Source organism: Platichthys flesus, chromosome 19, assembly GCF_949316205.1.
Source record: "Platichthys flesus chromosome 19, fPlaFle2.1, whole genome shotgun sequence".
In the NCBI taxonomy this organism is placed as follows: Eukaryota; Metazoa; Chordata; class Actinopteri; order Pleuronectiformes; family Pleuronectidae; genus Platichthys; species Platichthys flesus.
The window spans coordinates 14952440-15080506 of NC_084963.1; the positions used below are offsets into that span (position 1 = coordinate 14952440).

The window sequence follows — 128067 nt, forward strand, 5'->3', positions numbered from 1 at the left end:
GGCCTCACACTTAAGCTTAGAGACAACGACTCATCTACCATCCTGTTCCATGTAAAGAAAACAAAATACTTCCAATAATGTTTTACTAAAGCAGGACAACAGAACCAAATACTGAAACAAGTCATTCAATGAAATCAGAACCTTTTTAACCAAGTTCATCCTTAAACGCCTTAAGTATATTTGGTTATGCCTCAAATGTTTTTTTTCTTCTCCCGGATATTCTTGTTGTGCTCTGTATAACAGACAGCAAGCATATCTTTTGAACAATCCACTATTTGCACTTCATGTTCTTTTTACATTGGTTGCTTTGCAAATTGTTACGCTTAAATGTGGATGTTATTGGATTTGATTGATTCTTGTTGTTCTGGGTTTGTACCCTCGGGGTTGAATGCACTTATTGTGAGTCTCTTTGGATAAAAGTATCAGCTAAATGAAATGTAATGTAATGTAATTTCCACTGCATATGCCTGATTTCATATACAATTGTTTCAGCTATAAAATGTATAATATGTATGGTGATAGTTGATTCTACTCCTGTGTGGGGATCATATATTTGTGATTAAAGTTGTGGGTGTGCCGCACACATTTTTCAGTTTTCAAATTAGGCCGCGGCATTCTTAAGTCTGGGAATGGCTGGTCTAGACGATAAACGTGCTTAATCAATTGTGAGTCAGTTTCAACATGTACTTTCACATTTTAATTTTGTCCATGTTCCATTGGCTAACATGGAGGACGCATGATTTATGACCTATACTGCAGCCCGCCACCAGGAGGAAAAAGCGATGCTTTGGCTTCACTTTTGGGGTGCAATCATGTCACCCATCTTTATATAGCCCACGGTCTACGGTTCCCCATCGCACTCTCCACTGTTGTTTACTGATGTGGCAGCAGGCAGCAGTTTCAGCTGTTGCAGCTGCCTGCTGCAGACAACGTACCTGACAGAGCTTTTAGCAGCTAAAGACCATAAAAGAGAAATATAAAGTCAAAATGAGACTTCCACAGCTGACAGAAACAAGACTCAGAATGAATGCTCATCAGCCCCACGTCACCTGAATGTAGAAGTAAGCGACTAACAAACTCACTATGTACAAACCTAAAAATGCAGATGGCGTGTTTCTGTTGCTCCAAATGTGGCCACACAATCAGTTAATGTAGTTTTAAGTAGGTGTCTGTAGAAAAAAGAAAAAAAAAAAAGCTAAGAATTGGGAGAGCAGACCACAGCTGCAAAACATTAAAAACAAATAGAGGTGGTGAGACAGCTCCAGAACACCTGCGCAAACAAATCAGTTATATCTGTATCATTCAAACAAAAATAAGCATCCATCCATTATCTATGACACTTATCCTTTGAGGGTATCTCAGAACAATCATACGCCTCTTTTCACTAAATTCAGCAGGTATATGCAGGTTTTTAAACACCTTTAGACACCAATACCAGCCATGAATGTGTCATAAAAATTATAAGCTCTCTCACTTGACTGTCTCGCCATTATCAGATCTTGAAAGAGACAACAAAAAATGGTCTCTATTGTTACCACGATTTAACAACTAGTGTACATTGCTATTTACGGTTGGAAGTTCAATGCCCATCAGCTTCTGAAAAATAAGGAAGAGGAACAGATTAGCGCTTTCACCCAGCTGTCATTGTTCCATCCCTGCCAATCGGAGACATTTGAAGCATGCGTGTCCCACTATATATAATTGTCGCAAATTTCCTGTGTCCTAAGGATATAAGCAGTTTTATCATATTAATCACAGAATTTAACTACACAACAGCTGTTAGCAAATACAACAGGGTCAGCAATGCTTGTAATTGATTATCCATGCTGTGTTCAACATTAGTATCCAAGGCTCATGACAGTTGTTTTTTTGGGAAGGGGGGGTCTTTGATAAGAGCCTGAAGAATTGGCAAAGGCTCCAACTTCGCCAAAACGACTCAATCAGCAGCGGTTGTGAGTGTCTGCGCCATCGTTTCCCAACTTCTCTGTTTCTGCCCATCCAGAACTGTAGTAGTATGATGTATAGCCACTATGAGAACATCCAAACTCTCTCATCCAAACGACCCTGGGTGAACCAGGATCCGTACCGCAAACCAACTCGCTGTGCAGCTATAGCTCCAGTCCACTGCTCCACTGTGCTGCCCTGAAGAAGTTGTTGATTCTTGCCCAGTACATATATAGTCAGCACAAGTTACATTGGGACTATAGAACAGATACGCCTTTCAGGGTGGACATTTGGCGAAACTAATACTATTACAACGGCATCAATCCATCTCCACCTTCTGCATGATGACTCAGGGCTATGACTTACTGGGACACCTAATGGAACAGAGGGATCATGAATGTCATTAGTTCCACCAGAGCTTCTTCTACCACGAGTCAAACTCTGGCACATGACTCCTTTCTCTTCTATCCCAAAGTGTTTAAAACAGCTTTGAGTGGATCCATTTAGCAGCTAATCGCCGACTTTAATCAGATTACCTCACTCCAGCCATGAAGATCACATCCCCGAGCCCACCCACATACAGTACAACACGGTCCTGGTATGTGTGTCCGTAAATCTACGTTTTTTCTTTAAAAAGATCTTTTGAGGACACGAAACTCAAAGCGAAATGATCCAGCCGACCCAGAGACATTTGCATTTGATTCTCTGTGTTTTGATTAAATATGCAAACCAAATCTTGGCTTTATTCCCCTTAAATCCAAATCCCCTCATTGTTTTCCCCTGCTGGACGGTTTCACTACAAAGGCAGGGTCACCGATCTCCCAGCTCAGGGTAATCTCCCCTGATCTGTGTGGCACCTTTACATGCTCTGTTATTCTCAGCTTCAGCTCACGATCAAATGATGTTTTGGTAGTCCTTAGATTTAAGACATAATCTCTGACTCGGGCTGACACCAGGCTGCTTTATCGTGTTGGAGAAGAGAAATAGGGGAGAGTCACACATCTGGCCTTAGTTCCCTGTGATAGTGAAAAGTGAATTGAACACCAGCTCAAATCTGCCTTTTGAACTTCAAACCTCACAGAGACAGACGGAGGAGATGGATTTTACATTTAGTGATTGGTCGAAACTTGGGGGAAACTTTCCCCATGATTCGTCTGAGCAAACACAATCACAGAGAGCTCCACGTCGTGTCAGTGCAAATTATTCAGACGCCATTTGAAATATTTTCAAACATTCCAAAGTAGCCAGTCTTGCTCCTTTTAATAACACTTTCATGTATTTTTAGACGGAAGAAAAAGCCATTAGTAAAATAAGAAGCCAGACATTTTGGTTCTCCACAGGAGCCAAAGTCAATAGTTCACTTACTTCTCCAGACGCCAGAGACCTGATGGAATCATATTTGTTCTCCTCAATAAGCTATTTCAATCACGCCAATTTGTCTTACTCACAATGGATTCTTCTGTTCAATAATTATGTTGATATTTCCACTTGTTGATTTTTAAATAACCGATCCTTTTTCTTTGCTTTTCGTTATCAAGCAACTTTTGTACAGAGGTGTCGGGAGTTGTTTAAATGCTCTAAACACATTAACACCACACATTTTGTTTACAGCGTCCTTGTTTGTTACCACATTCAGACTTCAAAGCACATGAACACATCGCAGGCGGAACAACGACTTCACAACTCAGGAAATGCATGCATAAATGTGTGTGTGCTCCTGACAGGGCGGGGCTTCCTTCTAATTCACCTGAGCCATTTTCAGAAATCCACCAGTATAAAAGCCCCGGCTCATTCATCAAGGCTCCACCACATTGTCAGTTTACCTCTGTGGTCAATGCATGTGCACTGTATCACACTCTTACTCAGTGTGATATGGTGTACAGTTTGGATTCTGAAAAGTGGATCCCGTGACCTTTGTCTGTTTCTGAACCCAGAGTTGCAGTGGTATTTGCCTGTTCATATTGTACACTTGTGGCCATTTGGGTTTATTAGATACTTTAAACCTCTAGTCCTTCCTAAACTAACAGCTTCACAGTTAGACAGGTATTCATGAAAATCTATATTCTGATATTTACCTTATCAAGACTACAATCTCAATAAGACGCTGTCATGTAAACAGTATTTTCTGAATACCCTAACCTGACAAAGAACAGAATAAGCAATAATTTAATTTAGACGTGTGGAGTTTTCACACCATTTTGTCTCATTGACCAACTACAGGACGTAACCTGATTCACAATCAGACTTTACCCTGTAGCATGGAAAACAAGAATATTAATGCAATATTCAATTTGCAACTTAGGTAAACATCAGAGTAATGTCATTTTCAAAATAAGGCCATATTGTCGTCCATGTAAACACAAAAGTGATTTGTTCCATCTTTCTTTGTACACGATCTCTACAGACCAACCCGAGTTAAAACAGGGTCTTTTGGAGAGATTCTAATTAAATTAGCTTTTACTATAAGCAAGGTTGGGGCAATGTTTAAGAGTGTGTTCCATTTTGTTGCAGATTTAATGGTTTCCTGCTATTACATTGGTTGGTGGAGCTAACATAGCAAGAGATGAGGAAAGAGTTCTGCCAGCTAATAATCACCGACGTAAACAAAATTGGTTCCAAAATGTGCACAAAATCTCCTGTTGCAAATCCTTTACGAGCATCGACCTCTTTTCAACATTTCTGCGGGGTCCTCTGGTGAATGTAAATATTACCTTATGTGGTGCCTCTTAAAAAGTTTCCTTCCCACGAACAAAGCCAAGGAAATGCTGATGCTTTTTCTAAATGGGTCAGCACCACCAGGTTGAGTCCCAGTGAAAAGGGCAAATAAGGATAAAGCTTTACAATCTTGATTTAAATAAAAAAAAAAGCAATGTTGGCTCACAGTTGTCAAACTAATCCGATGTCCTGCTGAACGTTCATGAATTAGCATTAAAAGTGCGAGTTTTGCCACTTTGTCTCAAACTCTATTTATTGCGAAATATGTCGTATTGATCTGACGAAGACACCAAACAGAAGAGAAGAGAAGACAGAAGGGAACCAGACACGGGGCTGCTGTTGCCAGGTGAAGGCGGAAGACAAGGAGGATTTTTGTTGCCCCCCTCGGATTAAATAGTTCTTAAGGCAGAGACAGGAGAGAAATGGGTTCTAATAAATCTCAACTAGAATTTGACATTTCTGACACAGTGGGAAGCTGAGCCAGGAACTAGTACTTGCGCCAGATGATGTTTTTCTGGGTCAGTGAAGAAGACAAAATGTGTAATCCTGGAGATGCTTTCCAGATGGGAGGGGGACAAAAAGTGCTTGTTTTGGATTTTACCTTTTTTATGAGGTTGTCAGAGAGGAAATGCTGGATGAAAGCTGCGAAAGATCCCCTGCGTCAAGAGGAAAGACGTTTTTCATTTATGTGTTCTCAAATAAAGGATCAGGGTCATTTAGCTGCCATATTGTATGTAACGGTTCTGTCGTCGACATTTCGACTTAAAATCATGTGTCATCTGCATAAAAATGGAGAAAAACATCTACATAGATAATTATGACAAAAGGATGTTTCTTTATGGTTTGTTTTGTTTATTTTTGCATCTGTCACATGTTTGTTTTCACATCGGCTCCATCAGACGTTCTTCTCAGATGTATATATATAATTAAATGTAATATTTCTAGTTGTAATTCTGAGGTAAGAGGTGGTTATTATTCCTGTGTTGGACATTTAATCAGGTACAAAGAGAGAGTTAGGGTTTTAACGCCTTACAGTTATGGATATACAGAGCAGAAATCACATCTGAATTCTTATAAAATATAAACATAACACGTCGTGCATGTCAATGAAGCCTTCAGCCAATCACAGCGGAATTGTGAAGTTACAAAGGCAACCCCAAGGTGCTGCAGCTGGAAGAGAAAATCTGTCTGACTGCAGGTGGCTGGCTCCCCCGATGGTTTAAGGTCACGTGACCTGGTGACATTTTGCAGCGCTGGATGAAGTCGGACAAAACATCTAACACCCTAAAAACAATTAACACTATTTTACAATGGGGTCTAATTAATAGCTTCATATGTCAAAGGTGACACTTTAGTCACTTGCAATCTGCATGTCCATCTCTCACAAAGACCTAACGCCTATATGTTTTGCAAATGTCTGTATTTTTTTATTGAATTGTCCTACTTTTCAATATTTATGCTAATTACATCTGATCTCTTTTCTTTTCCCTCTGTTATTATTCAAAAATTGGAAAGATCTGTGTTAATACATAAATACAACACATTTTGTTAATGGTGTCCATGTTTTTTTCCCCATTGACTTCAAAGCACATTAATACAATGAAGTCAGAAGAACGACTTCACAGCTTTGGAAATAAGACCTTCAAAGGAGCATTGTGAATGTACAGTGGGATGAATATGGCAGTTTACAGTCTGGTTTAGTTTTGTGATAAAACCTTTTGAAATGTTTGCCTTTGAGTAACAGTAGCAAAGTCATTAATTCTGTAAACTGACTTTATATTGGTCACACAAATACTGCATCTATATTAGGTCTAATGACTTGTCAATATAATAATGACTAAAGAATTAGGCACCATAACACACAGTGACATGGATGGGTATTTTGGGTCCAGGCCTACCCTGGACGAGCCTTCATCTTCTAATGTGTAACATAACTGTCAGTCTGTGGTCTATGGAGGGTTTTAGCCTCTTTAAGTCAGATTGAATGTTTTTCTAGTCAAAACACTGCTTCATCCACCGTTTCAGAGAGTTACGTTAGCGAGTAGCTTGCGAACATAGTGGAGCAAGAAGACTAATGTTGCAGGAGTAGAAGAGTGGTTGCCAATATTTCTAATACAACACAAAGCAATCATTAAGAGTTATTGTAATATGGTGAATTTTGGAATAGAGGAGGAGAAGGAGCCAAAGGTATGACCAAAGTCAACTTTGACTCCCCATAGACTGAGAGGAGAAAAGCAAAGTACTGATCGCTAATTTAAATGTGTGTACCCTTTTCATTAGTCGAGCTTGGGGTGTCCTTTCTGTGATGAATTGTCAGTTCAGATGTGAGACCAGCCCGAGGTCAGAGTCACCTCATGGTTTAACTGGAAGAAATTAGTTGTGCCGCTCTACAGGCGCCCGGGGACTTCACCGGTGACAAGACATCTTAATTAGAGACCATCCCTCAGTCGTACACAGATACTTCGTTAAAAGCTGGACCGGGATCCAGGTTTGATGCAGTGTACTGTCTCTTAACACGCCTTGGTCATTCATTAATAGCTTTTTTTGACTGATTTGTAATCTAATTTCTCATAGGACTCGTGAATATTGGAAACCCAACAGACTTGTTAACTTCCTATTTATCTAATCTATTAACCAGAATCAGAATCAGAAGGTATTTTTTGCCAAGTAGGTTTGCATCTACCTGGAATTTGCTCTGGTTATTGGTGCATACAATGAACATTAAAACACACTAAATACAACACACATAAGAAAAATAATTAAAAAACATTATATAAACTAAAAATATATAAAAGATAAAAGATATAAAAAGTACAGTAAAAAGTGAAATGCAAAATGCAACAGTAGAACATTGTCAAATTGCAACATGCAATGTAATGCAATATAATACAATATAATATGTGTTAATTTAACACATCCTTGAGGTGGAGGGGCAGAATGAAAGTCCAAGTCAGGTGGGGGTCCCGGGCCTTGTTGATAAGGCCAACTGCAGCCGGGAAGAAGCTGGCCTTGTGGCGTGAGGTTTTGGTCCTGATGGACCGCAGCCTCCTGCCGGAGAGAAGAACCTCAAAGAGTTTGTGACCCGGGTGGGAAGGATTGGCCACAATCTTGCCTGCACGCCTCAGGGTCCTAGAGGCAAACAGGTCCTGAAGAGATGGCAGGCTGCAGCGTATCATCTGTTCTGCTGAGAATGTGATTGGCTGCAATTTGCCATCTCTACAGGACTTGTTTGCCTGGGGGACCCTGAGGCGTGTAGGGTCAACTTTTGGGAGTGGCAGCAGCGAACCAGATGGTGATGGAGGAGGTGAGGATGGACTCGATGATGCAGGTGTAGAAGTGTACCATCATTGTGTTTGGCAGGTTGAACTTCTTCACCTGCCGCAGGAAGTACATCCTCTGTTGACCTCTTTTGGTGAGGGAGCTGATGTTCAGCTCCCACTTGAGGTCCCGGGAGAGGATGGTGCCTGGGAAGCGGAAGGACTCCGTTATGATGACTGGGGAGTCTCTCCGGGTGTTGGGGGTGGGTGGGGCTGGCTTCCTTCTAAAATGCAGTTTCCTTCCACATCTATGAGTCTATGTGAACATTTGTGCCCATTTTCAACAGATTATTTTAAGAAGACCTAAAGATAATATGTTTACGAGGTCGTTTACAAGGTTTAGAGAGGTCACAGTAACTTTGACCCTTTGATCTTTCCAAATTCCAATCAGGTCATCCTTGAGTCCAGATGAACGTTTGTGCAAGATGTAAAAAAGTGTTCCTTATAAAATCAACGTTCACAAAGGATGAGGTCACATTTAACCACCAACATCTAATCCCTTCCTCTTCAAAGGAAGGTCAAGTCCTGTTTGTGACTAGAAATGTGTTTCGTAAGGTCACAGTACCGATAAACTCTGTTCTGAAGTTGCTGAAGAACTTTGGCCCCAGAGAAAATTCCTAATGGGGGAAAATAAATAATATTTGTCTGGATTTTACCAACTAATTCGAATGATGTCGTTTTAAACTCTAAATGAACATTTGTGCCAAATTTGAAGCAATTCCCTAACTATTGAGTTCACAAGAACGGAACAGATAGAAAACATGCTGCCAGTGCAGAGGTATAAGTATCGACACGATTTAGAAGCAGAATACATGGGTGAACTGAAGAAATCCACAGCAATTAAGAAAAAAAGAAAAAAACTGTGGTCCACGTGACCTAAAGTAAACGGTCATGGAGGAACGGATGATGGTTTGTTTACAAGCCTTATCCATGAGGGTTCTGCCTGTCTTCATGTATCCATGTCCTTGGTTTTGACGGTTTGGGGGAGGATCCGTGGGTTCATTGCTGGCTCCATGTGAGCGCGGTCGGACCATCTCTGGTTTTGCAAGATGAGTTTTCTGCGGTCCGGCTGCTCGGAGTCAGAGGTGGTCGAACGGTCTGGACGTTTGCCGCAGCTGCCGTCACACCGGCAGAAAAAGGCTTTTATGAAATTGTCCAAAGATTACAAAGAGCGGCCGGGGTAACAGACGTTCCTTTGTCCTGCGGTGAAGGCATTCCTTGCACTCATACGCTGTGGTATTCACTGTGAATAGGTCTGCTTCCAAATGACATTTTCCTTAGCTGTGTACGCGCACGTGTGTGTGTGTGTGTGTGTGTGTGGGATTTATTGTTGGATCTAAAAAGAGGATGATGAAACTGAGCTCCAAATGAACCATCCCTCCGGTAAAAATGTCACACTGCAATCTGTCCATGTGGCTCGGAGCCACAGTTGAAACCAAATTACAACTCAAGGTAGAGGGGTCAGTGGAGGAATTTCATTGTTGGCCAGTGTTGTTTTTCTTTTTTTAACAAGTGTTGGGGGTTGTCTTTTTAAAAGGTGACGGCCTGCTCGCTCGCTGTTGCCTGCGCTCTCACAGGAACTCCCGAGCACATTTTTCCAAAACCACACAAAGAGAGGACTCAAACACTCATTGAGCCACCAGTGGAAATATGGAGATCATCAGGTTACTGCTTTTTTCTGAAAACCTACAGCATGTGGGCATATTTTGGATCCCTGCGTCAGAGGCTTTGTCTCCTTTGGTTTCCTTCCATTAATGTGATGTTTACCATATCGTCCAAAGAACAAGCTTCTGTTCACAGAGTGCATTCAGACCATTAAGAGAAACCTACCTACTAATATCACAAACGTCTGTCAATACTTATCCCATATGTCATGAACCTTTCATGTAACTGACTTCTCACTTGGCCTGTGTATTCTTAATGGCCTGGGGAAGTGCGGTGTCAATGTTGGTGTGATCTGGACAGGCGATACATTCAAAATTAATAAAATGTTAATAAGGCCGTGTACCTTCAGTCTGCGAACTGAGTTGAACATTTGGCAAATGGTAAACTGCAACCAACAATATCTGTCCAGCCACATCATTTTTGATCATCTGATTATTTTTATTTCACCAGCTCTCAGGTGTCTTGGGTGCTGATCTCCATCTTGACGCCAAGATTATATGAATTACTTCTCTTTAGCCTGTTGTCCTCAGAGTAAAATCACAACGTTCATTTTGTTACTGAAATGCTTTATATCGATATTAATTACAAAGCTCTTATTCTGAAAAGTTGTGAAGTTGCGTCTCCAGATTGTTTATCAATTCAGTAAATCATTCAAAGTTAGATATAAACCACACACGTGAACGGTAATTAAGCAAATTCGGTTTTCATTTGTCATTGACAGTGACTGTAAAATCCTCACTGCAGATAAACCAGGTAGGATGTTGCGGATTTTTCACTCTAAAACATAGACTGTTTATTAAAAAGAGGATTGACTCACTAAAATTCTGAAGTAGCTCCAGAGCATCAACACAGGATAAGAGAGTTGACAGATTTAGAATGGCCACTTCACTTGATTGGAGAAATTCATTAAATTACATACGAGCATGAATGCAGCAGCGCTCGGTTTGCCACTCTGGTTGGGAGCTGAAATTTCCCCCCACTCAGCTGCAGCATATTTTCCACTACTGCACCAGAAAATAAATGGGTTCCATCATAATATTTTTTTTTCTGCTGATGCCTGGGGAGACGGACAAAAGACAAAGAAAGGAAAGTGAGAATGCACCTTGGAGGGGAGGGAGATTTTCTGTGATTGTTTTATGGTCTCCGACCCGCAGTTGCGTGCCTCTGTCTGTAATTAGCAGCAGCTAATTGAAGAGCAGAGCTGTGTGGGTGTAGCATGCAGCCGGGGCTGGCTGTGGGGAAAGTGAAGTATCTGCCGACACGCCCCCGGGCCCAGTGTAAACTTATAGCACACATCAGTGGTGCTTTAACCTCCTGCTGTTTCAGCTCCGAGAAAATTATGACTGCTGGAATCGGGAGGTGCCCTGAATCAACACGAGAGCTCTGTCAAAGCGACTCGGGGCTCATTTTCTCCTTCTGCACCAGAGTTCTTCGTCTTTTATGCATTTTTTAAATACAGATGAGAGATGGAGAAGAGAGGCTTTAAAGTATTTTTTCTCAGAGGACCCCCCTACAAGACGGAAAACATTCCAGGAACCTCCTCATTTATATCCCTTGGAATAATTTGACATATTTCTATACTTCTCCTGATGTGAAAATAAGAGATATTCGACATGTATGAAAAATATTTTCACCATGTCCACACAGAAAACCCACACATCAGGATCATTTTAATGGATGAGTCTAGAATGTCTTCAGGGACGCTCCCTGGCAGATGGCAGAGAAACTAATGTACTTTGTTGCCCTTCTTGCTAAATAGTAAGCAGCATAGTGCAGCATATTTCATAAAACTCGAGCCACAGCTCAAGTATATTATCACAGCTCAGCCCGCTGACAGAATATCTGATCCAAATGCAAGAACCAGCTTCTCTCTGACCTCTTTTTTTAGCACATTCTTCCTTTTCTTTGCTTTCCTTCTTTGTTTCAAGGACAAACCGTCTGTGGTTTCTGCTTCTGTGTGTGCCATTGTGTCTAAAATTAAAGTGTGTCCTATTAATGGCGTGTCTATCTGTATCTGTGACATTGAGCTTAGCAGCGTCCGGGGGTAGGACGAGTCGCTGTGTCTCTTGTTAACCGCTGGTTTCTTTCTTTTCCTTTTCCCTCATATGTTCTAGATTGGACATATTTTGGCTTTTGAGAAATGCAGCCGAGTTGAGTCTTCGGGCCGCAGCAGGCCAGCAGCTGAGTGCTGTTCAGCATTGAAAGATGTTTACTTATTCCAGGCTTGATTTTGATGTTGCCATTACAAAGACTGTGAATAATAATGTTGCTCATTCCACACACCTGCACAGTGTCTGTCCATGCTGGATCTTCTTCAGAAAACCGAGGGGAAAGAGGTCCATGAGGCCCTCAGGCTCGTCTGGCTAACTTCTACAGTTTGAGTACATTTGTACAGTATCTGTCGATTTTATTCATACTTTTAGCGAGGTAAAATGTTCAAGTACTTCCTCTACTAGTGTGTACTCACAGGAAGTTAAGATACGACTACACTCACAAAGAAAGGTTTAAGTGTTTAAAAATAAATTACAAGTCTCTTAATCCACAACACCAAAGCAAGTTGCGTAGGTGCTGAAACACGCATCCACACGTACAGGGCACGGGGTGAGGGCCTGGATGTGTCTGGCAGCGGCACCCACCAAAAGTTAATGACGGGACGGACTGGGCGGATCTCCAGAGGTGTGCTTTCCTCATGAGGCCGCAGGAACACAGCAGTAATGGAACAGGCTGAAAGCAGCAGGTAGAACACACTGTGACCACAGGCCAAAACATTACAAAACCTTTCAAACAGGCGCAGAATTTATTGATTTAGGGAAAAAAACACAGCCATAGTTGCAGACAGTGTTTACTTAATTCTCTGCAGAAGATGATTTAACCATGAGAGTAAAAGCTGCTGCAGATTTGACCTTTTGATTTCATGGACTTCTTGAATTTGCTGCTGGTTCACCGGAGATCGTTTTACTTTGTCTTTGTGAAGAGTCTTAAATCGTATTGTTAGACCCCAGTAAAGTGGTTTTCACACTGAAATCTCTGGATTTCAGAGTAAAGGGAATGTGTTACTTTAGGCCACGTCATGAGGCAACAATGTAGTTCCCATCTGGGGAAGGCAGAGGACTCATGGAGGCCAACATATCAGCTGTCCACAGTTACTTGATTTATTTATATCGGGGAGCAGAAAACGGGTCAATAAAGTGTTACATCTCAAGAGCAGGGTCAAATCTATGAACATGCATTTCTGCCATTTAAAGATCAAAAATTATAAACGCCTAATCGAAATGATGAGATCCTGAGTCATTATTTTTAAATACTAACTCATTATTTTGATAGATTTAATCTTATTTAATAAAAAAGTTTAAAAGTGGTAGAAATCTGCTCCCCTACAATCAAAGGTCAAAACTATGCACTATTTCAACAAAATAAAACTGAGACATTGATTAAAAACATAGACTGATTTGTAGAAACTGTGCAGAGACATATGAACAAACTAGGCCGACACTAAATCCTGTTGAAATTTTAATCCAATGACATTATTACCAATCGTCCTAAGAACAAATATATCTGCACCTAATTACACATCAACCTCCATCCAACAGCTGTGCAGAAGGTTTGAATCCCTGTTCTTTCTGTGTGGAGTTTGCATGTTGGCCACGTGTCTGCGTGGGTTTTCTCCGGCGTCCTCCCACACTCCTAAGACATGCAGGTCGAGGTGAATCAGAGACTTTAAATTGACCCTGTAGGTTTGAACGCAAGTGTGAATGTATGACTCTGTGTGTGACGTACCTTTCCAGGGTGTACCCCAACCTTCACAGTTTTTCGAGTTATGTAAATACATATTCATCCCAACATAGGCATTAAAATAAAGGCATTTACAACATTGCTTTAAGGATTTACTTCTCTCATTTGTAGAGACCGGAGACCGGACTGCACACTGATGCCAACCCCCCTGTGTATTTGGATGCCAAGTCAAAAACGCCACCACAGCCCTCCTGTCGCTGCCTGCCTCGTATCCCAATCCCCAGGTTTTATCCCCGAAATCACCTTTTGAGAACTAAAGCGGATCCTACAGGTGGGTTTGTTGCACCTATTTCCCGCGTGTGAACCCAGCATCTCTCTCAGCTCGCCCCAACAGATTTGGCTCCCGGCCCATGTGAGAGACTATGAATGGCATTAGCTCCAGGCTGTTGCCGTGGTATGGACTTAGTCACTGTGCATCGTGCCCACTGACGTAGATAGATCTAAATAGATGTAGATAAATAGATGTACTTTATTTTTGTAACACTTCTGAATATATTATATTTTTCAAGTTTCAGAAACGTCTTCTGGGATTTTTCACTCAAACCCCTGATGAAAAGTCCCTCATTTAGCATTCACCGATCCTCACGAAAATTAAGACAGTTGTGTATCATGACCAGATGCACAAAAAAGCCTACAAGACCATTATGAAAAAATTGACAGGAAGCCCGCCATTTTGGATTAAGTGGCCATTTTGGTCATATTCCATATTTTTACTTTGATGTACTTCTCGTAGAGTTTTCACCATATCAATTTAAAATTTAGACAAGTGTCATCACAACAAAATGGAGATCAAAAGTTATTGAAAGATCAACTTTTCGTCATACCGTCTGACCGTGGCGTGGCGTCAAAGTTTGATGAAACGCCATCAAAACACGAGCTTCTCTATCTCAGACATATTTGGTCCAATCGACTCCAAACACATGTAAGACAAGAGTCGCGACCTGAAGACATCTACACAGAAATCGTGACTTAAAATCACAGCGCCTCCTGGTGGCAGCAGGAAATGTCTTGTTTTTGGTACATTTTACACTTGGATGTATTTCTCCTCATCCACTTTGTGAAACCATTTCAAACTGTGTCAAATGGGTCTCAAGACATTGATAATGTAGGCTTACGATTACTGTGACTTTTCATCATGCAGATTTTTAATGGTATGTCATCAAAGTTCAACTCGCCATGACAGAGGAAATTGCTGTAACTTCCGTGTTCATGGGTCCAGCTCCCTCAAACTACATGTGTGTATCAACAACCCACCCCTGAAGATATACAGATAGTTTTAAGGAATTGGCGTGTCAAAATAACAGACTAGCGCCCCCTAAAGGGCAGCCCGGCACTACGATTGGTCTACATCTACAAAAATCGATAGGGACATGTGTCTTTTCATGACAAAGAAATAAGTCTCTTGGACAGATCTGCTAAACCACACAGGAAGCCCGCCATTTTTGGACTTGGTAGCCATTTTGGCCATATTCCACACTTTTACTTTGATATACTTGTTGTAGAGCTTTCATCAGATCAACGTGAAATTTAGTTGAGTGTCATCACAACAAGATGGAGATGATAAGTTATTAAAAGATCGATTTCTTGTCTCACGGTGTCACCTTGGCGTGACGTCAAAGTTTGATTACACGCCATTAAAACATGAGCTTCTGTATCTTGGACATATTTGGTCCAATCCAGTCCAAACCAGACATGTAAGACAAGAGTCGCGACCTGATGACATCTACAAAGACACCATGATTTAAAACGATAGCACCATCTGCTGGCTACAGAAAGAGGAGCGCCTATCCTTGCTGCAGAGCTTAAAACGCACGCACTGCAGAGACGTGCGCTTGGTCATCGATCGCTCTCTCTTCCCCGACCACAACAGACTTGAAATTGCCTGTGCTCGGGCCCGTTAGTGCTACAACGTAGCCCTAGTTAAGTTTGAATTTGATGTATATCTAAATTAAACTTCTTGTACATTTAACTGACGCTTAATAAGCGTCAGTTCTCATCTTTCAGTCAGTTGTCTTCACTACTTGGCTGGTTGCACCTGAACTTGTTTCTTTGGATTAGCCTTGAAGAGAACTACGATTTATTGGAATCCACATGATCCCAAAACAAAAGAAAAGCCTGGAATTAACTTCCAAGCCAGCTCCTCTTGAACTGGGAGAGATGAGGAAGAAGTCCGTCAGCTGCGTCGCCGAAAAACTTTCAAGCTTTCCTGACGGATCTGAGTCTCGAGGAGTTGGACGGTGAGGAGCAGTTGCAGGAAATGGTTGAGCTTGTTTTCAAGAGGGCCGTGCAGAAGCCACACTCTGCAGCAGTCTTCACCGAGCTGTGCCAGCACCTCTAAACAGTAAGTGATGCCTCTATGATTGGAAGCTACTTTATCCTGTTTCTTACTTAGTAGGACAGCTTGTCTTTTGTATGCAGCTTGTAACCTTAATTTAACCCTTTGATAAACAAGCTATGCAAACCCCTTGGGTAAATTATAAACTATCTTTCTCACTAGTAGTAGATTGTAAACAAGACTTAATAAGAATGTATTTTTCCAATACACATTTTTGACCCATGTTGTGAATTAGAAGGGAAGTGAAAAAAACTGTTAATTGAAGAATACCTGAAATACTGAATGACGAAAATAATTTACTGCAAAGATATACATAATAAACGGAGTGGGGTCACTTTTGACCCATGTTGTCTTAATCAAATAATGAGTTTATTTATTTTCATTCATTTGTGTGCTGATTTAATCCTCAAATCAGCACACACTGATCACTATTTATGTATGTGAGTTACATTAGTGTTAATATTTCCTTATGGTTTTCTCCTCTTCAGGTGGAGGTCCAATCCTTGTCCGACTGGTCAGCCAGCGTCTCCTTCAGGTCTCTGCTGGTCAAACACTGCCAGGCAGAGTTCAGGAAGAACTTTGAAAGGGAGGGCATTTATTGGAAGAGTGGGTCCTGCCTGGAGCCAGTCAGGGACGTGAGGGTCATCGACCGGCTGAGGGAAGAGCAAAACAACGGCACACCTTCCGGACGCTTCCTCAATAGCATCAAGTTTATTGGGGAGCTGTTTCTCTAGAAGTTTCTGGAGGAGAAAGCCATGCACTGCTGAATCAGGAGACTGCTGCAGAACGGAGACGGGCCATCTCTGGAGAGCCTCTGTGAGCTCCTCCAGCTCATCCAGCAGGACCTGGAGGTGGTCACGTCTCTGTTCTCTTACTATAACCAGCTGAGGTTCATCGCAGAGGAAGGGAAGAGGGCACCAAGGCTCTCCCTTTTGTTGAAGGACACAGTGGATGCACGGAGGGAATGAAAACTCATGTGGGAAATACAACTTATACAGTGATATTTGTTAATGGACAGAAACCCCCCACTGCAACCCCTGCTCCTACTCTGTATAATGTACACTGGGTGACATCATGCCCTGATAAATGTCTTTACTCTGTTTGGGGTTTGTACTATGTTGTCGACTAATGAATAAAATACAACTTATGCATTTCCCCTTTTCCCAATAATCAATGATAAGCACAGATGAATTTCTGGGACAACATTTGACAAAGTACTTATCCTGAGCTGAACATCAAATCTAAATGAGAATTCAGTAAAAAAAAAAACATATTTGATCTCACATTTTATCTCCTTACAGCTGGTTGTGTAAGACTAGTTTCATTTCAAGCTGTGAGGATATTCAATATAAGCCTCGGGAGAGTGACATTTATGAATGAAATATGATCACGTTATAATGTGAAAACTTTCCAGTTATCCTATCACAAGCCCTCGAGTGGTGGTACACCCCCCCCCCCCTTACATATACATGTATGTACACAGGTAAAGAGGAAACAACTCGAACAGAGATTTATATATAGAAAACAGCAAATGTGTGAAGTCTGCGGAGATACAGAGTTAGCCAGTAGTTATGACAAGTTAGCAGCATCAAACAACGGCTTTAATAGAACACAAAGCACTTGGGCCTACAGACAGAAGGAGGATTTGTCTTAGGCTGCTTTGATTCAGTCTCTACAGTGAGTGGGAAAGCAGTGTCTCTCTCATAGAAGCCGTGCTTTCATCTTATTTTACCAGTTTGAATCTAGTCTACATGCTTGTTGCTGTTGTCATCTTATTTTTCGATTCTCTATTCCTCTGACGGATCACCACTTGTCTCTTTTGGCATTTGGAGAGGATTTACATTAATGTCTGAATTTAGCCTCTGCTTTATTTTAACAGGTGATATTTCAGGAATTCCAGGCTAACACTTGTAAATTATATAAATTGATGGGTTGTCCCTGTCAACCCATTACAGTCAAGTTCAGACTCGTGTTTGAAAGGGAAAGTCCACTTGCTCCACAGATTTAACACAGGGTTTCAGTGAGTAGAGGCCAATCAGGCTGTTTAAAGTGTGTTTGTTTAAAGGGACTGATCACAGCCGCAGCTCTGTGGAGATAAGATATATCTGAGGTCCAGATCAATACATATGACTGCTGCAGCGACTGGAGGTCAAATGTACTCAAGTTAGACAGAATAATTACAATGTATAGAAGAAAAACTTAATTTTTTACTATATCTTATTCTAAAATTTAGAATCTGATAGATTAGGTCAAATGACCAAAAGGAGAGAGTAAAGTGTTCAACATTTCTAAAATACAGTTTCTGTAATCCAACACCCACCTGTGAAAGTTCTCATGTTCAAAAAGCACTGAACAGAAAAAGAAAAGAGAGGAACACAGGGTTCTGTTGGAAACTCCTTTTCACCAAATTACCAGATTATGATGGAACATGCCTACCCCCTAGTGGCCAAAAGAAGGAACATCCAAAACTGATTTTGACCACTGTTGAAGTTTCTGACTGATGATGCTTTCAGAATAAAATCCACTTTCATGTCTCACTAATGTGTTAAACAGAAAAATACCATTTGTCCCATGTCAGATCTTAATATTTTTTAATTTGCCAGTCTTGTCTTTTACATGTGTAGATGAATTGTCTGTGCTCTTTTGCTTTCTTTCCCGCTTGCTCTGAAATGCTGGCTTGGGAGACAAAATAATAATTTCGAAAATCCAGAAGCAAAAGCTTGTTGATAAAATTATCAATCAAGCATTTCGGTAGAATTTTAAAAAGTGAAGAATTCCTGATCTCCGTAATGTCTATTTATATTCTAAATGATTCGTCTTTGAGTTTTGGATCACTGGTCAGTCTCATAATAAATTTAGAGACATCATCTTGAGCTGTCAAAACTAAAATGTTACTTTATTGACTAAATAAATGTATATATTGATACAAATAAATGACATGACCAAGATTCTGACCATAGAAATAATATAATTTGTAGTTTAGTTATGAAACGAGGAGGTGGCTCTATTGTGGCGAGCATAACATCCACTTCATTAAGTATTATGATTAAAAGTCATAAATCATAACCAGCATTACTGCTCTATTTACCAGCTAACGGAGGTCTTCACCTCCATATTCAACCTCTCCCTAAATCTCTCGACAGTCCCCTCCTGCTTCAAGCAGGCCACCATCATCCCCATACCTAAGAAATCATCCATCACCTGCTTAAACGACTACCGCCCTGTAGCACTGACCTCCACCATCATGAAGTGCTTCGAGCGGCTGGTCAAAACTCACATCTGCTCGACCCTTCCGAACACCCTTGACCCCTTCCAATTTGCATACCGCCCAAACCGATCCACGGACGATGCCATCGCCATGACAACACACACCACCCTCTTCCACCTGGAAAAGGCCAACACATATGTGAGGATGCTGTTCATCCCCAAGCTCAGGAGCCTGGGTCTTAAAACCCCCCTGTGTAACTGGATCTTGGACTTCCTGACGAGCAGACCCCAGGTGGTGAGAATGGGTAACCACACCTCCTCCTCGCTGACCCTGAGCACCGGGGCCCCTCAGGGCTGCGTACTCAGCCCCCTCCTGTACTCCCTGTACACGCAGGACTGTGTGGCAACACATAGTTCTAACATCATCCTGAAATTTGCAGACGACACTACCATCCTGGGTCTCATCTCTAAAAACGATGAGACCCCCTATAGAGTTGAGGTTAGGGTCTTGGAAACATGGTGCCAAGAGAACAACCTGTCTCTTAACGTCTGCAAGACCAAGGAGATGATCATGGACTTCAGGAAGCTGCAGGGGGGGGTCACGGTCCGATACACATCGATGGAGCTGTAGTGGAGAGTCTCAGAGTTCAAGTTCCTCGGTGTGTTCATCACAGATGAGCTTACCTGGTCCAAACAAGCGGACTCTGTGGTACAAAATGCACAAAAGCGCCAATACTTCTTGAGGAGACTCAAGAAGTTTGGCATGGCTGCAAAAACCTTAACAAACTTTTACAGGTGCACCATTGAGAGCATCCTTTCAAGCTGCCCTACTGCCTGGTTTGGTAGCTGCTACACTGCTGATCGCAAGGCCCTGCAGAGGGTGGTGAAGACAGCGGAGCGCATCATCGGCTGCCATCTCCCTTCCGTGCTAGGCATCTACAGCACAAGATGCCTTAGAAAAGCACGGAAGATCATAAAGGACCACAGCCATCCAGGCTGTGGACTTCTCACACTGCTGCCGTCTGGCAGACGTTTTCGGAGCATCCGAGCACGGACTACCAGACTCACGACAGCTTCTTCCCCCAGGCCGTAAGGCTTCTGAACAATCGCCACTGACCCTCTGAACAGTCACCATGTACATCCTGCTGCCCCACTCAAACAAATACACTTACTTCACATATATTCATTTTATCCAATATTCCCCACTCCTTCACCCTGTAAACTGCTGCTTCATTTGACTATATAATATATATTCATATTATTTAATTTAATATGCCCCACTCCTTCACCCTGTAAACTGCTGCTTCATTTGACTGTTATATGTTACGATGTTATATGTTGTATGTTATTTAGTATGTTATTTTTCTATTTTGTAAAGTTGTCTACTGCGTAGATGTTGCCTGCCATATCACAAGAATTTCACTGCTCTGATGACGCTGTCATTGGTGAATGTGACAATAAACTTTGATTTGATTTGGTTAACGTATGTAGTGCGTTCTCATAAACAGAGTAGTTATATTGGATAATTAGAGCTATTGCTATTGATGATCGACACTGTGGGCGTTTGCATGAGGGTCATGATTGAGTCTGAATCCCCAGAGGAAGAAGAAAAGACCCCACTCCTCATTTACTTTCCAGGCATATTTAATTGGCACAGTAAACACAATACAAAGTATTCAGTGCTCCAAAACACAAGCATGGGCTACCAAATGGAACACAAACGAAAAAGTGCAAAACACACCATTTGGTAGACCTCACAAAGGAAAAAGAAGTCTTACTTTGCAAAGCAGAAGTCATGGCAAGACTCTCCAATAGTTAAAATAGATGTTTGTCCTTTTTAAACTTTATTTATATATTCATATATACTCTCTCTAATTCCATCACGCCGTTTCCTCTGTACAGGCGGTTATTCAGGGGCGTCAACTGAAAGTTTTGTGGTGGTCTTGTCGTAGAGCAAAGGCAGACATTATAAAACTATTGCTGCCTGTTGAAGTGGTGGTCTTTACCTCGTAAGGTTTATATTGTCATGTGTCACTCAGAAAACTAATACAACGCAAGTGTTTGATATCTTGACATTTTTGAGACGGGTGGCGAAAAAGTGAACATGGTATTCTTAATTTTTAAGCTTCAGATGGGCTTTGATCCTTCCTTCCATCAAGAGTCCAAACTGTCTGCGTCCATCACTCGCCGATGTCGGGAAGGGTTCATAATATTCTGCATCAGATGAATTTTCAGCAAATGGCTTCATCCAAATAAGAAGAAAAAAAAGCAACGCAACAGTTACGTTATATTTGCAGTTAAAAGGGATTTTAGTCCCGTTCAGGCAGAGAGAAAAAAAAAGCTACAACAATAATTTCCAGCTTAAAATAAAACCGGGAAAGCAGAATCTCAATTCAAGATTATTAAAATTATAAAACAGAAATCTTAAAAATCACATACATTATGTGCCGTTGAGCAGGAAGGGGGGTTGGAGGGGTGGGCATAATTCTTCGTGATTGTTTAAAAATAAAAAGTCTTGAAATTTGCCCCCGAGACTTTTGAGATAAATCACATCTTGATCCTTTCGCCACATCACAGGAAACACCTGCACCATTCTCTCTCGCAGTGGTTGAACGTAAAACGGGTGTAAAGCCCCGAAACAGGTGATTTCTGTCACACTTCAGTCACAAGTTCACAGGACGATGAATCACAGTATATTTTCATATACAGTAGAATAGGCAGTAGGCGGGCCATCCTAAAAACACATCAGGTGTCAATCATAACTTCTTCTTTTTCTTTTTTGGGTTGACTGCTGCTTGGACCAAGCACAAGGTGATCAACTGTAAACTAACAACTTGCGTTAGACACTCCGATCGAAAACATACAATACAAACATTTTTTACATACATACTGGACTGTAAAAGAAATGCACAAGACTCATGAACTATCTATGCATAAGATCATTCAGAAAAAGAAAAACAACCCAGGTCCTTGTTGCAGTTTTGACATTAAACTGTGGACGTGGTGATCACTCACTCGCTGTTAAAAAACAAACAAACAGGGGAAACATGCTTTCTGAACCAGAACAGAAAAGACATTTTAAAAAACCACAGGCACCGAACCCAAACAGTAGCATCAAGGTTATTCAAACAGTACGACCAGGCAATGAGGGTTAACTGAACAGAAAGGCTGGAGGGAGGGAGGGGGGGCGCATAAGCTTGACCAAATAGCCCAGCACCAACTCCTCAGGGCCACCAGCAGAGGGGGGCGAGGAGGACGACAGGGCAAGCATGCAGCACACCACAACGCCCCTGAGCTTTTGCAAATAATAAAAAAAAGAGGGTGAGGGGCAGGGGAGGAATGGGGCTGAAAGCAGCCAAGGGTAAGCCTGAGCCGCCTAAGGAGGGAGGAGGGGCCGTGGAAGTGATTAGGGTGGTGTGGTCAGAGAGAAGAACAAGCACCAGTGACAAGACAGGAAGACCGGTGGATGATGAGAGTGATGGTGAATGACCACATCATCCATCACTTTGTTTTTCGCTCCAGCTGGTCCTGGGAATGTGGGAGTGGAGTAAACTGGACATTTACGACAAACAACACCTTATAGGGGAATTTAAACAATTTAACTTAAAAAAAACCTTTTAGAAATGATCACCTCCGCCGGCAGCCGTAACTCAACGACAGTGGGTTAAATGTAATCTTATGGGGCAACTGCGACAGTCCACAAAGTGTGCCATTAAAGTTGGAGCTGGAGGATATGGACGAAAATCTCCTACAAACTGAAGCACAAATTAAGAGAGGGACAACGAGCTGCTGCACAGGTCAGAGGGGGACTTCTCGTTGAGCGACATCTGAAATGTTACCAGACTCCAGATTTTATTGGTGAAAAAAAGCATTTTTAGTTGCTGTCGCAGTTGCCCCATAAGATTAGATTGTAGCCACTGCTGTCACAGCTGCTGGTGGACGCAACGTTTTTGTAAGTGCCACATATATATATATATATATATATATATATATATATATATATGGGGCCTAGGTTGAAAAATACTGGAACTGGGTAAATACTGGAACTGGAATTCCGTTAAAAATAACATCCAGGTCATTCAAACAAACCAGAAGCACATGACACAGAAACCAATGATCAGCACCTTCACTTCCTGTTCTTTCAGGTGGGTGAAACCTGCAAATGTGGAGTTTAGTGACTTTAGTGGGAAGGAAGTAGGCGTAAAGAGGAAGTGAATGAGGTTTTTACAGCCTCTTAAGAAGGTGGATGATCCTTGGATGATTCTCTATGAGGTCAATGAGTGAGTGAGTGAGGAGTTCATGACCCCCTCACACACACACACACACACACACACACACACACACACACTACTGGATGAGTGGTGTCATGGGTTCTCCCACAGTTTTTTTGTCCGCAGGCTCCTGGTGGTCTCCATCTTCTCTCTGACCACACCCTCTGCCATGTGTGTAACAGGGGAAAGGTAAGGAAAAAGAGGGGCGACGCTCAGTCTGAGGAAGCCAAAAGCCAAATTTCATGACTGTGCGTGATGCAAGCGGAGTTAGTTACATTAAGAAGCGAAGCTTTGCTGAAAGCAACACAAAGAAGGTGTGTACTGTGGACTTCTGAATGGGGGTTATTAAGAAGGTACAGGTTATGAGCTCTTAAATTTTGATGAAATTCTCATATCCTTGCTTCACATTGCAGAGATTAGCAGAGGAAGCGCAACAGTGCTGATAAAGTTAATTTTTTTTAACAGTTTGGAAATTGAGATGTGATATTATGGGTTGTCTCTTTAGACTCAGGTCGTCTTTCACGCTGAGCGTGTGAGGAACGTGGTGGTATCTCCGAGGCGTGCTTGCCCTGCCATTCCTCAGCGAGCCCCACTTTTAGGAATCTGCAACTAAAAAAAAAAAAAAATACAAACAGACAAAAAATAACAAAAGCAAAGTTAGATAGCTTTTAAAAACAGATGAGTCAAAGACAGCAACCCAATCATTCTGATATGGGAAGGAAGAAGGAAGATGACAGTGCAAACAACTTGTAAACTGATAATAATGAATGTGTCAAAGACCTCATTTAACCCAAAGAGCTTTAACTAAGGGCCTTTCAGCACGTTCCACTTAAGTTTTCATCTGGCTCCAACACATCTTAGAGTGCAGCCTCTTGACATGGTCACAACATGCTGGGAACCATGAGGAAAACTCCCACCAACACTGCCACATGCTCTACAATTAAAACTACAGGCTGGGAGAAATGTTGTATTTATGTCACTCATGTCAAATTACACCCTGAACCTCACACTGTGCCAGTAGCAAGTTGAAAAGGCTGAAGTGTGACAGGACGTTCAACGAAGGCTTGTGCATTGTGTAATTAAAGAGATGATTTCTGAGTGTTGTAAAGGACGGATTGTTCTGTTGGCCCGGTCCACACCTGGTAATAGCATCCCTCCTGAGAGATCCCATTACAAGTGGTCAATGCTAAGTTTGTCTCTTCACATCAGGTATTACAATGCATCTTGAATGTGTCTTCTACGACCATTTGTGATCGTTTCTCATTTTATATATATATACATATATATATATAGAGAGAGAGAGAGATCAAATAATGGATGGGTAATGAGAAGAGAAAAATACGTTTGATTCATTGTGAAACTCTGGCGGACTGAGTAGGTGGTCCTTGCGTACACACAGCTAAAAGAATGTTTCCCCAGATGTAGTCTGAGTGACCGGATGTCCGGACGCATAGAGGTGCGTTCAGGCCTGAACCTAGCGCTGACCACCACAGGAGACAACGGCTTTATATTAGTGGGGGGTTGGTAATAAAAACCTGCCTGCACAATCTCCAGCCAATAGCCATAGTGTCATGACAAATGACACGATGTCTTTTAATTCCTTTTACCACTGGCCTGTCAAAAAGGTCCAGAACAGCCCAACGCCCTCATTATCAAAAGGTGGATTCAAATAGAAAGGAAAAAAAAAAAAACTTAAGGGGACAATTAGTTACGAATTAAATTATTGATTTCATAAAATATACCCGAAGCAGCAGAGAATACTTGCTTTATCAACTTCTTAATGTCGTTACAGCACTATGATCAATAAACAGCATGCAACACTTGAAGGGGGCTTTCTTCTCTTTTTTTCCTCTTTAGCCTACAAAAATATGTTTTCATATGTTACAGCAGATTTAAATTACATTTGTACGATTGCACATGGAGCATGCATTTTCCTTTACAGTCCAACAAAGTGACCGAAACGCGGTAACTCTGCTCTGTGATGCCACAGCAGCGTCACTACAGATGGTGCACACGCTCACTCACTCAGTTTAGGCTCAAACATTTTGTCACAAGTCGTGGATCCGACTCTCGATTAAAAGCAGAACCTGGTGATCAGACATTTTACATCTTAACAAGAAAAGAAAAAAATCAAGAACAGTTTTCTATAATTGTACACAGGATTTTTCCCATAGTGCTGAGCTCAACATCCTCTGGGCTCAGCTGTTACTCAGCATCATTAAGGTCACTAAGTTTTGTTCAGAGCTCAGTGACACTCGCTCGCACAATCTGCCACAACTGTCATGAGGCACAATGGACAAATGTTCCGACAGAGTGAGTGGGTGTGAGGTGAGAGGTGAGAAAGGGTATTCTTTTACGTGAGCTACCAGTAACCATCCACAAACGTGCTGACTCACAGGAACATTACCACATTGACTTGCTGAGTTAAATGTATGTCATAGCACCTTTGGCATTTGTTTCCAAAAAGACCTCGACGTAGGACGAGGGGACGTATCCCTCCTCGTCCTCGTTCCTGCGCACTCGCGTCCACCCGTCTCCTTTGTCCTCCTCTATGACGTACAACAGCTCGCCCTCGGCCACGGCGATGGTGCCCTCGTTGTGACCTGCAAACATGGACGAAAAAAGAATAAAAAAGAGGCGTAAGAGGATATGAACTACCTTTGACTAACTTCACTTAGGCTATACTTGTATTTGCAAGTCACACGACAAAACGGGCCATGATGCTGCTTAGAAAATGGCATCAGCCGACAGATTCAAGATTCAAGATTTTTTATTATCAAATGCACAACAATAACATTAAGCAGTCGCTCGCAGTGAAATGCTTGAGTCACAGGCTCTCTTCTAGCAATGCTCAAGCAATTACAACCTAAAAAATAAATAGAAATAGCATAAAATAGAATAAAATAGAATATTAAAATAGAAAATAAAGTATATATATCTAAATATTTATAAAAACAGCTGAAGAGAAAATAAAAAAACAATAGTCCAATTTGTGCAATGGAGCAAATATGCAAATATGTCACGGTACTAGTTTGGTGGAGTTATTGCAGTTCAGAGGAGTTTAAAAGTCTTATGGCCTGGGGGATGAAACTGTCTCTGAGCCTGGTGGTGCGGGCCCTGATGCTGCGGTACCGTCGGCCAGTCGGCAGCAGGCAAAAATGTTTATGGCTGGTGTGAAAGGGATCTTTACTGATCTGGAGTAATTCTGCTTGCTGGCACATAAACCACAGTAGTTGGGAGTTGAATGAGGCTTAACGTCAACCTGCAACACTCTTCTGTGCAGTTGTTTTTCTTCTTCACTTAATATTTTCATGTGTATTATTTAAAGGTACAGCAGCGACCACAGACTGTCTGCAGGTGGAAGCCTCCTCAATCAATTTCCGAACAAAATTGGTGATAAGCATTTGTTGATGATTTTATTTATTAGTAACTACAGGAGTTTATGATTCCCAAAACAGCAAATATTAAATGAATAATTCAGATCACTGGTTCCCTTGCAGGGATTAGACACCCTCCACAGGGATCCTGAGATAAATCTGGTCTCTAAATAAAATTTCAAAATTACGTCAAATGAGACAAGAAAGACACACAACCCTAAACCACACTGCCACAATGTTGTCACAATTAAACTTAATTTCAAGGGGTCACAAGACATCAACTAAGTAAACTCCTCAAATTCAATCAAGCTGCCCCAAATTTTATAATATTGGCAGTGCACTTATTCCTGCTGGGCCTCTTCACTTATTTAATGCTGATTTGTAGGGTTAGGGTTACCAGTGTTTATCACTGTACTATAATAATGTGCTTAACTTGATAGAAACTGTCCAAAAAATATGAAATTATTTCACAATCTTCATTGAGAAGATAAACATATTCGAGCACTAAAAGTGTGCTTCCCTGTTGTCCATGGTTAGAGCTTGATGACATTTAATATGAAGTTATCCCAAAAAAAACATGTGCCCTCTCTCTCTGATTTACACCCAGCACTATATTTGTCATTCTTTGAGAATTCGAATGTGAAAATGAGTAACACAGAAACAATTATGTATCCACTCTCCTCCTTCACATATTTCTTCAGGGAGGTCACACCCCTCCTCCAACTCATTAGAAAGAACTCAAATCACATTCCTCCATCTGTAGAAGTCAGGGCCTAGCTCAGTTTGTTTCCTAAAACAACAGAGTTGCATTCATCCCCGCAAAACGTTTATTTGTATGTAAACTGTAGCAAATACGGAAGCTGAAAAGCTCATTCTTGGTGTTCTTGTTTGATATTTAAAATACACCTGATGTAACAGTATATACTTATATCTAGGATGCAATATCTTGACATATTTAAGACTTTTTATGGCCTGAAATTCGGTTGATTGATTTTTTTTAGTTTTCTTGACCTCATGGAAATCCTGTCAGTGGGCAAATGCTCTGACACGCCCACTAAACGAGAGAAAACGTACCCAGAAGCTCATGCACACTGTTTCAAGCATGTGTTCAAAGATGTTCAATTTGCAAACTGTAGTAAGCCAGTGCAAAAACTATTTGAGTATGACGTCACCAGAAGCTTTGTGTGTTTTGGGGGCTTATGTGTTGTAATTTAAATATTAGAGTTACCTTCAAAGGGGTACAAGGCTTTACAGGTGCCGATGGTGGGCAAGGTGTCCTCGTCGTCAAACTCATCATCAAACTCCGGCGTGCTGGTGGTGGGGACAGGGTGGGTGCTGACCTTGACCTGAGTCTCTGAATTCTGCTCCTCCGTGTAGCTGCCATCCGGGCTGCTCAAGGGCCAACACACACAGTAAATAAACTGTGAAAACATACATAGTTTCCTTTCGAACAAACAAGGGGAGCAACAACCCCGGGGCGCGTGGGACCCGTGTGGTTTGGTTTGTCATAGTATACCATACCTCTCTCTGTCCTGCGCACAGTTGTTGCTCACTGTCGTGTTGTTCTGCGTCTCGAAGAACCCACTTCTCCGGTGTGTGTCGCTCTTGGATGGCATCCTCTCCTCCACCTCTGCTAACCAGCCCTGAAACACACGCAAGGATTATGTGTGTGTGTTTGCTGCAGCTGAGCTTCTTTTTTTTTTCCTGCATGACATCTTTAAAATCATACCAAGCGTAATGGTATTCTGTTTATCCATGGATCAGATTAATATTTTGGCAACAGAATTCAGAGGGAGAACACCCCTCTCTCTTCAATCCACCTCGTTTGCCATTGATTTACAGAGTTAAACCAGGCCAATGCCTCCTCGCGGACCATGCAGTCGGTCTGCTCCTTCCAGCTGCATCACATCTTCTCCTAATATGGACGAGCACCAGTCTTCTTTGGAACTTCACCAGCTGGGTGTGTGTCTGTGCGTGTGTGTTAAGAGCTCCTCCATTATTTACTGTCTCAGATAAACTAAACAAGATAACTTTGCCAACACTCACATTCACACAGAAACGAGAGCTGCGACTGGCACCAATTGGACTAACCTCGAACTTCTGCAATTCAGACTGGAGTTTCTCGATGTTCTGGCCTATTTCTGATAGTCGGGGGTCCACGCTGGCGGGGTCTCCCATCTGAGGGTTCTTCACGTACACGTCTTTCATCTTAGTAAGAGCGTCCCTGCGAGAGCAAATTGCCACACTCAGTATTTTAAGCACAAATATTAGTTGTCATATGTGCAGGAGAAATGGTGTGAAACTTAAGGAGTATACCTCTGGTCCATATCTTTCTGAATGTCTTTATTTAACTCATCAATCTTTCCCTGGAGCTTCTTCCTTCTCTGCTCTGGTGGCAGGTGGCTGAAGTCTTCTGGTCCAGAACCCTAAGAGAGGGGGGGGGGGGGAAGAGGGAGGAAGGAGAACCAAAAAAGGAGAAATAGAAACTGTAAGAAAAAGAAAAAATAACTTTTATGACCCATGATTTGTTGTGTTGCTGTTTGGACAGGGATCTTTACTAAATAAGGTGCAGTATCTCCCTTTGCCTTAAACCCTGTGAACCAAGACTCTGGGATAAATGGATGACAGCTCCACAAATGGAGCTCATGTTATGGTCTGAGCACGTAATTCAACCCGAAGGAGATACTGCAGCCGCTCTCTACCACACACTCACTGAGAGCTGGGATGTTTGTCTGCATATAGACGCGAGGCCTCTCACCTATTCAGGCGCCACATCTAAACTATGAATGCATCGCAAATGGAATATGATATTCAATGCATCTTATGCTCTTAAAAACTTTTAGTGTGAGCTTCCTAATGCGTTTGAAGCTGCCTGACAGACCTGTGTGTTCTGAAACCAGAGGCTGGGTGGGTGGGAGCTTATTTGTTTGGCTTCCTAATGGGTCATATCTCCTGATGAGGAGGTTTCAGTGCTGTAACACTTAACTGGTGAGTCACACTGGTCAAAACTCCGGGACAGATTGCTATGAAACTTGGTGGAAGGATGCGGTAATGGATCAGGGAACAACCCATTACAGTTTGGTGCTGATCAGGGAACTTTCTTCCACATTACGTTTTTTCAAAATTTATATCAGGCATGTTTAGGGTATTGATATGTTTGAGTGTGTTCAATTTGGTACAGATCCAAATAAGAATCTGGATCTATTCAGTCTCAACGTGGTTTTAGGGACTGTTTCTCTTATGAGAGAAAAGAGGGCGAGGACCAAGTCATTGGTTTGACCAATGCACTTCTGTTAAACCAGATTAATAACCATCGAACAGGTGAGGTGAGAGTTGAGGGGGCGGGGACTGGGGACAACTCTTTAGTGTCACAAGGACAGAAAAGTTTGATACGATTTTTAAGTGTCTATGGTAAATATATACGTAAATAAGATTAACTCTAACCATGACATTATTAGAATAAAACGCTTTTTCATGCTATGTGAACTGTTCACCTTCATTGGTTCCAATTCCTTATTGATCCATCTCAGTACATTTATAGATTTTCTTAATGAGACTACAATCTCTTTCAATAATTTGTCTAGTGTAATAAAATAGAAGTGTGTGCTGTGGGGACTGAATAGATCAAGGCCTGCGATTGGATCTCGTTGAGATGAGTCACAGCGGCACCACAGGTTACAACTGCTACATACTTCAATGTCAGGATTCACTGCACATGAGCCAGGTCAAAGATCATATCAGCTAGGTTACAATGACGATCTTACCCCTTTCTCCCTGCATCAGCATGCAACACTTACCGGGCATGCAACATAACAGACATCTGTCAATCATCATGCAGGCACATGCTCCGTTCTCAGACTCAAGTTATACTACAGACGTCACGTGTTAGAGTTTGCATTCTTTGTTTCCCAGGACAAACTACAAAGGTTAATCTCAACTCTACATGATCAAAGCTAAAACTATAAACAGGCCTGATATGTCTGTTATTTGTGGTATGATTAATTTAGGATGGATAATACACAAATGTATTGTTTTGTATGAAAACATTCACACTGAATACAAGGATACTGAAACTACACAAATACTAAAAAGGCCTGATTTTCAGTTATTTTTGCTGGAATGCCCTTTTCCACGTTCTTGCTGAGATCCGCTCTGGTGTATGGAAAGCTAGATCCAGCGGGCAGTTAGCTTAGCTTAGCATCAACACTGGAATCTGTTAAATATAACCAGTGAATTGTTTCTTTAACCAGGAGCAGAGACTTCTTGTAGCGCTGCCTGAATGTTTAATGAGAACTTTTTTAGACCATATATAGTGGACACATTGTATCCCACAATGCATTGTGGGATACAATTAGTGACAATCAAATGTACATAGAGTACAGCTGATGGTCAATATATACCATCATGCATTGGGTTGGAGGGGGGTGCAGATATCATACAGTACAGAGAGTGCTGTATGATGTGAAAGAAAACTAGTGCCATGTGGGAAAATGTTGATGTTTGTGCAGCAATGATGACGTGAGATGAGAAAATGACTTCTGAGTTCTCCGACGCTGTCACGTATCATCCTCTACGTGAAACCTACGAGAACTTTACACTTGACACATGAGTTTGATGTTTGTACCAATTAATCAAGCAAGAAATGATATGTTGATTAATGGGCTTTTGAGGTGATGGGAATAATAATAATAATCACTGAAACAGGTTGACATTGACTCTAAGACAACTGTTTCCGTGATGTGGCCTCATATTTATCGCACAAACATGAGTTTAAGGAATCTTCAAACGCATTTCCCAAAATGTCACATAGTTAAATATTTTAAGTGTACTGGTCTGAAAAGATCATATAATATAATCAAGCTTTGATGGATTTTACAGAACAGCATTCTACTCAATGACACTTGGCATGCAGTGTAAGGACAAAAGTGAGCGACCACTACGTCAGATCAGATTAGTATTTGTTACACAAACACACAATTTGTCGAGAGAGTGGGGACTACCAGACCAGGCTACAAGACGGACAGGTAAAACATAGAGTAAATCTGATCACCTCAATGAGATTCCGGACGTGGGAATTGAGTGTGATCTGCACCACAGAGACCGCACACACAGTTATGGGCAGAGACATGACGACCACAACATAAAAAAACAAAACAACAAAACAATGACATGTAAATGAGACAACGACATGAGTCGGGGGGTCCATCGTTGAGTCACAGCAACAAAAAAAAAAAAATGTAATACCATTATCTCAAATCCAAAAAGAGCAAAACAAAAAGCAATAAGGGCGTTGTTAACAATTTGTTACTGGGAGGACGTTACATGCGTGCTGTGGTCATGCCGCTAAGGTCGTGTGGTTATACGGTCATGCTTACCAGCTTGAGAGAAAGCTTCATGTGTGGGGGGAAGGGGGTAGAGGAGATAGAAATGGCGAGGAGCGAGGAGAGAAGAAGAAAGAACATACAAAAGTCAACATCAGGAGAAACTCACAAGCATTTCTTTCATATTCCTTTAAATGGAAAAAAAGTAAACAGGTATTTTTACGATGATACTTTGCTTTGCCAAACTTCACCGTTTAACAAAAAAGAGGGTACGGCAACTTTGAACCTAGAGCCCCCGCTCTTTTCTGATGAGGTGAAGTTTAACGTTTCTAAAATGATGGATTAATGAAAAAATGAGAAATGAAATGGCCAACCTAAAGCACAAACATGTAATAAAGTATGAAAGGAAGGACAGATGAATATAAAAGTGGAGGAAGAAGTAAAAGGATATTGACTGCGACAGGGATGTATATGTGTATCCTTTACTTCTTGATCCCGCCATGCTGCCATTACCATGTAAGTGACAGCAGATGGCGCCAAACGCATGTGTAACCCAAGCAGATCCATTTGTTGACATGGAGGCAGGTATACTGTGCACAGACAGGCTGGAGAGACGCTTCTTGTTATGACTGTAAATCATATCCAGGTTTCAAATACACTTCAGATGAAAGCAGCTGAATGACTGCGGAAAACGAATGAGAGCAACCGTGAACTAAAAGACGAACGAAAGGAACAAAAGAAATGATGGTGTGTAATGTTGATCTTCATGGTTGAGAGATTATGTTCTGAACACATAGAACACAGAGAGGAGAGCAGGTTAACAACCACTGGCTGCTAGAGCTGCAGCAGATGACTTGTAATCCTGTTAAAGGCTCACAAGCTGGTGCACTGAGGAGCTCCACTCCCTTTAGTCCACTAATCAAATCATCCACCTGGAGGGGCCCGTTCTCACTACGACGCCTTGTGATCCTCCAACTCGCCTCCCTACTGATATAACACTTCTCACACTGCCTGAATACTGTCTGACCCTGGCTTTAAGAGACATTCTGACTTTCTTGTTAAAGTAAATGTTTGCCATAAAAGAAAGATGAATGTAAGAAAAAGGTAGAAATGGTTTCTTCCTCTTTTCTTCCTCTTTTCAATATAAATGAATGGATATGGAATCAAAATTGACTAGTTTTACATTTTGCATTTAATATGATGTTAGACCACTTTTAATAACTTTTTTACTGCTTTTGTCAGGTCTTGAAATATAGCAGCATTTCTTTTATGATCTAGTTTGGTACTCCTTTATCCGTCTATTATCTATTCTGCCGATCCTTCAGGAGCAGCAAAGGAGGCTGAGCCAATCCCAGCTGACATTGGGAGAGAACAGGATACACTCGAGACGGGTCGCCAGAGTGGTTCACTTTAATTTACTCCAAATATTGAATCTGTATTTATATATTGATGTATTCTAAACCTATCGATTGTTTCAAGTTATATCAAGACATTGGAATTTAACACGTATTTTTTGTTCCATCAAAATTTTAAATCATAAATGCAGAATACAATGCTACTGATATGTGTATTTTTGAAGGAATGAACATCAAGGGAGATGCTGTGGAAATCCTTGTCTCTGATTGGCTCTTCTCGCTCTTAACATTAATGAAAGCTGCAGATTCCTATGAGCATAATAAGCGTTTTATTATTAACTCTCTGTAAATAGCTACATGTGATTCTTGTGAATATATTGCTATAATGTACACAAACTATTCCCGACCACCCAGACGCACACGGATATACAGGTATATCAAAGTACTTACAGACAGATAACACTGCTGCTGTATGGCATATCAGCACAAAGAAAGCACTGGAGGGGTGAATTCTGGGTACTGTAGGCTGAGCCCAAGTCCAACGTGTGACCAACACTTGGGGATGAGTGCTGGGTGTGATCCTCACACCCAGAGCCCCCCACACACACATCTACAGGTGCTTGTGACACTTTGAGAATTGACCCCCCCCCCCATTGATGCTCCGTGGGGGAAGCCCTGAAACAGCTGCGGGACACGGAGAGCGACAATAAACCTCAAGCTGATAACATGTGATGCGGGATGAAGTCATCTTCTTCTGCAGTCATTCGTCCTGGCTCTACACGCGTCAGCAGCATGTGATCAATACCGAGCCAGGCACAGACACTAGCTTCCATTGTGAGGGGAAACTAAATCCTCATAAGTTGTGATAAACAATCTGGTCACAGAGACTGAATGTGTCACACAACAAATTGTTATTAATGAGGCTGCTGTCTGTGTTGTACATGGCTTTTACTGATCACACACTCAGTCATTCATTCATACCTCCATCCGACCAGGCACCTGCACACACACATACATACAAGCCGCTGGTACTCACTGACGTCCACCACACACACACTTACAACATATTGCCTGGCTTCGAAAGCATACGTGGGCCGGCCCAGAGTCCTCTTCATTAGCTCTTTGTGACAATTGAGCGAGCGCGGGGATTGCTGCTGTGGTGGTCGTCAGAGAGAACATACACAGTAGCTTTGTCAATGAGAGCTCATAAAACAGCACTGACGTCTTAAAGCTCTTATACTGTACTCTTATACGTTTATATTGGAAATTTGACTCCCAGACACACACAAACGCGCACATATACAGCGACTGTGAATGGATTACACAGCTAATATGCAACACTAACTGGATCTCCTGCAGAGGTAGACATCCTTCCACTGTGTAGAGAGACGCAACACCAAACCGCCAATGGTAAAACTAATCTAATCCCTGATGTGAATAAAACTGAAAGTATGTTTTATATCTTGCTCTTGTTACTGGAAATCGTTAGAGGGTTTCTTCAGGGCTCACTAAGTTTAGGACTTTTTAGGATTACTTTACAGCAACTTAAGTACAGCAATACATATTTCATGATCATACTGTCTTAGTATGACTGCATGATATAGCACCGGGAGCCTACATATGATATTGCTGAGAAATATAAATTTGTACTTTACGGCAGTATATAAATAATTCCTAAAGAAAATATTAAATTGGGTTCTTGTTTAAACCCACACTGTGTGGGTAATTGACAGCACTGACATGGGCACCAATATTTCAAAGATTTATTTTATTCTGAATGAGACATTATTTTGATTATGATATTTACATGATAAATTGTTACAGAGCATATTGTGATTATGACTCATGTGAACATTATGTCCTAATACTGGTTTACAAACAGTTGGTATGTTAGGTTAACCCTAACCCTAGCTCCAAAAGGACGTTATAATGAGATTAAAGGTTAAAGTGTGTAGAATTTAGTGACATCTAGTGGTAAAGTTGCATGTTGCAGCCAAATACTCCTCACCTCAACCCCCCCTTCCAAACATGAAGGACAACTTCAATTGTCACAAAAACTCAAAAGGTGTTAAGTTTGTCCAGTCTGGGCTACTGTGTAAAACATGGCGGCCTCTATAGAGAGGACCTGCTCCCGATCTAATTACTAAGTATTTTAATGTTAAGGGCCATCCTAGAAAAAAGACAACGACAATTTGTACAATTGTCATCACAAGACCTATGTGAAAAATACATTTTAAAGACATTTTAAAATATTAAATAAGGCTTGTGAGCCCCTTCAACACCTGCAGTTAACCTGTTAATTGTAAGCTTTCCATCTCACAATAACAAAAGACACTGTAGTACTGGTGTAAGGGTATTAACACTAGTTATCCTGATTTGACCAGATGGAGGTGATAAACTGCTCTTACATCAGCAGTTTTTAAGAGCCATTAATCCATCTCTTTGTGTCAGTGAGGCAGTGGAGCTTGTGTCCTTACAGAACCTCTTGTCATTTTATGCGATTATCACTGCACCTTCTGTTGCCTTTATTCACCTATGACATATTGCAAATTTATAAATATGAACTCTAAATCAAACAACATCTATATACATGAAAAACATAAACAGAAAACTGTGAGACATGAAGAGGAGAAGAAATTATTCAAATATTTTGTTATGAGATATCGATGCAAGAATTAATTTAGAATGGAGAACTAGATTTTCTGCTATCACAGTTTCTGACCTTATGGCCTCAAGAACATCATTAAACTTTATATGTGTGCATACAATGTCTAACTAATATCAAACTTTAATCTTTTTAATCTATGCTATTTGAATACAATGCAGGTGATTTAACTCTGAATTTTTTTTTATCGCTCTTCAGGTTGTTGCAGCACTTCGGCTGTGAGAAACAGGCACTTCCTGCTAGATTTGTCTGGCGCTAGAAAAAAATACACACTTCCCTTTTTTCTGCTGACCTTCAATCATTTCCTCTACAATATGCTCAAGCACTGCACTGCAGCGCTGCATTGTTCTATTGGCCTTTTTCAGACGTCATGTTAGCACCCATTCACACTGATGTTTTTACTTTGGGTACCTGCTACCCTTTCAAAATAAAAATCTATTTGTGTGGCCTGGAGAGAACACGCAAGTTTCCACCGGTTCCTGAGGTCAGGGAGAGTTGTAGGGTGGGGTGCAGAACAGGAAGGCGCGCTATGACTTAACTCCTGCCCAGCAACCCTGTATGTACACACACTGACAGGACTCTAGAAGAGGAACGGGTGATGACACCCACCAACACTGTTGGCTTGTTGTGACACAGCTGCTCTCCAGGAAGCCTTCTAAAATGATTTGGCCTTCTCACTTGGCTTCTGCCAAAACCACAAAGCCTGACTTGCTTTCTCTTGTAATATTAAATCCTCTTATTTTTTCTCAAATCATATGCAAAATTAAACAAATCAAAACGTGCCTCCAGCACAGACTGCAGAGTAGTGCGAGGGGAGCGACGGCTGCCTCCATGCTACTGCTCAGGGGTTTTGCTCATTTCTATAAAGGAGGAAAGGTGGGAGGGAGGGACTGTCATTGTGAGCACGGTTAATATGAAAGATGAAGGGACAAGATGGAGAGACTGCTAGTGAGTCAGACATACGATGGATTCACAGTTAAGCGCTACATAAGCATGCGAAGCACAAAGCCTGAGAACTGTATGAGTGAAGGTAGGTGAGGGGCCTGTTGGACTATTTATATTCATTAGTTATATATATATAGTTAAAAATTCAGTAATAATAGCATTGATTTTTGACAACAAAATGGGAAAATTAATGCAGTTGTGGCTCAATATGGTCCCACTGCTGACATTTAGAGGCACTCAGCTACTTGTAACAGAGGTAATATATTACTTCACTCATACAGAGTTGCAGGTACATAGCTCTGAGCTCATACAGGTGTATGGACATGCATGCACAAAAGCTTGGCGGACACACAAACACACTTACCCCTCGCCTCAGGCTCCGGAGGCAGTGCATTTTGGGTTTGGAGGCCATGAAGTCGTTGAGGCGGTGGGAGAGGGGCTCCTTGTGCTGCTTGGGAGACTGGGGGTCGTTGGGAACAGTAGAGGGTGAGGGTGGGGATGAGGCTGGGGGGGCAGGTGGGGGCTGGTGGGGGGACGTTAACAGGGACATAAGCTACCAGTAAGATAAAGGAGCCGAGAAGGACAGGAGGAGGAGAAGGAGGAAAAAACATACAAGAAGAAGAAGAAAGGGGGCGAGAAACCAACACAAAAGACAAAGGAGGAAAAGGAGGAGGGAACAGAAAACGAAATAAATAAGCCTCCGACAAATATTAAAAAATAATCACATAACAGAAAACCCAAACAGAACATAAAAGACGACTGAAGGGCCATCGGACCTAGTGTATCAGTAGTTGTAGTTGTGGAGGAAAAAAATGTCAAACACATAAAACATAAAAAAAACAGTTAAAAAGAAGAAACATCCACAGTGAGTAGGCAGCATAAATTGTGTTAGAGCAAGCGACTGCGACGCAGCAAACAGCAAAGAGCTTCAGTCAAAGCACATGCAGGCTTCTGCTTTAGAAATCCTTTTCCGTTTTTTTACCCCTCCTTTGTAACATGCCAGTTAGGACGAGAGTTCAGCACATCGCCTAGGATGCCAGCCGCTGCATTTGAGGTCATCATCAGAGACCGCTAATTGCTTATCGCTGTCCTAAAACATGTGACTGCTTAATTCATGGACCAGTTTAGGAGTTAAGAATATGAGCAGTGAAGAGTTTGTGGATACCACACTGTGCGCATGCATGGGCAAGAGATTTAGTTGGCCTTATTTACAGAAACAGAGCCTGAGAAATCCCCATAGACCCTGGTTCTTTAAGGACAGTCATCGTGCTTCTATACTGAAATATCTGTGTTCTCTTATACTCTCATGCAGGTGTCTGACTGCATAGCAAAGATACCTCTGTGTATAACTGTGCTTCCAAACACTTTCTACAGAAAAGTAATCCTCAGTATGATGGTTACCCATATGTCTAGCATAGACTGTATTTAAAGATGGACAACAAGTCTCCGCTTCATGATTCAACTGAAATTTTCAAAATAAATTAAACTTGAACATGAGTCTGATAAGAACTACCTAAAATGAAAGAAACCATCTTTGAGAACATTTATTTGTCATGTACCTTGGCTTGTTAATTTGGCCCAATTCCCATTCGCTATAACAGATGAGGTTTATGACCTTTACTGCAGCCAGCCACCAGGTGGTGATCAAGATGCTTTGGCTTAATTTTTTCCAGAGCTGTCATGTGGTCCATCTTTAAATACAATCTATGGTTGCTACAGATAAGAAATACATATGATTCGTAGGCTATATGTATTTTATGTTCAAGCTCCCTATTCTGTCAAGTCAGTGAGCTGGGGCTTCTCATGTAGAGCTACACCCCCTTGCTTCCATCTTTGCTCTTCCACAAACACACACACGCCCAGTTACTCACTCATGCTCTGATCTAATTCAGTACCAACAGTGCCACCAGCCCGTGAGGCAGTCAGAGATCAGTTTATGCTGAACAGAGGCAGGAAACTGAAGTGGGCGACTCGAGGCCCGATCCCCAGTCAGTGGAAAGACGGTTAAGAGAGACTGCTAGATCAGGTTAATATCTGCCAGATGAGTCCATCCACAAGTTGAAGGTGGAAATGCATTAGTGTGTGTTACAGGAGGGAGGCTCTAGAATCGGTGAGGGTGATTGCCAGGGAGGATAAAATAGGGGGTGGCAAATAATAACAACAAAAATGGCAATACTAACAGAGCACTGGCGAAAGTGTTCTTCAGCTCAACAGAAGTCAAAGAATAATTACAAAAATGTAACAGATACTCCACTGATTATATATTTTATAGCCACTATATCACGAGAAACCAACATTAAGTAACCATCGACCATTTAAAATTTCCCCAAAGTTAAACGTGTCCTCCAAATGTGCAGAAAGGTAATTCACTGCGACCAGTGAGGCGTTGCCATACGTTCGAGTGTAGAAGTGACTCTTCGTTGAGTGTGCATTCACATGTTACCTTGTTCTTGTTCTTAATGAAAGGCCACAGTTTGCCCTTGGTCTTGCCAGCAGGCCTCTCCTTGCCCTCCTTGGAGTTGGACAGGCTGGTCTCGGACACCGTCCTCTTCATGGCCTGGCCGTAGTCCTCGAACTCCACTTCTCCAGGGGGCTCGAATCCAGACTTGTAGGATTCCACCACCTGCTGAGAGTCCTGGTGGGGAACAGAGGGGTCACAGCAATCAGGGCTGAGATTAAGTTTTCATATTTTCGTCTATTAATTAGTAGGATTATGCAAAAACTACTGGATGGAATTCCACAAAACTTGCTAGAAGGGGTCAGAAAGGAGTCCATTCGATTTTGGTGCGGGTATCACAGGGTAGAGCCAGCACAATTTTTTCTCTTTGTGTAACATTGTGAGATTTTTTACAAGTGTACAATATTGTGCAATTAGTGGACTGATGGGCCTTGGCGTAGGTGTTAGCTCTACTGACAGCCCGTAAAAACTATTAAAAATACAATACTATCTTTTAAAAACTCCCTAAAATAAATATTAAATATAAGCAATGTTTAAATTCCTGGATTTCTGTTTGTTCAGAAGATCGTCCTGTTTATCAGCAGGTCTGGAGATAAGTTGCAACACAAAAGCGGGACTCTGTGATTCCGGTTGTCAAGTAGTTTCTGACTGAAAACAGTTGTGTGAGTGTACCATGAAAGGGGAGCAGCTGCCATGATTTTGTTAGTGGGCCACAGCAGAAAGAGGAAAAGACCTAAATCTGTCAGGCATGGGACGTATGACAAAACACTGAGGTCGGGGACATGACCACGGTCTTCAGACACAGGAAGAAGCACATTAATCAAGTGCAGCGTGCATCGACCTATCTGTGCTGATAAAGGCAGAGGGTCTGGTTAGAGTTATAGGATCAGAGGTCTAAATATGTGCTGATGTATACATGAGAGACAGAGAGAGGAAGAGAGATACAGAGAAGACAGGAACATGCGATGTGTTATTCCCTGCTGTTGTTTACTGCAGCAGACAGTCACAGGCTGGAGTCATCTCCCTGGAGCCGGGCCATGCACACACACATACACACACATAGTATGTGATTCCTGGAGCTAATCTTGTTTTTGGTCATATGGCAGGCGGCCAATTTGTGACATCTCAATAAATCAGACTGTTCATTTTTTCCATATTTCTCTTCATCATTGAAGAATCAGGCCGTTTTCTCAGTATCCAAATAATAAATAAGCCATGAGACAGACATAAAGCCAATAACAGTCCATTTCTTTTGAAGACATATTACATTGAAAGTAAAAGGACTCTTAGGAGCTTAAAACACCGTATTTCCATTTACTCTTGTCACATACTTTCCCCTCAGGTTCTGGGACTATCATAAATAAGCTACGAAATTCGTTGGAGCAAGAATTGACCGAGCCGCCTCGCTATTCTCTGTTGTCTCTCTTCTCTTTTTCCGACAATGATTCATTGATTCCATCTGATTGGCCAAAGATATGCATGGCACATGAAACACCATTAATTGTACTTCAAGACGTCTTTTGCGATATGTATATGGACCTTGTTGATATCGCTATGGCGATAAATATTTTGATATATCGTGCAGCCATAATTCAGATCCATGTTTAACAGTTACAGTTTAGAGAGATAAGTGTCTCAATGACAAATAGACTTTTAATTTGAAATCATGAAAAGATTTAGTCAGCCATCCTGCTATTTCAATCAACAAGAGATGAATAGCAGGAAACCTTTATGTAAGAGGGCCTTTATGTAGAATCTTTCTAGAAGGATGGATTTTACAAGGGAGAAGGCTGCTTACATTACATTAGGTAAAACACAAAGTACATTTTAGACAACTTATCAGTTAATTTTAAAGCGGTCAGATGTGAAAACAAAGCCAATCGGATCTGTGTCTTATGGCCAGATCCAGGTACCAGTTTTCAAAGGATTTTGAGTCTTTTCGGGTTAAGACAGCTAGCCTCTAGCTAACAAAAACGAAATCTGCCTACCATCCCCTCTAAAGCTCAGTAATTAGCTAAACATAACACTACATAAAATGACAAGTTAGGGTTTGAAACAGAGTGTTTCTGAAGAAAATCAGTTTCTTCATATTTTCAGCACTGTGTGAAAGTTGCTGGTGTGAGCTCATTGAGCTTATTGACAGGCACCAATGAGGAAGCACCTCTGAAACTAAAGGTGAAATCCTGAGATTCAGTGTTGTACTTCATTTCCACTTCACAAGACTTATAAGATTATAAAAATAATGATATCAAAATATATTTTTCAATATACTGTTTGCCCTTAGTACAGGTCTAGAGTCAATTTCCCATAATGCATCCCAGTGGCATCTTTAATCAGACAGTGCATCAGCTCCAAAAATGCACTGTATTTCAAACCTTCACCTCTAGTTCTTGATATGGGCTTCTTCAACTGTTTCAAACCCAAACTGTTCACTGATCAGTCAAATCTCTCCGTCAAGTAGTAAGAAAGACGAACTGAACTTCCTTTTTAAAATCAGTGGAACGTCCCTTTTATAGGGGAACTATGGTGTGTGCATTTTTCTGAAACTTAAAACAACCACTAAGAGTAGTTCGGGGGGAATACAGTGTGTGCTCGCTGCTTATTGACTTTCTTACTAAAAGAGGAGGTCAACACACAGATTCAATCATTTGGTTTGGCTAAACTCTGATCTAAAACGCTGCCCTCCCACACCACTTTGTTGTTCACAGGTGGGTTTGTTTGTTTTTTCAAAAAGCCCCCCAGGAGACCCACCCCACCTGCACAGTTGTTGCTTGAGTGAAGCCTAATAGGCAGTGTGTGGGCTGTGACTGACAGCCTAGCTGAGTGAGTAATATGGCCCATATGGTGGTGTGTGTGTCTGTGCGTGTGTGTGCATATATCTCATTCAGTGTACTCACAGTCTTCGGCTCGATGGACTCCGCTGATTTCGTCATGCCGTCTAAACATTTCCCCACGATTGGCAGCACTTGGCGGTCCACGTCTGCAAACGTCTTCATGCACACTCCTATCCGCTCGATTCTTTTCTCCTCCATGTCTTGAAGTTTCTACATTAAAATTGGAACAATTATTATCTATGCGTAAACACAAGCTTTACTAGAGAAAGAGTAAAGTTTGAGTGGACACTGCTTGCTTTGGAATTTATACACTGATCTTCAAATGAAGCTGTGCAAGAGCTGTAGCATATGGTAAATCTTTTATGCATTTTTATCTTTTCATTCTTTACTGATGGACTCTAAAAATATCACTAGGCCATGATCATGAATATATATATATATATATATATATATATGGAAAGCCTAGTTTGTTTTTATATCCTTAACACTGATTCCAAGCTCACAAGCATTTCAAAATGAACAATACACAAAATAGCCGCACTCTTTAATGCTTTTGGTTTGTTATCCTCCGTGTTTCACCACATGTTGGGAATTTATTTTTAGTTGTTAGACCTGAGGGGAGTGGGGGTGGTGGCCAGCAAACGGCACTGAATTCCCAAGCCAACTAATGATTGAACACGAATGCACCTTTCTGGCCAACTTCTTAATCAGTGTGCGCATCCGGCTGCATTTGCACGGCTTGTTGAAAGACAAAAATCCCCCAAAAATACTTGGGTAGGGGCAAAGTTATTTGGGTGGGCAGGCTAAATAACTTGGTTACCCCGAAAAATGTATGTTTGTTTAACGAGGTAAGTGCAAGCATCTGCAATAACAAACCAACTGAAGCATGTTATTTGTTACGGTGCTGTTGTATTTACCTGGAATATGTTCGGGATAATTGTGTAGTAATGGTCATTCTGCTCCTGGTTGAACTTTTGCAGATAGGAGGAGTATTCGCTCTTACTGTCAGCAGCCATCTGGTGTCTCATCTGAGCTTGCTGTCGTGCCTGAAGAAATTAAAAAGCACAAACATGCACATCAAAAACAACCCTCTCCTCATTAGACCTCAGTGTTCGCTGATTAACACAGACATATGGGTTATACTCACATACTCACATACTCACATACACGCACACACACTCAGCCAGAGCACAACGACCCACATGGGTTGACACATTTGTGCATATGAGTGTTCATGCATGCACATATAAACATAGAGGTCGTGGACGCACGGTCACAGCTGCACATCGACGCCCGACAGCAGCAACAGCCTTTGGCATTAGACTATATGTTGGCCAGGACAAACCTCAAAAAAAGGTAGCCTGCAATATCTGCAGAAAAAGGAGGGATTTGGATTTCCATTGCCCGCCCAGTCTAGTCTTTCTTCACCATTGACAATGTTGATTATTTTAAGCTAGTTCCGTCTTAAGAAGGGTAGCAGGCAGTCAGAAACGCAGCGGGAGCAGCCTATTCTAGATCCATGGCTAACAGATGGAGATGAGATTATCTCAGCTAGACAGCATGTGTCTGTTTATGTGCATAGTGTGTATGTGTGCGATTGTGCAGCTTAGTACTCATATCTGTTTCCTCTTTCCATTGGATCTAAGGCCCTTCCACACATAAATCTTGGTTTCATTGGTCTATCTGTAACAAAGAGTCACCTTATGAACCTGTGATTGCAATCAACATTCAGTCGGCTGAATGCAGATGGAAAAATAACTGGAGCCACATAACTGTGCGGGACGCTAGACGGAACATGACCCTGATCTGCACTAGTCCTGAAGGGGAAACATTTAAAGGACTTCATCCTAATTCTAACACTCACAGACATATGGGTTTGTTATAGATGATATAGTAGAAGAAAAGGAGGATGTCAGACACAAAGGTGCATTATATCCGGCACATGAGGGATGACAGATAATACCATGGTGGAAAATGATAGTCACTGCTTGCAAAAAAATAGGAATCCAGGGGAGAGCTAAAAAGCACATGTGAAAGTCCAGCTGTTTTAAATCTATGTGAGCATGCGACAATGGAAATGTGCTTTACTGGTGTAGGTGCATGCAAAGTGAATGTGTTGTGTTGAGAGATGATGAGGTTAGAGAAATGTTGCTATGGTAACCTGGCGGATGACAAACCCACAAAACAAGCCACTCTGTCTGCAGCCACTTCACATCCTGTTGTCATTTGTTACTGCTATGCTGTCACACACACACCAACTAACAATCTACCTATTCACCTATCTATCTACCAAACTAACTATTTACCACTCTATATACCTACCTCCTAATCTACCTTTCTATCAATCTACCTACATATATATATACCTCTCTACCTACCTCTCTACCAACCTATCTACCTACCTGTGTACCTACGAATCTACCTATTTACCTACCAACCTATCAATCTACCTACCTATCTACCTACCTATGTGCCAATCTATCAATCTACCCACCTACCTACCAACATACCAACCAATCTAGGAACAAAACTGAGAATGGAGCACACAGAGAAAATCTAAGTTGGTTGGAAATTTGACGGCTTACATAACATCTGTCATAATTTTCGCTCATTTAATTTTCCACCACACATATAAACCTCAGGGTGACACAGTTTTCAGCAGAAGGACAACGAGGCAAGCCACTGATCACGGGCAGGCAGGACAGGGCTGGGTCAACAGTGATATCTGGTTGAGGCTGTATTGTAGAGACAGTGTGCGATCCCACAGATATAAAATACTCTCTGACCGCTTGACCTACCTTGAGTGAACTTCGCTTCAAGGCATAGCACAAAATAACACACACACACATAAACAAAAAAAAAAGTTTGTTAGCCGTTTACAGCTAAACAAGAAGTTGCCACAGATGCACTTCCTAGACCACCAGGCCTATCATGAGTCAGAAGGGGAAGCTGGTATCACGGTACACAAACACAGTAGCAGCAAAAAACACTGGTTACAAAACAATCTGTTACGCTTCTAGAAATGCATGACAATGTTATTTCTTAATTGCTATATGACTGGGGATCTTCACAGTTGGACAGTTTGTGAGTGTGTGTGAGGGCCAGCGGTTCCTCAGAAAAATGGAGCAGGCTTTTGTGGATATCTGGTCAGTGACTCCAAACCCCAAATTATAGGAATTAGTTTGCCAAAATCAAAGAGGGAACAGTTAGAGGTTGCTCCAGCTGAGCAGAAAACCACAATACCTCAGCTCGACAAATAGCAGCTCTTCTGAATTAGTGGGAGACATCACATTACTCAATGTTTAACTCCTGGAACTTAGCTTGTCAGAACATATCTTTATTTGCAGTTTCTTCAAAATTGTAAGCGACAAGTAAACTTGGTGAGGAAGTAGAATAATATAATTACTTTATTTGTAGCTTATTAAATTCTATTGGGGCCTTTAGCTGCACAATACCACACACAAATATTCCAAATATTCATGTTTCTGCTTTATTTTTCTTCTCCCATCATGCATCTGTCCTTCCCGTTCCAGATCTACTTATATCAAGAGGCTTCAACTATGACCAAAGGTCCTTAAAAAAGTTTTTACATTTCATCCTATCCGTTGAAAGATACTCAGGAATATGACTACGCAAAGTAAAAAACACAGTAAGACATAGTTTTGCCCTGCGGCTTAGTTTTATGACCAAATTTACTTATTACATCAAAATAAAGTGGGCGCTTGACCGTTTACGATGCTTTAATCGGAATATGATGTCCCAAAGATGGCACACTGAAGATGTACAGAAAACATACATGACAAACACATAAATTTTTTCATTAATCTGCAAATTCACACCCTTTTTCAAGATTCCAGTTATACAATTAAAGTTGATGAAATTGATGATACAGATAAAGCAATGGAAATGTACACAAATAAGGTACCTGTCAGAAATACTTATGTGTTTTACCCTAATCCAATCATTCTCCATAGTGACTGATATGAGGGATTTCAGTCGTTTCTATAATAAGCTCTTCATTTTTGAACAACGGAAATGTGAGAAGGCGAGAAAGTGAGCTGAGGTCAGTTGAAACACCCACACAGAGAGGAATAACAATTTTTTTTTTTTTTTTTTGAAAAGTGAGGCTGTTGAGGCTTATCTAAAAGGGATATATTGAGCATCACATTTACTATCATCACTATGTTGGTCAAACCTTAAGAGGAAATTGCAGGCGAATTTACTGGCACTGCCTCTAATTATGGGTCATAACCTTCGCTTTAGAGATTTGCAAACTTCTCAAGAAAAGAATCACTTAATTTTCACTTAAGCACATGAAATGGTTTATCTCTGTGTCTGTTCTTTTCAACTATACTTCTCTTTAATTAAGGAGTGCAAAACTATTTCAACCAGTGGTCAGACTGGCAACTACAATGAGGGTAAGACCTGGGTGAACGGGCCACTATATTCCGTTAAATAAAAAATCTGAACATTTAAAAAGGGTTATGTTTTTATTTTTTTATTTGATCTTTCTTGGATCTGACTGTTTCCCATGAATTATCTAGTCTGTTGCCCGCCATGTTCTAATTTGTTCCACCACAGTTTCATAATATCCAAACATATTTACACTTATAAAAATATAATAGATCTCTCAGTAAGTGTTCTGCTCTGGGTCATTACTTCCCAGAGCAGGCTGGCTGCAGCGATATTTGCCTTTGCTTGGTCTCAGCCTCTCGCATTCGTGCGCCCCGAAAGTTTTTAACTTACACGCCGATAGTCAGACCTCATAGTTTCAGCTGCAGCTGTGTACGTACCCACGAGTGGCATTAAGTGCAGCTCTCTCACATGCCAGAATTCCTTTTTAACTCAAAAGTCGGTAAACCTGTCATTTGGGTGCTCTGCTGTCTGTGACATTGAACTGCATGTAAGTGAAGGTGAACAATTGCTACCGCCACAGACTGAATCCATTCTATGGAAAACTCTGGCTGTCTTTCATCCTTAACCCAAAACTGATCAGTTAACAGAAAATTGTCAGCAGAAATGTAAATAATACAATGGGCTGTTTGCAATGTGTTGGTTGATAAAGTATGTGTGCTATGTGAGTGTATGTATATATGCAAAAGCGATACATAAGTACATAAGCAGATTCTGCATGTGTCCAAGATGAATTTCCTTCAGGAAAATAAAGTCTTATCTGATCTTATATTACGGAGTTGTTTACATAATCACTTTAAACAAACCGTTATAGTGAGTAAATGAAAAGCGGAAAAAAAATGCAGATTTGTTTCTCTTTCTTTACCAGCTTTCTGTGTAATGTATGAGTCTTTCATGCTTCAATAAATGGAACAACTGTAATCGGAAACAACACAGCTCTTGTTGTGCCGGGTCTTTCCAGTTGAGTTCAGTGTTAGCCTGAGCCCACTGTAGCTCTCTGGCTGAGCGCAGAAAGACTCTTTATTCAAACCTGTATTTGCATAATAATCGGGTCTGAACTGTGTCGACTCTGAGCCGCAGCTCTGCTCAAACAGCTGATGAAGCAGCAGGAGCACGCGCTGCTGACCCATGATGCCTTGCAGGCGTGGGAGCTGTGTGGGTTAAGGGCTGAGGCTTTAAGGGCTCATTTAATTGGTTATGACAACAGGAAATGACATCAGCTACGGGCCCTAGGGGCTCTGGTGTTCAAGTCCTAAGAGTTGGATTGTTTGCTACATGTGTTGATTTATCATAGAGGATCCCAAAATCACCCAAGTACAAGTTTAAAATGAGTCCCTGAGAGAGAGGAAAGCCAGCTCTGTATATGTATAATACATATCCACATAAACACACAACCACACACAAGCACTTCCAATAGAAACCCATTCTATTCCTCTCTGTTGCTAAGTGTTTTGGTGGCTGCACTACACTGATAATGAGGACCTGGTGCCACCATCAGCTTTGTTTAGCAGCAGATCACTGAGACAATGCCAGCTTTTACACACAGGGCCTTTGCACATGGTCACTCCGTCTTTACTGTCTTTTGAAGCTCAGTGGAATCAGAGGCTGGGGGCATGGAAAGGGGGCAATAAATGCAAATGAAAAACAATGAAAAGTTTGGGGAGGGTGATCTTTGTGAGAGTGAGGAAGGCCAGGCAATCAAAAGGGGAAGCTTTGTTTCAAGCACGGAGGAGACCGGACAAGCTTGTGTGATTGGGGCCTGCTGCACGAGATGACACATACCTTTTCCACGTCAGCCTTAGTCACGTTAATGTCGGCATCCATCCTCTCAAAGTACTGCTGTGCTCTGTCCGCCTCTTTGCAGTCTCTCTCAAACCGTCTTTTACACTGAAGAACAACAGGGTAAACCAAATTAAATATGATCATAGACATTGAATGAGTAGCTTGACCTTTTGAATAAGCATAATAATAGACGTCATAACATGTACACATACGTCATATACATGTCAGGCCCGGCATTGTGTGTGACTGAGATTGGTTTGTGTCACTGAGACAGCCTTTGGGTCTGTCACAGTCTGCAGCCTGCAGATTAAACAAATGCTCATAGTGGTCATTTGTGTGCAGAAAAACAAGCATTCATCCAACCCTCTTTCGACCCCTCGAACTGAACAATCAGTGTTTGTTGGGCCAGCGTGCACTCTGAACTATGCCTATCGGCCTCGCACACACACAATGGGATCATTGAACTCGCAGAGAAGTTGCAGGACAAGGAGGGGTATGCATCTCTCTCACACTCTCTCTCCCCAACCAAAGGGGCCAGGCAGATATAAGAGGTGGTGGTGGTGGTCCTGTGCAATCTCACTTATAGCTCTTAAACTAAAATAAATAACAATGACACTCCTGGAACTGCTCTTATCTAGTTTTAGTGGTAGAGCAGTAGTAAACAATGAAGTTTAAAAATCTACCAAAGTTTGGTCTACGACTGATTTAATAAAACTGACACAACTGATATTAAGGCACACTTCAGTGTTTCTGAGGCAATGGTCTTTTTTATCTCGATTTACCTCAGCCAGTAGTTCTTCATACATTGTTAGCATTATCAGTGTGTCATCCAGGCAGCAGATGACACAGATACATTATGTAATGACACATTACCTAATAGTTAGCTATACCTTCATTATAATATATATATCTTAATGGTACATGCTGTAGTGTCTGTTAGTCATATAAAAGACTACTATGTCTCTGTTTCAAGCAAAATAAATGAATCACTGAGGACAGATCATGGGGTCCCTCAGGGCTCTGTACACAGCCCTCTGTTTTGTTTAGTTTTTTCTTTTTCAGACAGTTCCACAGAAGTGTACTACTTTCACTTGAGGAAAAAAATATTTTTCTGAATTGGCGACATAGATCAAAATCTTTGTATTTTCCTTCTGAAAAACCCCAAAGTCCTGAGGTGCCTGTGCCAAGCCAACAAATGAACAACGATGCCATTCATATTTCTTAATGGCAACTGTATCTCTGTATGTCTCAAATCCTAACCAAAATAAAACTAGTTCAAACTACACAGGCAGGATATTTGATTTACCTCTTCTAAACTCGACTAAATTAGAAATCTCTAGGGATTTTGAGGTAAGTCTGATACATTCAGAAAAACAAGCTGAATCTTGTTTCTCATGATGACTTTTCTCAGAATTCAGATATAACGTTCTGGGTATCTTAAAAGAACAGCAGATGTTTTGTTTTTTTCCCAAGTGAATGCAATATGCTTTCATTCAGTTCCCCCTCAATTTTAAAGGATAATATATTTTTCTAGAGACAAGACTCCTCCCTTGCTGTCTATTGTAGCATGTGCTTTTGTATTACATAACTCTGATGTTGATGACTGATGTAAGGCTGTTGATAACTGAATGAAAAGGCCTTGAGCGAGTAAGGTCATTGGACCATCTCTGCACAGTTTCATATACTGTGTATTTGTACTTATATTCTGCAGTGGTGGACCTTGATGTATTTGATGTATAATTTGACTAATACATCTAGCAAATGAAAGCATATATATAAAATAAAATGACTGTGGTCTTGTGTGTTTTTTTTTTCATACATAGTATTATACCTTTTATGTCGTGAATGAGTTTGTATTCCCATTAATGGTTTTAAGTGATTCAAGTGTTAACGCTATACATGAAGTTGCACTTTATGACGTTATTGATACAGTAAACTGCACATGGATGTCCCTAAGTTGGTTTCTATTTTTGATTTGATGTATTTCCGGTGCGACTTGTAACCATGGTGAGACTGTGTACTACACATAAAGACACTCACCGATTCCAGCTGTTTCCATGAGCTCTCAATGTGCTGCTGTGCCTTACGCCCATCGTGGAAGTGCTGTAAGAACAGTTGGAGAAAGTGGAAATATTATCACACTCTGCACAAGCTTCAGGGATTTGAAAGCAGGTGAACTTGACCTGGACGTGGTCAGGATAATAAATTAAAAGCACTGGGAATGCAGGTCTCAACCATACCATTAAACACCATGCATATTACTCCCACTGTGACAGGAAATTATTAATGTGAACTGAGAAAGTAGGGCAAATTCAAATAGATACTATACTGTGACTACATTACAAATTATGATGGCATAAACCACAGGATTAACGCCCAGAGATTTGTTGAAGCTGCAGCAGATGGCTATAAGTCTATTTGATTAAAGAGCAACCACATTTTATCTCAACAGTGCAACGCAGGTGCAGAAACACTGTGACTAACAGCAACACACATTTTAGCACCATTAATATAAACCTGCTGAATGAGGAACCTGAGTGGAAACTCCACCAAAGTAAAAAAAAGTTAAAAATACTGGACATCAAGTAACAATGATGAGAAAGGGACCTGTTAGACATATAGTACAGATGCTATTTTATATAGCTATAACATCTCATCTCCTGTAAAAGAGCATGAAGCCAATGGCTTGTGTTGCTGCAAACATTAAACATACACTTCAGTTATCTCATGAAATCAGTACATGTAACCATGAAATCTATGCAATTCCTTAAAAGGAATATTTAAACAGAAAGGGTTTGTGTATTTAGTTTTTATTGTCCCTGAGGGGCAATTTGGCAAACCCACCACATTCATGTGATGGTTAATAGAAAAAATACATGCACATAATGGCTTCAGTCCAAAGAGCATTGGTATTTCTATAGATGGCAGTCTGGGAGTTCCCCTGACTTTTTCTGTAGAAGGCCCCTATGAGGTGGCATTTGTGGTTTTGAATGAAATGTCTCATCAACTGTTGGTGATCCCCTGACTTTTCCTACAGAGCAATCATTCGATCAAAATTTGAATTGTCCAGTAAATGCATCTATACGCATTATCTATATACTGCACTGTATCCATATCATGTTTTTCCATTCTTATCAAGTACTACATTAGCCTCTGGTGTACTTTGTTTTTATGTAAATGGTAAGCATGGTCAACATTATTCTTACTTAACATCAGGATGTTAGCACTGCCATTGTGATCATGTTGGCATCATTAAGAACATACTTGTTGTGAATGCTGATAGGTTCCTGTTTTGGTAAATGTCTACCTCTCAACAAACATCTGATTTAAGCTATGGGACCGTATATGTATGGCAATAGGGACAGAAAATATTCAGGACAACAGAGTGAAAACTGTTCGATGAGAAAGTAGAAAAAGAAACTGAGAAACGAACCAGGTAACTGAACATGAAACAAGCTTACAGTAAAACACAACACCATGAAAATAACATTGAAGTTATGAGGAGCCAGATATTGTAAACTACAGGGAGACAGACAGGCCACAGTGTGTTCTGGAATATGCAATCCGTGTCATATCGGACACAGCTAGGTGGCAGTTGTTGACCAAAAAACACTTACACACACAGGCCTGTGTTTTTGCAACAGGCCTCGCTTGGCTTATCTCACTCCAGGAGAGCAGAGGACTTGGCACAGAGCACATCACTCTACAGTCCCTCTGTGTGGCTCACAGCCAGATCCCCTGGACTCTCAAACACAGACTAATTCTAACCCTCTGTAGGTTTAAATCAAATTGTGATTACTTATATTACATGCAAAATCATTTATTTGTTACCTGTTGTCGAATTAATCTGCTGAAAAAGTCACAAAAGGGTCAGATTCTAAAGAAAATGACATAAGAGACCTGAATATCAATGAATGTTCCCTTGGTTACGCAGTCTGCGGAAGCAAGGGCCTGTGGCTGAGCTGAATATCGATGAACAACGGCCCGAGCCCTTCTAAAGAACCATTATAAAGAACAGAAAGCTGTATCTTGGACCGCACACAGAAGTCCTCAGTAGTCTGCCGATAAATGCATACACAGAGATGTGAAATTAAAACTAGTTCAGGAGGCCTAAAGTTAAATGTTACCTGAACAATGCTGGACGTAAGAGGAGTTGGTGAGAACATGGTGTAGTTTACCTCAGGCATGTTGCACTTCTCATTTCCCAAAGTTTCGAGGGAAGCTGATTAAAATAAGGAAGTGCTCCAGTGTTTCAGAGGAAGTACTTGGGCTCAGACAGAAAAAAGTGACATTGTGGAGCAGGTGATGGTGGTGCTGTCAAACCAATGTATGATCGAGTGCTTCATTTTTCTTAATTTTTTTCAAGCCAAGAACTTCAAAATCCTTTTAGATAGGGACAATCTTTTCAATGACTACATCTAAAAATGTAGTAATGATGATAAGATGCAGGGAAGATGCCATAAAGCCTTCTCACCACACACTCACCAGACTGGGTGACTTCATTGTTACTGTGAGGCATTCTTTTGACCAAATATTTGTCTCCATAACAACATTTCTGAGCAATATCCAGCATCTCAGGCTGTCTGAATCAACAAACCTTCAATCACTATGAAGATAAACATACTACGTGGACGCCTTCAACCCAAGCACGTCCGTCAGGTTCAGATCTGTCGTATAGAATGAAGATCTACTGACCACATCAGTGTTTGCTCTGACCAAACCAAAACATGCAGGGCTCACTCACTCTCAGGGATGCAGGTAAATGCATGCTGTCATTTCGGCTGATGTTCTGCAGCGCTGACCTCCCTAAATATTTAAATTCACTTGGCTCAGCTCAAGAGAGAGAAACGACACACCCTGTCTTTCTTCCACTCATCCTTCACAGTAACAGCGTGTGACTGCTGGAACTGCCAGGGACAGCTGGGCCACTTCAACAGGTCGGTGACCTGACGCTGCAACTCTCCCTTTCACTTATCCCAATGGCTTTGAAAAGACAGCACGAGGGGAAAGAATACTTGACTTTACACACTAATGAATTCATGAGCCAGAAGAGACATTGGAAATAAATCAATATAGTTACTGTTATTAAAGTAAATAAAACACATTACATGAGAGAGAGCAGATTTAATATTTACTTAATAAGATGAACAGGCCTGCTCTCTGTGTTATGATTATATCGTCATAGAAAAAGGAATTTTTCAAGCTAGCCCCTGTAGTTATGAGCGATGCACAACAACCTTTGAAACAGAACAAAGGAATGCAAAATAATTAAAACATGGGTGTAGTATTATATTAAGTAATTAAATACAGGGACTTTATAGACTCAGATTTCACTAAATAATTTGTGGGGTTATTTTATATCTCTTTCAATAGCTCAGATTTTGTAATGCTTTCTTTCAAAACTCTGCACTCGCACTCAAATTGGGGAACTTTGACAGACTTGTTGGACAAGGAGGTTTCTCTTGCCACCATGTCTTTTTTTAACTCAAGAAGCCCCTGCTTGTGCTTAGATTTGCTCTGCATGTGCTCAAATTGTGCGCTTCCACTCAGATTCGGCTCTTCTCGTCATGCTCACAGTGCTGCTGCTCTCGAATCTGATTTTTTTGCTGAGACAAGTCTGTCAAAATATTCCACAACCAATGGAATTCCAGGTGTAGTGTTGACAAATGAATTGGTCTCGCTCTCGTGCTTGTTAGCGTCAAGCTTTAAGAATTCCATAAGCGAGAACATGAACAGAGTGAAAGCAGGACCAAATCTATGGACCAGATCTATTAACATGAAATCAATGAGTCCTGCTCTTAAACTGAAAGACCCCGCTGAAGATAGGAAAAACACCACTTTTCTAAGTGTGTGTCATTCAGTGTCTTCTGCATAGTCTATCTTCTCTCTACCTTATTTGCCTTCCTACTTTCCAGCGTCGTCCTTGTACCAGACCGAGCTGAAGTGGGACAGACCTGCTCTGGAGTGTGACGTAAACCCTAAGGGATTCACAAGCTGTTCATTCCAAAAATATGCAACACACTTTGGGCAAAACAGAGACTTGAGGTGAGAGAAAAAAACAAGAGCGGAAAAAACACTATTACACTTTACTTGTGTGAGCATTCCAACTCCAACTGACTTAGTCTGTAGGAATGTGCACCTGAAGTCCTGTGCAGATGCCAACTCATATAATCATTAGGTACTAGAAATGGCCACTAGAGTCAAACTAGATCTTGAGACAATGAAAGCTCCACTGAGATTTTTCTCCTCATGTTTAGACGATTACGTGATGTTTTTTTATTCATACTTTACTAAAGTTGTTTCAGTTACTATGTTAGGATCCAGTGATCAGTTCTCCCTCTCAGCTTCCTATTTGTCTTTCCACTCAACAGAAAGCAGAAGGCATTTGAGGCCATCCCGGGGAGACACGTTGTTCTAACAGAGTGCTTGCATCTCTCTTCTCTGCCTCTCAGGAGACAAATGAGGATGGTATCCTCTGCCAAACCCACCCAGTGAAAAAAAGGTTGTTTTACAGGGCGTTATGGTGTTTAGCTGACTTTACCCTAAATGCTGTGCTTTATTTTCTCAGCCAGGGTGGCAGAATGAGAGGCTGGGCTGGTTCAGGCTGGTTGCACATGTCACATCACAGCAGGATAAGGAAGATACGAGTTCCCTCCCAGCAAGAAAAGATATCATCATGTGCTACTGTGGCTGAGAATGGATACACACAGAACATACGCTCGAGTGGACTCTTCCATTAACACATGTTGATACAAACAGTTAATATTATGTATTGACTTTCATAAATGTTACAAGCACTATATGTGTTACATCTTGGGAGGTGGTGCAGAGTGTTTAAAGCTACACTACTTAGTTTTTATACCATAGGATAACAGCCTCAAAATCACGGAGGATGGCATATCTGTCATTACCACAGGGTGCCCTGGATGCCTGGAACTCCACCATGTAACTCTGGGGTACCTGACCGAGTGAATATCTGAGCATATTTCACTTGGTGAGAGCTAAAAGAGGCCAAAGGACACAGGACAGTTGCTGACCTAGTGCTGTTGTTATTGGAGAAGTAAAACTTTTGCTTGTTTGCTGTCCTGCTTGTCTGAAATTGTTGACTCACTAGTTTATCATCAGAGGCCAGGTGAACCCATCCCAATAGAGGTTTTAGTCTAATCATGATTCAATTCGATTCGATACACATCTTGCTCGGACATTGATAACTGTGTCCGTTCCTTGCTTGTTGTGTAAGCTTGTATGCTACTGTACTGATTTGAGCTGAATGCAGTGAATGTTTACAGCCAAATCTGAAAAAGTTTGTGAGCATGAATGTGTGAATGCCCATGTGTGCATGGGGGGCCTCGGACCGCAAACACCGGATTATAGCAACTCTTAAATGGTATTGCTTTAACGGTGTTGATCTGGCCTCGTGCACAGCAGCATACTGACCAAACACCTTATTGTGACTCCTCAGCACAATCACAGTCCAGTGAGACTTAGGCTCTTCATCCCATATTAACCTTGCCTGCTCTAAATGCTTACCTATTATAATATTAAGTACAGCATAAACATGCAATGCACGGCATATGAGAAAGTTACCTTTTGATGTTATCATGATGTATTTTCTAAAGTAAAATATATTTGCGTAACACATTAAATCAAGTATATTCTCTCTTATAAAACAAACGTCAACTTCAGTAAAAACAAGTATATCTGCCCTGAAATAAAATCCTTTAAGACAACATTCTTGGCTTCACCTCCTCTGCCACCCCAAGCTGAGCTCAACGAGAGGCTCACTCGGGGGAAACAGCACAGGGAGGTTGGGTGAGTTGCAAAACCCCACCAGGAAAACTAATGAGGTATTATTCTTTTTTTCTCCGTCTGGATTTGCAGAGTAGACCGTACCTGTCCAGTAAGCTCACTGTAAACCCAGGAGACCCTGGCCCTCTTCTAATCCCACTGTCTGGGTTTTGCCTGCATAGCTGTGTTTGACAGACAAAAATCAAAAAGCAACAACAAAAAACACAGTGAGTGGTGCCTACAAATTTATGTAAATGAATCCAGAGAAAATGATGAAAGGAAGCCCGGGGTAGTTATGAGACGTGTCCTTTCAGAATATCCTCTACACTTTCTACAGTATTGCTATTATAGACACATATGCAATGAAATGAAAGAAATAAAAAGACGAAGCAGGAGATTTGGTGAAGAATGGCACCAAGAGTGTACAGTATACACTGTTCTAAATGTTTTTTTAAATATATATTCACTTATAAAGACCTGTTTTGATGACGGCCTTTTTCATTGTAACTAGGGGTTGCTGTTCTTCTCTGGGGGGGGGGACTAGTAAAAATAAAACCTGAATTTAACCAACAAGGACACTTTTCTGAATATGTCTGTGAAATCATTCGCCCAATGCAATCAAATGAGAGAATCCTTTGTTCACACAATACACTGTAAGTTATTACAGTGTTGTCTAACTGAAGAAACACTGTTGTGGGTTTCTTTAGTTAAGACACAAGACAAGCTATTCACCATATCTAAAAGATGCAGAGAGAACTGAGAAAACAAGGGGCACTAAGTTTGTGAAGGAGACACTGTGAGGACATAAAGAGAAGGACTGAAGGGAGAAAGAGAAACAGTGATATGGATACATGGAACAGAGGAAAAGAAGAGGAAATGACCGGAGAAATGAAGAGGAAGAGGGGTGTCAGTGTGACATCCTGCAGCCGCGGGGCAGCAGGGGTCTGTCCAGTGACCCTCTGTGACAAGAGCCAAATCTGGACTGTAGACAGAGACTGCTGTTATCCAAAGGCCCAACCAAGCCAAGCTAAACTAAAGCCAAAAGAACACAACAGGCCTTGACTAATGCATGATTCCCCTTCAGACGTGTTGGAAAGTCCCCTTTTCTCTGTGTTTGGTGCAACCAAATCAGAACCAAAAATTTTAAACTGATCACTTATAATGTGACCGAGGGTTTCCTGTGTTTACGGAGAGCAACATTCATGTGTCAACAGCTGTGCACATGAACATATACTCGTATTTAAAAAAACGTTTTTGTAAAAGGTCACTTTGCTGTGTGCCCTCTGGTTTTGGTTTTCCACTCCAGTTCCCTCAGCTGGACTTCTGAGACACAAGAGTCCATGACAGATTTAACAGAGTACTGTTTTCCAGCTGAGTGGCCCTCTCTCATTTTGTGAGCACCACACTGTTATCTATGAACCGTGGAACGTGCAGGTCCATCTCTCAAATCGCTTTCTAATGGCGAGGAGGAAAGTGACTTCAACATTTAAGAATAGCATGTGGTGAGACAATATTTTTTACAAGCGGGCTTTTAAAAAGAGAAATAAGGCCGTAACGATAGAGACGTTGACTTTGTTCCATAAAAAGGATTCACTCAGTCACGTTCTCTACCTCTGGCGAGCCTTTGGGTGAATCTATATTTACTCAGCAGTGACCTCAGTTGAAAGAGAATGGGTTCCTTACTTTCTTCAACACCACTGTGTCTCTTTTATTTTACCCTATACTGCTGTCTGAACTAAATATGGTAGTAGATATATCATAAACAAAGATGTCTTACCGATTTTCTCTCAGACTTGAGCTCCTGCAGGTAACGTGACAGCTCGGTGATGATTTGAGATGTTAAGTTCTCCGATATGACTTCGTGTTGACCTGCATAGTCATTTAACTCATTAAGTGTTGTCAGGAAGGCTCGACAGAAGGTGTACCTGGTGAGACACAGGAGAACATGTTAGAGGAAATGATAGAGGGTCGGTATTTACAGAGTTCTTTTCTGGTCTTGATGACCACTCAAAGCTTACACGGTGCATCTAATGTACACAACTTGTCTGATATAGTGCAACTTTGCTCAGAAATAGTAAAAGTCGATCATAGCTCAATCATAATCGTCAGAGGCGATTTATGTTTTGTTTTGTGTTCGTTCAAATTACTCTAATTTATTTCTCAGGCAATTACACACAGAAAACATTGGGAAATGTTGTATTATCAATTACAGAATTGAATAGTTGAAAGCAGTGACTATCAATAAATCTTGAATTTCTTTTTTTTAATAATCACTTATGCTGTGTATATAAAATCATAACCTTTCAGGCACTTTTTGAGTGATTGTAGTTTATATAAAACAGACAGATACGTGATATCTTTTTTCCTTATTATGTGTGGTATCCTGTGACTCACTTGCTCTCATCCTCTTCTCGTGAGTTCTTCTTGGGTTGATACTTCTTTGATAAATTCCTGTGAGGACAAAGAGTTCAGCATTGTCAGATATTTCTTTCTGTCTATCGCTCCTAAGAGCCCAGTCTTCAGATGGGAAATGCACCATTCCCATTATATTTCCCTGACACGGCCCTTAAGAACCTGCCAATGGATCATCCAGAACACCATTCAATCAGGCAGAGTGCTTTCTGCTCCTGCTACTACATTGCCCTCCTCTCTTCGGGTCGTAAATCATCGCCTCCAGGAGTATTCATGCAAACCCAGTCACCAGAAACAAGTATGCTTTTCTCATGCAGCCATTGCCCTTGTTTTGACTTCGGCTGTGTGTCAGTGGCAGGAGATGAATGCGGCTTGAGGAGGAGGAGAAGAAAAATACGACATGTATGGTGTCACTATGCTGGCGGGAGGTGAAGCGGTGATGTGTTCAATGTCCTGCTCTCCACTTGGTTGTGTTCTTTGTCAGGCTACAATTGATCATGTCATATTTGTTTGATCATGACAGTGTATGTCAGCAGAACATAATAATAAGCACTCTCCTCAGACTGATTTGGGTGCACATTGTATACATGTGCCTTCTGGATCCTTTGTGTAATTAAAGAGCACTGTTGTCAAGTTAAAATGAAAAGTAGTGCATGTACAACCAAAAAACGACAGACACACACAAGACAAACCACTGATTTTAAGTCTGTCCACAGCTCATAAGAAATAAATGTTTAGACAAACTAATAAAAGTCGTAACATTTTGTAAAAAATAATAAAGCAACACTGGGTAGCTACTATTTCTTAAAACAGCTTAAAAAATAATTTTAACAGATCACAAACTCATAACAGGAAGAATAAATATGTCATACACCAACAAGCAGAGCCCAAGCTAGCAGCTGGCTATCAGTAGTACAACTATATTGCCATTCTTAGTGTGGATATTATGGCTGAGCCACGTAAGAAACTGGAGAGGACGGTGTCAAGAGGAAAAGAGAACGTGACAGAGTAAGAAGCTAAACAAGTATATGAGCATATTTCACTCAATGGCCAGAGCTTACAGTGAGTATCTTCTGCTGTTCTACTTGCTTGATGTTGGGCTATTGCCACGTTAGTTTATCATCAGACGCCAGGTAAACCTATTTAGAAAAAAGGGATCTGGTGATGGTGAGAGCTAGTTGCCCTAGTTGTGAGATTATAGCCCTTTACTCACTGACGGAATGTATATGTCTCAGCATGTACAACTTGTCAGAGAGCCATGCTTAATTGCTGCTGAAATAAATAATGCATATCTTTAAAAAAACGACGTGTAATGTGTGTCTGCCCTCCACCATCCAGCTCTCTCTGCCCACAGCGCCCCCCCCATACCTCTCCTCCTCCTCCTCCCTGGTGGTGTTTGCACTGTTGCTAGGCAGATTTATCTGTCAATCTCTCTCGTTGTCCTTCTGAGCCCATCTCTAATTATAGCCCTGGTTCCCACTCACTCATTCATTCACTCGCAGTCAGATGTCAACTGTCAGATTGTATAAGGCTGCTGACCGTAACTATGGATTTATAGAATTTTCGAAATTACAGTTGCAGTTTGCACTTGACTGGGATTAAGTGTATCTTGGTGCATGTGTGTCATGAGATTATGTCTGCCAATGTGTGTGTCTCTTTCTGGTAAATGGTTCAGTACAAATCTTACTGAAAACCTACTGGAAGAAAATGTCCATGCATATATAGATCATATAACCCCAGACTTGTTTTTTCTTCATCCTCACCCTGTGTCTTTTGTTAGCAGGGCCTTATTCCAACTGTTTTATGGATTATTCCAGACTGGAATTTGGGTGAGGAGGAAGAGGAGGAGGAGGAGGCATTAGTACATTGCCCTGCAATGACTAGACCGAAGCATTGTGCATGTTTACACCGATGCAAGAGAAGAGGATTATCTATGGATTAGGGCAGTGTGGAGTTGCTGTGGTGATAGAAAGGATAGATGCCATTAAATTGGCAAAGTATGTGGACTATTCTTCATGTTAAAAACCTTCTTTGCAATTGTGTGAATAATAAAAAGCAAAAAATCTGCCCTGAGGAATAAGCCAGAACCTCAATATGTTCGGCTTCTGTTCTTGAAATATGACCGAAAGAGCTAATCATTAATCAAAAAAGCATCTTATTTCTATTCTGTAAATCAACTAACGTAGTGAAATAACTAACGTGTCTGAATTTTGCCAGTGAGGATCAGGGCCAGTAGCTAATAGCTATATTCAGACTCATGCATTGGGTTTTTTTTTAATTGTTTTATGATCTCCATCCACACCAGTGTTTTAGCTTGGCATCAGTAATAATCCCAATCCATACTAACAAACCTGAAAATGTATATCACGTGACACGCATACACAGGCAGGTGTTAACACAGGCAGGTGTTAGGCAGGTGTAAACACAGGCAGGTGTAAACAGGAAGCAGATTGTCTCCTCTGCACTTTCTTAGTTACAGGAAATGGGGGATTAAATTTCTTGGACCAACGATGAGTTGGAACAGTAAGTGTTAACAATGTTTTGCTTTCACCACTGCAAATGTAGCGAACTGCGTTATAGTTTCCATACATCCCCTTTTTGCCCATCCAGACTAGAATACAGCTGCAGAGTTTTCAGATTAAAGACTTTAAGGCGCTTGAAAAACTCTGGAGTAGAGTGGATGGTAGGGGTAAATGTACCAGTACACAAAATGCGCCCCTCAGTAAACAATATCGATTACACATAAATATTTTACGTTAGGACATTGGTCATGAAAAGTTAAATCATCACTTTAATAGAAGAAGTAGACATCAACTACACAAATGAGAGAACAGACGACTAAATTAAAAGCGCCAATTCCATTAGTTTATTGAAACATGAATTGATTAAAGGGGGATAATTAGTTGGCCTAGTTGCACAACAACAAAGACGTATAGTGTGCTAGAAACACAGGAAAACCTTCTGACTCACGACATCCTGCCTGCGCGTACTAATTTCCTTATTTTAGCATCTTCTGACAAGTGTACAAATGTCGACTTTCTGGAAGGGCTTTGTGTGTGTGTCTGCTAGATAACAGACCCAGTTTGACAGCCGGCCCTGTGTGTAATCACAGTAACTGAAAACATCCGCACCATCTGTGGGGCCTGAAGTTCAATAAAAGCCAACCTCCATGGCAAGATGAGTCCATCCCTGTCCTTTTGTCAGACATACTGTAGACAGATGCTGACCGATTACATCATGGGTTGCTGCATGTGTTCAAGTGCAAGTGTAAATCTTCGAGGATGTTTTTTATTTGTCCAAACAACATATTAGTCGGCGTTAAAGGAAAGTTATTAGGATTTCATTATCAAAAATGTCCAGAGGTGAACAAATCCAAGCAATTAGAAAAAAAAGAAAAGAAACCCAATAAAAGGATAAATGAAATGGAAAATATGTAACTTAATAATCATGAAGCAGCGTGGGATCTCTGGAGCTTTTAATAAATTGTTCTTGAGTCCTCTGTGCATTTGCACTTTAATGGGAGAGCTTCAACACAATAACGGCAATGAATAATCATGATCCAGTTTAAGGGGAACAGCTGACTGGCTAAAAGTTTGTTTGCTAATGTCGTTTGTGCCAGTAGTTGACCGAGACGGGCAAAGCCATGGGAAAAGTGGATGTGATGCAATTATAAGGCAACTAAAAAACATTCCATTACCTTGAGTAAAATCTGCAATTTCTCAGTTACGTAATTGTTACATATAATATCTTTGAGGAATATCCGCAAATATAAAACCGCATCTGTAAGAATGTACGTACCCAAGAAAAATATAAATAATGAGGGTAATGCCTGGATGTAAACATAGTCAGCTAGTCCTCTTATCTCAAGCTGACTTAATTCTCAAAAAGCGGGCTTTTGGGGTCTGTAGAGGATCAGTTACAGTGGGTTGCAATGGCTACGCTTGATTGGTATTGGCTAGTCACTATGAAATGGGGGGGTTGGGGGGTCAATACTTAGAGCATTAGCCATATTGTAGTGGCCTCTTTAAAGATAAGGATTGTGGATTTGTTGGTATCTCCCACTGTGTTCGGATGCAGAGGGCCTGAAGGGATGGATCCTCGCTGACATCACTTCCCATAAAAAACAGAGTGTGTGTGTGTGTGTGTGTGTGTGTGTGTGTGTGTGTGTGTGTGTGTGTGTGTGTGTGTGTGTGTGTGTGTGTGTGTGTGTGTGCGCCTTGAGTGAGCTGAAGGGGGCGGGGCCGACACTCGTGGTTGGATAGGGGAAAAAATAAATCTGGGTCAGACCTGGGGTTGAAAATGCTGTAACCTTCTAGTCTCTATGGTAACAGAGGCTCCACCCCCCATCCTGACTTCCTCTTGTCTGAGGCAGAATCCAGCGACAACAACAGACAGCACGCACACACAAGAGAGGTAGACAGAGAGATTCTTATAAAACCACACGAGAGAAGGAGAGAAGAGGGAGAAGACGTCCTCCTCTGCTTGTTAGTCATTCTGTTTCACTGCAGAGCAGCAACAGTGATTTGTATTTGAATAATAATATAAGTCTTAAGACACAACGCTCCATATGGGAATTCCCGTTTCAGTTTCCTCCTCCAGAGGGAGGTCAGAGGTCACGGTCAGCTAAATAATGAGCTCCCGAGGATCCTGTCTCTTGTTTCAAGGACACTTCAGTAGGTCAGATCCTGCCGTAGAGAGGGGGGGTTCTTAACCAAGCCATCTGGATGTGAACAGTCACTATAACTACACTGCACCCAAAATATCAGGCATCAGCTTGAGCACTTACCTAATTTGTTTTGCATAGCTGGTTTCGATCTCTGATCTCTCCTTGACAAATTTGGTGTACTTCTCCACAAATTCGATCCCCCACTGTGTGTGCTTCTCCAAGTTGTCAAATTGATCCTGTAGAAAAGAAGAAGACAATGTAATGATTAAATCATTCAAGTACAAGGGAGGTGGCATTAATCATCATTTACATTTCAAAAAGAGCATATCAAAAGATTGAATCAACATGATAAGGAAGTTTCATTGCATTGTATGACCTATTGCATGTAGTTCATTCGAATACACATCAAATTCGATTAAGTGTGATACTTGAGTATTTGAAATTCTTAATAATTGCGTCTCAAGTCTGAGAGTTAAACTACAGCTGAGTGCCTCATTTGTTGTGGAAATATTGTTCATCGGACTCCTCTCAACCAAACTAGTCAGGCATGTACACATATGTCAGTCAGTGTGTTTATTCTCAGTCACAGAACAGACGAAAGCATCTGGCCTACTCTCTTGGCTGCAGTTCAGACATTTAACACCATCCATGCTGCGAGTTTGTCCCATGAATGACCCCGTCCAATGCAGATGTGATGACTATGAAAAAAAGTTTGTGACAACTGGGTTTCCTAATCTGTTGTGAGGTCTGCCAAAGAAGACCTGAAATGTAATCACCCATTCTTGCATTTTTCATTGCTATATTTTCATCGGTCCAAGATAACACCGTCTACAGACAATGCATATGCTCTACAGAGAAAGTCATAAAAAAAGACATTCTCTGGTATTACATTAGAAGATGCACAAACAAAATGGGTATTTTGGAATATCCCCCTGCTCCATTGATCAGCCCAAGTAGAATATAATTCTTTGGGAAACACTGAAGGGCCTAAACACAGACACTAAGAGTCTCCACTTCTGATAACCAAATGCAGCTGTTCAGGCTGAACTCATTATTCACGATCTACTCATGACATGTGAGGAAAAAATGCACAACTAGTTGGCTGAGGTCATGTTTTGAATTTCATCAGTTCAGGAAAGACAGAGTTTCACCTGGAATATCTATTACCACACACACACACAGAGCTGAGATTTACTGACAATCGTATGGATACTTTTAACAATCTTCTTACGACAGTGTTGGTATAATTTATAAAGATGAACCAAAAAACAGCACGACCTTGGTGTGGCTCCAACAGTCCCCCATCCTTTCTTCTACCATGTCTGTATTCTTCCTGAACTAATCGTTCTTCGAGCACCACACTCGAAGCTCGTCTTGACTGCTTCTCTGAGCAAACCATGAGATGTTCTCTGTCACATCAGCATTTGCTTTCGTACACAGGAAGTGGTTGTGGCAAAGAAAAGTGTGCGATAGCCTTCACAGTACTGCAGCACTTCATGTTCACCTTCAGGGGTTGGGTTAAAATAAGAGCAGACGAAAACGCCATCAAATAAACCATTGCATTGTCGACACATGAAGCGTAAGATCTCTTGCACATCTTTTGAAACTGTATTCACAACTTCCAAATGAAGCACTCAAGGAAACAATAGGGAGGGCTTTGAGTGGGGAGGGGGTCCCAGTCTGCATTGTCAGTCAGTTTCAATGAGCAATTACTCATCAACAAGCCACTCAACAGTAGAACGACAAGAGAAAAGCTAACAATAAAGATATTTTACTGAAATACAGAGGCACCTCCTTGGCCTCTTTGTTGTTGTTTTTCAGTTTCTTCTTTTTTCTCGCTTCTTCAACGAGCACCTCTTCCCCTTTAATTCTCAGGAGCATGCTCAGACCCCATGTGCCAATTAAAATCATCACACAGCACTTACTTCATAATCACCAGAGGAAAATAAACAATAACGCCACTGTAGCCACATCATGCACATGAAATCCTCCCCTGACACACACGCTCCTCCACACACATAACTCAGATTACCCTTTTTTGCAGGGGCACCATCTTATCCAGTGTGGGATGTGGGATGTGGACCCTGTTGAAATCTCCAAATCTAGTAAAAGCCCATCCAACTCGTCTTCTTCCACAACAAAGGGCTGAAGTTAGGGTAAAGAAGGCATCCACATTTCCCAGGTATCCAAAATGGAGCAAGTGTGGTTTAGTGAGAGTGGGTTGGGAGCAATGTCCGCTGACCCCTCTCCCACTAGCTAACAAAGAAGCTGTACAGAGTATTTTCCCAAATGTCTGGAAGAAGGAAGAGGAGAGCAAGGGAGGAACCGATCCAGCACAGCTTCACTCTCACACACACACACCACTCTGAATCTGAGGCCGCGGCTGCCCACAGCATTCAGGCTTAATGCTCCATCAGGCGTAAGGTGGAAGAAGTGGGATGGGAGAGGAGGACAGTAAGAGAGAGAGAGAGAGAGAGAGAGATAGAGAGAGAGCAGAAAAACAGAGAGGGGGGCTTGAAAGGACAGAAGAGGCGGGATTACATGGGAGGGGATTAGATTTGGAGGGGGGGAGGTAGCCTACTACGCTGCAGGGGCCTCATGAACTCTGCTGCTGCCTCTGTTGTATTTCAAATGTGATAAACAAAGTATATATATTTATGAAATAAGGCAACACCATTAAGGTTATGATCTGCAACTTGATGAGTCCCTGAGCTCAAGAATATTTGCTAATGTCAGATGGGACAAAGGAGGCAGGTTCTGGATTAAAATGGAAAATCCATCACACAGAGATGTTCCCCAGCAACAAGAGAGAGAGCAGATTAATAAATGATGAATCAGAGGGAGGGATTATCAGAGAAGAAGAAACTGTGTCAGACACAGGAAAGATGTCTCGTCTGAGCCACTCCAGCTTGAAAAGGAAATTTCCCCAGACAGATTGTACATTTTGTGAGCAGATCAATCTATAACAAATCTACAAGTAAATGGTTGGAATTCAAGACAGAGAGGACAAAAGCTACAAACTTGAGAAACTACGAATTTGGCCAACTGACAGATAAATAGGCAGCCATATAGATACTTGTTTTCACCCCAAAAATATATATACAGATAACCAATAAACTTGGTGTAAAATGTGACGTGGGCCAATCAAGGACATTTTTTGGCTGCGAAGCAGGATCAGGGAGCATCCAGGATTTTTTTTTACTTGAGAGATATGGCGTTTTACTGAAAATTATATATTTCAGCCCAGTAAAACCCAAATGCTAGTCATAAATTCTGAGAGTGATTCAAATATATAGAAATATAAAAAAAAAAATGAATTCTATTTAAATGTTATGATGCAGCTTTTCCACATGTCTAAATATGCCATGATCTTGATAACTATAAACACAGAGAGCTATATGGACACAAAATATTTTCCATTGATTTAATTTCTCTTGGCAGGATGCCCAGGACAGATGTGACTATTTTCTTTTATAAAAATATCAATTTAAAAAAGTGTGAAAAATGTATCCCTTTTCTAATTTCTCATGTTAACATGTGTGCACTGCATGCAAATGATATGGTGGCTAAAGAGTAGTTACACAAAAAGTCAAAGCTGCACATGAATGTTTTGTGAGCCCCCTCCTTATGGGCCTGTTACCAAAGACTAATAATTCCTGCTCCTGCTCTTACTTCCACTCTGTCATCTGGGGCCTCCTGACACATGACCTTGTTTCTGCGGGAGGGAATAAGCGGGGGATCTCATCAGGGGACGGACCAGCCCCACTCTGCTTGTTATTTCAGGACACAATCCCACTCACTTTGATGCGCGTACTATTGTGGTAGTACATGAAGGAAAATAAATACAACTACTTAGCAAAATATTTGTTACGATCCAGGAAATGGGAAGCAGGCTCAAACTGAGAACAAAGGAGACACCTAACCTAACAGTTAGTGAACATGAATATAGGTTGCTCATGTGCTGTTAAAAAGAAACATAAATACACGTTTGTTTAGGGATCAGCCTCCTGACCTCCAACCCTTCCCAACTGCTGATGGGGATTGTGGTACAAGTTTAATGTATTGGACTGCTGGTTAATCTGAAGTAATGCACATTATTTGGCTACCATTTCAGATCACAGACATACTATAGGGCCGATTGACCTCTATCCCTACAATGGGGGGGGGGATCTGCCATATCTAGCAATGCAGGCTAGTTTTCATTTGCATTCTCTGGTAAAAAAAGCATAAAATAAAATATTGATGCATGCATAAAAAGAAGAACACAAAGAGAAGAACATAAAATATATCAAAGAACAAATAATTAAGTGTGTAATACAATGAATGGTGGTTTTCCTACACCTAAATAACAGACCTGCTGCTGCTATTCAATTCATCCGATTCCTGATGGTGACCAAATACTGAGAACAAATAAATACTGTCCACAAGTAAGCTGATAAGAACAACAACTATATATATAATCAATAACATTAAATCCATTTGCATTATATCAATTGTGTATTCTGCATTGTCCAGCATTCAGTGTGTCTACATTCACTAGTTACCTCTTTACAAAGTATATGTAACATTAGAGACAGAGTGTGCAATTCCCACCTTGATTCAGATTTCTAACTAAAGCATGAGGGAATCAAATGATCCATCTTCAGGAACACACCTTAAATATTTAGATCAGAGCTGGGGGGCTGAGTATCAATCTGATTTAAGAGTTAGTACAATAGTCTAATAGATTGTCCCTGGCTGTTACAAATGTAAATTCAGTTCTTATTTTAAATAGTAAGTCTTCAGACTATTATCAAGATATTAATTATTAAGATACGTTTATTTATTCCAAACACATGCACAGACATGCACAACAAACTCATGCAATGGTAGGTAAATGTATCCTCTGCATTTAACCCATCTGGCGCAGGACACACAGGGCAGTGAGCAGCCATGTACGGCGCCCGGGGAGCAGATGTTGGGGGAGTAAGGTGCCTTGCTCAGGGGCACTAGACAGGGTAGGGAGAATTCTCTTGGATTTTTGGATAGATCAATCCAGGTTCGTCTTTTGTTGTCTCTCCGTGGAGTCGAACCAGAGGCCTTTTCTGCCCATAGTCCAAGTTTCTGCCACTAGACCATCGCCTATATAAATAATATAAAATTATATTAAATACTTACATTTCCATTCATTTATAGCTATTCTCACAGGATGGGGACATTAAAATGCAGTGCTGTACCATTCTGTGTAATTTTGAATCTCAGAAAAATACATTGATACTTGACCACAAATCCAGTTCATATCTGAGTTCCACAGTAAAGCTTTTGGCTGTCCTTTCTCTTTTCTACCACGGAGTGCGGCAGAGGGTATTAACAGTCCTTCACCATTAGCAGGAATTGGGTTTATGACATAAATCGCAAGACAAAATCATATTTTCAAGACATACAGGAAAAGATAATGAGCTTAAAAAACAGGTAGGTTTGCTTGATTAAGAAAAGTCAGAAAATGAAATTAAACATAAAACCTCTAAACGAATGCTCCAGGGGACATTTCCTGTTTTACTGCAGCTTTACCACCTCGGCAGGGGTTGGTTTGCTGCTCTGGCGATCATAGCACCATTCATCAATACACCATTAGAAACTCCAGAAGAGAGAACAAAATTAGCTGTATCACTGGTCAGCTGCAGGGAATGAATAGGTAATATGAAAAGGAAATCGCTGATTCAAGTCCAAATAAATACATAAATGCAGACAGTCATGATGTCCACCCATATGTATGCACCATTAACACAAAAAACATGTTTTTTCTATTGTTTGGTACGTTGCCAACCATTATGTTATTTTAGAGGATTTTTCAGATGGGTGCATAGTGTTCCTGACTGAACAAGAGTACAGGCATGACATAGTTACTACTTGAACGGCAACATATAATTGACAGGCCATTTACATGTTCATGAAAATGTTACTGAGATCAATATAACTGTTGACCTACCAGCATTAAAACCAGATACAAATTAAATTATCTGATGTGCAAAATGTTATTAAAAGAAAAATGTTGGTTTTGGCAACTATGATTCACACTCTTTAAACTTAGTTGAAAGCTTTCAGATTGTATCAGTGATGGCTATAAGATCTAGCTCTTGACAGGAAACCCGTTGAGATGAAGGAAAGTTGACGTCACGCCAGAGTAGGGGTTAATCCACGGAGGCTGAGGGGACAGATGTTCTGCTAGGGGGAGGACAATGGAGCGAAAGGGCCAAAGATGCTTTTGTCTTTTTCTTCCTTAATGTGTTGAGCAAGGAGCAAGGATAGTTGGCAAGTTTTAGAGGGGGTGTGCTTGTGCTGAAAAACATCTGAACCCTGGCAAACAGCTCAGAAAATGAACTCAAATCCCTCCTACTGAGCTTGACTTCTTCTCAGTGGATTGAGCCCCCACATAGAACATGTACTTAACCGTTCAAGACAGAGGAAGGGTGGAAACACTGATTGCCTCATATCCAAGCCCACATAAATCAGATCTTTTTTTCTTTAGTGAGAGAGAAATGGTTTTAGTATAGTTTGTATATTCTATACTAGAACTGTAAAAGCATCTTGCATGAGAAGGGCAACGTCTGAAAGAAACACAAATAAGTCCTGTTGCCTGTATGCTTGTACTACTCCTGAAGAAACCATGACCTGGACAACTGAAAATATTCACAGAAATTTTTATTCTGATGTGTGTAGGAATCTAGTTTGCTGACAATCCCAAAACTGCAGTTGCACACTCATCCAAAACGGTTCATTAGACTGTGAAGGTGCTGCCAATTCAGACACTAATAAATAGCCCAATTTTTTCCTTGACGGATAAAGCCAAAGATGTGGAAAAGACTTAAACCTCTGTGTTCAGTAAAGCATAACCACTGATATCTACTGTCGTCCTTGAGTTGGTCAATGTGTCGCTTCACTGTATCTTGCAACAGTGGGTGTTAAGCAGCCAGAACAAATATTTGGGGGAGATGCCAAGCCCTCTCTCGGACACACAACAGGCTTTGTCAAAGAAAGATGGGGCGGAACAACGACGCCATAGCCCAGGGTAACCCGAGTGTCAGAGACGAGTCACGGCAAAAGAGACAGTGGGCACAAACGCATGTGCACACACATAAACAAAGACTGACGATGATGATGTGCTTTAATAGCTGCCTTCAGCTTTTTCAATCCAGGTTATTAAAGGTTAACTATGACTTATTTGTACCCTCCCCCTATATATCTTTATGCAAGGGTATTTTAAGTCACGCCTAAAGAAGGTATATGGTCAGCCAATTCTAGTCGACAAATTTGTGATCAGGATCAGTCACCAATTGACTGATGTTAGGTGCTCTGTAAGAACTAAACATGCACAAGTCCACTTGCAGGCAAATGCCACATGCACATGTACAGACTCACAAACTTTCTCCAAAATATGAACAGCTGTTTGAGGCTGTGGGTGACCTTAGGTGTAAGAGCTCTTGTTTGCATGCCATGTAGATATTTATAGAAACAACCTCTCTGCCTGTCTGAAATCTAAGAATGCATGTTGGTATATGTGCACACGCATATCGTGCTCATGTGTCCTTAAAATGTTTTCTTGCCTGGGCCTGCCAGTACACGGTCCCAGTTGGTATTTAACTCCCTGTACCTCTGTTTGTGTCAGGCAAGAGTTGTGAGAAGTGACCACGTGTCGACCACGAGTCGTCACTTCACTTTATCAAACTTTCTGATGGCGGTTAAGCGACAGGAAACTGCCTCCTCTCGGTTGTGAGTCACTGTGACTGGAAGTGTGCTCAACTCTTTCATTCACATCAAAATGAGACTTTTACTGCAGCATTTATTTAGGCTCTGCCCCTTGGTAAATGAATGGGCAAGGGTGTAACAAGTTCTTGATTTTAAAAATCGGAAACGCACTGCTTGTCATGATGTTCCATTGTACCCCTACACGCTACAGACATTGAGTCACTGGCAAACAGCCTTTGTTGCTCTTGCTTGACTCATGGTACTTTCTGTTTAAATGGAAAGAATAACGTCTCTGCTCACTTACATCACTGGTCATTTTCATCTGCAGTAGCACCTGCAGATACTCTTCGTAAGGGCTAAGCGGGTTCTCTTCCTTTTGCTCTTCTTTTTCTGATTTCACAGAACGAGCGCTCTCCAGGAAAACAAAAAACTCACTTTTTCTGCGCAACATGGTCATGTTTTTCAGAGTAGCAAAAACGGAGTCCAGAATGTAGTTAATCCATCTCAGTGGGACATCCCACAGGGGAATAAGTCTTGGTCAAAAGTAATGCAAAAACTGGATCTCAACACATCATATAGCCTCATAATGCCTCATCCAAGATCATTTTCATCATTGGTAGCACACAGACTCCAGGCAGAACCCAAGGTGTAATGAGAGGGAACAACAGAAATATTTGAACCAGCACAGAACCTGATTAGATGACGCTGTTATTAATCTGATTAACTACACCTCCCTTGTAGCTGCCTTCACCGCCAATAGGCGGTTAGGTGGACTAATCATGCTCGGCCAGCAAGCACACATTAGCCATTGTTCCTGTTGAGCTGCCTGCTTTTTGTTCATTTTGGAGGATAAAGCTCTTTAATTCTTATTTAACATTTCCCCTGAAATCAAGGAAATCTTTGCGCAATGTGAGAGAACTGTAGTGACACTATATAAACTTAACTGCTACATTATAGTAAGTCATTGGCTTCAAGTGAAATCCATCCCTGGTTATTGTTTTAATGAGTTGGAGGCAATCAAGATTTGCCTGTGATAGGCCAGTCCTGAGCCCATCAGACTGATAATATTAAATGGATAGGGCAGTTAAACTTATGGGAACTGGTGGATAAGTAGAGGTACAATGGCACTGACTGACATGGCGAGAGTATTGCTGCTTTCAGACATGCACTGAAACCAGACATTTCCCTGAATCCTGAAGGGGCTGTATGTGAGAATACAAATGTCTACAGACAATTGCTTTGGACATTAACACTAGGTTTCCTGCCAGTCCCCTAGTAACATGTCCAGAAGCTGTCCAAACACGACTCAAACAAGAATATAATTAGAAAATGTCTGTCTGAACCTAGCATGATCCAACGCTGCTTTCATAATTTGTGGAAGCCAAGCTTTTATTGCATCCAGGAAGGAAACATGATGCATGGCATGGAATCTGTTGTGGGTCAGAATTTGAATTAAGTGTTATTGTAAATGACACCCCTGCTCAGCTGCCCTTGGAACGTATATTTGCTATACATGGTTCAGATGAATCTCTTGCCAAGAAACTCAGGCTAGGTGCTACAATGGTATGTCCAACATACACAATTTCTGCTGAAGAACGAAATAAGTACATGTTCCCTTGCTGTTGGTCAAACTGGTGCCTTTATAATTAATATACATTCATTAAATTGAATTACAGCTTTAATGGATCTCTATGAATTTGGGACTAGCTTACAATTAAGTGTATTTGCAAACATGATATTAGTAAATGAGAGACCAGATTAAACATAGCTGTGTTTTATACATACACAGACCCGAGCTATGTGTCTTGCTCACAGTTTCGCTTCATAAATAGATCTGTCTGGTGCTTTTTCTGTCAGTGGCATCTCTTCGTGTAACGGCTCTTTACTCACAGCAGCTACCGCTTAATGACCTAGCTTCAAATGACAAGAGTCAAATCACTTGCCTGAAGATGAAGTCATACAGTACAAACTGCAATAGGACTCATGTCCTGTGTGGCCAATGTGCCAACCATGTATTGCATTTCTGTTTAGCTGTGTCCCAATTCAGGGGTTGTCTCCTATAAGGCACTTTCTCCACAGCCCATGAAGGAGAGGGCCTTTTGAGACCATGAAGGCTGAACTGAAATTTCACAGTCTTGTCTACGAAAGATTCGCGTGATCCACGTCGTCTTCTTGTTCCGCCCTTAGAGCAACAAAGCTTCAGTCGGACATGACAAACTGCCAAACTTGACACATAAATTTAATGTTTCACCCTAAAACGTCTTGTGACATACCGCCGCCTTTTTCTCTTTGACAATCAGTTAGTTATTCAGCTTCCGAAGAAGACTGACCCTTGTTTTTATTTAATGCTGTGTTTGCCTAAATAATTTAGCTAATTTAGTATACATACTGTAGAATGATGTCATCAGACAAGATTGAAGTCATGCATGGATGGCTAGAATAACCTTGGATTGTAGTTTGTTGGAATAGTTAACACATAATATTTCCAGTAGCTGCTGTGGTTGATAGCATGAGTGATGGTAAGAATCATTGGGCAAATCTACAGTAGATTGAACACTGTCTCACTCTCCCTCAGAGTTACTCCAGAATAATGAACTCTAAATTAGTTTTGTGGAATAAGAAAACATGTTTAATTCCTGGGAGTTAGGCTCGAGAGCTTAAGATATTATAACGGATCGCCACCTCTTAAACCAAACAGAGCTTGGTGTTTGAGTTCATCAGTTGCTTTTATTCTATTGAATCAAAAGCAAACACTTTTTTAACCAAAAAGGACCTGGTAGGCCACAGCTCTATTCTCCATTTAAAACAACTAAAGGTTTTATGCTGATACTCGAAGGGACTCATTACAATCATATATTCAAGGGAAGGAGGCCTCAGAGGACTTGAGATACATATAAATTTACTGTTTCACTCTGACATGCCTCATCTTAGGATATGAGTTAAGATGGGGCTACTTAAATGTCAAAAAGAAGAGACTCAAATCACTCATTGTGTTACTTGTATGGCCCCCAGTGATTTCTAAGCTAACATACAGTATATTGAGGACAGGTGTTACAACTGGGTAAAAAAAGAGTTGGTCTATTGCAGTTCTGTCATCCTATATCGCAATAAATGTGTATCCATGAACATCTGTCTCAGAGAGCCTGGGGAGTGCAAGTGAGTCAGCATGATGTAAACAGACCATGAAGTGGTTGGAGTAAATGCTTGACCACTCTTTGGCAATTCATATTTTTCAAGAAGTGAAAAAAATGATATAAAATGTGGTAAAAGCATTGGCTTCATAAGCCAGTTTTTACACTGGCTTTGACTCATTTCACATCAAGCAGCCGTAAAGTTCTGACTGAAAACCTTAACAAGCACCATGTCTATTGACCACATCTGGTACATTTGTAGGAAGCAAAACAAACGACCATTACTGTGACAAAGGCAGCAAACCCAAGTGTTTCTTGGCCTAGGAAACTTTCCCACACTTCATGATCACATAAGATGACATATGGAGAACTGAAATAACAGATGCAGTCAAATTGACACTAGTATCTTTAGCACTTTGGCACACACAGTTGCAGTGGATGTGTTTGCTAGATAGCTGCACCAAAGACTGTGCTGTCATAAAACTTCCAGACAAATAAAAGAAAAGAAAAATTCTGATTTCATTCAGGCATAACACACCTTTTTCTTATTTCCTTAAAATTTCTGGAAAATGTCCTGCTCATTTGTTACTGAATTCATGTGGAGATGAGAATGTTTGAAAAACAGTTACTATATTGTTTCTTGTTGATACTCAAATCACATGTGAGTACAATGCTATTCATTTTTCTTTACTATATAAACTCAAATGCTACCAAACCAATTTCATTAGTATGTGTCTTTTCATTAATTTTTCTGTAGTTTGATATCAAAATCTGTATGAAGATGGATGATGCATGGAGCCGCATTATTGAGGTCCAGTGATACACACGTTTGACCATCATTCTCAACTGCTAGTCATGACATTTTACTCCATTTTATAGCAACAACTAACTAAAACCAAACTTATCGGAAAATTAAAGATTCAAACAACACAGGGAAACCTTCTTTGAAAAAGTTGTCGACTGCTGGATGTCCAATCCACGAACATAGAGGAGGCGGGGTTAATGACCTATACAGCCAGCCACCAAACCGCAACCGACACGCTTTGGCTTAAGCCGTCTAGCCATCATGTCATCCATCTTTATATACAGTCTATGTTTAATACTTTTGTCATGCTACTCACATGCTATCACTGCCATATAACTTTATAATTAGCTACACTGTGTTGCCTACAATGAGCAGAAGTTTCAAAGGACACACTAAATAAAAAAATGCAGCAACCTCCACTCTGAATATCGACTGAACAGCTAACAAAGCAGTAACATCTCTATGCTAGTGTTGCTACATTACTCTGTTAGGGGAAACAAATGATGACAGATCATTTGACACAAACAGGATGTAGTGCAATACAATAGTAATTAGGGGAACGTGGAAGTGTGTAAGGCTTTAGGTGACAGAATGCCAGTGGTCATGTGACTGAGGCCCATCAAAGCTATAATTTCCACTGTTCCAGCAGTGATTAGAGTCTGATAACACAAATAACAGAAAAGACCATGACTAAAAATTAGAGGCTTCAGTAGTCTGTGCCGGGAAGGAATGAGTCACCGTGTCACAGGAGGATGATCAAATAGCTGACCTCCCTTATTCAGTTTGGACGAAGTAGAGGGACTACACAGTAATAAAGAATATCTTTATTAATCGTGGAATAAAACATAGATAAATAGATACATTTGCCGCAAGAGATCACTTTAAATATTGTTTTCTTTACGGCAAACACAAAAAGAAAAAAACAAGTACAATCACTACAATGTTAAGACTTGTAAGCGCTCCCTCTCAAGAAGCTGTAACTATCAAATTATGGGCGTTTTGATTTAAGGAAATTACTTAATGACTAATTTGATGATCAAACTAGTTGCCAATTTACAAAACAAAAAGGCTTCTTCATGGCAATTAATCTGCATATCAATTACATCTGTCATTGTGACCCTTCACTGCTTGAAAACCCCATAACCCATCCCCCTTTTATGTCTCCTTTATCTCTTCTCTTTACTCCCCAGGGTGCAGTCCGGAGCCGAAAGATCTAATGTGGATCCATTCATCTCCATTTTACCGTCACACTGGAGCTTGAAGAATAGAGGGGAGGAGATAAGTGGCATGGGGTAGTTTCACTGAGTCAGCAGGTGGGTGGAGGTGAGTGGAAGATTTAATGCGAAGGGGGTGAGGGGGTACAGGTCTGTACGAAGTCTGCCAAGTCTTGCAGTGTCTCACCCCCTCCTGAGTCCTACACACTGACAGAAGGAAACAACTAGCTCGGGTTTCAGCTCTGGAAGTGGCCTGAATGTCAAATGAGCAGCAAGAGATGAGGTTGAGGGGGGGTGGCAGGCACTGAGGAAATCTCAGTCTAATACCAGATTTTATTTAAATGCTCAGAATAAAACTCTTCATGAGGAGATCTGCCCTGACGCCTCACTGCCGTGTATGCATGTCTAAAAATCCATGCAAACAAGATAGACCACGGTGTTGTGACTGAGGTTTTGTGTCTGTGGCCCCCCTGGCAAAGTACTTAATGACAAGAACAAAAAGGAGTGACATTTAAAAGGCCTCTGCAGACGATACCACTCTCCGTTTACAATTACATCAGGGTCGATGGGCAACAGATTGACATGTGCATACAATTCAAAAGACGAGAGAATTTTTCCCTGGTGGGAAGACAGATATTCACGCCTCGGCTGATGCTGAAAAAACAAAGTAACGCACCATCTAACTGCCAAAGTAGGCCCAGGAAGGGACCACCCATGCGCCAATTCTGCTGGTTTAACTCACCTTAAGCAGCTGCTCTTTGAGAAGGGTCTCAGCCTTGTCCATGTCGCCTCATTAATAGTTTGTGTAGCAGAAAGATTCACTTTTACATCCTACATCTGATGAGAGTTAGGGAACTCTTGTGTGACACTGGGTGTGAAACAAAGTTTACATCCTGTTCCCAAATCATACACAAGAGAAGTGACACTTTCAAGGTGTAGCAGTCACATTGTTTGACACAAAGCTAGATTTAACGTTGATTTTCAATCTGATCTGCTGTGTGTGTGTGTGTGTGTGGCACAAGCACCTGTCTGTTTGATTTCCTCTCACTACACAAGTTTGGTCTGGCTAGTAGCACCTAGAGCTGCTGCTTACAGGGCCAGTTCTAGCACTGACATTCAAGCCCCAAAAGGAAATACTTCTGAGGTCTTGCGGTCCCCCCTTCTTCAGGCTTCCTTCGAAACATTTGAGCCTGATTTAGAATGGTTAAATTCAGTGTGTAATGGCTCTAAAGTCAATTATAAAATACTCATTTAAAAGTTTTCCCCTTTTTTTTTTACTTCTGTTCCGCAGAGAAACAGTCATGCGTTTCACCACATTCAACTTCCTTCTTCCTGGTAGCGTTTGTGCATAAAAGACTCATGTGGACGGAATTTGGGGTCCTTTCTGTGCATGCTAGTGTTATTGGTAATGCTTGCTCAAAAAGAAAACAAGTTGCACCACCTCTGTTGGTGCCATGTTGGTAATGATGGGACAGTGATGATCATAATTTCCATGCAAACATCCCCAGAGTCTCTCTTTAGGAAAACAGTGAAGACTGTTATCAGTGCTGTGATGTTGCACCAAAGGCATTCGACTTTTTGGAGTGCATCTACTGAGTGTGTCGGGCTACGCATGGTGACTCACGAGGCCTAAACAATAAAGGTCCACCACACTCATTTCTGCTTATGCCTTTGTTTATGTGAATGTCAGCGCTCTTTTCGAATCATCTCTCGACCCACATTCATCCACTCAAATGGGCTATTCTTGATCAATGTAATTTGATTCAGTTAAGCTCAGACTCAACATCAGTAAAATTTCAATTCCATGCTATTATACAGTTATGGGGATGAATATCACAGCGTTTGTCCTGCTTCACATCAGCAGCGAGAGGTTGAGACACATTTGCTCATCTGTGACTTCACTCACTTCCCTTTTCACTCCTCAATTGTGAGGATTGCAGTTTATTGGTGTTTTATAGAATAAACTATTAACGACATTTTCTGTGTTCTGGACTTTTAATGAAAAAAAAATACATTTGAGACATGGACTTATATTTATTTCATAAACTGCTTAATTAAGAAATTAACCTGCAGATACATTTTTTTTTATAAAAATCATTTTTAGTTGTAGCCCTAGTTTTATGAACATCCTGATCTTGCACTGCATGTAAGTGAGGGTGCTGCCACAGTGCTGATAAGATTGAATGTTTAGGACAACAAAAAGTAAACAGTGTGCACTCTGCAGTAGCAACAGCCACCTGTAGAGTTACAGCTCAGCAGCACTGTAGACGGAACTAAGATTAAAGCAACAAGTGTCTGGATTCCATTCAACCCGCAAAAGGAAAGAAAGCCAGCATCTGGTTGCAATACATTATTCTCTGCACAAGCTCGGGCTCTGTTTTAAAAAAAACCCTGCACACAACGTTTTCCAGACTGACGTACACATGAAAGCCTGTAAAGTACCCCAAGGCTATGTTCGCTTTGCATGACTACCTGGGCTGCAGCGTTTCTCGGTCAAGCATTGCAGCAGTAAAGTAAAACTACACTGACACTGGGAAAATGCAAAGAATGTGGGGCACTGGTGGTTTTGTCTGTGAACTCTGGACCAGGTAAATTACTGGAGAATTAATGGAAGAACCCCCCCCCCCCCCCCCCCCACACTCCTTCTTCATTTTCTTAGAAAGGAAAACACATCCCTCACTCAATTATCTCCCCTTTGCTACTTGGTAGAAGAGAAACAACCCTGACTTCAAACAGCAGGTTTATCAAGGTGCTTTACATAAAGAATTATGATCAGGTGCTGTGCAGGATCATTGATGTTCAATAATCCCTATAGGATTTCCATTAAACTGAACAAGCCATGTAAAAAAATGTTGCTTGCTGTATAAGGGGTACAAAATGAGTTAAAGTGAATAAAATGTGTCCCCTCCCTCAGGTTCAAATGAAAACTCCACGGAGTAACTCCCACACGTCGCATAGACTCCTGCACACTTGCACACAACTACACACATACTATTCAGTCACTCTGAAGTGAATCTTGCAACAACAAGCCAGTGCCTCGTTCACCTGTTTGTCAGAACACAGACAGCAGAATGATTTCCCAGCAGATCATTTCCACGACAAAATAACAACACGGAACACTGAAACAAAACCCTGACAGCAGGAATTCCAACCCACCCCAAGTGCTCATTATCAAGTCGTAAAAATAGTTTGACACACTCCTGTAATCTTCACCGTCACCATGCTGCAGTTTACAGTTTGTGAAGGTAAGGGGGAAAAGACCATAGATACAGCAGGGTGGTTTGATAAGAGCTAATACAAAGATCTGATAAATGAAGCTTTTCCGAAGTCAATGTAAGTTGGGGTTGGAAAAAAAAAGAAATGACATCATAGCACAGGAATGAAGTGCAGTAAGGTCATTTCGGCTCCTGTTTTGTCTTCTAGTGCTGCTCACAAACAGGGGTATGCTCTGGTTGTCTGATGAATAAAATCAGACATTAATGAGGTGGTGACCCGGATTTGTAAACAATTATTCATTTGTATTTATATCTTTGTTTAAAGAATGTACCATGGACATTTGATTGATAGTTAGTTAGTAGCAGTTGATAGGGTCAGTGACATCACTATTTGTATTTGTCTGAAGTACCGTGAATTATTGAACTTAAGTCTCGAGTCAGCTAGTCTAATTTGCTGTCATGGGGGAACTGAACATATGAAATATAATATTTAGTTTGCTGTCTTATCATTCTTCAAAGATTTCTGACCTTCTACAATTGATAATGTGTAACATGCTGCTATATATTTTTTATTTTATTTCGAATGAGCATAAACATGACCAAATGACCATGTAAATACTGATAAATGTGATCATTTTGGTCACTAAACACGTGATACAAAAGGTTCACACCATGAAATATCCAATTGCTCTGATGGTTATGATTATAAGGTTGTTCTGAACTTCATACGTAACATAATATATTCATTAATCAGTTAACTTTCCACCACGTCAGGGCTGGGAAATATGGAAACAAGACAAACCAAATTTCAGTCGATAACGATTATTATTGAGATATCCTTCACATTATCCTTTGATGACACGCTAAAGCTATACAGCAAAATTATTTTACTAATCTGAGGTAGGACATCAGAGCAATTATGTATCATATCTTCTTACCTTCTTGTTTAGGTCGTAATCAATGTATTGATATGTACTGAAGTCGTTATAATTCTATTGGTGAAAATAACATGACGACAATTAATTATCGTTTCATCACTTAGCCCTACCCGTTACCCATACTCCTCTGGTGGCAGTGAGGACACAACCTGTGAGATGCACCAGCTTGTTACACGTTACACATCAGACGCTTAAAGACGACAAGTGTCACCAAAACATGAACACACACACACAACCTCGGCAGCACGGCTTGAGGGGGTGTGTGTTTGTGTGCAGAGCGTGGTTTAAAATGTATGTGGAGCGAGCTGCGTGTGTTTCTGGACGCCCCTTCTTGCTAACAACACCATGTTACACCGATATTTGGTGCTGGATTTCAACACACACACACTAGAAAACACACACGCACGCACGCACGCTCGGGCTATCACCGCTACAAATTAGCCCGCCTGTCGGCTAACAGGACCGCGGGCTGAACATCCACACAGCGGCGCAGAGCGAACCGTCGTTTTAGCGGCGAATGAAAATAAAAAAAAAATGGAGCCGCTGCGTCCCCCACACAAGCCCGTTAGCTTCGTCCACACGCACGGCTTCAGTGCCGGACTCACCCATAGCTCTGACCCCCAGCTCATGGTTTCAATGCGGCGTCCTCGGGATAATCCACAGCTCGTGTACGAGGTGTTTTCTGTTCCCACGCACGCACAGGCGCGCACGCAGACCTAATTTGTGCCTGTGCGGTGTCAGTCAGCGGGAGAGAGGAAACACAAGCCCCGCTGCTTCTTCTTCTTCTTCTTCTTCTTCAGCTTCCTCAGCTCACGGCTAATTTAGTTTCTTCAGAGTCTCATCCTGTCTGATACAAGATGGCCAAGAGCTGCGGCATAATCTCAACACGGGGGGAGTCTCTATATGCTGCTCTGCTCTGCGCGGGCACCCGCCTCAAACCCAGTGACAGCTGCTAGTGCGCGCGCACAGGCTGGAAAAAGAAAGGTTGATGGTGGTGGTGGTGATGGTGGTGGTGGGTCCCTGCAGGGTTGTGCTGTATGTCTTCACTAATGCTCTCTCTCTCTCTGTCTCTCAGTGTGGCACCAGGAGCTCCGGACAGTAGTGGGAGGGTCTCAAAGGTCACACCCATGGCAGATGTTTCATTGAGCAGCCCCCAGAGGGTCCACATACACACTACTTGCTCTTTTCTTCCTCATCTAATAATGATAATAACAATAATTATAACTTAAGCAATTGGTTGGAATACATAAGGAAGTACATAAATCGTAACGGTAATAAAAGCCCAAAATAGCCTAGGAACCTTCCCAAAAAAGTACATTTTAGATGATATTTAAAAGAACACACGTCTCAGACTAATGTATTATTTTGAAAGTTGTAATTTTAATTCATGCCAGAGCCCTGTTGGCAAACCCTCTCTCTACGTGTATTTGAGAATATTACCCTGATATGTTTCCTCTCTCTCTCTCTGTCTCTCTAATCATGATGGCAACAGCACCCTAGATTCACTTTGCACTTGCCCACACACACACACACACAAGCCTCCACTAACCACACAGGATGTTGCGATGGGAGGTGCAGAGTTTAGAAACCTTGATGCACAAAGAATCTTAACAGATCTGTTCAGTCTATGGTTCAGCTGGTGATGAAACCATCTTTCAGCTTATTGCCTGTACCTCTTTATTTAAAAATAAATATTGGCAGCCCATCATTTCCAGAATTAATAAATTGTAACTATTCAGTGCACTGATATTTAAAAAAGTTTAAAAGAGTCTTCGCCTTCTTATATCGCTCCATATCTGTTTGTTTGATGGTTTATTTATTAGCAGGATTAGGCACAAACTACTGAACTGATTTCCACAAAAACCTGTTTGAAAGATGAGGCCTGGGCTTGGTGGAAAAAGTCATTACATTTTTTTGATGAGGATTAAGGTGCAGACCCAGAATTTTATTTTCAGTTCTTCAACTATATTTTATATTCTAAATAAAGTATTGGTTGCACAATCGCTGATTTAAAAAAATATTTTTGTTGTTAATACCAGACAATCATGTGGCCTTAGCTGAGGTATGCACTCTCCTGAGTGCCCTTCTCTTAGATTCCTTTGTAGATTCCTCAGACGCTGCAAATATTCAGAGAGCTGCAGATATATTATTTAAACCATAAAGGTGACATTTTGGCCTGTCGCAGTGGAAATGTAACATTTTGATGTAAATAAGTCAATGCTACAGCATCTGATGCCATGGCTCAAACAGCATTGAGTCTTTGTTATGTTATTGGTGACACCAGCTGTGAAAAAAAAGCCTTTAAAGTCAGTTACCTCCATGTATTGTGTTTTTATTCCTCAACACGTGATCCAGACATGATATATACACCTCAGTTGCAATCATCATGGCCACCATCTGTACTGGTGTGGGTTATGGCCAGTTATCTGGCCAGTATTACTACAACAACACCACCATCTAGTGGTTAGATGTGTTCAAAACAGAAAAACACCACGGGGAGCATTACATGAAAGAGAAAGAATTGAAGAAATAAAGGCTTTTTGATGAATAAAGACAGAACACAACTAAATAATAAAAAACTACACAACTTACGGTGAATACTACAACAATTTAAAGCAAAGTACGTTGATCTTTTGAAATTACTCACTACCTGTATCAGCTCACCTCAACGGGTGAGACATAAAAACCTGAGAGGAAGTGTTCCTTCCCCTTTAGTGGCCAGTTGACAATTGGAAGATGTACAGCTACTTCATGGTTTTTGCTTCCAAAAGTGTACGGCATTAGATCGGACCTTCTAAAGACATGCCTTCAACAATCATTAACATGTTTTTGCACATATCCGCTAATTTACAAGAAATCATGTTAACTTCATATTCCTGCTTACCACTTCCAAAAGGGTACTATATACTTGTTTTATACCGACATTATTTGAGGAAGCCACTTGTTTCCATGCAGTCAAAATGCAAAATGTAATTGCTACAACACGTCACTTGGCACAGACTGTTTTCTATAAGCAAGTAATAACTTTTGGGTTACAGAGCCCTTTTTCATGGAAAACATTTTAACACGTGATGATGGGAAAGAAAACATGCGTAAATAATTAAATGAATGTTGGCAGGATTCCATTTAGTTGCTAATGTATATACATGTGCAGAGCATGTGCAGCCAAATAGGTCATAAGTGTGGGTGGCAATAATGTTGATTATCATCCTAATGAAGACATTTGTATATGTACAGTATATGTTGCAGCTGTATTTGCATTTATAATTGGAGATTAAGATTTCAGTGAAAACTTAAAAATACATTTATTTTGTCATCTTCTAACTGTTGATTACTTAAACTGTAGACACATTACAGCCCACAAGTATTACTGAAATAAAACGTCAATAAGAAACAAATATTTCACTAAATTAATTTTTCTGCTGTCTTAGCGTCAGCTCGGCTATTTGGGATTCATTTGTATAATAGACCAACTTGTTTTATCTACATTTCTTGGTTTGTGCTGTCATAGAAACATCAGGTCATTTGATATAACACATTTTCTACCAGCAGCGGGTGCTCAAGGATCGTCCGCGCTGTCAACGTCAGACACCAGGTGTGGAAATCCAAAACCACATACTACTGAAATTGAGTATTTTTGAGATGTTGAGAAGTAAGAGGAAACAGCTCCTACGAGAGCAGGAGGATCAGTGACTTGGGTCACATGAGATACTTTCATCATATCAACAGCTTTTACCAGTCGTGGCTCTTGCTCTGATTCAACACACCCTCAGGTTAGCTTCTGTAATCCTCCATTGCACAGGTCTCATAAAACAACTTCAAAGTAAAAGTTTCTGATACAATGAACATTTGTGAATCCTTATGTGACACGTGTCCTATCACAACAAGCCATGTTCATGAATAACCCTGTTTCTCTTGATCACTTCTCACAAGGTTGGTTAGGAGAGGCGGTGGACTATTGGCAGAAAAATTGGACTATGGGCAGAAAGTTACGGATGGACAACACCAGGATCTGTTCCAAAGTCCAAATAGCACTCTCACTACTCCCACTGTCTAAGTGCCCCTGAGCAAGGCACCTTACTTCCCCAACATCTGCCAGGCATGGCTGCCCACTTCTCTGTGTGTCCTGCGATGTTCACCAGATGGGTCAAAAGCAGAGGACAAATTTCCCTCATCTGCATGTAGTGTGACTGTGCATGTGTTTGGGATCAATAAATGTATCTTATCGTATCTTATCTTGAGGACAGTTGAGGTGGTTCGGGCATCTAATCAGGATGCTTCTAGTACACCTTCTGCTGGAGGGTTTGCATGCAACGCCAAACCAGGAAGAGACCCAGTTGTGGACAGAGAACTTGTTGGAGGGAGAGGATCTGGGGACACCTCAGACCCTTGTAGGCCGGCCACCTTATCCCAGATGAGCGGAAGACCATGGATGGATGGATCGCCATTCTCAAGGATTATCAGGAGTTTCCTGTGTGGGCACCAAAGGCTGCTGAGTTTTCCATACAGCGGTTGGGTTTTTACACTCTTTTTGGTGATTAGAACCTGGATGTGACACCCAACCACAACAGCTGGATCTTTGCCCTATCAGAAGTCTCTTTCCACATTGAGAATGTCAGCTTCCCAGCAAGCAGTGCACCCTCAGTTTCACCCAGCTTTCCTCTTGGGGATTCAGAAGTTTTAGTTGAATTAGCCGTCAAATGTGAAGCTGGGCCTTTTTAACTTTCTTAGCTCAGTTAAAGCTTAATCTTAAAAGGCCTCCGAAGAAAATATTTTATCTGAAGATGAAAATTGAAAAGCATTTATCTCTGCATCCTCGTTTGATTCCCCTGTAGAACACTTTGCACACTGTCAGGAAGAGATGAATCAGCACTTACTTCACAGTGCTGTCAGGAAACGTAATTGGTTTAACGGTGCACCAGCTGACACGGACAGGGATTTAGTTTTATGAGGTAAACTGCACATTTACACCTCATTAATGGACACCCAGAGGTATATCTGATAATGACTGCAGAGAGGTAAAGTCCTTCTGCAGAAATGCTGGTGTGATAAATATCGATGGTAGCGGTCACAGTTCAACCTGATATATCTCGTTAATTTATTCAGGATACTACGTAACCATTTAGTTCCTCCAGCGGTTTTGTGCTAAAGTGCAAGCAGAAGTGAAAGGTGTTACAGCAGATTCCATTTATGGTGAGAAAAAAAGGAAATGGCAACTTGAGTCATATTTTGGTTTAATCGGTCAACAAGCTTGTTTTTTGATGAACGTATAGCTATGATCCTCTAAAATGCATGAAAGTGACTTAGATGCACTGATGCACTATGATAATAATATCATATTTTATTTGAATAGCGCTTTTATTTCTGTCTGTAGAGATTCGCATTGCTCTAAGACACTTTACATAGGATTTTCATAGGGTTTTTTAAACAAATACAGAAATCTGATAAAACCAAATAAGCATATATATATACATATAAAATACACAATATAATCACACATTGAAAAAGAACATACATGTCATAAATCTTTCCACAAAAATCATTACCATCATAGACACAAATACATCACAACCACATGTATCATAACTTTCCTCTCCAACATTAAGACAAACACACAGATGACATAAGAACTACCATGCTGGTTGATATATTATAGTATAGGTGTATTAGTGTATCAAGTTTCCTTCTTGTTTCATCTCCATAGCATCTGGTTTCAGTTTGTGCGAGTGCGTGTGCGTGTGCGTGTGCGTGTGTGTGTGTGTGTGTGCGCGCTCTGGGCATTACTCATGTTTCCTAAGGTTCAAGACTAAGAAAGTTTGTATTACATAAAGAGGGGTTTTCAAAAAGTTCAACCCATGACCCCCCCCCAAAATAACCGTGCCTGAGACCCCAATAATCCAAAAATATATTGATTTGAGTAACTTCACAAAGTGTTTCATGTGGTGCTGTAAATATACCTGATGTAACTGATACTGTTGCTAATCTGTCATCACCATGATCATGGAGATAAAGAGAATAATTGCTAGTGATTATTTGCATGGTTTTATTTTACATTTAATTAAAATATCTTTAGCTTTTTTAACAATACTAGCAATAATAAGACCTTTCAAAGAGTTTTCAAATTTTATTTTATTTGTGTACATTATCTTGTGACCATTCTTAAATATCTCGTGACCCCCAAGGGAACTACCGACCTAAAACATGAGTGTCTCCAGTATATGCTTTGCATTTGTGTCAGCAGCGAACCCACATGCTTAGACAGGGAGCTTTGTCATGAATGTGTGGTGGAGAGACAACAGTTGTAACGGTTCATTAAAGATTTGGTGCCTACTTTGTCAGTTACGGGCGCACAAAGCATGCACCCCAGGGCCAGCCATCTACATTAAGACAGGGACTGATCCCTCTGTTCAGAAATACAGTCAACAAACTTACACATTGATGCTAAACGTCCTAAATAAAATGTTTTCACAAGAAACAAGGGTTTTAACTCAACGTTAACTTAATTTAAGTTAACGTTGAGTTTTATGGATCTTGTTTCAGTAGTGATCACTTTAGTAAAAATCAATTTGATTTAATTATTACAATAAGTTATATTTGGTAGTATGACTATGTTCTTGGATCTTCCTCTAAACTTCCATGAGCCGTCATGAAAAGTAAGGGCATGGAGAGCAGCAGCTAGAAGACTCTGGTACAGAGGAAGGCAACCATGATAAAAATTAAGTTACATGACGTTGATCATGTCAGATTCCGTGTGATAAGGAGGTGCTGGGGTGGAGTTGGGTTGCGAACTGGCTTCGCAGTGGAAGAAGGAAGATCAGACAGCTAACGCAGCTTAAATAGAGTGTTGCAATCTGAGCTTTGCCAAATGAATGTATAGGAGGGGGTCAGCTGAGCAGTCAGCTGATGTGGGCGGGTGACAGACATCTGTTGCTGTCTGCTAAGGCACTGGATGGGGCTGGGCTTGAACTTCGAGAACTGCCTGTACTAACACTGTATACTCAATTTCAGCAACTCATTTTGTGTATTATGTTTGATATTCAATCACATAATCCGCTATTAGAGAGTTGACGTTAAAGTGAGTATTTTCCTTGTAGTAGACAAATATGTGTGCTGTGTATGAAAGTTTGGGTGTTCCAGTGTTAATGATGCTAAAACACAAAGTGTTACTCCACAACCATAGTGGTTCTACATCAATCCATATATCAGCAACTATTGATTAACAAATCAAAAATGTTGTTGGGTGTAAATTTGTGGCTTTTCTTAGAACTTTGTGCACATATCTTGGAGGCAGCTTCTCTTACAGTAAATGTTGATCGTCTTGGTTTTGTAAAAAACATTCAAACTTGATCTTATCTCCATTCAAGCGCAATTATACACAAAACCACCAATATATTAAACAAACATATTCACATTGCCATTACATACCGTTTACAAGACCAGCACTGTCAGACATGTCAACTCTATACTGGCACAGACACAAACTGTAATGTCAGTTTGATCAATCACTTAATCCATCCTCAATATCTGTCACACAGGTCCACATGGGCCGGTGTGGCAGTGTGTTTGTCTGACAGGATAACACAAAAATCACAGGAAACCATGAAACTTGGAGGCAGGATGTGGTATGCATTAGGGAAGAACTCTTAAATTTGGTTGCAGATCAAGATCAGGGGGTGGATGGCATACCGTCAGGCTGGCGCTGTTATGTATGAGCTTCTAAAACAAATCATTAAACTAATTCCTTCTGCTATCAAGTTAGTAAATGCTTGAAGTAGAGAATTTGTTCTCTGGTCACGGGCATGTTTATGTCTGATTGTGGCTACTAATTCATTCATTCTTATTTATTTACATGAATGGGTTAGCCTGTGTAGTGATTTACCCTTCTGGGATTAAAAAGTAGCCTGAATCAAATTCAAACGGTTTTGATCCGTTGATTGATTTTTAAAGGGCCATCTGTAAAACCTGTTTCTTTAGTCTCCATCACGCTCTTGCTTCAGATTATTTCACAAAGAGCTACACATCAGCTGTGCCTGTTCTCAGTAGACTGGGTTCAGCCAATGATCAGGGTAACTACACATATTACAACAGGATTAACGACCCACTCATCCTAATCTTCCAAATCATGTCAAGTAGAGCTCCACATGGGCTGACACAACATAGTCAAGACTACCGGACAGTGTGAGATTACAGCCAAGGATTAGATTATCACTGCTAATCCATTTAGACATAAGTAATCGGCCGTCAATCTGGTCTGGACAGCCCTTTTGGAGAGAGTGAAGCCACATGGGCTGAATAAGGCAAAGGGACTTTTGGATGTTGGGTCAAACACTTAGGTCCAACATCAAGTATCCTGGGAAAGGAGGACTTGCTAGTTAAAGCAAACCGTTCAAACTAGTTCGATATATTCTAATAACCAGATTGCATTGATAGTGGATGGTTGTGCTGACGTCAGAATGGTCCAGTAACCGGAAATAGAAGAAAAAATACAACTGATGACGTAGTGTAGACTCCTCCTCGTGATGACGTTCAGCAACAGATGAATTTCGCGATCGTTCCTGGGCAGCTGCGGACGAGCCTCGGCACAGCTGCTGCCGCCGTGCCCGTAAAGGAGTGCTGTTCGACGGTGTGATGTTCGCCAGGGTCCCGGCGCTTCCCTCGCCTCTCGCACCGTAGCCTACCGGCGAGCTAACGGTTTACAGCCCACCTCCACCCCCCCTCTCCAGAGCCCCCTCGTGTGTTCCCGCTGTCAGTGGCGAGTTGGTCGGTGCGACGGCAGCGACTCGCTATGGAAGCGCTGTGGGTGATTCTGCTGCTGCTGGTGCCGCTGCTGATGTGGACCAGCAGCACGTTTGTTTTCTATTTCAAAAAGTGCTTCTACGTGGCCTGGATGATGGTCCTGGGGCTGGTCGCCATCCCTCTGTGCATACTGAAGAGCGGCGGCAGAGACGTAGAGAACATGAGGTGAGATTTCTTTTGGAGGGGCGGTGGGTTTTTGCCTAATGAATGCCACACGTCCAGCTGCTAGCCCCAGCGTTAGCCTGTTAGCCGGCGAGTTCACTTGCTAGCCGCGGGTTGGTGTGAAACATTCATAAATATACATTTAAGATATTCGCTATAAATAACGGCTTTCGCATCGCAGAGCTTATACACGACGGTACATCACTTCTCCCGTGAGGAAACTGTAGTTTATATGCATGTCTCGCACTGTAGAGGAAAACCAAACAAGTCAAATACTTGATGCTTTTAAATCACACACATGCTAACATTTGCCCCCCCCCCTGACTCCCCGGCTGTAGCAACGTGTTAGCTGAAAACAACACTGCTAGCATTGTTCGTTTACCCTCGTTGAAACTGGCTCAGCTCAGACTAGTCCCAACAGGGGTTCCTGACAGTGCTTCCCTTAAATAACGCCAATGAACTACCAGGAATGTCCGGTGGTGTTAGCTCAGCACATCTGCCCACTGAATTCCACCACATCCCAACACTCAGACGGGCGCTGCATGAGGTGAAACTGGAGAGCATGCTAGCTAAATCAGTTTGAACAGTGTAGCAAGGCTGTCATCTCGAAATTAAACTAGCAAACAATCAGACCAAAACCCCTCCAGTAAATCGGACCTCTATGGAGCCTAAGTTTGTTCAGTTTTGTTTTTATTCAAGGTGTCTGAATGAGCCCATGAGGCTATGTGGTGGTGTTAGGTCATATTTACATGTGTATCTCAGCCTTAAGTTACTTGTATGTGAGGGGCAGATTAATAAAAACTTCTTATTTTATACAATCCGGTCTAATGCAGCACCACTTACAACCACATCTCTCAAATGGTCGATAAGATACTGTAGATCGGTGGTTTTCGAACTTTTTCTTGCGTGCCCACTTTCAGAAGCTGCAAAAACTTCAAACCCTTTGAAACATTCTGGTTTTTCATTAACAATAACAGGGGAAGCAATTGACAAAAAAGGATACCAATTGAGTTGTATTGAGGTAAATGTCAACATGGCAGCATTTATTTGCTTATTTTTCTTCTGTAAATCACATGATGCAACTTGGTGTTTTCTCACGGTCGTCCATGCCCCCCAGTTTGAGAACATCTGCTGAAGATGGCGACTTCAGCTCTACATGAAAGACCCCTCAGCCTTACTACAGGTGGAAATAGATTATTTCATACTTGACATGTACACTGACCTCGTCAACCGATATCTGTCCTGTTAGAAATGTAGCACGCCTTGAGGGTTAGTGCCCACTTTGTTGTGGGGGTGGGGGTGGGGATTTTTGTTGTTGTGGTTAGGCCTAGATGGCAGGGAAGAAATTGCTGAACACAGATGATTGCATTCCAGTAATTACCTTGAATAGATGGATGCCAGATGGCAAGTTCCCCTGGGTTACTTGGGATAGTTATATGGTTTATCCTCAGTGCAACCTCACTTGGCATTGGATCTGCTGACAAAAGGCCTGTCAGCTACAACAGTAGCCCGCGCTGCTCTTGGAATAACTGTTTCGCAGTCCTGTTACTCATGGTCGCGGTGTCACGTTGCCCCAGTGTACCGTTCTAATGGCTCAAAGGTTAGCAGGACCTGTTGACTTTGACAAAGTAACTGAACCGGGGTGAATAGATCTTGGTTCTTCTTCAAAGTAGCCAGCTCTGGCAAAAAGAAGCATAATTAAGTACAGTTGAATCTGTCCCAGGCGTTGGCTATTAAACAGGGGCGTAAAACACTTGTATTCTGGGATGGAATAGTTGCTTCTCAGCTGACTTGGAAGACTTGAATGAGATTAAGTAACAAGCGTTTACATCTACAGTTAGTAAAAGGCAGCCAAAGAACTGGGGTGTCAGTTGTGATTGCATTTCCCTGAACACTCTTGTTGGCAAATGCGGTGACACACTATCAGTCAGTTATGTTAACAAATACTTGAGGCCCGGGCTCCAATGGTATTTATCAGTCCGGATCTCATGACAACAGATAACGGACAGACACACTCTCACTCACAATTGTTTGAGCTCAGATTCCATACTTTGTAATGACTTCTAACACGAGTGGTAGACGGTCAGTGTTGCTGTCTGTTTGACCAAGAAGTGGTGTTGTCACTCGGTCTGTTGCACTGACCTTTTAAAACCAGCACTGTAAAAACTACCCATCTTCTCCCCATTGTCCCTTGCTTTCTGAGTGAATCTATCCTCTGCAGTGTCATTCTGATCCTGGGGCCGTCCCCATGTCCTGAACAGCCCTTGGAACATTTAACACTTGATTTAGATTCACTGCTGGTGTCTTTGTCTGCTGGTGTAATGTTTCTTGCATAATAGGTCAGATTTACCTTTTTATCTGTGAGCCGCCAGGTTGCACAAGACCTTTCCTGGTATCTGATCAATCAATCTGTCATCATGCTCTGCAGGCTCCAAAGGAACTTATTTGGAGGATGATAACGGAATGAACTAGAGGAAAATCAAGTGGATTGGTCATAAAAATAATCCAACCGAGAACATTTAATTCCCCTTGAACAATTTTACAATTGCTGTAACACTGGATGAGTCATTGCGTAACCAGTGGCTTTTGCACTTGACTGAGTGAGTTATCACTGTATGTCTGTGTTGAAAGATAAGCCAAACTATATTCTGGCCTAACGGTTAAGTTATATTACCATAGGGAGACAATCAAACGTGTGTGTGTATATATATATATATGTGCAAGCTTTGATTAAAGTGAGTTGAACCTTGAAACAAGGGTTCAGACCTTGAAACTATTGTGATAATCTGTCATAGTTACTACCTGATAATAGAAAGCATTGTAAAAGTCATCATTAATTGCCATATCTAAGAAGAAATTATCTTGTAAGTTAGCAAGGTCATCATCACATATTAATTCATTTCAAATTATGTATAGTAAGGACATTATTCAAAGGGAACTGGCTATTAATATGCTTCCTCATCAAACGTAGTTTATTTCAACTTTAAGGGTTAGGGTTAGAGTGCAAGTGACGAGATTTATGCTCAATGAACCGTTTCATGCTTGGATATGATTAGATTTATATATGTTTTCCAAATTAAATTTATTGATACCCCAAGAAGTTCTTGCCACCAAATAAACAAACAGTCAGACCAGTTCAAAATCAGCTTAACTATGTTTCTGAACCACATGTTGGACTGAATCTATAAGGCCCCCTGCCCACTGCTCGAATAACGCACTTCCATCTGGCTTTTGTCCGCACTGGGAATGGATACAATCGGCAATCACTACTGGAGCAAATTACTCTGCACGAGACACACGTTTTATCTGCTCAGGCTTCAATTGGCAGAAATGGAAAAGTGCTTATTTCTTCTTCCTTTTCTGTATTTTGCCCGTCTAGATGCTGAAGCTGCTCCCTTTGCGATATGACGCGTTTTAACATCCGCCGAATCTAAAATCATTCAGTTGATGTTAAGTTTGATAGAGGGAGTGAAGTAAAAGAGAGAACGTGAAACCACCGTAACTATCACTGTTCTCCATGGTGCTTTTCAGGGCATTCATCATGTTTGACATTAAATATCTCTTCTGGCAATGGGAATATAGCCGGTTTACCCACTGATGTATACCTGCTAGTTTTGATGTAAAGCGGTATAAGGGATGATAGCCCTTAGCAGTTGTCTGTACGTCTTCAGTTATTGACTAAAAACATTATCAGCGCTGACATCAGGATGAAAATCCTATTGATATGTACTTAATGTTTTTTCCAATCTTGTAATTAGTGTGAGCGAAACCACACAGAATTACCGCAACCTCACTCATTTGGTTCCCTTCATCCGGAGCAGGATATTGGAAAAATGTGATTCTTATTAATGAGTAGCAGCATGCATTCCACATTTAAGTTAGAAATTTAAAGCATTTCTCAGGGTAACTTCTAAAGCTGCTTTCCGACACCGACTGGAACTCCGCAGAAGGTGCATGTGTGAACGCAAATTTCTGAGTGACAAGCTTTGCTCTCTCTGTGGATTTTCTACGCCAAGTCCCTAGAAATCCATGAGAATCTGATATGTGATCACAGTAGGGCTGTCCTGCTGGATTCACAGCGATCGAACCAAAGGAAAACAAATATCTCCCGCTGAAAAAGCAGTGATGTAGAAGACACCGATGTCTGTGTGTTGCCTAGAAAATCATGTGATCTCCATAGTGGTGTCAATACGTCAATTCCTGTCTCTGCCTACTGCACCCGGCTGATGCACCTCTCGCCTGAATAATGTGGAGGATGTGTTGCTATTGTGAACGCATCGGTGCAGACAACCTCCCGCTGTGTTGTGCATGTGTGAAAGGCAAACTCTTGCTAAACTCTGTAGCCAATTCCCCTGATCATGACCGAAAACTGCTTTAGATTGCAAGCTCATAAGCAAATTACCACAGGAAAGACTTAAAGGAGTTGGTGGAAGGCATTTTTTTAAAACTAGGGCTTATCAGGACAACAACAGGAGCAGGACCAGGGTTGACAGGGGTCATGACTCACTAATGAGGAAGGGACAAGGGTTATTTTTTGATTAGATGATTTTTCTCTCTAAGGAAAGGTCATTCAAGTTGCTGGTGTAGGAGTCCGTTGTGGGAGAACGGCTAGTTTGTTATACAAAGTAAGTTTGTGGTTCATATTTGCATGGGGAAATTCTTGCCATTCCAGTTTCGACAATGAGTTTTGAATGTATTATTATAATGTGTAATTATGTAATACCCTCAGTTTTATGCATTCTTAGTAAAAGTATACTTTATAAAGAAAACGTTTCAGCATCTCTACATTTCAGTTGATCTTTAATTTTTCTTACATATGTGATCTGTAGATTTTGAATGTCCCTTCACTTAGATGCAAAATCTGTATTCAGCTAATACCTGGGAACATTCAGGATTTGGGTTAGTGGCAAATTATAAACAAATTGAATGAATCAATGTTTTGCACTTAGGTTTCCTGAGCCTAATTCAAATGTTCCATAATTTAATGGGTAAATCTGACTGAAACCACAAACAGATGATCAGATAATGGACTTTAATGGAGACAAGTAGTTCATTATATTGTTGAGATGATCTGGATATAAAATGCCACAGTTGTCATCTCAGTCTTTCCAGCTCCAGAGTTTACTGTAAGCAGCTGTGCTCTGTGTGATGGAGGTGAGACAGTGTGCTCGTGGGAAAACAAGGCAGACCTTTGAAAGTGTTGCAGGGGCTGATGAGAAAATGCCATAGAGCTGAGGTGCGGGTATTTAAGGCTGCATCCACAAATGTACGTTTAAGTTTTTAAAATGCATTACAGTTGGTAAATTTAGACCTGACCTCAACATCACTGGAGACGTTTGGAAAGTCTGGGGCTGCGTTGTAGAATAGACCGCCAAAACGAGACTTCAAGATTATGACACAATCCCCTGCATTCGCCCTCTGACAGATTATTATCAGTCACAACTCCTCTACCAAAGGAGAGGACAGAACTTTATGAAGACTTACATTTCCATTTCTGTGTCCGCCCCAGGAAAGAAATAACTTGTCTTACCGTCAACATTGTTATTTATCATTCATAGTATTTTCTTTTAGTAAGCAACCGACTGCGGAGTAATCCATCTACTTTCTGTTTACACTGTCATGCATATGCCCCGTGTAAATGAAGGGTCACATCATATTCTTTTTCGGGTGTGTTATTATGGACAGGGATTATTCTGATATTGAGCTAAAATGTTTGTGTGGAGGACGAATGTTAAGATATTCAAATGAACACATTCATTAGGATATGGCTGTAATGGGACCGGATCAAGTCCCACAGTGATTGGTAGGTGAGAAACACTTTTAAGTATTGAGGTTGGAGATTACCATCTCAATGACAACTTTCCAAGTCAGGGCAGAGTTCACCTTCGATATGTCTTAACAGAGTTCAGATCTTATCTCTGCCTCTACATAGGTTCATCAAGTCCAAGAAGATGAACCCTGATGAGAGGGGTATAAACAGGAAACAATGCCACTGATAATGTTGACGTTTTCTTTTTGGAACCTTGACAAAGTAACTTGATATCCACATCATGTTACAACAGCTTTAGTCTGTGAACTCCAGAAAGTTTTGCAATACAACTGGTAAAGAGTTGAACATTGAGCAGCTAAATACTCATTTGTTTTTCTCAAGAGCTGCTGAGGACAAAGCAGAGAGTGAATATTCTGACTAACTCCCCCTGTCGACTAAGCAGCTGTTTCCCACAGCAAGGATATACGTTGGCGTTGTGGCGGTGGTAAATTTGTCGGCCTGATTGAACGTTTTTATTCACCCTAGTGGCCACAAATCAATCAAATCAACTGTTAAGTCTTTATTTTATTTTAAGTCCCAATCTGGGCTAAATATTGTGATCATGATCCTCAACCCTGTTTTACACTCGTATATAATGTGAAGCATAACTTTGCTCTATTTGTTTCCTTTCAGTGTCTGTATAAAACAGGCAGATGTTAAAACAGTGTTTTTCCAAGTTATTGGAGCGTTCTACTTACTACAGGCAATTATCTAACTAACCAACCATGAACCAAACAAAGCTGATGTTTGTAGTATTGCAAGTTGTTAAGCTACCAGATGTTTTTTTAAATTGAGACAATAATGACTGGCACAAGGTCAAATTAAATGTTTTAATTATTAAAAGCCTCTTAAACTCTTTACCTTTCCAGTGAGGGTTACGGTTAGTAACACATAGCCCACGGCACTCACATGACTGTGAACAGTAACCTATACAAATTCAGGGCGGTAATTAACCTTTCCCTCCCTACAGGATTATCCGCGTCCTGGTTCGTCACGTGAAGTATTTCCTGGGTTTGCGGTTTGAAGTGAGCGGTTGGGAGCATCTGCAGACTGAGGGACCCTATGTCATCATCTCCAACCATCAGAGTTCCCTGGATGTATTGGGTGGGTCCCGTACTACACACATATTAAACAAATGGAATGAAACTAACTTTTAGGCTACAGTGTACACTTTAATTTGAGCATACAAACATCCAGTCTTGTATGAGAGAAATATCATGGCATATTCTGAAACTGTAAAAAAGGCTTTGAAAGCTTAAAATCTTATAAAGGTGAATGAAGCCTTGCATCGTGTTTTATTGGCCTGACAAATATTGCGTTGTACTTGAGTTTTCCTTCTTCAAAACCACAGCTCTCTTTTTAAAAATATATTACAAATTCAAATGTGTCACAGTTTTCCAAGTTTTTTGGTTTGATTTCCAGGTTCGAAACCTTATAAATGGTGAACGGAAAACTGGTGCACATACATTAGAGAAGTCGTGAACCGTTTTGAAAGATCTGCCTACACATAAACATGTTCCAAGGCACACATAGGGCGAGTGTCCTCTCCATGGCCAATAAAACGTACAAGCTGCTACTGTTCAGTGAAACTAACAAGGATGGTTTACACTCAGCAGCTCCCTGCTTCATGGAAACCTGGTGAAGTGAATATTTCACAGTAGCATTAAGAGGCGCTGTATAAATGTGTGCATGAATAGATGTAAACAACTTGTACTGTAAGGTAGTCAATAACACTTAAAAGTGCTACATGAATACAGTGCATTTAACATTTACAGTTTTCGTGTCAAGGAAAGCAAGTGGAGGGAGAATATGCTTCTACATGAATGACTGTATGTTTTCGATGTCATACAGTGGAAGGATTTAGTTATTTTTACCTTATTTTCAATTTGGTCGGTGCTGACATTCTGTTATAGCTTGTCTGAGCATGAGGCAGAGAATGGCTGCACTCCCATGTCAGACAAGTGACAGTGGCCACCACTGAATGACCAACGAGAAAAAGCCGCAGCTCCATTCCATTCAAATGGAGAGACATTTTGACATCATACTCATAACCGTCTACCTGCCAATCAAAGTCAAGTGTAGGTAGATGCAGCCGGGAAGTGATGACGTAGTTATGTAAAATCAAATTACAATGAGAATCCTGAACTTACTTCAAACGTAAACAGTGCATCAGAGACATGAACCTTGTCTCTGACTTTCAAAGCCAAAAACCCCGTTAATACTTTTCCTCACTCAGTGGCGGCAGGTCAGGACAGAACCTTTACCATTTCCTTTAACTAAAGACCAATCAGGTTAATCACATCCAAACGTTAAACTTTTCTGAAAAATGGAGAATAACATGCAGCAGAGTAACACGCATCCACAGAAAGGATTTTAGGCACAGAACACATTGATCAATATGTACATCGCTTAAATAATGAATGCATCTCTGGCCAGTTCTGCATTTGACTCCTGGTTCATCCTGTGTTCATCTTTGATTATGCATGTGTGGGCATGTCTTTCAGTATTGGGTCATTCCTCTCACTGATGAAGCTCATTGTTGAGGACAGTAAATTAGCCGAGGTATGTAATCTCTTGCACACGAGAGAGTCTGTGTTCAGAGCTGGTGAGTGACGAGGCTCCAGGCCAGGGTGCTGACAGCAGGGGGAGAGAGAGGCTTCTAATTAGTGCTGAAGAAACTCCGTGGGAGTCTGATTCGGCGTCCAAGTTACCATGCCAACAGCCACGCCCAGACATTAATAGCTGCACATCGTAGAGCTGATGTGATGAGACTGTTCGGAACTAAAATCCTCACATCACCTTTAAAGTTAAGTCTAGCTTATATGCACTTTTTCTGATAGGATTTATACTTTAAGATAACTTAGTATAAATGCAGTGAATGCAGCTTACATAAATATATCGTCCATTTGTGAAGGTCATTTTTTTTTAGGGTGGTGATTTAGGTGTTCTGCATAATTTATATAATGGGGATAAATTATAAAGATTAAAAAAAAAAGAGAAGCCATAAAGTCATGATGATCGAGACTGGTCCTTTTACTTTTTAAAAACAAATAACCTCCATATACCTAAGGGAGGAGAACTTATTCAGGTCACCGGTTTGTTCAGGAGCTTTAATTTGTTCACAACTTCTTCAGGATGGATTTCAGGACGTCAGTCCGTTTGAAGAACTGCTGGAACCAAGATTATGCACACTTGGTTCATTCATTTTGTATAAGTAAGACTAGATGGCGATGGTGTAGGGGTTACTCATGATTGGCCAACATTGTGCATGAAAATGTTTCCCAAACATCATTTCAGATTTGTTTTGTAACAGCTTGTTTGCTTTTGAAATTCCATCCAAAGCTAGAATGAAATTATTATTCTACCTGGTTAGAAGATAACCAGCTGTAGTATGTAGAAGATCACATTTCTCTAATCCACTTTATATCTTTACAGTTTTGTCGAACTATTATTAACAGTTTGCCTGCACATACCTTAATAACATATTTGTAAATTAAAAGTTTTGATTTTACTCCACATAGCAGAGAGGTGCATACAATTCATTGTAATAATTCGATTATAAATTATCTTTATCTCTTTTCGTCTTGCTATTTTAATGCAGAATGTATTTAATTCATGGAAACAACCATATATATTTTGTTAGTCATTTTATGTCGAATAACATGTATAAAATCACATTTACCTTATCTCTGACACAGTTTACAAATAAAGTGTTGCCTATATACACTAGCACTGTTTGTATACACACTTATGGTTTTAAAAGTTAAGATGACTGACTGACTTATGACTTGTTATCCTCTGTTCCTCAGGCCTGATGGAGATTTTACCAGACCGCTGCACCATGATCGCCAAGAAGGAGTTGATCTACGCCGGCACAGTGGGCCTCATCTGCTGGCTGGGCGGCATCGTCTTCATCAACCGCAAGAAGACGAGCGATGCCAAGAGTGTCATGGCTGAGGCTGCCAAAACCATGTTGGACGACCAGGTAACCTGCCTGTTGTCAAAACCAGATACAATAATGTAATAATGCATGAAGCTCCATCTAAATCAGAATGGTTCCCAGTTTGAATTATGAATATTCGTTCTATAATATAATAGCATAGAATTCATGTTCATTTGATCGCTTTTTTTTGTTTGTTTTTTAGGCCAGTTCAGTGATCTTCATATATAAGAACAGACATGTGCATCATTTATTTTCAAGATTTAGAACAACTCCTAGTTAGTACTGTGTTCAATTGAGGGAAGCACCACTTTAAATTCAGACTCAAAGCTTATTTGAAAAGCCAGAATACTTGACATTTATCTTGAAGAGTAAATTTGATATTGTTTGAGTATTTACTTGTTTGTATTTTTAATATGTTTTGTTTTACGTTGCTAAGGTTTTTTTGAATTGGTTAACCATGATTTTAGATACAAATTCTACACTTTCAGGGGTGATATCTTATCTGTTTGGGGTTATTAATATTATTTAATATTAAATAAGATAAATAAAGGTATGATATAAAATGACTAAATCTTGTTGCCCTCACAGATTCGTCTGTGGGTGTTCCCGGAAGGAACGCGAAATCAGAAAGGCGACCTGCTGCCATTTAAAAAAGGCGCTTTCCACCTGGCAGTGCAGGCACAAGTAAGTACTTTTCCTCTTTATCACTCTAATTTTTGGGTTTCCTTACCCTGAGTAGGGTGATTTTAAACTGTCCTACATGCCAAGATACATGTGAATGAAGATGTCATCCTCTTCATACTTGACTACAGTGGCAGAACAGCCCTGGTGGCACTGTGGCTTGTTTTAGTCTTCTGGAAACTTCTGTCTCCTGACAGAGTGAGAGGTCATGTTGTCAGCATTGTGCTGCTTCTAGACACATGGGGGAGCTAGCAAACTTAAGCACAAGCAAGGCAACAGTGGGATTTCACCAGGTTTAATACAAAAACGATGGTAGTCAAAGATGACTGCATTCCACTGACTACACTCTTATTAGGAATGGGATGGAATCAACAACGGAATGAGTTGAAATGGTCAGAATAGTTTTATTTAGACCATTTTCAAAAATAATCAGCGCTTTGTTTCTGTCAGTTGTGTTTCTGTTCTCTCTGAAATGGTTGTTCATTCTAAACAATGTAACTTACTCCCTAGCTCCCAACAAGCAGATTATTAGTGGTAGACTGGTAATTGACAGCTCAGGGGAAGGTTTCAGTTCTTCAGCTGATGTTTCATACTGAGCACTCAGGGTCAGACAAGTGGGACGAAATGAAAAAAACAACTGTTGATTCTGATCTGGCTACAAACTGCAACTTGTTTAACCTCCAGCAGACGTGTGATGGTGTGTTTGTGTTTCAAGTTGTGAGGCCATTATTTTGTGACTTGCTGATTACATTATTATTACATGTCATTTAGCTGACGCTTTTATTCAAAGCGACTTACATTTTTTTAGAACACTCAGCATTTATGAGGGGCCATTTAGGGGTTCAGTATCTTACCAAGGACACTTAGGCATGCAGATGGGATAGAGTGGGATTCGAACCGGCAACCTTCTTGTTGCAGAGCACCCTCTCTATCCCCTGGGCCACGCTCTCCCCTGATAAATATCACTTGTGGGTTGCTCCTAATGAACATCTGTCTCTAGTGATCCGATCACAAATTCAGGTGTTAACGCACGCACAACACATTGAGTTAACATTTTAGAACCGATTACTCCACGTTCAGAGCATCCAGGGCCATATTGAAGCTCTGCCTGCTGACGTCTTAGGACCCACTGCAGTTTCACAATGAGACTAACATATTTTAAATTCACATTTCTCAGTAGCCGTTTGCACTCTTTTCATTTTGGATTTCATTTTTGTTTGCCTATTGTCAAGGCCACACTGGCCTCATGAAGTAAGTGTATATGTTTTTCCTGAACATAATATCTTAAGATCAGCTTGAGGGAATGTCTTCAAATTTGGTACAAACATTCACTTGGACTCAAAGATCAACTGATTGGACTTTGGTGCCTGGAGGTCAAAGGTCAAGGTCCCAGTGACCTTACGTCCCTTTTGAATCTGACTTATTAGGACTGCACGTAGGGAATTTCATTCCATCTGGTACCTTTCACTTGATCTTGGTACTTGATTTGGAAGTGTTTCATGTGTTGGTGTTAGGTGGCAGAATAACTTCATTTGAGATCTGCAGTAAACGGTCTGTGTTTCAGGCAGACTTCACTTCTATGTGAATGTTGATGGTTGCGATCTTAGCATTCTCCTCTGCTGAGTTACTGTGCAGCCTTTTCCATTTGTACCCAGCCGGCCTGATTGAGTGGAAGCAGGACAGCCCCCAGGGGGAGCCACATTTGGCTCAGCCTGTCCCGTGGAAGGGCCACTTGTGCCTCGGGAGAGCAACTCGGCCTCTATTAGCAGTGTTGAAGGAGATGAAGATTCCTAGTGTCGTGCTGAGTGTATGGGTGTGTGTGAGAATGTTATGTTGGTTCAGTGAAGCATTTCATCTTGTTTGTTTCTCATATTTTGAGTAACTAAGGATAAACCAACAATCAAATCCACTTGTGTGAATAATAAGATGTGATAATAAATACAGTACATAAATTGGGATTAGAGATGATAGTATACATTTGGGTGTTAGAGGTGATCGTACATATTTTAATAGTTTGTAAGTCTTCTTTTCCTTTTGTCTTCCAGGCGCCCATCATACCCATCGTTTTCTCCTCCTACAACAGCTTCTACCTACGGAAAGAAAAGCAGTTCAAATCAGGTAAACTTTTTTTATTTGCCAGTCTGATGTGCCCCATCCCCCATAGTGTCTGACTTGCATGCAAACAAACAGTCGCTTGATGTTCTGCGAGACGTCTGACAGGAAAGTTGTGTGCCTCCACAGGGACCATCAGATTGCAGATCCTTCCAAAGATCGACACAAAAGGGATGACAACTGATGACGTGGCGTCCCTCTCCGACAAATCCTTCAACGCGATGCGCTCGGTCTTCCTCGACACCTGCAACTCTGTTCCCCAGAGCAACGGGCCCTCGAGGCGCTGAACACTTACCGTACTCCTGCCTCTCCTCCTACCGTGTCCCTGTCTGAGACCCATTCCTTCCCCCCCTACAGACCTCCCTGCTCTCCGCCACCCCCAGGTGGACCCATTACCTGGCCAGGAAACAACAAGACACAGGTCCCTTGTCATGTCTTGTCTCGTAGATGCCTGGTCCAGTCCGCATCTGGCCTGGCCATACAGCACAGTCAGTCCCGACCCTCACTGTGTCTGCAGCAGCACGCCGTGAGCGGAGTGACGGACGGACGAGCCGAACAGTATGGATGTGTGTCGTTCTTCATGCATGCCTTTTGGATGGCTCTCTCCACCCTCTACCTGGCTTTATTCTCTTGCTTCGGACGCCAGTTCTTGTTTGATCACCATTTAATTTTCTTTGTCTTTTTTTATTTTTCTCCTTCTTTTGGCTTTCTGTCGAGCAGATGAACTTTGCATTCTCTCTATTTCTGTTCATAAACGTCAGTGGCTATTTATGTTTTTCGCTCATGCTGCATTTGTTTTAGTTACCTTTGAATGCTCACAGACACATTCAACAGACACATTCAACATACCCTATCTCCTTCCTTCCGTTTACTTTTAGTGTCTTCTCCCCCTTTCTGCATTCCAGCTTCTTGCCTAAAGATTAAAGGAAGCGGGGTCTCTCCGTGCGTTGGATTGCGTTGAGGTGAGAGGGCGACAACGGTTGACCATGGACTCCTTTTAGTTCTGTCGCTATAAATTAAACTCTGCATCCATGTTGGCTCTTCAACCTTTGAGACCAATAGGACCATGACATACCTAATGATGTCAGCAGGCGAGGAATTCAAGGTTACGAGATCCAGTGCATAAACAATAGCACCCATCTGCACTGGATTAATGGACTGATCCGTTTTCAGTGTTGTGCTTGGTTGATGTACCATTGTGCTTTCTTTCAGTATGTCTCCAAAAGATTAGAAATGACGTGCGTGCAGCACCGAGCTCCAAAGTGTCTTCTGGCTGAATTTGTTTTGTTTTTCTATTTATTTTCATGTCGGCTAATCATTTAAATTTTTTTGCTGGTTGTTGTTTTTCTTTCAAAGAAGTGATCACATGCTTTTTGCTCCTCGCAGGGAACTCACAAGTGAACCTATTTAAGAAGTGTCAAAAAAAGGTGCAATGTCCAGCGGTTTCAACATTACTGTTCCAAAGTGCAAGCCACCTGCTGTGCCATGACAAAGTGGTTTCTGGGAGGTTTCCGATGTAAAGACCCTTCTACTGACTGACCTTCTGAATCAGTCGTGTGTTGACTGATGACCCTTTACCAAGAATATATTTACCTTTTTACCAATGATATGATGTGGTTCTTGCTGTAAGAAAAGAGTATATGGAGTTATTTAGATCTCAAGAATCCTGAACTTGAAAATTCACTAATTACTAACGCCCCGACATCTCAGAAGAGTCTAATTACATCAAATGTATTTTGTGAAATGGAAATGTGAAATGTTTTTTACTAATTAATATGAGAGTTGTTTTGGTTGTGATCTTCTGATTTAGTAATTACCTAACCTTATAGAAAATATCAGATTATTAAAAAAAACTAAAAAAAGTTGTTGACATTTTGGCCTTAAGTTTGATTGGTGGTTGTTGTTGCACTTTGGATTGTTCTGCTTGTTTGCTTTTAATCGTTTTCAAAAAAATTGTTTTCTTAATTTGTATTAATGTTGTCTATCTCATAGAAGTGACATTACTTTTTTTTCATCCAGGTCTTAAATTTCAGATTTCTCACTGCCTTTACGATGTTTGTAAAATCCCTTATTTTGCCCATCAAACGCCCTCTGAGAATGTATTTCGGCATTCAGGATATTTATGTACGTATTATTATTTTTTTAAAGTGGGGCACTGTCTTCGGTACAGTTGGGGTTAAATCGGGGAAATTAAATCTGGACTGACGCGATGATTTACACACAGGTCATCTTGTGAATGGATTTAATCAATACTCTGGTTTTAAGCCTGTGCTGTTCATCACTAGTTTTACTGATACCTTCTGAGCTCCCATTCGGACCAAGCTTTGTTTATGTTCAAGGCTGATATGAAATATACACCCAACAATGATAATTGTTATAAGAATTTTTTTCTTCCCCTTTTTAGTTTGAAAATATTTATTGACTTTTTCTTATCTGTAATAACAGAATTGACCTTTGCAACAAGTGGTTTGAATGTCTAAAAAGTACCAAATTGGTTTCTTCCAAAAAATAGGAATTGTACCATATACATTTTGCTTATGGGGTGTTTTATCCATTAATTTCGTTGTTCTTTTATAATTCAAACGTGTGATTTGTGAGCTTTGTGTCATGGGCTTGAACCAAACCGGCTCTGCAATAACCCTGCAATTTGTATTTCATTTTTTCCCCCTGTTGTCAAGCTAATATGTAAGATATTGGTAGGGAAAAAGATTCAAAGTATTATGAACCTTAATAAAGCATTTTTCATGCTGAGTCTAGGTTGAAAAACAAAAAGATGACTTTTTTTTTTATCTCTGATTTTCACCAAAGCTATTAAAGTGTAATTGGCGGTAGCTTTAGATGGATTTGAGAAACTGAGCTGACATGCTGCAGCGCGGTGAGTGTGTGTATGTGTTTGTGTGGTCCCTTACTGTATATGTGTGTAAATACACACACGGTATAGACACTCATATTATTGGGTTAACATTGATGATGTTGTGTTCTTGATTTTCAGCTCTTCTGGTTAGACGTGAATGCCTTGCAAAAGAATAAATAAAGATTTTCTTTTTTTCCTAAGTTGTTTTGCTCTCTGCTCTGGTTTATATTCAAATCAGTGACAGATACAATCTAGCTAAGCACAATGTCAATTTGTTACCTGAGCATTTAGATTTTTTGCTACTTTATAGTTCTAAAGACTGTGGCTCGGGTTAGGGCAGGTTGTCCTCTGAACAGAAGGTCGCTGGTACAAACTCAATCTTCCCTAGTCTGCATGCCGAAGTGTCCTTGGGCAAATACCAACCCCCAAATTTCCCTTAATAGGAAAAGAAAGGGCTGCCCATGGATGCACTGTGTGAAAGGTTGAAAAAATCGATACAAAAACATTTTGCATCCTTCAAACTTTACAAATGTCTGCCAATGCCTGTTTCACAAGAAGTACGTTTTATGGATTTAATAGAACGATGTGACATTTTCCTTTAAAAATATTCAAAGCATCGTCTTTTGTGTTTCTCTGTTATTATTTTTAATTGATTTGTACACCGCCAGAATTTTTTTTTCTCATTAACGCACCACACCAAAAGTTATGCAGAAACTACTGATTGACTCCCATAAATATTTGTGGAGGGGTGGGATGTGACCCGGATAATTTTTTTTCCCCTTATTTCTTTTACATTGTGAGATTTTTAACATTTTAATTTAATTTCTTAGAATAATTCATGGATCTTGATGAAAAAAACTCGGGCAGGTTTAGGAGTCGATATTGATCTGGTGTCATTAGGGGACTGTTGGGCCTTGGGTGAGGAACGCAGTCTACTGAGTGACGTTCTAGTTCCACAAGGACCCTTAGGCACAGGAAATGGGGGAGACTGGGATCGAACTGCCAACTTATGGTGTGTGGGCGCACCGCTCTACCTCCTGAGCCACAATGTAATTTACACTAAGTGCAGTGTTGATAATTTTATCTAAGTGAAGAATCTGAAGTCTTCATCCACCTCTGTTTAGAGAATATATAGAGTCGAGTTCAGTGTTAGACCTGCAGTGTTGTGGTAGCTGGATGGAGAGTTTTTATAATCTTATATCAGCAGCGTCGACATGATCACTTATCTGCAAACCTTATTCAGTGATCCACACACATGTTTCGATTAAGACTTTTTTTATTAAAAAATGTTACAAAACTAGGTACAAATGTCTAACGGAACATAATCATAACTTAAATAGATAAATACAGATGTCCACAACCGCCCGGGGCTCCGACAGAGGACACAGCTGCACCGATGCAAAACAAACGCAGGGACAAAGTGGCCACTTTCACCTTTGACCCCTCAGGCAGGTTTGATTTAGACATTACAGGGATGATGTCAGGGGGAGAAACTGACCCAGACACAGATACAGTTACCAAATCACACATTTGACAGTGATTCAATGAGAAAAGTAAAATAAAGCTGTTGGGAATAAGGAAAATCACAGATCGTTTGCGTCACAGTGTTAACACTCACAGACCAAGGCTGTGTGTCGGCTTTCTGCCATCCCCTCTCTCTCTCTTTCACACACACACACACACACAAACACACAGACACACACTGGATGCTGTGGTGCTTCCATGAGTGGGGGGGAGACGTATGAGAATGATGATGTTCTGTGGTTAATTCTCCTGGCAAGAACCTGCAGGGGGAGAAGGGGGGAAAAGGTTAACACAATGAATTCTGCTCAGTTTTTTTTTTGAATGAATTACATACCTATTCAATCAAACTTTATTTCAGGATCACAAAGGGTTTATAGAATTTAAAAGAAAAACAAGACATATACGAGATAAACCCACTATAATTTATCATTTCATTTCCAAAAGGCAGCTGATATGTGGGAATCCAGTGTTTGCTGAGCCTGGGTGAATCTCTTTCTGAGCGATAGCGATGACGATGCTGCTCCCTGACTCATCCGAGCGACACGTGAAATGTCTACATCAGATGTCCCGGAGGTGCCTCACGCGATGCAACGCCAGAGAACACGAACAGTGGCCTGGCACGACGCCATCTGGGAACCGGAGGCACAACCCATGAGCCTGGGCATGCAAGTTCTCCACAGATGAGGTGCGGCCGCCAAACGTGCAAAAGGCAATAATTCATATTTATCTCTCAGAGAAGAACATAATAATGACACTGGATACATTTTTCTTTCAAATCGTCAGTGAGAAAATGACCATCGTATTTTATAATATACCTATAATAAATATATATTTCCTTGAACCATGGAATAAACTAAATTCCTCTCCTCTCTGCTTCTGACTGTCAAGACATGTTTGTTGGTAGGATGAGATGTCTCATATTTTTTGCAGAGCTGGGAGCACAGCTTCAGTTGTTACTGCAGCCAAACAATGTACAGACTATAAATGGTCTAAAGATGATTGATAACAGATTTTCCAGCTAGATGGTCTGTGTTACATATATTCACAAATTATATAGATATTTTAAAGACCATAATAAATTAAATTTAGGACCAATTCAATATTCGACAGACTTGAAGGATTACCCAGTTCCAGACTTAAATAAACTTCCCCTATAGAAAACAAAATCTTTATTGTTATAGTGATATAACGGAATGTATAGAGCCACTCCACTTGGTGCATAGGGAAAACATTCATAAAAGAAAAAGACACAAGATATAACTTGGTCAGATCAAGTGCCATTGATCCTCACATGTAGTACACAGCTTTTATTTTGTCTGGTGATTATTTAAAAATATGGTGAAATAGCCGAATGGAGAAAAACATTTGAAACACAGTGTTTTCCTACAGACCTGGTGGTCCTCTACAGTTCTTCTAGCGCCACCATGAGGTTGATAATTGCAGTATATTGTGAATGTCTCAACATCTACTGGATGGAAAGCCATGAAACTTTGTGCAGACTCCTCAGGCTGAATCATCGTCTTAAATTCTGGTGACTTCATCAGGTCGAACTTCACCAATATTTTGGTTTGCGACCAAAAATCATATAAAAGAATCTTTAATGTTTTTCTGAAGTTCAGATTAAGGAGCAAATGTTTGATTTCACTAAGAGTTTGTTCCACTTTGATTGAACCGTTCGACGAATCACAGCCAAAATAAAGTTATAACAGTGCAGGCACAATATTTTATCATATTATTGGATTTTTATTAATCTGAGTTTTACAACATTTGATTTAATTCAATTATAGACAACTGAAGAATTTGACTTTTTACTCACTGATCTTTTTTAAATTGGAAGCACACAAAGTTTCAATGGCGCTCAACTAAATATCGGATTTTCCCTGTGCACCACCGAAGATCAGCCCGCGGTCACTCACATGTGCCAAGGCGCTCCTCCAGGAAGCCGATCTGCTCGCTGAGGGAGTCGATGCGGTCCAATTGCTGGAAGGAGTGGGACAGCAAGGTAGTCTTCTCGGACACGCCCTCGTCCAGCGATAGTGGGAAGAAGCTAGTGAAGGGGGCCAGGACCATCTGCAACTTCTGCACGGTGTGAGGAAGAGGAGGAGAGGAAGAAAAACCGATAAAAAATCTAAAGTAGCTAAAACAAATACTAATTTACCCTTTGTGCTTCTGGCACTGAACAAAGACAGGATTTCAATGAAAGAAAAAAGCCATTCAACTTTTTAAAAGGCTGGTCTGGCATTTCAAGGAATCTTTGGTTTGAACCAAGAATTTTACAATAAGGATCAGAGGTGTTCATGGAGAGCACGACCTGGGGGGAGTCAGGGTGGGTGGCTTTGTTTGTGTGTGTGTGAGTGTGAGAGTGTGTGTGTGTGTGTGTGTGTGAGTGTGAGAGTGTGAACCTGTTCATGTATTATTACCTTTTCCAGGAGCTCCACTCGTTCCCTCAGGCTCTGTACCTCTTCCGTCACGTTCTCCACCTGTCTGTAACTTCCACCTGTGCAGACCAAACGAATACAGACATATACATCAAGGTTTGAATCTCAGAAGTTCCCTGTGTTCAGCAATCTGTCTTCTCTCTTGATTCATGGTCACTGCAACGTTTCAAAACTACAAACCAGGAAAAAGGCTGCAAGAGCTGCAGGGAGGTCAGAGAGAAATTCAGGGCACAGAGCGGATATGGGAACGGGCCGAAAAAAGCTGATACACAAGCCCAAAGAGAGGGGTCACTAGAAATAGAGGAGGACTCATCCGTTCTTTCGGTTTCAGGGAAGCAGACTGAGCTTGGCTCAATCTCTCCCAGATGTGGCCCATTAATGAGTCAAGAAGGAGTTGAGAAACAGGGTGAGAAGGAAAAAGAAAGTAGAAAGAGGAGGAGGGGTTGTCTGGAAGTGACCCCCAGCAGACAGGGGCTGACGGAGCTGGAATGAGAACACAAGCGCTGGCCAAGAGCAGGGTGAAAAGGAGGGAGACGTGGAGGTGAAAAAGAGGAAGATGGATAGAAAGAAATGTTGTCCAACACTCCTCCTCCTCCTCCTCCTCCTCCTCCAGCAGCAACTTGGAGCAGTGTCAGAGCTTCAGGTCTGCTTTTAAACCTGTGTTTACATTTCTTCGATCTCTTCAAACATCTTTGAGCAGATAAAAGTGATGCAGCCTCAAGCAAAACATCTCCACTAAATATGAGGGAGTTCGGAGCCAAGCCTGATAAATTTGGCGCTCTGGCACTATTATAGACCTATATATCTTTCTTTTTTTGACATTATCCAAGTCAGCCTTGCCTTCAGATTTACAGTCACACACAATAAAAAAAAACATGCCTGTGAGGTTAAAAAGATTTGAGAGACGTCTTCTCTATTTCATGCTGAGTAAATTCCCCAAAGAGCGACAAAGCTGACTGAGAACAGGGATTCAAAAAAGAAGTCTGACTTGGGGTCAACGTAGTCGCGGTGGAGGAGAGGTTTGTGTTGTTGCTAAGACACTAGGTCGGAGACAACATTGCAACATTTTATGGCGTGTGTGGGATGAAAATATGTCTGTATTAGCATGGGAGCTCTATTAGAGGCAGATGTTTGCCTCGCTGAGTCCGACTGGTCCCCGGCTCTCGCCGCGCGGGGGCCCCGAGACCACGAGCCGTCTGTCTGGAGTCTGCACCAGTCGCAGTGCATTATTACTCACGGTACGAGTTGAGAGTGGCATAGCGCGTACCAAAAGTAATAATGGACCGCGAAGCTGGCTGGGTTCCTCTCTTCTGCTGCTGCTGCTGCAAGACACAAACTGTGTGAGCGCACGCCAAGGCCGCAACACGTCAGATCATTTACCCGTGTCGGTGTGGCCACCCACTGTTGCCTGGGTGGGGGAGGAAGGCGTTGCAGGAGGAGGCGGAGGAGGGAGGCTTTGACACGAGCGGCCGTCTCCGTCGAGCCTGAAGCCGTGCCTGCACGTGCACCGATAGCTGCCAGCTGTGTTCACACACTCCTGGTCGCACGGCCTCCGCTCGCTGCACTCGTCCACATCTGATAGAAAGGGAAAGATGGGGAAATAGTTTTGTTGTATGGGAATATGCACACAGAACTCATGTGCTTGTGCAAGTAAACGTGTGTTTACCTGACTGGCACTGGTGGCCCGTCCAGCCCAGCGGACAGGCGCACTGGTTGGGTCTTAAGCAGGTTCCTCCGTTCACGCAGGTTTGTCCACACACGGCTGTAAGACACATTTGAAGACAAGTGTGAGAAAGTTGTGGTTTCACTGGGAGTATGTGGTTGACTGTCTCTCAGCTGGATGAATATTATGGGAACTGGGAAATTCGCCAAATTTGTGAATAGAAATAGTAATAGCAAAACATAAAACCATAACCTGTCAAAATGTACGCTTTTAAATGAAATCAGTTTTCATTGTTACCATGAGATAAAGCTAGGCTAGCAGTTTGTCTCTGGTCCCAGTCTTTATGTTAAGGTACAAGTGAATTTACCCAAAATGGATCGGCATTGTGTTACCTTGGTTGCAGTTGGGAGAGTGAAGTCTCCGCCACCCCGGGCAACAGTCTGGGTAGAAATGGGAAGGTGACGTCAGCCGGCTCACCTGCCGGTACGCCACCGAGTACACAGTCCTGCAGAGACAAAACACAGACACCAGCAGACATTAGGGGGTTTCTGGGTAATCTCGCCATCAGCGCCTCCATGTGTGAGGTGGAACCCCTCCAGTCCCCCCCCCCCCCCCCCCCCCCGCGCTCTGTCGGGCTGCCAGGGCGCTGATGAAAGAACTGGAATTCTGTGGAATCCAGAAACCACTGAGTGTTTTAGAGATGAAATGTTAATGGAGGGAGGGAGTGAAGGGGGGGGGGGGGGGGATAAAGTAAAAAGTGAGATTTGCTGCAGTCTGCTGAGACCCTGGTATGTTTGGTTTGCGAAAGGAGATGCAGGGTGATAAACTGAGGCAAGAGGTTAAAAACTAAAAGTCAAAGCGACCATTTCAGCAAAGCGATGGGATGAGAGTAAGTGTCTGAGACCTGGCCACACAGTGTGCACAACAACTCAGAAGTGAAAGTGAACTTTGGCTTGTCAGGGAAGAGTTTAGAAAAAAAAAAAGGATTAAAATGGAGGGAATGTGGTGGGGGAGCTAGAAAGCATCAGAGCTGGAGAGAGATCGAGAGTTTGTAAGTATGGAGGGAGACGCCGTCCAAAATAAACAGAGGGGCAGTCTCTGCAGGCCGGCCCTTCATTTCCCGTAGTTACACAAAGTACCCAATATTTAGATTCCTCCCAAATATGTGCCATCATGACCCAGTTCTGAGCGAAACATGTTAGTGTGTGTGTGTGTGTGTGTGTGTGTGTGTGTGTGTGTGTGTGTGTGTGTGTGTGGTCCAGGTTTTACTCATGTTGTGGGGACCTGAATCTATTTAGCAAATATGTGGACTTCCTTATGGGGACAACAAGCAAATCATTACATTTCCAAATAGTAACTATGTTACCAATGTATGCCAATGTAATGTCCTCTGAACTGTACAATCACTTCATACTATGTACTTATATAGTATATAGTATACTGATATATTTACACTAGGGATCACAAGGAAACAGCCTTTAAATCCTGTCTTTTTCCTGAACATAAAGGAAAATTGACAAATAAATTCACTTTGCGTTGACTTAAGACTTTTTCCAGCATAAACACTGGTTACATATCGCTAATTTTGAAGAGGCAAAAAAACTTAGGTCCTGGTCAAAGTTAATGGTAAGATATGAATTGTGGTTAGGATAAGGCTAGGTTTGAATTGGTTAATGTTAGAGATAAGGTTTTGGTTTGACTGTAAATAATTAAAGGAAGACAACGCAAAGTCCTATTAAGGATATCTGAGCAGACCTGTGTGTGTATGTGTATGTGTGTGTTTGTGTGTGTGAGGAAGTCAAGATCCATTTATGGCTTCTTTCCCTTCCTAAACATGTAGAGCAATGTTTACCTCTTCATCAAATAAACATCTTATCACGGCTTCATCAGAACACAGTTTCGACACTGCTTTGACCGCAGTCCTCATGTGCCCTGAACGCCTGAACGTGCGGTTCAGCCAACATTATCTGTGTGTGTGAGTCCACCTCCGTGTGTGTTTGTTGTGTTTGTTGTGTCTGTTGTGTTGTGGCACGGGGAGAGAAGCTCGTCTTACTTGTAAGTGCTGCAGAGGCGATGCCCCTGACACACGGTGATGTAGGGCTTGTGCACCGGTTCAACGTAGGACTCCGTCGCCATGACAACGCTGTGCCGGAGGTCTCGGCCACACACCCTCCTCCTGCAGAGAATAACGGGAGACGTGAGAATCAAACATTAAAAAGTGATCGGGAGCTCCGAGTTTGGGCTGCAAATAGCATCTGGGTTGAGACGAGAAGTTTTGTGAGGGATGGTTGGATCCTAGATTGTGCCTGTAGGATTCAGAAAGCTGGAGAAAGTCCAGATTAAACTGTCAATGTTTTTTTGGGGGATTTTAGCCTAATTGCTCCTGACTAACCCTTGTTATCACTCGTGAATGTGTCAGAGTTAAGAGCTGATCTTTGACCTCTTCGGCTCCACTTGACCTTTCGGTTTATTTTGAAAGTGACAGCGTGAGCCCGCGGACTCTCCCTGAAGCCACCGGAGCTGTGGTCCCGAGAGAGAGGGCACTCTTAAATATCTAAATGTAATTTGACGGATTTGTATACATTCCCGGCAGGAGAGAATGTTGAGTGGAGAGAAGACGTTGCCGAAACAAACAGAGCGAGTCTGACCGACAACACAGGAAGAGGAGAGAGTGAGCGAGCCTTTACCCGTGGTGAGCGAAGAACTGGGGAGTGCCCATCACATGGAGGATGAGGAGGGAGGAGGAGAGAAGCAGCGCTTGGTACATCGTCTTCCTCTTTCCCACGTTCCCCCTTGCTCCGGCTCTCACACTCGTCTCAGGGCCAGTTGGAGGGAGGAGGAGAGGAGGATGATGAAGGCGAGGGAGGGGGAGGGCGGGGGTGGCTGGATAGAAGTTAACGTCTCTTAACGTTTTCCTCCAGGAGGATTACGACTCCAGCTACCTGTAAACGAGAGGAGGCGAGAGATTAGGACAGATTTTGGCACATCAGGGGTCTGAGCTGAGAAACGAGGTGAACAAGTGGACAGCTCCTAAAAAGTTCCCACAGAAACATAAATGGAAAGTTCACTCCTCTGCAGCCACAGTTCAAAACTCCTTTTCTTTTGAAGAGCAGTGAAAGGATGGACGCTGACAGTCAGCTGTGACATGTCTGTGAGACCATGCAACCACTCTCAGAAGCATGAGTGCACATTAAATCAGAGTTTCAACCCTGAATATGAAAGAGGCGGGAGTCTTCAGGTCACACTGTGAAATGAAAAATGTGCTCACATTAGTTGGATGAATTTGAGCTGTGCAGTAGGAACACCATGGTATTAAAAAGAGCTGCAGTGGTTTTTCAGTTTTTACTGATCACTTCAAAAGAAAGAGCAGAAGTGTTGGCCCCATATGAACCGAAGCCTGCAGCCCCAGATCTTTTATTTATCAATTGTGTCATCACTTTGTAATTCCTCTTTTTAAAGCTGTTATAAAACTAAAGTTATTATTAAGTTATTATTCTTATTATATTCTAAACTGGGACTTTTCTTTGAATTAAAATGCCAACCAACAATTGAGTTACATCACTATTTTTATTAGCATTCCCTGCTTTGGTCATATCTATTTAGTTTTTACACTTAAAATATAATCTTTTAGGGTTTGTCATCATTTGTGCATTTCTGAAATTCTAACCTCTTTCTAACTTTTTATTTTCATCATAGATTCAGTGTCTTTCCCTCGTGAGCCATTTTAAAGTCTATAAAACGGAGCGTGTGTTTTAGGAGGCGTGATCTTACGTGTTTAGTTGCACTACATCCTCAAGTCTGAAAGAGTTTTATGAGCAGCAGTAAAGATCTGTTTTCTGAGCTGATCTCAGGAGAGGGCCACAGCTCAGCTAGGTGAGGTTAATGTTGACACCACACACAAGGCAACACAGGACCCCAGCAGAAGATAACATGCTGCTGTGGATCGACTGAGTTAGAGTAAGTCAAGAGTAAAAGATGTAGAACTTTGGTTTTAATGGCTGAACCTGAGTCAGTCATGAGTTCTTCTGGACATAAGGAGGCTGAACTCTCGCTGACCTGCACCGACCCCGAGACGAAAAGACAAAAGACAGGGACAAAAGACAGAGAACCCTCCGGATGCCTTCACACCACACTAGATTGTTACATACTGTACAGGATTAAAAGGAGTGCTGAGCAGGCGGTTTGTGAGGAGGGAGAGTAAGTGTCACACTCAGCTTATTGGAACTGCTCCGATATTGTCCTGACAGAACCCCTAACCGAATGACCTCCACCGTCGGCATTAAAGCCAGCCGGTGTGCTGGCAGGTTGACTCCTCTGAGGTGATGCAGAGCCTCAGTGGACGAGTCTACATGTCCCTCTGATCCCATTCTGACACGACGCCTGGAGACACGCACATCTAAAGCCGGTGTTCATTGACAAATTACTGCAGCAAGTGGGAGTTTGAGGGCGGGAGGGGGCTTTGAAGACAAAGTGTGTGATTTGATTGTGTGTGTGTGCGGCGCTTGAGTGCACATGTGTTACAATTGGCAGTGTCACAAGGTGCTGCAGGGCGAAACTTTTCCCCAGAGAAGATTATACTATATGGGTGTGGCGTATAAAAATACCTCGGCTGTGGGATTGGATTAAGGCGGTTTTATTATGATGATGTAGTGTGAAGTTGTTCAAACATTAAAAACTCATGTGACTCTTCACAAATCAAATGACTAATGGTGCTCAGCCTAATAAATTAGGGGATAAGAATAGTTTTACAAAATGGAATCAGACCTGCATTTTTTTTATTGATTTCTCAAATGTACTTTTACCAAAGAGGTTTTATTTGATTGCTTCTAGCTGTTACTTATGTTTCTTTTATTCTTTACTCGAGCAGTTATGTTTAGGTGATATTGTTTTATCTGCTGTCTATGAGTTAAAATGTTCATTATGTATTTCTTTTGAATTTTGTGTTATAGAATTTGTTGACTTTGGTTTTAAATGACATTGTATTAATTGGCTTCTTGCCTACTGACTCATAAGGAGCAAGTTCTATAGACACATGTACTCATCATACTCGCCACGAGAGGGCGCTGTTTTACAGTCCTGCACATTGTCTACAAGGGGACTTTCACAGCAGCACGCTTCACTCTGAGCATCGTCTCACGCACACGCACGCAAAGTTACATGCACACTCGAACTCGAATAAAGAAAAATACGCAATTGTAAAACAAACAAACAAAGAAACAAACACGTTCCTTCACTGACCGTGAAGAGATGCGGCAGGACACGCGCGCACATGCCAACGCGGGGCAATAATATCCGTGGGTGCGCATGCATGGAGACATGAATGAACACAAACCGTGCACGTGAACGATCCGCTTCACCTACAGTGACTCCAGCCCGAACCCAGGGGTTGAGAGCAGGAGGCGGAGAGAGGGTCCCGGTTTAATCCGCTGCAGGAGTGTGAGGGTCCGGTGATGAGGAGTCCGCTGCTCCTCAGGTTTGTCCTGCGGCTCACACTCACACAGCGTGGGGGGTGATGGAAGCACCTCCTCCTGATACGAATTCTACTTCTACTTCTAAAACTATTGCTATAACTACTACTACTACTACTACTACTACTACTACTATACTTGTGATGCTCCAGCTGAGGGTCCCAGCTCAAACTGCCTGTACTGAGAACCCCCCTGTGACGTCAGCACCTCACTTCTTTATTTATAGCCTGAGGAGACGATTCCAGCACTGAGTTTATGGGCTGATTAGTACAGAGTCAATGCAGAGGGGGTTTACGCACGAAGCTGATGTAAAATGGGACTGAGCAATAAAACAATATCAATAATGTGCATCGCAATAAAACTTTTGTCAATAGCTTCAGAATAGTTCATCTGTGTGTGTGTGTGTGTGTTTGTGTGTGTGTGTGTGTGTTCATCCCCCAACGAGAGGGAAATCCCGGTGCATTTAGAAAAAGAGAGAAATAAAATAAAATATTTTCTTGGACATGTGTCTGTGTTGCACTGATACAGAATGATTCTGCTTTAATTGCTGAACATGTATGCATGACCAGTGTTGACACTCCTTTTGACCTTACTGGTCATTATGGGGTTCCTTCCTAACATGCTTCCAATCTAATAAGTGAATATCTTTCAAAGTTATATATTTTTTTTGTGTTAATTCTCTTTTTGTTGCTTGGAAAGTGAATTTTAAGAAACCTATCTTTTAGAATAAAACACTTCCTTGTTGTCAATTTCTTATTTTGAATTAATTCCATTAATAGCTTTTATGGTGTTTCTTTTTCTTTTTTTTTGGTCATTGCTGATGTGCCCATCATTCTCCTTGCTTAACTTTAATTATGCTTAAGGTCAATCAGTTCAATGAGTATTAGACAGGCTGGAATTAATGAATAAATGTAATACTAAGCCAAGAAAAAGAAGTTAGGCCTGTATTTATGTCATACTTTAGTTAACCCGTGCAGAGTAATAATACTACATGGCCGTTAGTCCCATTAGTAAATGATTACAGTTCACAGACCCTGAATTAAATGTCAATTCTCACATTTGTACAGAAATGTGTGATGATCTGTTGTGGCACAGCAGTATATTTTACAGTAGCACACATAGTGCAGCAATATGCACATAATGATTCTTCCACTGTTACACAAGAGTCTAAATCGACAACATTATATACAACAGTGTTGCACTGTAGAACTGACCCTACATTATAGTATCTGACCTTTGTGGATAGGTTGATATGTTCAGCTTGTTAGTTTTGTTTAGCTGAACATGTGGTTGTTTCATAATCATGTATCAATAATCAGTATTCCATCAAAATAATTGAGCGAGAGCCAAAATGAAACATTTCAACCCCTTGAAAATTGAGAGTATAAAGGAAAATAGGCTTTAAAACCCATTTGTACTTGACATACGAACCTGGAGATGAACGAAGTCTTTGAAAAGCGTGAAATAAAATGAATGAACAGTAAATTAGAGAATAATCTTACCCTCGCAGTATGGGGTCATCGGGTGCGTGGGCAGGCTGAGCGGCGGCCCTGGGCTCGAGCCGCCGGAGCGGTGCATTAGAGGCTTCTTCCATGGTGCCAGTGTCTTTTAAAGCTCTTCTCGGTGGCTTCATGTGGAAAAAGGAGCTCTCGGGCTGCTTCGAGGTGCTGCCGGTGACTGGACTGGTGGCAAATGAAATGTCTTTGGGCGTTTTTCACTTGCTTTTTATGCAGGGCTTCCTGTGGAACGCAGGAATTGGACGGACAATCCCAAAGCGGACTTCCTGTGAGTGTTCGCCGCTGATAAAACCCCACTCCTGCACAAACACTCTCCATCCTGCTCAAACCGCCTCGCAAATCTGATTTTTTGAAGCATGTCTCTGCCTCCCCCAACAACAACCACCACCACCATTGTTGGGCAGTCCGACATCTTGAAGGGGGCAGTGAGAGGCTCCAAACAGTCCTTCACAGTCCAGAGTGGACACACAGGAATAAACTGTTTATTTCTATTAACTGGATAGAACCCCACTCACTGTAGTCTCACATACTGACGCTAATGGCTCAGCGGCTGCTTGTATAGGCTCATGTTGACAGCGTTTAAGGTCACTGTGAGATCAAATCTTTCAAATTGCAGCTTGTTAAAGCCAAACACGTTGATAAGGAGTGTGTTTGGTTTCCCTCCTCCTCCCGCTGTGAGCTTCTGTTGCAGCTCAGAGACAGACATTCCGTCACTCATCCACAGTTTTTGTGGATTGCAAAAGATACATACGTGCTGATCTAGATAATGCCAGTCTTCTCAGATTCACAAATTCACTCAAATTATTCACCCCCACCAAGGATGTTATCATTTCACTCCCGTCTGTTTGTTTGTTGTTTGGTTTGTTTACACATACGCATAAAACTGCAGGATGGATTTCCACAAGATTAAGCTGAAGGATGGGTTCCCATCCCGGATCTGATGAGTGTTTTTTTTTTTTTCTATATTCTTCAACATTGTGAAAAAGGGTGTTTTCAACATTCTCAATGTTTTTACAGGTCATAATTCATGAATCTTGATGACATCAGTCATATTGAAGGGACTGGTATCTATGAGGGTGTGAAATGTGGAGCAGCTTGGTAGGATTTAAGGGAACTGTTAGGTCTTTGTACAAGTATGGGTCATATCCCAGATTTACTTTAAAGTTGTGAGATGTTTTTGAACATTTTGATTGATTTCTCAGAGAATAATTCATGGATCCTGATGAAAAAACCCAGGCATGTTTCCAGGCATGAGTGTTTTTTTTCTTTTCGTGCAGATGCAAATAAACATGATAGAGTGAAATCATGTGAAATCAGCAAAATGTGTGTGTGTGCTTTGAGTACCACTCTAGTTAAGGGTTGTGGAGCTTGTCCTGATGGTTTCAGGCCCTGTAGGTTCAGATCAGGTACCTCATGTAGAAAAGCTTTCAGCAGTGGTAGCTGCTATGTACCGAAGTCAGACAGGCTGCCCCTCCTCTGCCTTGAAGCTGAGCTTGACTAAGATTAGTCTGACAACCAGGACTCATTTGTCATTCTAAGTACGTGCAGAACAGGCGCTCAGTCTCACACGGTTCAAATGTGAGTGTGTGTGTGTGTGTGAGTGTGAGCAAGCGTGCACACATACTCACGGGAGGCTTGTTTTGTGCATATGTGTAGTAACTGGTTCATTGGCTGGGATTCAGAGGGCATGAACCAAAACACGGGTGGCTCAACTTAAAAGACCTGTATTTTTTTAAGGTTTACATCTGTGTCTGCTGTTAGAGTATCTAAAGTGTTCATAATAGTGCTCATAGTGACCAACAGTCTGACCCTTCCTGCATTCCAGGAGCTATTTGTATGAGCTACTACGTGCTGAAGAACCATGGGAACGCTTCAATTCAGGGATGCAGGTGAATAGAAGGCTGAACACTCTATTAAAATATAGGATGCAAAATCAGTGTCTGCCTGTTTGTGAATGCATCGGTGTGTGTGTTCCTCTTTTAAAGGAACTCTTTTCATTCTTTGAAATCAAGACTTGGCTGACACAAGCAAAGTTTCGCAGTCGTTGTGCCAGATTTGTCCCAGAGAAGATGTGGGAGAAAAAAACTGAAAAAAAAAAACTGAAGCATAGCGGCGCTTCCTCTTCAAGGGGAAACGGGAAAAGGCTGGGGGAGTGAGATTGCGGAGCCTGCACCCTTGGAACAATAAAAATCTCACTTGGACAGGAAAGGGATCTGCGTCAGAGAGGGCCTGACAGATTTTGCTAAAGGGCAGTAGCAGTGACCCTGGATGGGGCACGAACGAGAGGGCAGCTGCGCACAACAATAAAGCCAAAAAAGCATCTAAGAAAAAACACATTATAATACAGATAATAAGATTACAACTCAGTGTTGCATCGACAGAGAGCAAGGGAGGTGTCTGTGTGACAGGAGGGAGGTTCAACAGTGAACAATTAACAGTTTAATGACGAGAGGATTAACAGCTGCAGCAATAACGGAAATGTGGTAGACAAAATAATAGATATTAAATATTATTGTTTTCCATGTGCTCGTTGATTTTATCTTATGTGCATCTTCATTGTTTTGCTGGTGTCACACTTAGTTGTTTTTTGTGCTGTATACAATTTTTGTTTGCACGTGTGTGTGCACGTGAGCACCGACGTGTCTGTTTTCCTCTGAACAGACTTTTTAAAGTGTTCAAATGGGCAGAGATCAGGTGACTTTGGATACGATTGAAGAGAGAAGGCAGATGCGTCTGTTCAGATGTTTTTCTTAGCATGAACTCTCCTTTTTATACAGAGTACATGCAACAAAATGAATAGAAGATTCAATTTATCAGTTTTTTAGTTTTTAATTAAATACATGGACACCAACAGTAGACATTAGACATTGTTTATAACGTGATGTTTACTTGAGTTGCTAATAGATTATTCCATTCAGGTTGCCGTTTACAATTTACAGAGATTAGTCTGATTTCACAAGTAAATACCTCCCACTCTCTCAGTAGGATTCTAGAATCTAGCTTCAAAATGCTAACTGTTCAAAGCCAACTTTTGATTGCACCAATGTTTTTAAGATAAATAACGTGTCTTTCCTAAATCATGTAGTTGACTGAGGGTCTTGCACTTTGTATGCTGAAAATGGAAAGGTGTGCACAGCAGCTGGAGTAGAATGAAGAAAGTAACGCTTTTAGAGATTTGATACTTTAATAGGGATATAACATGCATTACTGTGGAGAGAAGTGAGGCCAGAGTTAACACTGGGTGATTGTGGTTTACTGTAAAATAGGCAGACATGTGTATGACATCATGGAAAATCACTAAAGTTGTGCGGCAAGATTCATTCCTTTCCTCACATTTTTAACTTCAAGCTGAATTTGTCGATCAAGTGTTGGATTTTTTTGTTTGCCAAAAAACGACCATTGTGTCAGATGTGATCAACTCTGCTGATTCACAAATGACCAGGGAACAAGGCTGTAGGTGGAGAATGCGTCTCTGTTGTGTAGGATTTCCATGCTGAGCAGCCAAACAGGATATCCTGTTGTCCAAGGCCTGCCACCATCCCATCACTCCCCTGTCACCCTCAGCATGACACAAAGCCGAGGCCTGCACTCGTCCACAGCCCTCCTGGAAATGAAAAGACTTCCTGTGCTCGGCCACTGGTAGTTTTAAAATACATCATTCAAAAACTGCAGCAGGGTTCTGAGAGACCCGAACCAGAGCGATATATCCTCGACTAATTTTGTCTCCTGTGTGCATTTTCTTCACAAATCCATGCGGTAATGGCCTTTTTAATGGCCTCTCCTTCATACAGCATTTCCGTCCTCCCGCTGCCAGCTCTCCTTGTCAGTCTGTCATCAGCAGTGCGGAGAGATTAGGGAGTTAAACACATTCCCCCAAACTCTGTGTCCCAGGAACACGTGAGTCTGATTTACCATAGTAATTAAAATATCCCGCTCTGAGGCTACAGTTTGAAATAGTGGCCATGTCAACTGTGGCCCTGGTTCCCCCAAGATTTGTTCTCCGAGGCTGCGAGAGTGTCGAGTGTGGACGCTCTCAGAGTGCTGCCACAATAATCCTCAAATATTTTCTCCCGCCTGTTCCAGAATAATCAAATGTTCTTTTCCGACCCTTTTTTTTTTTTTTACAAGAAGAAATGTAATATTTCTTGGCTGTTAAATGTGTCTTCATGTTGCCAACTGTAATGACGGCTTGTCAGCAGCATATTAAGCATTCTACACTTTTTTTTTTCTGTGTGTGTTGTTTCCAAGAGGGTTATCCTAAGATTTCCTCTGAGGATTATTATCCAACTTTTGGCGGAGTAGACTAAACAGGGAAATGATACCGGCGTGAGAACATTAATAATTTCAAGAATGGTTAAGGAGACACGAGGCATGTATGTTTTCACAAATAACAACTGTTAATATCTAATCAAATGTGTTCGAAATAAATGTGCTGTGTGCATAAATATTTTCATAAAGGTTCAACCTGCTGGTCACACTGGAGGAAATGTTGAGGGGGATCACTGAAGTCATGAGGATACATCATCTTGGAACCATGAACGGTGAGGCCTCATGTTGTGTTTGACGTCATTTGTTACCTCTGCCATGGAGGTTATGTTTTCATTGCTGCTGCATGGTTAGTCAGCAGGATTATTCAAAGACTCAAAAACGACTGAACAGATTTCCGTGACATTTTGGATTGGATACAGATAAACGAGCAGATCCAGGACGTTTTATTTCACTTGCTTTAACATGACGTGGCAGGGCGTAAAGCTTTGGTGGAGGTATGCCCCCTCTTTGCTCCCTTCTAGCAGTGCAGATGTGAAGCATATTTCACTGGATAATAATAAACATTATTATAATTAATGTGCTAAAATGCTAAAATAACCTGGTTAGAATCTAATTATAGTTTTGCAGGTATTTGGTCAAAAACTTAATCATATAACTGTAAAGTTAACACAACATTGGAGACAGGAAATGTCAGGGGATCACCACTGTGATTGCATTTCATCTTCAGAGATAACGTGGTTTTGCACCACGTTTTGCACCACGTTTCATGGCAATTTTATTATCCAATAGTTGTTCAGATATTTCACTAAACTAAATATGCAAATCTCATGGTGGTGCTAAAGGGACTATCAGAGAATAACTGAAGTCAGCATCCTCTGGCAGGCGCATTTCAAGGGACCTTGGGGCCTCACCTGACTTGGTTCCTCTCGGCTCGAATCAACTGTCTGGTTTTTCTACACTGGTGCAGTGCCCCTGTCCTCGAAGACCATGACAATCCAGTAGTTTCTGAGATATTTCAGTCTGGACCAAAGCTGTGAACCTACGTGCCAACATTTTTCTATCTTCTTGCCAGCGTAGTATACTGTTGTTTCTCCAGGCTAATTGTAATTGTTCAGTGCTGAAGGTTAGAAAAGGGGGCTATGTCATGTTAATGTTCCTGTAAAGAGACCAGAACCTCTGAGAAATATACAGTAAATTAAAAAGGCGATCAAATCTCCATCGGAAACCAAATGGAAACAGTTCTGTCAGTGAGGACATCTGCAAAGCACATGGGATCAGTCGGCTTATTGTTTGTAGAAATCAGGTCAAAACAGAGGAATCGTTCATTTTTGATTGCTCTTTCCTTAACATCCTGATTCGTCCCCTCGCCTCTCTTAAACATTGCGATGAATTGACAAATCTGCTTTAAAAACACGGCTCAACACAAGAGATTCTCTTCCTGTGACTGAGCCCAGTTGATTTCATAGATTGTTGATGCGTGCCACGAACATAACGTCCTCTTTCCTGAATGGAGGGGTACTCCATCAAAGCAGGCTGAGTGACATCAGGGCGGAGCAGAGAGCAGGAAGGTTTCTGAGCAGCCATCTGTCTCAGAGCTGTCCTCAGGGAGAGAGAGGGGGTACTGGTCCATTAAGACCAAGACCACCCAACACATGGACGGCTTCCTCCTAAACTATCACTGTTAACAAGCTCGTTCTACTCATGGTTTGCTTTAGTTACAAAATAATCACGTCTCCGGTTACAAGTAACTATTAGTTTCATTAACATTCCCCTCTTTTAACGCATCACTATAGTCACTATGCTCATTGCTAACTTTTCTGTTGGTCACGTCAGGGGTCAGCTATTAGGCAAGAAGCCATTTGATCAATTGTTAATACAGAAATATTAATTATAGCTGTTTTAATGGATCTATGGATTGGTTAATAGATTAGTTACCTAACCTGATCGTTGCAGTACTAATCTCAATAATGATTTATAATTCCTGCTTCAGCCTCAGGAACAGTACTCATTTGTGTACATTCATTACTTCAGCAAACACACTAAACCGATATCACTGTCTGCAGGAAGTGAATAACAACCATTCACTTAAAATGACAACCTCCCAGTATATCAAGCTTCCTTATGGTGCGTGGATGTATTATCGATTGGAGGTACGAGGCCCCCCGGCCCAGGGGCCAAAGAGGTCAGGGGGCCCTTGGGTCAGAGCCTCTGTGACTGTTAAATCATAAGCCTCAGTTAAAACACTCTGAATGACCACAGAGAGATGAAAAATTGCCTTAAAGAAACACAAAACAACCACCGAGAGAGGCAATTTGCACAGGCACACACAAAACAACAACAAAGAGTTAAAAACAACACAAAAGAGACAGAAAAGATTAAATTGTGTGGATCAGACCCAACAAGAGGAAAATATCTGGCACATTTAGGTAAGGGGTGGAATCTTTGTAGAGCGTCCAAGAGGCAGGACATGAAATAAAATTTCCACTGTGGAAATTTCATGGTTGTTTACAGCACATCTACACTGGCCCTTAATCACCAAAACCTCAAAAAAAGTGTCTTCCTAATTGGTGTCTTGTGTGTATTGCACCTCTGAGATATTTGTATTCCCTCAGTTTTTGGGTCAGTCAAGTGTAATGAGAAATTTAATCAATTACAAAATATTCATATATTTGCCACTCCGGAAAATGAAACTGCCAGATTTCCCTTCCACAATTTCTGGTACTATTTATCGCTTCAAGCGCAACTTTAGCATCCAAAATGTAAACTCTGATATTGGACAAAAATCCATTATGCACAACATAATGGATTTTTATATATGTTGAGGTTTAATTTTGAAAAAGAAGACATTCTTCCCTTGCTCTGCTTCTACACTGTGTCCTCACCAGGCTGCAGCCCTGTCTCAGTTTCCCCTCACATGTTCATGTCGTGGCAGAGAAGTTGGAACATTTAATGCAACATGCAGAATTGAAGGTTTAGAGTGAAGTGGTGCCACAGGAGGAGCAGCATGACTCCTTGTTCTCGTGAGATGGTTATATCTTCATTCTCATTGAATGGGGATTGAGATTTTTTTCTTTTCCCTAAATTTGGAGCAGTGCAGCTCTATAATGCAGTGAAGTAATGTTTGAATAGTTGCATGTAGGGAGGCCATGCATGGACCACAGAGAGGGAATACCATCCCAAAGCCGTCACTTTCTCCTAACGTTGTAATGATGGGTTCATTAAAAAGGTATCTAGCTCTCTAACTGAGCACAGATGGCCAAGAAGCAGTTATGGTATATCAGAGCGACCCGGGAGGCGATTCATGTCCGACCACAGCCGAACCCCAGGAACACCGAGCAACAGTCTCAGCATTACAGCTACCTGATCCTCTGTCTGTCTCCAGTACTATATGAGATCCAAAGCTCCACCGTCCTTGACATCCATTTAGTATAAATGTGGTTATATGCAGAGCAATTCGGAGCAAATCAAAAGTGACAGTTGGTTCAGCATTTCTATGGATGTGCCTGCTGAACTGAGGGGGAGATACACACACGGGGCACTGGGTCCCGTACCTCCACAGATTGGAAACAATCAGAAAAATATACCCAAGGGTTTTGCATTGCTTCCTTAACGTTGTCAATTATTTGAATATGAGAGCATGAAAATAGAAATAATGGCCTTGTAACCTTCGAAGGGGCCGGAACGCATGAGGAGCAAAATCGTTCGGTAAACTAGGCTGACAAATGGGCCTCTCTCCTTACAGCTACTGCACGCTGCTGCACACAGGCTTATGAGGCAGGGTGCTCTCATAACTATGTCAAAGACATTAGCAACGGGGGCCCTAACATGCCCACAAAGTGTGAGTGGCATTACCCCGTCAACAGCAGCAGTGATGGCACAGATGGAGAAAAGGTAAGAGCGGCACAGCGTTAAGAAATAAACGTGAACAAAGGAGGACGGTAAAACACGGGAAGGGAGGCTGAGCTCGCGTTCAAGATAAACAAGCCGTCAGCAAAACAATTGTTAGGTTGTATCTAACAATATTCCAAATGGGTTCCTTCCTCATAAAGAGAAACACTTACTACATTTAACCCGGCCAGACTAAAAGCATCCACATGTTGAGGTGTGTTTATTCATCAGTGTGCCATTTTGTCTGCTAAAGGCGCCGTTTGACATTTCAGGAAATGCTCCTTGTTGCTTTTTTGGGTGGATGCCACTCTCTTAATTTAGCTGCCTTTAACAGAACAGTACTAAATTGTTCCCCTAGCATCAGAGTAACAAACAACAGTTTATTTGTTTTTATTTGTAAAGGGACCACCGACACTAATAAACATACATTTTTGCCATTTGATGCAGAGTTAGCTTAAAGTTACTTTACATCCCTTGAGTTGTCACAAGCAACACACAACATAGTCATGAAACGTATTGAACACAGAGCAGAAAAGTGAAAGACACTGTTGACAGACTTTCTCAGGTATTGTAGCTGGCAGTTAAAACAATAAACTATATCTAAATATATCAGTGTACATATCACTAAAAACAACCATCCTACCTGTAGAAATAAAACTTACAACATGAAAAAAGGCTCCCACACACGCTTGCCTGCTCACTGTAGAAGTGTCAAGATGAAAATATATGTGGGATATGTAGTTGAAAAACAAGAAAGAATCATAAAATTGTGTTTATTTTTAAGACGTGTCTCAACTCTGCTATTTCTTGTCAAATACTTGGCGGGTTAACATCTTCAGGGGTCTAAAAACCATCCAGATTAAACATTTAAAAAGAGGAACATTTATTGAATGGACTTTTTAAGACTTACAGATTTACAACCACAATCGACTTACAAATACATCACATTGTATAAGTGGGGGCAACAGGGCCACAAGACAGGGAATTCCTTTTTTCCCAAATTTGTGAGAGGTTGTCAAGCTAGAACTAAATCCCTCTGCTGCTGACTGCAGTTTCCTAGAGAGTCATTACAGCAGGGCTGAGGTCCTTTTTTTTTTTTAATAAGAAAATTGGTGGATTTCCGTACGTCTGTGAGCAGAGAGCCGGGCACGGAGACGTCCCCAAGAGAGACGTACCCACGTACTAATAAAAGCCTGTGGACATACACGACTGACATCCTGTCTGCAACAATGCAACACAATGGAGGTGTCAGGTGTTCGGAGCTGTGGGAAGATACAGATGTCGCGCAAAATACATTTTCGTTTGATGGGGAAAACTTTAGCAAATATGTATAACGGGCATAGTAGGTCTGCGGGTACACATGTACATACACAAATGCACATACATGTACATATACACACACGCTTCCTCGTTGGGGTCAGTGTTTATGTCAGTGTCCTGGGAGAGCAGGACTTTGGTGTGTCTGCGGACCCCTGCCTGAGACCCACACACACACACACACAAGGACAGGCCGGCCACAGGATGTGATGAGGGCGTGGTGCTCGAGTTCGCTCATTCTCCCACAGACCCTGGGACACACACAGGACACACAACACACACACACAGTTGTAAGGAAACCACGTTTGATTGGGTTAAATGACAATGACTATGGAAAGTGTTTCATAAACGCCACAGAAACAGAGTAACCCATGCACTGTCCTTAAGGCTGAGTCATTCACATACACAACAACACATTACGCACGTCCCAGCGTCCTCTCCCACCTCCACGCTCCCCTACGCAGAGGTTAATGAACTTGTTTTGAATTCCTTCACCTCCTGCAGGAACTGCATTCCAAGCCTTGAAAATAGCGGCTGAAACAAAGAGAGGAAGTGATGTGAGAGCGCTTCCTCTCGACTCCACTCTGAATTTATCTCAATCCTGCAGACCCGCTCGCCCCGCACTCGCCTCCCGCTCGGCCGCACCCAGGCAAACGCTCCGACCTTTCTCCTTCACGCACATCAGGTTGGTTAACCCCACCGTTGAACATCGAGCAAGGCAACAACTTCCAATGGTCCCCTTCTTCTTTGATCCCCCCTCATCCGAGCCTTCCCTTATTCTTATAGCCTCAGCCAGCCTGGTTGTGATTATCCGCCCGTTCGGCCCGAACTTAAGTTTTTCCACGACCCCTTGACTTAAATGTAGATGTATTGGTGGTAAGAAGTGGAGGATACATCTGCAACATGTGTCTGGGTGTATTTGGTGCTTGATTCAATGCAAACCTGCTGTGACCTGCGACCCCTGATTCATATGGCATTCTGCCGAGGGGATCGTTTTGGGCAAAGTCTGAACGCAAAATGTCTGAAGGAGGATGTCTCACCCAGGATTTGCTGTACTTTCCCCTCAGCTGTTGATTTTGTCACGATTCATTAGAATGTGACAAATATTCATCATGCAAACTACTTCTTTTTTTGGCGTAAATTATGCAAAGGTAGGCTGATCCCTGAAGGGAAAATCTCACTGTTTCTCCAAACCCCAGCCAGTGTGCATGTAAAGTTGGTTGAAATATCTACTTCAAATATTGTTCTCCGTGCTGCTTATATAAGTGTACAGCCCTTATCTACAGCTCAAAAGGGTAGTAATCATATAGCCAAATTGTTTAATGTGGATATAATG

General features: G+C 41.4%; 3 protein-coding genes across 14 annotated transcripts; 1 reads left to right on the plus strand and 2 right to left on the minus strand.

Annotated features, from left to right (window-relative positions):
• Positions 1-20601: 20601 nt before the first annotated feature.
• On the minus strand, positions 20602-81337 carry LOC133974782 (formin-binding protein 1). 11 transcript variants are annotated; one of them, XM_062412518.1, is made up of 18 exons: positions 64541-64628; positions 63383-63498; positions 58579-58635; positions 57962-58109; positions 50437-50499; positions 48397-48501; positions 43119-43247; positions 42265-42411; positions 39353-39544; positions 37274-37462; positions 31999-32013; positions 31674-31709; positions 28940-29049; positions 28715-28847; positions 28145-28266; positions 27852-28012; positions 25691-25849; positions 20602-23855 (listed from the first exon to the last, which is right to left on the minus strand). In XM_062412518.1, exons 1-18 carry the CDS (start codon positions 64580-64582, stop codon positions 23842-23844), a joined length of 1938 nt encoding a protein of 645 aa, XP_062268502.1. In that variant the 5' UTR covers positions 64583-64628; the 3' UTR covers positions 20602-23841. The 11 variants fall into 11 exon arrangements, with proteins under 11 accessions (XP_062268502.1, XP_062268505.1, XP_062268501.1 ...); XM_062412521.1 differs by lacking the exons at positions 20602-23855; positions 64541-64628 and adding an exon at positions 80896-81337 and having other exon boundaries at positions 23864-25849; XM_062412517.1 differs by lacking the exons at positions 20602-23855; positions 64541-64628 and adding an exon at positions 76880-76981 and having other exon boundaries at positions 23864-25849.
• Positions 81338-88809: 7472 nt separating this feature from the next.
• agpat2 (1-acylglycerol-3-phosphate O-acyltransferase 2 (lysophosphatidic acid acyltransferase, beta)) lies at positions 88810-102564 on the plus strand. Its single transcript, XM_062412164.1, has 6 exons — positions 88810-89251; positions 96028-96161; positions 98867-99042; positions 99589-99684; positions 101727-101799; positions 101923-102564. The coding sequence occupies exons 1-6, from the start codon at positions 89076-89078 to the stop codon at positions 102078-102080; spliced, it is 813 nt and encodes a 270-aa protein (XP_062268148.1). The 5' UTR covers positions 88810-89075; the 3' UTR covers positions 102081-102564.
• Positions 102565-105905: 3341 nt separating this feature from the next.
• Positions 105906-117423, minus strand: egfl7 (EGF-like-domain, multiple 7). 2 transcript variants are annotated; one of them, XM_062412161.1, is made up of 9 exons: positions 117243-117423; positions 112960-113214; positions 112326-112448; positions 110665-110777; positions 110276-110371; positions 109990-110184; positions 108592-108668; positions 108088-108250; positions 105906-106431 (listed from the first exon to the last, which is right to left on the minus strand). In XM_062412161.1, the coding sequence occupies exons 2-9, from the start codon at positions 113037-113039 to the stop codon at positions 106412-106414; spliced, it is 867 nt and encodes a 288-aa protein (XP_062268145.1). In that variant the 5' UTR covers positions 113040-113214; positions 117243-117423; the 3' UTR covers positions 105906-106411. The 2 variants fall into 2 exon arrangements, with proteins under 2 accessions (XP_062268145.1, XP_062268147.1); XM_062412163.1 differs by lacking the exon at positions 117243-117423 and adding an exon at positions 115605-115621.
• Positions 117424-128067: the final 10644 nt, after the last annotated feature.

Coding starts and splice junctions, on each gene's coding strand:
- LOC133974782 (XM_062412517.1), bottom strand. CDS start 76,921: ATGGACAAGGCTGAGACCCTTCTCAAAGAGCAGCTGCTTAAG. Junction 50,500..57,961: donor TCAAGTCTGAGAGAAAATCG/GTAAGACATCTT, acceptor CTGTTCTTACAG/CACTTCCACGATGGGCGTAA. Junction 39,545..42,264: donor AGTCCATCGAGCCGAAGACT/GTGAGTACACTG, acceptor GTTCCCCACCAG/GACTCTCAGCAGGTGGTGGA.
- agpat2 (XM_062412164.1), top strand. CDS start 89,076: ATGGAAGCGCTGTGGGTGATTCTGCTGCTGCTGGTGCCGCTGCTGATG. Junction 89,252..96,027: donor AGAGACGTAGAGAACATGAG/GTGAGATTTCTT, acceptor CCCTCCCTACAG/GATTATCCGCGTCCTGGTTC. Junction 99,685..101,726: donor ACCTGGCAGTGCAGGCACAA/GTAAGTACTTTT, acceptor TTTGTCTTCCAG/GCGCCCATCATACCCATCGT.
- egfl7 (XM_062412161.1), bottom strand. CDS start 113,039: ATGTACCAAGCGCTGCTTCTCTCCTCCTCCCTCCTCATCCTCCATGTG. Junction 110,372..110,664: donor CTCTCCCAACTGCAACCAAG/GTAACACAATGC, acceptor TGTGTCTTACAG/CCGTGTGTGGACAAACCTGC. Junction 106,432..108,087: donor GGAGGAGCGCCTTGGCACAT/GTGAGTGACCGC, acceptor CTCCCCCTGCAG/GTTCTTGCCAGGAGAATTAA.